Source organism: Scardinius erythrophthalmus (assembly GCF_964197995.2).
Source record: "Scardinius erythrophthalmus genome assembly, chromosome: 16".
In the NCBI taxonomy this organism is placed as follows: Eukaryota; Metazoa; Chordata; class Actinopteri; order Cypriniformes; family Leuciscidae; genus Scardinius; species Scardinius erythrophthalmus.
Window position 1 is genome coordinate 11,470,898 of NC_138236.1, and position 143,207 is coordinate 11,614,104.

Below are 143,207 nucleotides of genomic sequence, written 5' to 3' on the forward strand. Positions count from 1 at the left end.
TATTAACACGTTCTAGTCTCTTCTACAGGGTACAAACCGTGTCAGTCCACACTGGTCTTGTGTCAGCACTGATGGAAGAAATCTGAGAGCGTGGCACAATTTTAAGGTTTTTATCATTGTGTAATTGGAGTCATCAGGTTAGAGTGATGATGGGACAGATCAAACTAATACACATTAGTCATTAATTTGTTTTAATTTTTTTTTTTTTTGATAGAAATATGAGTGCAAGTTTAGATTCTGAGTGTTAGATACATTTCTCACCAGTCTGTGCTAGACACCATATGTTTTTGAAATCAAGGTTTGTGAAAGTTCACAGCTCATTGCTGAAATTCGGCATGTCGTGTAAGACTGCAATGTGTGCCAAGACAAGCAAAACACAATTTTTGGTTCACCTGGAAATATACTGGTACCAACAAACCTTCATCAAACAGGTCTGTATCATTGCATATAATTGCTAATACTGTATTTTTCTTTTCTTTATTTAATAACCAAACCCAATAAGCAAATAAACAAACATCCTTCACATAAATGCTTGGTATTGAGGCTGGGGAATTTTTTTTTTTTTTGGATACTTGTCATAGCTTTCAAAACAACATTAAATTATTAAAAGTTCTGGTCAAAGTGTGGATGGTTTTAAAACATGTCTGACATGGAATTATTTAAACCCAAATGTTGTGCTATTTAAAAACAGGCAAGCTGCGACAGTGTCCAGGACTTTTCTATGTTTTTGTTGTTTCTGCGGAAAGTCTGGAACTGTTCCATCTGCGTATCTCGAAACTCAAAGCAGAACGTGTATTTAAAAATGTTGGTTACTCCATGTATCTGGGTGTAGTTCATATTTGAAGTACATCTCTCCATTTGCTTGTTCAGCTCTGTTTGAATACCTGTAACTGCAGCACAGCATCTTTATATTGGAGTCTTGAGAGAAACCAAACCAAATATTTGGACCACTGTTTGCTTTACCTTGCCTTACCTGATTGGAAGCTTCACCTGTTTGTTCTATGAGAGAGATTGACTGCCAAGCGGCCTGTATTTCAACACTGCTTGTCCAGAAACTGGACTATGAATCTACTAGACAGTTGACATTCTTCAACCATTAACAGTATTTCCTGTCATTTAAGTGCATGTCAGCTTTACTTTCCAAAGCCCTTTGTGTGCAAATACTGAAGCGAACAGGAATGATTGCGCGTTAGCAAGTCAAGGTGAGAAGGGAGTGGATATCCGCCCGAAGCAGAGTAGTCAACTGTTTCAGATGCCAGAAACAAAATGGTCAAATTCTCAGGAAGTTAAAAGACATGTTCACATTGTTAGTAGGGCAACAGTTTGAAAAAAGTTTTCCAAAGACAATGACATCAAAAAGCCACAGACATTACAGCTGGAAATGTAATGTAATGTCCTGAAACCCAAAAAGAAAAAGCCAGAATTTGACAAGTATCTTACAGCAGTCTTTGGAATTTTACAAAACAAGAATTTTTACTGCTTTCAGTTAACATCACAGGACAGAAGCATTTGAAAAGAAAAATGGCTTTGTGTCAGCCAGCACCTTTTAACTGAGGCAAACAGCCTTGTTTTTTCAACCTAAACGAAGCAGAATAAAAGAGAGTGAGCTCTCCCTAGACAGACCTCTATCCCTGTATGTGTCTTAAGCCTCCAGTTGCAGCTCCCTGCCAAACATGCAGACCTAATTTAGACTCCTAATATAATGCAATGCGGCCCACTCATAAAAGAAGAGCCCTCGCAGAGACACACATAACAGGTGGGTCAGTTGGAGTTACTGATAAAGAGCAAAATTTGCGTCAAGAATAGACTATATGGGGGAGGGGGCTTTGCAAGTGGATTTTTGATGAATCAGTATCTAAGGGATTACAGGGGAAGCCTTGAGCTAAAACAGGGTCTGTGAATATTTGACCCCACTGACCAACAGTCATTAAGACTCAGTCTAGAGGGACGGCTGCAGTCAGATAAAATTCCTTCAGTAACATGATTGGATTTATGACACTTTAGAGTTGTAATTCATTGAAACAGGCAGCTGGTGAAACTGTTGCTGAAAACAAATACAAATCATGCATGGCAAACTATGCATAAATGAAGTGAATTTGCACGACAAATGGAGAAAAAAAAGTCAACAGTCAAATGGAAAAAGTAAACTGGAACAGTCTTGAAAGTTGTCAATTCTTTTTAGGTATTTAAGAGTTCACTGCCAAACTACGTTTAGATAATAATGCACATGTGTGCATTTTGCAAATATAGCATTTTGTACTGATGTTCTTTGTTTTCTCAAAAATTATGACTATCCTCTGCAAATAATCCAATAAAAACAGCTGATCCTGGTTAAAATCAGGTACTGCTGATTGACTGAAGATGTGGCGTATGACTTCAATTGACGTCTCCACGTTTGCTTTTTTCCTAAAATACCACATAAGGATGATCTGGCGCTTCCCACAATGAGCAGTACAAAATGACACAGCAAATACCTCAACGTTATCTGGGAAGAGCACCAGGAATCCACATTTATCTTGTGTTTGTGAAGCTGTTCACCACACTTACTCCACCATGCTTTTGTTATTCCTTTTGACGTAGAGAGTATTTGACTGATAAATGTGTGCCCACAGGCACAGTGTGTTGAAAAACATGGCCAAGCCAGCTGCCACCCTCTCTGAAGAGCGCTCCCAGAGCGAGATGGTGAGTGCTTTTTAGAGGAGACGGCAGCTGAGGCAGAAAACTGCCTCCAAATCCCCAGACGCAGGTTAATCCACCTGGCTGCCGATGTAGCCTACGGCCATAATGCACGCTGGGAGTTTGTGATCTGTTATTTCAATAAAGAAAGTTACAAGGAAGACCTCTCGAGCCACTGCAGTAAACAGGGCTCTTCACAAGTGAGGCAAAACAACTCGTTGAAAGCAAGCAGGCAAATTTCAGATCTTCACAAACGTCCTTCTCAACCCCAACCCCCTCAACACGAAGGGGTAAATTTAGCACCTGTGCTAATCTGTCCCTACCATATGCCATTTTCCTAGCACTGTCAGTCAATATTTTCAGCTTGTTAACAGTCTCGCTTACAGTTGAATTTCCAACATAGCAGTGATGATTCAAGAGGGTGATTGGTGCTGATTATGTTCACATGATTGGTCAATCGTGGCATTCTGCAGTCAAATAGTGTGTAATGGCCTATAAAATTACTTCCTTCACAGCTGTGCTATAGTTTCATGCATTGATTAATATTGTTTCTCACATAATCGCAAAATAAACCCCTTCAGGGTGATATAAGACTTATATTGGGTGACTCTGAGAAAGGTTTTAGTTTTGACTCAAAACATTTAAAGGGATAGTTCACTTTGAAATTCAGTTTTGGTATGTTTTAGCTTACCTCAAGGGCATCCAAGATGTAGGTGTCTTTTTTTCCGCAGTAGTTTCAATTTTTATATTTTTAGGTCAAACAGTTCTTGTCTGTCAGTCATATAATGCAGGTCTATGGTCACTGTCTCAAAGAGCATGCACAGAGTCCAAATTAAAACAATTCCCCATCGTCCAAATTAAACAATTCCCCATAGTAAGTACACATTGATGGCCTAAGACACGAAACGAGCGGTTTGTGTGAGAAAACGAACAGTATTTATATCGTTTTTAGCTCTTATACACAGCCACGTCCAAGTGATCTGAGGGCGCGCGCGCATCCTAGTGTATATATCTATGCACCAGTCTGCGCACACGTCACACACCAGGATGCGCGCGCGCCCTCAGATCACTTGGACGTGGCTGTGTATAAGAGGTAAAAATTATATAAATACTGTTCGTTTTCTCACACAAACCGCTCGTTTCGTGTCTTAGGCCATCAATGTGTACTTACGATGGGGAATTGTTTAATTTGGACAATGGGGAATTGTTTTAATTTGGACTCTGTGCATGCTCTTTGAGACAGTGACCATAGACCTGCATTATATGACTGACAGACAAGAACGGTTTGACCTAAAAATATCAAAATTGAAACTACTGCAGAAAAAAAGACACCTACATCTTGGATGCCCTTGAGGGAGCTAAAACATACCAAAATTGAATTTCAAAGTGAACTATCCCTTTAAGAAAGTTTGCATTACTGATGCAAATAAATGATTCTGCTATAAAAAGTAACTTTTTAACCTATAATTTTTAAAGATACATAATGTAACATGTTTGCTCAAAATTAACTTAATTTCAATAAGTCAGCACATCATCAATCCTTCTTCCAAAACGTGATTCACTGTGGTATTAAGTCTATTATAAGTGACCTGATGGGATGGCTTTCACTGGGAATTCGTACATACGTCACTCGCTTGTACATGTCTTCTCATATCTGTAAATAGGGAAAAGCTGCTCTGGGTACTTTGAAGCATATATGGTGTTGGAGTGGAATTGGTTAGCTGTCACAATGAGCAAGAAAGGTTGACATGGAGCACGCTAAGTCTCAGATCTCCGGAGAATCACCTGTTTTTTTAAAGAACAGAACAGAAGAGAGTCTGCTATCAAAAGGAGAACGTGACAGAGCTCGTAATAAAACGAGAATCAACATTGGCTTGGCTTTTCAGAGATGGCGTGAACTGAGAGATTTGAAATGTTGTAAAGGTGAGTAAGGTATTTTATTAAAAAGATAAATTGTCATATGTCTGTCTCTAACAGAGTTCATTGTAAAGCATTATCTATTGTGAAGGGTCATATTTATCCACAGTCACGCAGGGCCAAAGCACAACCAAAACAATGTTCTTCCACAAAATGCATGCAGTTTTGTTTTTTTACCACTAGAGGGCCAAAAGTTACATAGTGTACTTTTAACTATCAAATATATTATAGGTTTTTTTTTTTTTGCATTTAAAAACCCCACTGTTCCAAAGGTAATCTCCTTAGCCCATAACTTGATATCAGCAATCAAAGAATGCTATTTATATGTGTGTCATGAACTCTAGACCTTGGCTTCATAAATTCACTTTCAGTCCCTCTGCAGGGACCATTTACAGCTCATGTTACTGAGGGTGTTAAAGAGGGTGTCAAACCCTGCACTGCAAAGATTAGCTGTGACTCTTATAAACTCTGACGCTTAGAGTCTATTATAAAAACAATTCTGTACAAAACACAAACCACAGTATTATCAACCGTCAGATTTACAAAACAAGCCTTAAAACACTTGTCTTGACCCCACATATACCATACGATAGTTGGTTATATTTGTGGAGTATTTCATTTTTATTTGACAGTAAGACTCTCTTAAAAGCTCTCTTAAATGCTCATCAACCCAATGTTACTCAAAAGGTAAGGCCAGAAACATACTTAACGCAAATATGCAGACATTAGTGGTTGATCAATGCACTGACAGAGCATGTTTTAGGCTAAAGATGTTCTCGTGTGCGTGCCAGATTTAAATGGGTGGAGTGTCACCATGAAAGTTGTTGCCATAAAAGCATAGATTTGATGTGCTTTTCACAATCACTATCCTCTCATCACAGATGGGGGGAAAAATACAGGTTAGGAATGACATGAGGCTAGTAAATGATATGAGGCATCCCTTTAATATTGCTCCAACAAAGCAGTATGAGGGTATTTATTTATTTTAAATGATCTCTAATTAAAATGTATTTTTGACATGCAGAAACTTTACACAAAATGACAAAAAAGTATTGACATACTGACAAAAATGTAACATTGAGTTAAATTTGTCTATTACGTTTTTATTATAAAAGTGTAAATCATAATTCAACAAAAATAATGAACACTTATTTGATGCGTTGTTCAAAAAGTGGTACAAAGTAGAATAAAAAAAACTTAGAACTAATAACTTTAAAGGTTTAAAGGCATGTTTAAGAATGATGTGTTTAAAAAGTCTGAAATGAAACACATATCTTTTGTTTAGTGATCATTAACAAGATTCAGATGAAAATAACTGGATAATGTCCAAATGTCAAGCTCTCCCACCAGGTCACCCACCATTAATTAAATCAACAAATGCTTCAAACATTTAAACAACAACAACATCAAAAACAATAAGAGAGAGCAGATGCCCCGAACAACTGCTGGCAGATACAGAGCCGTAAAGGAGAGTCATGACATCAATTGGAATCACTATCCAATTCTTCTTTATGAGTAAGAGATCTTGAAGAGCTTATGTTCAGGAGAAGTTCAGGAGCAGGATGGAATGCAGTTTGCAACCCAACCACAATGACTCACTCATGATTGGTTCTCTAACCCAGCCTCCTGCTTTTGGTGCAAAAATACATCTGGAGCTGGAGAGATGGAGCAAATTGTGGGAACAACAGGAAAATAAAACAACAGTTCGGTTGTGTAGCACAACAATAATGCCTTTAAAAGGCCGGATGAGAGAAAGACGATTACTATGCAAAGAAATGAGGTTGTGGTTGGTGGCCATCATCACTTTTGGGTTGTGACACTGATGTCCATCTCTGAATTTCAGCTGATGCTTTAGACAACTGACATAGTTGTGGTGCAGCATGTGTAGGTTAAAGGAACAAGCTGTTCTTGACACTCGTCCGTTGGGATGGGGTTTCGGGGGAGGAACTGGGCCCAGTCTACTTCCTGTGTAGACAGACTCTGCTGTGATGGGCCTTTAGAGCCAGAGAGACCCAATGAGTCTGCCGCCATAAAGCAAGTCTGGAAACTGTGAACCAGCACTAAATTTGGCAAAGCCGAGATGGTTAGACTAAAAGCTCCAAGAAGGGGCAGAGGCATTCAATGCCTGCTGACACATGTGTGTCTTGTGTTTTCCAGCCATCTCTTAATAGTCAGTATTTGGGGCTGGGAAAGAGAGAGTTGTCTATATCCCAATCATGTCTTTGTTTAGAAATTCTAGAAAATTAAGCATTGACAGCTTAAGCAGAGTTTCTGTGAACTCATTTGCAGATGTTGAACCTTTTTACGATTGCTCATCACTTTTTAATGGAGATCAAGTGCAAGGTGTCTGACAATAAATAGAAGATATCTCCTATAAAGAATATCAATAGAATATATATATAATTATACATAGTTTAATACATTGGAGATATTGGAATGACTCCAATGACTGGATTGATATATAAATTGTGAGTCACTGCAATATGTGCAATGTATTACATAAGGAATAATTGATGACGGGCAATTAGTTTATTCAAAAATAATGAATTAATTCATTAATTTCTAATAGCTAACTCAACAGACCGGATTCAATTATTCTGCTTATGCTACGTTTATCACACCCAGTCAAGACATTGTTCAGATGTTGTATTTCAAGACATTCGTCAGGTTTTTGTCCTTAAAACACCCTTGTTAGGACTAATTTATTACGCATCTCATCCCACGCCTCCGTTGCTAATTCCAAAAGTCATTTTAGAGATAGTAAAGGAGGCTTGAGCCAGAGCCGTTCATAGCAGACTAATGCAGTTATTAGAGAGAGAGAGAGAGAGAGAGTGAGAGTGAGAGAGAGAGAGAGAGAGAGAGAGAGAGAGAGAGAGAGAGAGAGAGAGAGAGAGAGAGAGAGAGAGAGAGAGAGAGAGAGAGAGAGAGAGAGAGAGAGAGAGAGAGAGATTAAGCGTGTGTGAATTACCTGAGTCTGTGCATTTCTCAACAGTATTCGGCATCTCTAATAGCGAAACTGTAAGTTTATCTGCTTCGAGAACGTTGCCGTTATTACCTCGCTAGAGTGTCAAGTACCTTTTAAGTTTCTATTAAGTAACTATTTTACTGATAGAATCGTTAGAGAAGCGTTGACAACACGTTAATGTGCGTTAGAGTGGAAGAGAGAGAGTATATGCTTTCCGTACATAAAATGTAATTTTGTGGCAAAAAAATGGAAATCATTTTATCCTATTGTTTACTATATTTATTTGCTTGGTCAGTGTCATTGTGGGTTTTGGTTCTTTTGCTGTTTTAGTCTGTAAGAACCTTTGAAATGACTGAAATCATTTGGCAAAGTGATATGGAAATGTAATGCAGTCAAGACCTGCTTGGAACTACTTTAGCCGTGCGTTTCCCATAATTAATAATTATACACCTTAGAACGTCCGTCAACCAATCAGATTCAAGCATTTAACAGCCCCATAGTATAAAACATGTTAATAATGCAGAATGTCATAACATGCTCACATTACAAGCAAACTACAAGACTTCATACGTGCAAAACATTTCAAGTTATTACACACAAAATCCAGAGCACTCCTGTTCTTCAAGCAGTAGTGCTATGTAAAACAAAACTTTCATTTTCACTGCCCACTTGCAAATATAAACAACTGTACTTATCCAACATAAATACAACTGAAAACAACCACAGCGCTACTCCTGTTCAGCTAGACATTTCACACAGAATTTTGCAGAATTCAGAAAAACTTAGTGTTCAGAGTTGGCTGAAACACATAGAAGTTGTTATACCACTGTTTTGAACTCTGGACAAGTTCTCCATGTGGATGTAAACATTCAAAGGGTCACCTTTTCCAGTCAAATATTGATGTTTCTTGAACACATTTTAATTGGTAGGCTATACCATTGGGATAAGTAAACCCAGATGCTTAGCATTAAGTGGCTGCTCAACTCATCACAATGTCTCTCAGCCATAAAAAAACAATTAGAAGAAAGACAAGACGTGGTTCAAGGATATAGGCCTAAGTAATGATATAAAGCATAATTAATTATCATAAAATGATTACATAGCAGATTATTAATTAGCTTGTATTATTAATTATCTAGTCAGTAGTAATAATTAATAAGTGGGTACATTGTGTTTTGTTCAGCATACGCTAGAATAATCTTGTATTACTAACTTGCAAGCTACACTGCACAATTTGTGTGTCAACAGGCGAAGATACCTGTTTAAATTAATAACTTGGCCTCTAGAGAAACATATTCTCAGAATCTCATCAACTGTGACTTCACATGTGCACAATATTTGCTCTGAGGTTGTACAGCTGCTCTATGGACTGGGTTTGTGCTTGTTGTGTGACTGACTGCTTGGCGATATATTTAAAGTTCACACTCAATAATTGTTCAGGAATATATGAGCACATGCTGTGAAGCTGCAGACATATTATTTGGATTGCTGTGGTTTACAGCTGACATAAAATTAAAATTTGAATTTGGTAAAATAAGCTTCGGCTGAGAAGCACAAAGTCGAGTTTAGAACACTTCAATCCAGGGACACACAATATATTATGATATCTAACAGATTACTTGTCCCATCATCTGATGTTCACTTAAAGTTAAAGTTAAAATACTATTAATTTAATAATACTGTTAAATGTCATCTTTACCAAATCTCAAAATGAATACCCATTTTTCATACTGTACATTATAATGTTGTGACATACATTTTAATAATGAATTCATAATTTAATATATTCTAATTTATTTAGATAAAACAATAGAGAACTAATATTGGCTATTTATCAATTAGAAGCCATAACATGAAAATAATTTTTGGCTTATCGGTATCGGTTAGTATTATAATATCAGTATAATGTCACATGATGACTCAGTATTTTACCATACCATAAACATTACATTACCCTCTCTGTAATAGATATTAAGGTACAGTCAGCTGTTCACTATTGCAAAATTAATTGGGTGAACAAGAGGCGTCTTGTATCACAGTTTGCTGATCGCAATACAGATCAGCTGACTGAACAGTATTCCACTTAATTCAACTTACCAAAACAATCTAAACAAACAGACATAAAAAATTATTGATTTAAGATTGATTGAAATGAGAGAAATTAAACTAGTACACTGTAGGAGACTGGTTGCCAAAAACCACTGTAAATTATACAGTTTAAATTTCATTATACAAAATATTTTGCCCACAGAAAGTTACAACCGACCAATCAGTATCATGTATTGTAGAATAGCATATAATCATCTAAGATTGCAATCCACACATTCAGCTATCCACACATTGAAAACATAAAAAGACATTGAAATTTTGTTATCTTCAATTGTAATCTCATCCCAGATGTTCATTTATATACGGTATAGAATGTTTTCTAGATGTTAAAAAAGTATTAATTTAGGCATAGAACCTGTACTCATAGACAGTTCTGATAGGTTCGCGTTAACAGCTAAGGGTCGTGAATGATAGGCGCATTTGTTGTAATGCGTTACCATGTGCTTGCGTGAGCAACGCCATCTTGTGTGGTTCATGTTTTGTAATTTCAGTTTCAGTGTGAGACAGTAAAGAACCTTGATTCCAACACGCTCTTGAGTTAGTGTTATTCCTTGAGTGTGTTACACAGACTTTATGCAAGATAAGTATCGAGCCAATAAACCACATAGTAAGGGAAGCAGTAACTTGAATGAAGAGGTAAATCACACTTATAATAATCAGAATGATATGCTCATAAACTATGCTCACACTTAGATTAGGGTTAACACTCACTGGCACATCTTCAGACAGATCAGTTATGTAAGAGCAGAGATTAAACTACAAATTTTCTCCTTTCTCGCACACTCCCTCTGCTGTCACAGATAGCCAAAACCCAACTATGGAAACAAAGTCCAAGAAGCACATCTGGATTTTATTCCTGTTCACATTTGGTTACTTAACCAAAAATAATGGTTTTCCTCTCACTAGAACAGGCAAAAACTCGAAGACCTCATACGGTATTTATCAGATTATGTGCCATTATCGTCATGCTGCTGACAAAAGATAGATTACATTAATTAACACATCGTTTGGCTGTTATTCAGGCTATGTAGACTCCATCCTGCTATTAGGTTTACATTCAGTAAATACACTCTTACATAAAGCTGCTGTACAGTAGTTTCATTATGTTTTACCACTGACAAAGTGCTCTTAAAAGTGTGAAACTGGCTTATATTTTTCATCTGCTGCAAGAAGTTCAAATCGACCAGTCAAATGGCAGTTGGCTCAAAATATGTTTCTGGATATGACTGTTAGTATGCATTGTGATTGGTTACGAGTGACATAAAAGTATAGTGCCAGTTTCAATTACACCAGCAGTCCCATATACAGTGATGCAATTGGCAACAGCGAATATTAGGAAATATCAGAACGAATATCTGTTGCAACTGACTAATCAGAATCAAGTATTCCATATTGAGTGCCGCGCGATAATTCAGATTAATATTCATATTCATATTGATCGAGGGACATCCTAAAAAAACAAGTATACTTCAAGTTAATTTTATACTTAAGTAAAGTATACTTTATGTAGTAAGTATATTAATATCAATGTACTAGTAGTATACTTGTAATTGTACTATTTCAATACTACTTGGGACTAAACTGGCCCACTTTTTAGTGTATAAAGGTATACTTTTAAGTATACTGAATGCAACAGAAGCGAAGTTTAAGTAGGCCTACACACCTAGTTTATAACTACGTTTTTCATTTGTACTGCAACTATACTAAGTGAACTTATAAACTGAGTTTACTAGATAAATAGTACAATATAAGTAGCACATTTTTTATTTGATAAAAGTACACTTTGAAGTATGCTGCAGGGGTCTTGTGGAGACATTATTTAGAAGGAAAAATATTGATTAATACCTTGATTATAATTACTCATTACATACATATACATTGAAGCAGCAGTGGATTCCAATCCACCCCCTTCAAGAACAATGGGCTTTTATTTGTTATAAAAAATAAAACAAAAAATAGACAGGTCAGCTTGACAAGACTTGGTATTAGGACACAAGGAATGTTAGACAACGAACTGGCACAGGACTGCAAACACAAGAATAAATAGGGAGCAAACAAGGCAGGTAACTAGGGAGAGCAGGTGGGAGAACTGAACCAATATAACAAGAAGGGCCGGGTTAAACAATAGACATGTGAGCACATGACACAAAGGAATAGATATGACAAGCCATGTGCTCCCAACTAAACAAAATCAAGAGCTCGTGGCCAGCTAACAGTAGCCATGTGCTCAAACTAAACAAGACATGAACACGCAGCTAATGAAGAACACTCATTAGCTTTATATTAAAACACAATGAAACACCACACGCGGACAGAAGAGCATGCGGCCCAAGCAAACTCCAAACCACACGCTTACACAACAAGACAGAGCGCACAGAGAATGAGTGAATGCTCATCCCGTGCGCTCAGTATTTAACACAAACACAGAGCATTGTCAGTATCCCTACGCAGAACCGAAACCAAACTAGACCAAAGTGCTGGGATCCAAACACCACGCTTCGCACACAAAACAACTCACGTAGACAGAAGAGAATATGGCCCGAGCAAAATCTGAACCTCACACTCACAACAAGACAGAAGAAGTGTCAGATCTGTCACCAAACCAAGAATAAACAGACCGAAGTGACAGAACCCTGACAGTATAGGCCAAATATACTTAAGACTCAGGCTTAGAAGTGTAATTTTAAGTATATTTATCAAAAATAGACTGAAAGTTTAAGTTCTTATTTTTAGTTTAAAAGAAGTAAACTTTTTTTTTTTTGTAAAGGAAATCATAGGTCTTCTAAACTAGACCTAACCTTATGAGGCTCAAAGGCTGGTCTGGCAATATACAGGCACCTTTCTCCAATATGCATAGCCTAATACTGTTGTACTTTCTGGTACATTTTTTTTAGTCCTGGACCAAAAGCTAAAGTTTAAAGGCTAGAACCCAGCATTTTCCACACCGTTGCTTTTGGCTTCACCAGGCCAAATGTGCATGGAACAAGGTAGGATTCAGAGCACAAGGTGTTTCTTCAAATTTCCCATTCCTCAGGTTAAAAAAAAACATGGCATGGCTCTTTAATTTCCCTACAGCAACAACTGCAAGACAGAAAGGCTTCCCATAAATTATATTAGCTGAATCTCTATTATGAGTAAAAACATTTCAGCTAAAATTTAATTAAAGTGCCCCTATTATGGTTTTTCGAATATTCCCTTTCATGCAGTGTGTAATATAGCTGTTTGTGAATGTAAACGTTCTGCAAAGTTGTAAAGTGCACGATAAATAAAGTTGTCTCCCAAAAGAATCGACTCTGAAACGCCTTTACGAGTCGTTTTTCACTCGAATAGTACTGCTTTGCGGTTCTACGTCACTAGAAGATACATTTGCATAATGCCCGCATAATGCTATGTTGTACATTGTCCGCCCTCAACTTGACCAGCCCTCAAATGTAATTTTACTGAAGACTGCTTCTCAAATCTGAGAGTTCAATGCGGGACTCTTGAAATATGGGTCAGTATTTTATTTGGACCAACTTGCTCCTCAGAATCACAACCTGTAAGTATGAAGAATCATTGATGTATATTTTACCAGGTGTTCAAAATACACAGTTTTGTGTTTTATATTGTGTGAGTTTCCGGATAACCGGCTAAAAAACTTTAGCTAATTAAGCAGCTATGGGCCACTATTACCTAAAACTGTGTCTATTAATGCAGATTGTCTGTCGTTCTTACTACTTTGAGTAAATACAAAGGATGGAGCAAGATTTGTTTTACCAACGTTTATGTTACATCAGTCATTCATGTTAAAGGTGCTCTAACCGATGTTTGGTGACGTCACTTCTTGTTGACGTTCAAAGTATTTCCAAACAAAACTTTCCAAAAATTCTTTGTTATTTGTTCATTTGTCTCATAATAGAGACATCTGAACGTCGTCTCTTTGGTCGTGTGTCGGCCATATCAAAATTCTCAAGAATTTTAACATTTTAACGTTAGTCGTTGTTAGGACATCTCTCCTCTAGCTAACTTCCCACTTCATGCTTCTCTCTCCTCCACTCCCCACACCCCCCTTCATGTGCACGCCCCCCAACCCCCACCCCCAAATCATTCTTGTCGGTTATTGGCTGGAACACTGTTTGTTATGTTTCGTGGTCCAGGCTGGGCCAGTTTGTTTTTCTTGCCGTTTGTGGAGCCTGGGCTGTCTACAGAGACCGCTTTTTTTTTACAGTGTGTTCAGGGGACAGGCAGCTAGCGGATAGTGAGGAGATGTTTGCTGTATGTGACAAAAATGTTTTGGCTTAAAATACGCCTGACATCGCTTAGAGCACATATTTTTTTACCTTTGATGCATGTAAACCTGTTGTAGGAGACTCCAAAACAACATTAGGAAACTTTCAAATAGCATAATAGAATAAAACCTTTCCTGTTTGTTAAATATTTTGTTCATCGTTGCTCAAACACCAAAACTCAATGATCTCATTTTCTACCCTTTACAAATGGTGCCAGGACAAATTATTGGTTTGAATGGGTGCACTGTTCTGCTTTAGTCTCTTTTTCACCAGTATTTGCTCTTCTGGCTATTTGTTGCCTTCCAAAGTTAAACAAATGGAGTGCTACCATTCTGTCTCCAGCACATCTCGTCTTACATACACGTATCACAACAATTCACACTGGACAACCCCCTGCAATGACATGCACACGGCATACACAAACATGCAACATATTTGCCGGCTCTGATTTCAAATGCATTCACCTAATTTCCATTTTACTCTTGGCACCCGCTTATGGTAAGCGGAGAGAGGATGGTGGCTGTCCCAAAAATATAGAGCGCAAAGCTTCCAGCTTTCCAAAGCAGCTGGGCAGACAAGTGACACCATTGTCAAATCATAAGGCTCTTTCCCATAAAACATTGTTAAACCCTGTATGAAGGTTTGACACTGGGTTCGGTTAAAAGTAATTTCCCCATTGCGTATACATTACACCCATTTTCTCACTTTCCTTTCTTAATCCTAACCTTTGAATTGAGCAGCTTCATATGACAAGCATTCACATATTTTCTCAAAACATGATGTAAACTATAAATATCATTGTCTTCTGGTCAACTGCAAAAGAACCTACAAAGGAAGTATAAAGCAAAGAAAAATCCCCTCTTGGAAACATGGCATGGTTGCCAAAGTCACGTTGGATGAGAATCAATAAACCATATTACTTGCTCGTGAAAGGAACCTCATAGGCAGCAGAAAAGTCCCAACTGAACTCTCAGCTATAAATTATATTTGAAGCTGATCGTATCAATCATGCGCAGGCAATGCATACAATGGTTAGCCACAACCTTGCCTCGCATTCATGTGGATCTGGTGCGTCTATATATTTTAGATGGTTTGGTAGCAAATTTAGTTTTGTTCATGGATGTAGAGTCCCATGAACAAAAATTTGTGTAAATATTTGCAGCATTGACCCTCTGAAAGTGCTAAATATATTTACCAAGGATGCATTAAATTGTTATACATTTGTCTGAATCACAATCTTGTATTGCATTGATGTGGATCTGGTCTTTTGTTAGAATAATATATCCTATATTATCAATTTAATTAAAAAACATAAATATTTCATAGTGATTGCAAGGATTTGAACACTATTATATATTTATATGTTTCTCATAAAGGAGCCTGATATAAAGCTGTAATAATTTGAACTAATTCTAACATGAAGCCGCCATGAATACAGGCAACACAATGTTGGGAAGGGATATGAGAACCAAGGACACTGCAGATGTTAAGTAGATCCGGAATAGTTGGCATCTCAGTTATAAACGAAGGTTTCTCTCATCGTGCCGAAGGCTAATGCGGTTAGGTCATCATAGCAGTCCTTGAAAGAAATCTGACTCGTTGCAAAAGACCTTGTTGCCATGGTGGGTGTCCAGATGCGAGTTTATTTTAATAAGATGTGCCATGCCAGTGCAATGAGAAGGGAAGAACAGAAAAGTGCTCTGGGCTATGGAGAAGATAGAGATATAATATCCAGAAATATATAGACAAAGCCATCTGCTATTTCTCTATACCAAGCACACAATAATGTTGCAAAGTTCCTTTTTTTCTATTAGTTTGTTGTAAATAAAATGTCACCCTTTTCATCTTATAATGTTTAATAAAGTTAGACTTTTCTGGCAGATCAATATTTCCATGACAAAAGAGCTTACAATAAGCTTTCTGTTAATGCTGATCCAGATCCATCATGCCTACAGCTTTGACCACAATAAACGTCACTCTGTAAAACCTCTGAATTTTGATTGCTCTGAATGCTGATTTTCACTATATTTCAATTTAGCTATATAAATTATATATTATTATATAGGCCTAAATTAGCACTAATTCTAGTTTTTTAGTAGTTGTATGAATTGTAGGTTTATCTTTTCAAGTTTGATGCTGCCATGCCAACCTTGAGACTTCATGTGAGCTCATTCATTCTATAACCAAATCTCTGATTAAATGAATAAATCGTCAGTAAATATATAGTTTTATATTTAAAAAATACTTTGCCCCTTAAATAGCTTCAGTGTAGTGAGCTACATTTTGTTTAGTAAAGTTTCAAAGTATGGCTTCCCCAACACAAGCATATCATTTACTGCAATTTCTGTCAAATGGTAGACTATATAACATCTGAGTGGATGTACAGTATATGTGATAGATTATTCAACATTTGTACTAAAGGGGATCATTTAATTTTTTAAGCCATTATCACTCAAAAATTGAGAGCAGGTCAGAATGGAAAGTAAGGGAGTGTTTACATGAGTAGCCTACATCTTGGGGGAAACCATTTGATTGGACATATGGTTTTGTTCCTTTTTGTCATGCAAACTTCTTTCTAGTGTTTGCACTGGTGATAGCTTTCAGTGTCATAAGAAAGACTTAGGTTTATGAAGGTCAACAGAGACCTACAGTATATACAAGTATAGTACAGGTAAGTATATAGCGGACACAATGATGTGGCACTCATTTTATTCTGGATATATTAAGTTATTAAAAAATGTCAAATCTAATTAAAGATTAAAAGTTTAGTGCTGTAACAGTTTGGAGATTTTTTTATTTATTTTTATCACAGTTATAGGCTTACATTTTTGGAGAAAAAAAAAGAGTGTGGGGTAAAAAGTTTTTTTGGCATAATCATTTAATTATTTTTTAAATATTATTCAATCTTTTATTAAAATGCAAGGTTAGTTATGTTAAAAAAAATATATATATATGTATATATATATATATATATATATATACGTGTGTGTATGTGTGTGTGTGTGTGTGTGTGTGTGTGATATTTATGATCATAATACTGTATATGATTACATATATGCTTTACAAAATATCTGATTTTCAAAATATATTGTTTTAAAACATGATTTTGAATAATTTTTTAAAAATCAGGTGTGGGAAAGATTAGCAAAAATGAATCATAAATACATTTGTCACATTTCAAATAACTTGGCACTTACATTTAAAAACAAAAAATGTATTCACCCTTATATAAATGCTTCCAATAACAGAATCCTAGTGATATACCTATTGTCCAAAAATACACTAATGTTTGTTTAATATTGCTGTTTAATATAAATAGTAGGTTTGCACGGCACAATGAGAGACAGCTCTATTGTTAAGAAGAGACCGAGTGGTCATAGAATTGTTTGGTCTCAAATGAAGCTGATGGTGGGATTGATCTTCACTGAGTCATGAGTCAAAGCTCCTCCAGGCCAGCCAGCAACAACACTCCAGTGCCAATCAAGATGGTTTACAGCTGACCATGAATCTTTCTCTCGCCATAGCCTTTAATACACTTGAGGTGACGTGGCAAATGTTCTCAACTCAAGAAAATAAAATAAGTGACACAGCTGTTGTTCTCCTGCTGTGATAAAAAAGACTCTCTAGCCAGCTAGCAAAACTGGATCCTCTATCCTGATTGCTCCTTAATGCTACTTAACACTGAATCCAGAGTTGAAGACACTGATGTATTTGAGGTATGATGCATGTTCAAGACACGGATCCTTTGCATTCAAATCATTCAGGATGTGAGAGCGGGGAAAACACATGGTACAGTCCTACTGTTTCTACCTCGTAACTCTTTCTTACTTTGATTAATAAGTTATGAACAATCATTATATATATATGTACATATACATATATATATATATACATATACATATATATATATATACATATACATATACATATATACATATATATATATATATATATATATATATATATATATATATATATACATATATATATACACACACACCAAATCCAACCAAATCTCCCAAGGATCATGTGACACTGAAGATTGGAGTAATAGCTTCTAAAAAATTCAGCTGTACCATCACAGGAATAAATTACATTTTACAATATATTCAATTAAAATCCGTTCTTTTAAATTGTAATAATGTTTCACAGTATTTTTACTGTATTTTTGATCAAATATAGACTTGGTGAGGATAAGAGACTTCTTTCAAAAAACAGTTTCTCCACTTTCATGTCTGCTCTTTATTATACTCTTAGTAAAAAGGAAAAAGTCAATAAATAAAATGTGTGAGTCACACTGTATGTCTTTCACTCATGAAAAGGCTCAATGACTTATGAAAATAAGAATGTGGATTCCCAAAGGCAGAATAGATCTACTGTTGTTCCCAAGGGCAAGCCACATTGGTGTCGATCAAAGGCTCTTGATTACAAAGCCAACCAACGCCTGAATGTATGAAGAAAACAAAAGTACAGATTATCCAGCTGCTGCCCATTTACCTCCAGCTGCTCATTACCACAAATTTCGCCACCCCCAAGATTTTGACCTCCTACTATTGTGGTCCTTTCGCCAAACACCTCAAAGATCATATGAATTAGAGTGAGAACACCAGAAAGTCCAAAGTTGTAGTGAAAGACTCATCTCTCTGTAGAACTGCAAAACAGGCCTGTTTGGAAACTCCTCAGCACTCAAACGCCAAAAACAATTTCCAATGGGCTTATTTTGAGCACCAGTCATTGTGCTCCTTCGCGTCAATATGCCATTGTACGATAACAGCTGTGGGAAGGGGACATGTTGCCTGGGAGATAAGACAGCTGAGGGTGAGTGTGAGTGAGAGGAATAGGGCTGGGGACAGCAGTTTGTTTGAAGTCCTTTGATGGTGTAGAAACTCACAGTGTGGAACAGTGGATGTTCACTCACCACAGAGCTTGACCGCTCGATAACCCTTATACTTCATGAAAAGTGACAGTACATATGGCATGTTTGCCTTTCAGCAACATTATATTAGATGTTTAAGACTAGCTAGCAACTAATTTTCACAAAACGGCTACAAATACCAAATTCCAATGTTGGTTGTGTTTTCAGCGTCACTCTTTGTGTCAATCTGATTGATGTGGTGTGGATTTTTCAGTGAACCTTTATGCAGGTTACCCAGTGACTATCTTTATGAGTGAGTGATTTTGAATTATTCTCTCAAGAGATTCGTTCAAAAACAATGATTCACTCCTGAGCGCAACCAGTGAAGGTCAGTATGATTGAGTCATTGAATCATCCTTCATCCACTTCATTCTAAAACAATGATTCTTTCAGAAATGAAAAACCTGACTGAGTTCTTCCCAATTTGATGCCTTCCTTTCGGCCCTTCATTCACCTTATTTTGAAGGATGCATCAGGTGTATCCTTCCTATCCAATCACCCACAATCCTTTGCACACATTCCGATTCACAAAAGTTCTTATGTTAGTGGAAAAATGAAGCGGCACTGAGCACACATACTGTATTAGTGAGTGAGTGATTTGACTTAATCACTCAAGCGAATCATTCTAAAATTCAGAAACAAAACAACTGACTGACTGGATGCAGAAAAGCATGTTGCTCTTACAGTTTTTCCCCATTGACTTCCATATATGGAAGAAATATACTATAATATCAATGTGGCACATCAACTGTCTGGTTACCGACATTCTTCATTCAAAATATTTGTCTTTGTGTTCGAAGTAGAAAGAAACTCATACAGGTTTGGAACAACTTGAGGGTGAGTAATGATGACAGAATTTGAATTTTTGGGCGAACCCTTTAACTCTTAGCTATAGATGGACACATCTCAGCTAAACTTAATAAAGTTGGATGGATAACAAATAGCAAGTTAATGGCCTTCCTTAAAGATAACAAAAGAGAAAGCTTGACTAACCTGTTTAAAACAGCTTTCATCTGAGAAGTAAATCTCATGGGTTAGATTGACCTATCATCACTGGGTGTTAGCAGAGGAACTCCAGAATGGCCCTGAAGAGATAACAGGCTATAAATCAACATGTCAAAATCGTTATGATGCATTTATTCATCTCACACCCAAGCCATTCCAGCAGTGACATACAGTGCCTTACTAAGAACCTCTGTCTTCTCATTTCCATTGCATTTATGCCAGTTGTATCCTTCCACTGTTCCTCATCATTTGTGAATTAATTCATCACCTTGGCTTTGCCTTTATGCTATAATAACTCTCTAGCCACTGACATCGGCCTAAAAATAGACTTTTATTTTCCCCTGCAGGACAACACAAGCGGTTCCTGCAATTGGAGCAATCCCCACAGCAACAACACAATGTTGAAACAAACCCGCCATTTATGGGTCCATCTAAAGTTACAAGGAACGATGGGCTGGAAAATATAGCCAGTCCCATTCTTCACATTCTTCTTTGAAACGGAGGCAGCAAAGAAAAGTAAATGTTGGCAACCAGTCTGAATGTCTTCGGGTGAGAGAAATCTGATCGATGGGTCCATACATACATGTTGATTTGCTGCCCTCTGCTGTATATGAATATGGCGGATGTCTCATAATAAACAATACTAAACCAAAACCAAACTCCTACAAAGATCAGGGTTACACACTGTTTACTGAAGTCTGTTTCTCAGCTTACAAACACCCACCAAATGAGAGTAGAGTAACGAACAGGACTAAGAGTTTGACCTTACAAATCAAAAAGTGCCAACAAGAACCTTTGCTTCACAATGCAAAATCTTCGGTTAAGTGAGTTCTGAGAGCAAGCTTTAGGAAGAGGGAGAAAGAGAGAGACATGAATCGTGATGGTTTTAGATGTCATGCTATACAGATGGTAAGAGTGCCAAAGCATGTGCACAAAGGTCACAGGGATGTGATCTTGGCCCGGGGTCTGGAACAGGCATTTAACTCATTACTTGATGGCCTTCTGGAAAAGCATAAGTAGGGACAGCTGAGCCATCCTGGACCCGTTTAGATTTCCCAAAAGGATATGCATTACCTCTATAACACAGATCATCATCGAAATATCACCTAGATTTAAGCTGCAAATAAAGCAATCTAATGTAGTGGTCCAACAAAAAACTGTAAATATGATCACTTTAAAATTGCATCAGACATTAGGACTTGTTTTCAGAGAATATATTTTGAATTATTTTTAAGCATAAACATTTTTTTTCTTTGCAATAAGGAAAAATGCCAATGGCATATAAAAATACATTTAATTCAAGATCCAATTTTGAATAAAAAACGTACTATCGTACACAATAATAGATATTAATATAATTTGATCTCCTTTTAAGTAGGGATGCACCAATATGAACATTTTGGCCTATACCGATAACAAATAATCCTTTATATTTGAAAGCCGATAAATCTAAATCCAAATTTTTCTATAATTTTTGAGAGCCTGATTATAAACACAAAAATCTCACCATTAAAAGTCATGTCCCAAGCACAAAATTCTAAAGTTCTCATTATATATGACAGACTTGCACCGCACATGTTGTACTTAAATGCATTTTCTTTTCTTTTTTGAAGTGATTCCAATCATATTTCAAGCAATTCAAAAGTGCATCTGAAGTGTCTAAATAACCCATTATTTATCTGCTTTAATATACCAGCAAAAATTTCTTACTGTGCAGATAACGATAACATTAAAAATGAACATGGCCGATATGTTGTGCATCCATACTTTTAAGGATGTTAAGTAAAAGCTAAAATACTAATTATGAAAATATTTTTTGCAGCACAAATAAGAATAATTATGCTGAATGAAATTAAAGGGAAATTTTCACAACATAAATTCCCTCTTTGATAGAGTAAACCAAATGTTTATAGCACATAAATAAAGGCATCAATATTCTCTTTTTTTCAGGAAAAATGACTTCAGAACCATTCTGTATTAATATGCACACAGCTTCAGCTCCTCAAGAGTTGGCCATGATTGAAAACACTACAAAAAATGATTACGCCAAGAGTTTGCGCTCTCACGGTATAACAAAGTTCCAGAGTGGCTATAAATTGCCATCATTTGGAGTTAAACAGGACGCCTTTGGGTATCGGCGATCTGTTCTGGTTTATAAATAGGCATAAACTTGAGACCCAGGCATTTTATCAACAAGAAAACCAGGAATATTATGGTAAGACTCTAGTGACAACACAATTCTTTGCAGTCATCTTTAGAGTTGCAAACTTTGTCATTGCAGTTGCATGTGCATGCATGGTGAATGTTTTGGATATTACACATTTCTTATGTAAGTAGGTAACTCAGCAGTAAGCACTAATCTGGTGTAACTGGTATTAAAAATATTTTACTATAAGACAAAATTAAAACATCTCTAACATTAAAAACTCTGAAACAGTGGAGTTCAGGCATGGCAGTCCCTTTCATTCTGTTTATTCACAGATCTCTCCTCCCATGATCCAATTTACATTATTCACATACAATTGTACCCAGTAGTTACAATTCTTTTCAAGTTAAATAACTAAACATTAAAAAATAAAACACCCAAAACACTTCTGCGTTCAACCCATAACAGCATGAATAACGACAAGGATTAATTAATGTTTGTCACAACCTTTAAAAAAAAAAAACCTCTTTCTGTGGTGATCAGAAAGAATGGGTGAGGTCAATGTCTTGATGAATGGTGAACCTTGTGAATGTTAGCGTTTAGCTCAGCTTGATTGTTTTGTAGCTTCCTTGTAATTTCCATCATGAACCATAAGAGAGGCTCTGATAGTGGGGTTGCTCTGTACAGTCTAAACAGAAGACAGTTTTTTGGGTTTGGCACCGGTCTCTTTCATGCTGTGCTTCTTTCCACCGGTCCCTCAGGCAGACGGTGTTGAGGGACTTGCAGATTTAAGGCTTCATCCATCAGTTTATGCCCTCAGAGGACCTCTGGAGGACACAGGAAGATTATGGAGATTAGAAATGTAAGAGTTTAATGCATGACAAAATTAAATAAATAGCATTTAGGGCTTTTTAAATAGTAAAAATCTTAAAGATCATTTGAATTTGAACGAAATCATGATGAATCATTATGACCGCCGCTAGCGTAGCTAGCGAAAGCGGTCATATAGGGATTGTCAAAGGTTTTTTTTTTTTTTTTTTTCGTCACCTTACTGAATTTTTCGTCAACGATACCAGGGACACCGAAGCACCGGGGAACATGAAATTTGGTGGGCATGTAGCCCCACTAGACTTCTAAGGAAAAATTTCGTTTGGTCCCCGGGGGCCACTCCCCCCCCGCGCTGGGCCCCCCCAAACCCAAAAAAATGCAGTTTTTCCTAAATAACTACCTGAACCGTGGCACCGAGGATGAAGAAATTTTTATGGTATGTTGGTCTACTAGACTTTTACGGAAAAATTTCGTTTGGTCCCCGGGGGCCACTTCCCCCCCCGCGCTGGGGCCCCCGTAAATTTTTCGTCAACAATACCAGGGACACCAAAGCACCGGGGAACATGAAATTTGGTGGGCATGTAGCCCCACTAGACTTCTAAGGAAAAATTTCGTTTGGTCCCCGGGGACCACTCCCCCCCCGCGCTGGGCCCCCCCGAAACCCCAAAAAATGCAGTTTTTCCTAAATAACTACCTGAACCGTGGCACCGAGGATGAAGAAAATTTTATGGTATGTTGGTCTACTAGACCTTTACGGAAAAATTTCGTTTGGTCCCCGGGGGCCACTTCCCCCCCCGCGCTGGGGCCCCCGTAAATTTTTCGTCAACAATACCAGGGACACCGAAGCACCGGGGAACATGAAATTTGGTGGGCATGTAGCCCCACTAGACTTCTAAGGAAAAATTTCGTTTGGTCCCCGGGGGCCACTAAAATATACTACATCATATTTTGTACCGCGATGCGGTACATCTAGTTTAATTTGGTGTGAAATATTTTGAAGTTACAAAAGTTTGGGGTAAGATTTTTTTGTAAACGATTTAATTACTTTTATTCATCAAGCACTAAATTGCTCAAAAGTTACATTAAAGACATTTATAATGTAAAAAAAAAAAAATGCTGTTCTTTTGAACAAAAATATTAAGCAGCACAACCATTTTCAACATTGATAATAATAAGAAAAGATTCTTGAGCTCGATATTTCTTGGATCACGTGACACTGACGACTAGAGTAATGACTGCTGAAATTCAACTTCAACATTTTTTTATTTTTTATATTGTTTTTACTGTATTTTTCATCAAATAAAACTTAGTGAGCATTTAAAAAAACATTTAAAAATCAATTTTTCTTGATCATGAATGATTCTTCATGATCAATAATCGGAAACCCGTGCCCATCCCTACTTTTAGCTGGTACTTTTATGGTTTCATCATAGCTGGTCCAAGTTAGTTAAGATGATCAGTTAGACCAACGGTTCCCAACCTTTTTAAGGCACCTTAATCGACATTAATCCAAAGAATCAATGTTGTGGGTAAAAAAGACTGGACAAAATGCACATATTTTAATATTTTCAATCCAACATTTGATGGAAAACAAACACTTATTTAACCTAAGCGGAACAAACTAAGCAAAATCTAAATATTTTCGCCTACCGACTGGAACCTGCTCAAGAAATTACTGATTTAGACTACCAGCCAGTCAACTTGGTTTGCTGGTACTGGCCAGTTTTAACTGGATTAGCATATTTGAACCAACTTAGAATGGTACACCATGCTTTTCCCAGCAAAGTGCACAAAAAAACCCCACTGTATCTGTGTTGAGAACATTGACATATCTATCTGAGTAGTCACATGATACGTCAGTGATAATTCTATACTTAACGCTACAAGAGTAGCGCTCCAGATATGGCAATGCAAAGATCCCGGATAAAAGATCCTGGATTAAAAACGTTCATCTCAGTTTACGAGAGCTGGCATGGCATGAGGTGAACCCCCTTGTGTTTTCTTTGCAGATGATTTATGGCTGGAGAGCTGTCTGCAGGAGGACAGGTGGAGGTACGTGCTGAGGGGAGCGGGACCAAGTAATGCTGCCCAGGCTGAGGGAACAGGGGTTGAAGAGCTAAGCCAAGGGGTCCTGTTTCCAGTCTTGGGTGCCAGCAAGGCCGGATCAGGTCTTCCTGACACCATTTCAGGAATTCGGCTTTGTGCCAAGACCTACCAGGCTCTTCACCCCATTACCCCCGCCTGTCGCACCCGCAGGGCGATGTACGGCCACTATGACACCCCGCAACTGAGACAACATTAACCCTCCAGGCGCAAAAAAAAAAGCCAGAAAGACAAGGACAACGACTCTTCCCCGACAAAAGAAATGTGAATAATTTATATGATTTTATGATCATATAACTTGGAAGACTTGGAAAAAAACTTGGAAGAGCCAGGATATTTTTTAATATAACTTGAAAGAAGAACGTCATATACACCTAGGATGGCTTGAGGGTGAGTAAATCAAGGGCTAATTTTAATTTGAAAGTGAACTACTCCTTTAAGGCAGGACCGTGAAAAGGTAATAATGTTCAGATTTATTGTCGTTCTCACTGCTATCTGATGAGAGATTGACACTGAAACACAAGAGATTCTTTAGACGCTCACCTGCCACATGCTGAGGCTTAATGGGGGCTGTTTTCTTAAGGAATGATTCATCTCTCTCAAACGACATGATTGGCTCGTCGGCTCTTTCAGTCTCTGACTTCTCCCGTCCATTGTTGTGATTTGACAGCTGAAGGATCTCTTCGAAGTGAGACGCCTCCCCTTTTGCTGACAGGCCATTCTCGTGTTTGGTAGGCTGAATGCCGTTCACCACAAGAACGGACAGACTGCAATAGAAAACAGACGGCCAAGAGAAAAAAAGTCATTTCTGGGGAAATTGACAGAAAACAAAAATGGAAGTAGTCCTGAACACAGGACTTACCTTTCGTTCACACCATCTTGTTTCAATGCAGTGCTTGGCTGGTAGTCAGCAGCTGCTAGGAAAAAGACAGAATGTCATGCTAATAGTTTCTTAAAATGGCAATCTTGTTTGTTTTAGCGTTCCTTTGCCAAATCAATGTTCCATTCCCAGATGGTTGTACAACTGGCAGAATAAACATTTCAGCAGTTCATCTGGAATTGTTTCCTGATTCCCAGTGCTCATTGTGTTTACATCAGCTATTTGTTATATTTTAATACATAATAGGAGTTTGCTCTGAAAATGTGTGTTCTTTTGTAAATGCATTTACACTACCATTCAAATGTTTGGGGTCAGTAAGATTTCCTTTTTTAAAAGTGAATGCTTTCGTTCAGCAAGGATGCATTATACTGAACAAAAGTGACATTAAAGACATTAATCATGTTACAAAAACATTCTATTTCAAATAAATGCTGCTCTTCTGAACCTTTTTCCCATCAAAGAATCCTGGGAAAATGTATCCACAAAAATATTAACTGGTTTAAAAAATATCAGCATATTACAATGATTTCTGAAGGATCATGTGACACTAAAGACTGGAGATATGATATTAACTATATATTAAAACAGAAAACAGCTATTTTAAATTGCAGTAATATCACTGTTTTACTGTATTTTTGATCAAATAAATGCAGCCTTTGTGAGCAGGAGAGATTTCTTTCAAAAACATTAAGAAATCTCTTACAGACTCCAAACAATGAACAATACTGATGGTATTTCAAGGGGCTAATGGGAACAATCCTGGCTGCTGAATAAAAGTAGACTCGTTAAAGGCCTTCATCCAGTTATCTAATTAGAAAAACAGCTGCTAAGCATCTAGCACTATGTAAATGGAGTGTGATGATTTACCATGCTGCTATGCCCATTTTCATACTCCATTACAGAAAACAAAGGGAACAGCAACAGATCTTCGACAGTGACGCAAGTAACAAGCAGTAGTGTGCAGTGTTCTCCGATTGACTACATGGAGCAACAAATCCATCTCCCAGCCATCTCCCAGATTAATACAAGCTTAATCTTAAAGGAGTTTTGGAGGGGGTGGAGATGTGGGTACTTTTATTTACACAGTTCTTAAAGAAAAGTTGACTCAAAAAATGATAAAAAAATATGGTACATGTTCAATGACATTTAAGTGTTGTGCGAGTCTGACGTAACATGTTGCTGATTCAAACAGATCTACACAGAAGGTTCAAATAGAACTAAATGTGTACTGAATCCCATATCTAATTAAAAATGATTCAGTAGTGTAGTAAAGTAGTGATATGAATGTTATTTATACTAACATTCTTAAACAGTTTAATACCTTTATTCATGTCAGAATCTGAGTCTTTTCCATTGACTTGAGATGGAGATTTTGTGTCTTTCTGCATGAAAAGATAAAAAAAGAAAAAGGAAAGGAAACAATTAGATTCTGAGCTCTTGATCCGCAAGAGGAAATTGGAGCCGTGCTACTGCCACAGTAAGGCCGTTTTAAATGAGAATGGCGCCGTACCTTGTCTCCTGCATCTGTTTTGCGAGTTCTTTTCATAATCTCATCCAGACGCTAAAAACAATGCACAGAAGAGACAAAAGAAAACATGGAAAATGTTTCAAGAGTTTCACAAATCAAAATAAAACCTGGAAATAATTTGAGAAATTTGAAAAAATGTAAAACAAAGGAAACATGATGTAAAAAATTAAGAAGAAATATTTAAGATTCTGCGCTATTTCTAGGTTACTAATCAAATAAGCCAACACTGTGACATTGATCATGAAGCAAACAATGCTTTTTTATTTCATTCTCAAATCATACTGGAAAACATGATCATCAAGTTTCACAAAAAATGGAGGGGTTCATTTAAATAAAAAGGGAACCGTTTCATATTCATTTTTCAATTTAACTTTTCACTCATATGTTAAGTATAGAGGCTTGTTTCACTGAATAAAACACTAAATTAAAAATTAAAAAAAGGTAATTGCGACTTCTCATAATTTTATCTTATCTTTTTCCCATCGCAACTGTTTACATCTCGCAATTAAATTGTTCTCAGAATTGCGTGATATAAACTCGCAATTTTGTGTTATAAAGTTAGAATTTAGAGATATAAACATGCAATTCTGAGAAAAAAGTCCGAATTTTGAGATAAATCGTCAGAATTATCTTTTTATTTTTATTCTGTGGCGGAAACAAGCCTCCATAGTTTAGTTAAAAACATAAGTCGTGAAAAATTATGTATTACATAATAAAAATGCAAAACAAGCATTTTCACAAGTGGTCTCAGATTTATCTTATTATTTTATGTCATGTCATTTTAATTTACGACGATTCTTTATTATCTTTCCGTTCCTCTATTTATCAAAGTTTCAGAAGCATAAACTGCGTCTTGCAGCTTTAAAGGGATATTTCACCCAAAAATGAAAATTAGCCCATGATTTACTCACCCTGAAGCCATCCTAGGAGTATATGACATTCTTCTTTCAGACGAATACAATCGGAGTTATATTAAAAAAATGTCCTGGCTCTTCCAAGCTTTATCTGGCGGAAGCTAGTTATTTTAGATTATAAAGTTATAAATATGAATATTTTTCTTACAAAAACCCATGGCTGCTCTTCAGAAGGCCTTTATTAACCCCCTGGAGCCGTGTGGAGTATTTTTATAATGGATGGAAGCTTTTTTGGGCTTTAAATTTTCACCAGCCATTCACTCCCATTATATAGCTTGGATTAGCCAGGACATTTTTTAATATAACTCCGATTGTATTCGTCTGAAAGAAGAATGTCATATACACCTAGGATGGCTTGAGGGTGAGTAAATCATGGGGTAATTTTCATTTTTGGGTGAGCTATCCCTTTAAGCATACTAAAAGTCAGTGGTAGATGTTTAAGGCCAACGCTATGTTCTGAATTAAAAAAAACACTGCAGTGTGTGTCAAGCTCCACGGACACCGTGTCTTCCAAAAAACACACCAAGAGCTGAGGACAGTTGGGTCGGGGATCTGATACACGACCCTGCTAAAGTGACTTGTAGAGGTACAGCATAGTGTCCTGCTGGGGTAATACCACTTGAACAGGGTGGCCATCCTCCGTTACACAAGCATTCACAGAAAGGGATCAGGGGGTGAATGTCAAGGTGTTATATGATTTATGGCACGTGCATTAATCTTGAGAGCTTGCTTTTTACCTTGATAAGTTATTTTATTTCGCTCTACTACCAAATTCTGTGCCTGAAAGCTATACATGTTTGATTAGTTAGGAGAGGAAATGAAAGGATTTCACTAGACTTCAACTAAAGTTTGCGTAGACACAGGTATGCATACAAACAGGTTTTAAAGAAGCAGGATGATTTCAAAGTGACCTTTTGAAGAAAAATGTAAATGCGAGTTGGAAACCCTTCTTACCTTCTTTCTCTCCAGCCTCTCCTGCTCTTCCTTCTGGAAGTGTTTCTCTCTCTCCAGCCGCTGTTTCTCGGCCTCCTCTCGGGCCTTTGCTTCAGCCTCCTCTTTCTACAGACACAATCAAACGATCAGATTGACACTCAACATCCAGGGCAATAAAAATAACAGCTTCCTCTGCAGTCATTCATTCATCTGAAGCTGATGGGCATTCAGTTCCAGTGACAGGACAGATCACATCCCGTGTACAAAATATAATACCAACACTTTTGAATTTTATCCAATGAATTTCCATGATTTTTCAAATGATTTTTTTTTTCCAAAAATGATTTTATTAAATAGCAAATTCTAGCATGAAACAGTAACTAAGTATAACTAGAAAAATCTTATGATCACCACAGAAATTTCCTTTTTTTTAGGATGTCTTTTCCAGCATTGGATTCACAATTTTAAAATTCCCTTATATGTCTATGTATTCCATGACTGTGGAAACCCTGACACCTACTTAATATCTACTTAAATACAACCAGGTGGTGGTAAAACCTCAAAAATGCTACTGCGCCAATTAGCACTCTTAATATACATCCATTCACAGAAGAGGAAAGAACGGATTTGTAAGAACTTAACTTACTTGGCTAAAATTTGACTCATTATACCTCTTCAATTGCTTTAAAATTTAAGATAGAATTGCATGCTTGTATTTTACAGCATTAAACAGAAAATTTACTGAATTGCGTTTGCATGCCTCTGTTAAAAATTAAGGAAGTAGAAAGCAGACAAAAAATTGGGAATTTGGAAAGAAGACCTATGGACCAGGGTTGTTATTGTTAACTAAAACAAACTATTAAAAATAAATGTTGGGAATCTAAATAAAGCTGCAATAAAATATAAATATTACAAGAAAGAGTAGTAAAATTACTAATAAAAATGAATGCTATATAGAAATAATACATAAAAACCTAATAAAAATTACAAAAACACGTAACAAAATTACTAAAACTTAAATTGAGAAAAATGAAAATATAAAAATAAAAAGCAACTTCCAAATATTAATAGATAATACACTAGCAAGTAATACTAAAATTACACTATTCAGGACACAACCGATGCCAGATTTGAACCCATGTGTCCAGTAGGCTCAACATATCTGGAGTGTGTGCGGTTACTTCCAGGCCACGGCTCTGGCACAACTGAGCAATTCCTGAAAATTCAGTGCTGGAAAGTCTATAAATGTACAGTCAGTACCTGCATTTATACAGTGAAGTGTGTCACTAAGGATTCTGAGAAATGAAGTTGCATTTCTGACCTGTTTCTGAAGCCGTTCGTTCTCTTCTTGTTCGATTTTGGCCCTTTCCTGCGCCTCCTTCTCGTCCTGCAGGCGCTGGGCCTCCTCTCTTAACCTCTCCTGCTCCGCCATGAGGCGCGCCTCCTCCTCCCTGCGCCTGCTCTCCTCTGCCTCCTGTGCTAACCTCTCCTCGCGCTGAAGCCTGTGTGAAAGAAGACAGTCACTCATTGTACACAGTATACACATAAGATTTAAAAAAAAAAACTCCTCCGGATAGGTACCATTAACCACTGAAGTTTTTGAATTATTAAAGAAAAAAAGGACGTGTGAATGCAAGTGGACTTCGGTGTCTCTTGCAAAATTGAAATTTGCTGCGGCTGGTAACATAACATAATACTTTAAATTGCAGACATGGTCATGCATTATAAAGTGACAAATGCAAAGTGGACGGAAAGTGAATCTTTTTAGTGGTGACCAAAATATCTGCACCCATAGTTACCAGCGGCACTGGAGCATAAACAGTGTGGAACTCTCATTACTTTGTTGCCAAAGTCCCTTTTGGCTCATAAATGTGTTAAACTCATAAACTGTCACAGAGAACTCCAGACGTCAACAGCTCCACACCGCCAAGGCTATTCCTGGAGCTCACACCGCACACGGCCTGGTGGAGCACGACATGTTTAAAAGCATACCAAAAACGTGTGTTAGCGGAGGTGGAGTTTGGCTTTGATGGCAGGGATACAAAGGGTGAAAAGTTTAACAAGTTGAAATTGAATAGATAATATTAAATGTAATTGAATTAAATAGTTATTCTGCCTCTTTATTAGAAAGATACAGTGGAGAATGACAGACAGTTATTGGTGAGACAAAGGTGGAATGGAATCAGCTCATGTTGCAAGCTGGACTCAAACCTGACTCAAACATGTGCGCTAACTGCTGCATTACAGAGTTTGCTTTGAGGAACAGACAGTCCATTTAAATTTTGTGTAAAAATGAGGATGTCAGAACGGATGTGGAGTGGCGACTTAAAAAGGCCAGTTGAAGTGTCAAAGAAAAGTCTAAGTTACTTGTGATCTACTATATAAGTACATGTAGTAACATGTAACTACGTCACCTTAAAATAAAGTGTTTTAAATTTTTTTGTTTAAATTTCACATGTCCTCGTAATCTTTATTGAAAATAACTTCCCCTCCCTCTTACAATGACATCTCTCGTCTTATGATGTGTTTTTCGGTGCAAGGGCGAGACAACCTGTCATTCACATGAAATCACAGCAATAGCAAACCACAATTATCCAATCAATTCCTGATGGACAAAATAAAGTCCCATCCTACATTGTTTCTTGTTCAAGAAGCCGTTTCACTTGGATATAATAGGGAAGAAAAGACTATCGCAACTTCTGTTTCATGCCGAATTAACGAAAAATAAATAACAGTAAAATAGGTAACCTCTCTCTCTCAAGCTGTTCTCTCCGTTCTTGCTCTTCCTTCTCTCTCTGTTCACGGGCCTGTCGTCTTTTCTCAGCCAGGATGCGGGTGGCTTCCTCTGGGTTGTTGGTGCCAGCCATGGGCTTGCCTGGAGAGGGAGCTGGAGAAGCCACCTGTGGGAGGGCGGGGACAACAGGGGACTCCTCGGGGACAGAGGGTGCGGAAACCGACATGACTGGTGAACTTTCAACAGGGGACGTGTCCGGAACTGATGACACGAAAATGGAGGGGACGGGAGACGAGGCTAGAGAAAACACAGAGAAACGGAGCGGGGGGAAAATGAGGACTGGAGGGAGGACAAAAAGCTTAAAATGACAGAAACTTTGGGATATATATTGTGTGTTTTTGGACAAAATATGTATAACTCCTTTCAATAAAGAAAAGCCTATATGGCAACACTAATCATCACCACACTCACTCTTTGGTTCTTCAGGCGTAGCGGGCCTGTGGGTCTCTCGAACCCTCTCTATGGCGACAGGCGAGGCGGTGCGGGTCTCCACGCGGACAGGGGTCCTGGCCCTCTTGGGTCGGGCTTTAGGAGTACTGGGGCTCGCTCGTGCTGATGGAGGTTTGGGAGATACTGCAGGACTGGGGGAGGACGCACGGCCTTTGGGCGTCACAGGAGACGCAGATCTTAGTTTGGACAATGGACTCGGACTGGAAACATGAAGAGAAACTTAATTTAATGGCTGAGCTGTTCATAGTAGGGGCAAGAACTACAAATGTTCATGGGATGGACATAAACTAGACCTAAAATACGGCCTGAATCTGATATTTCATAATGTCCTAGAAAAAGACAAAATAATGATTAAACCAATTCAGCAGATAAAAGTACCTTTAAAACTACAGCTAAACTACGTATCTATTTAGCGTACCATGAACCTAAACTAGGGCATCTGACTACAACCAGAAGGAGAAACATTTGGTCAGAGACAGCATTACATAACAAAGCATTGGTCTTACAGAATTAGATGACGCTCGAAGCAAAAAGGTCCATTAAAAAGCTTCTATTGTATTTTCCTCTTCCAGAATATAAGCATTTTAAACAGTTTACGTGTTTCAAAGAATGTTTACTCCGATGAGACTGAGAATTTAGGATTATTTATAATTAATGAGAATTTCCATTTTAATAAAAAAAAAAAAAAATCCATATTCACCTATAAGGCTAAAACTAATCCAATTTGATCGTTAAAATCTTACCTGGACTCTATTCTGGTTTTCATTGATGGCATGGACTGTCTCTTTTTCAGCACCTTCTCGTTGGTGATGGTACTCTTCTCCTTTTCATTTTCTCTCTCCTTGTCCTTCTTATCCTTCCTCATCTTTTGAGAAATAATGTAACAAAAAATAAACACAACCTCAAAGAGACTCAAAGCCAGGGGTCTTTGCTACCTCTAATTTACAATTTCTCACTACAATTTGTACTAATGACTGTGTATTACACATGAATGATATTTTACAGTAGAGTATATGCAGTTTCTGTAGTTTAAACATGAATTATTGTAATAATAGCCACTTGAATAACATTAATGATAACATTGGCATGTTTCATGATGAATGGTTATTAAGTCATATAGAAGGGGCTGTGGGGGTAACACAACTAAACAAGAAATTTCCACACCCTCTTTAAAGGCTAGGACATGTGGATTTGTGAACGTGTGGATGGAGTGATGCATGAATTTCTCACCTCCTCCTATATAAAAGCAAAATATGATATAACAGGGAGGGAGAGATAGAACATAAAGACGGAAAGAGTGAAAGGGAGCCTTAAATAACTCACAGGTGTGGAGTCTCGCCTGCGCTGGGCGATATTGGGCGTGCTGGTGGTGACCCTCCAGCGCTCAGAGCAGCGGTGATGTGGCCGATGTGAACACACTGTGAGAGGGCTGGCAGACGCGGAGCGTGGGCACAATGGAGACTCTGCATGAACAAAACACATTTCATTTTGCAACATATAGAGCAGAAACTAAATGTCCTGTTGTCATTTCTAACCTGCACAGGCCCTAAAAACGGAAGAATACAGCAAATTAGACTTTCCAAAAATGTTAAACTTTTTCCTAAGCTACTTTATCTGATGCTAAACACCGAGATAAAAGGTCCTATGATGGTATTCAGTCACTCACGGGCATCTGTGGTATTGTTCAGCACACTGGCAGCACTGCGACTGCGAGCCAGGAAAGAGAGAGTGGGCGTCATCAGCCTGTCCACAATGCTGCTCTCCAATGGACTCAGCTGCATGCTACGAGCTGCAAGAAAACAATAACCGTTAGTTTCCACATAATATGAGCAACAATCACTTACCTTCTCTCATTCTGAACTTCATTTGATTGTTGAAATTATGTTTGCTAGTATTCAAGGCTGAAAAGCAGACGCTATCTTTTACATAAATACAATTGTTGTAATATTTGTTTTTATAATGATAAAATCATGGCAATTACAAACAACTGTGTTTGTCTCCCTTGCTGTCAACATGGATAATGGAATTCACAACCCAACGAAAGTCCAAAAAATAACTTTTATGAGAATTAACAAGTTTGAAACACATTTTAAAAATAATTCTTCCAAAAATTCTGAATTCAACTGCCCTCATTTGGTCACCCTCGTGTTGCTCCAAATCTGAGACATATGGACTACATTTATGTTCCTTTTTCATCAATGTATCTAATTGTCTTCCACAGAAAAAAGAAAGTCATACAGGTTTGATACAAGTAAATAATGACAGAATTTTTGGGGGTGAACTATAAATACAAAAGGACTAACAACAGAATAAAAAAAAAAACAAATAAAAAAAACAACGAACAAAAAAAATAATGATAAATGTTACAATAAAAAAATAAAAATAAAAAAACACCTTCAAACTCAATTGCTAATTCTGAGAATTCACAATCTAAAGTTATGTGATCTTCAAGAAGAGATGAAAAAAGAAGAAGTGGGGAAAAAGGAAGAACCACAGGTAAATGCATGGTAAGATGTGAAAAGCAAGATCACAAGAAAAATGAGGGGGAGCATTTTAGAAAAAGAAAGAGAGACAGATAGCGAGTTATTGCCTATAGCTGAACATTCATCAGCACTCTGCAGTAATGTCTCTGCTCATGGAAAACTTCCTAGATTCGATTAGCTGTCTGAGCACTGAGCATGACGTATACTTTCTGCTCTACTCTATCTATTGTTGTAGGGAGCACTCAAAAATAGAGTGTGCCCTACTTACAACTCAGTACACCCAATAAAAGAAGCACCACAATCAACTAGCATAACTTCACCTCAATTCACTTGTTCAATTGTGGAACATACATCCATCAACACATTTCTCATTTTAAATATGGTAGCAGATTAAGTGTTAAAGATTAAGTGAAAAAGTGTTTGAACACTTATAATGTATGCATATCAACAAAACATCAAATCAAGTGACATTTATTTAAACGAAATATGGCACAAGCACACTTTAAACATTGCACAAAAAGATGTTTTTAAATGATAAAACAGTAACACATTACAATAAGCTTCAATTCATTAACATAGTTAATGCATTAGGTAACATGAACGAATAATGACATTTTTTTACATTTTCATTAAAAATCAAATTGTATTTATTAATATCCTTGAAACAGCTAGTAATTAAATTTTAATTAAATATTAAATTAAATCTAGATTAACAAATGGATGTAAAAAATTAGTTCATGATACTGCTTTAACGAACATTAATGAATTGAACCATATATGGTGTCATCGATAAAACAATACATATATTGTTCAAATAGATAAGTATTTGGACACTTTGTTGGCTTAGAAAAAAGTTTGTTCTGAGAAAAGCTCTAGCATCATTTGTTCGATTTTTCATTTTCTAATAAACATTTTAAGAGTGGCCAAAGTGTCCATATACTTTCTGGGGCCACTGTATTATCATGCATCATATGCAGATGAAGGTATGGAAAAGTATGCAAGAATTCTTGAGTACACTTCTGAAGACTGTTACATCAAGAACAAAGAATAAGGAAAAGAAAAAGCCACCACCAAAAATAAACAAACAAAAAAAGAGCACCACTGAGGATGGTCGACGACGGTGAAAGACGAAGATTTCAAAATTCATATTTGAACACATTAAATGAAGACACTGACGAGCAGGCGGATTGAAAGGAGGGAGTGATTGAGTGATCACGGTGGACGAGCAGGTGATTGGTCTCAAGGGAGAAATCAAAGGTGGGGGGATCAAATGGAAACTCATAAATATGCGAAGGGAGGGGCCTGTGAAGACGAGGGGGAGGGGCTAGATCTGGAGGCGTGTCCTTACTTCTGCTAGGGGACTTCCAAAGAGTGGCAGAGGATTTGGAGAGCCTCTTGTTTATGACTGAGTCCACATGTTTAGGCAGGTTGACCGCTGATATTGAACATCTGCCTGCAAAATTCACAGAACACCGAATATATACACAATGCTGAGGGGACCAAGACGACACGAAAGGTGGCAGTGAAATAATTAAATGTGAATCCCTCAAACAGACAAAACAGGCACTGATATTAAGGACAAGTAAATATATACTGGTCAAAATATATCTTAAAGCTATTGTTTGAACAGCCAAAGATGTTTTTTTTTGCCCTGGATAACCAGGATAATTTTTGCTGTGTCTGAATATTAACTCAACTGCTATTTTTATGAGTTGTGCTGCTCAAAGTTCATTATTATGGAGTCTACAGGCTTTGTAATGGGGTCACTGCCTCCACTTCTCCTCTTGAGACACCATCAGGGAATACAATGACTGTGCACAACTTTTGGGAGAGGAAAAACTAAATTAAGTCGGTTAGAAAATAAGATCCTTGGAGAAACAGCATTAGTTAGCCTATAAATTGAGGTCTTGTGTCCTGGGGGAGGTGGTACAAAGCTGAGCTGAAGTTCATTACCATATTTCCCAGCATTCTCAGCAAGTCATTCTCACCTCCTGTTATATACAGACCCATCAAATACACAAAGGCAAGTAACTGAAGATGTTTTTCTTCACCTTTTGAGTTTTTGTACATTTTCAGCCAGATAAAAGACCATTTTTGGTTTCCGGCCAAACGGAAAAACAGGCATAAATTCTGTTGCTTTAAAATTTGATAACAGCAACATTGAAATGGAGAAAATGCAGCATTCATGTAAAATTATTAAAATGTATAATGTTACAAAAGATTTCCATTTCAACTTTCTATTCATCAAAGATTCATGTCACTAATTCCACAAAAAATAATTATTAAGCATCACAACCAATTTCAACATCGGTGATAACAATAAAAAAAAGTTTCTTGAGCATGGAATCAGCATAGTCAAATGATTTTTGAAGGATCATTTGACACTGAAGACTGAAGAGTAATGCCTGCTGATAATTCAGCTTTGCCATCACATTGTTTTAAATTGTAATATTATTTCACAATATTACTGAACGGTAGTGTGTGTGTGTGTGTGTGTGTGTGTGTGTGTGTGTGTGTGTGTGTGTGTGTGTGTGTGTGTGTGTGTGTGTGTGTGTGTGTGTATATATATATATATATATATATATATCATCCCTTATCAGTGACTATATATATATATATATATAGTCACTGATAAGGGATGATATATTGATAGTTACAAGATTGTGATGAATATAGTTGGAACGTTCACCCTCAGTGTGTGTAGAATCTTGAGAAGCGCGAAGCTCACCGAAACTTAAGCTATGGAAATATACTGTGTTAAAAATTGAAAAGCGTTTGCAGATCTAAGTCAGTATTTGCAGTCAGTGTTTCCAAGTAGCACATAAAATCCCCAGATGATCCCCAGAAGTGAAGTGATTGTTATCGCATTAGGAAAGAGTGTTTAATTAGGCTTAAGCAGAAGGTTGTGAGGCTCTTTTACGCTTCACATAAGAAACCATCTCACATGTAAAAAATCAAAGAAGCTAGAGAAACCGCTACTTTTCCTTTAGAAATGGAAAATATACATTTGTGGGAATTCTTAAGCATTTAATGATGACAAAGAGAGAGATAGAACAATATTAGAAGCATCAGTCTCAGTAAAATCTGCATGTTTTCCTATATCACATCTAAGTCAGATGTGTTTATGTATGTGCCGTTTGTGTAACTCACTCTGGCTTTGGCTGGAGTTGCCGCTCAAGCCTCCGGCCCAGGACCATCTCTGCTGCCGAATCTCTGCCCATGTCTTCTTACCAGACCTCTGAATGGCAGCCTCATACCGCTCCTGAAAAAAAAACCAAATCAATTCCAATATATCACTTTAAAGGGTAACAGAAGTGCAGCAAACACTTTATATTGTACATTTATATAATGGGCACTGGGAGGAACAAGCTCTGTATTGATATTTCAAATTTGAAATCTTAAGAGCCCTGGTACAATGTCCTCCACTTTCACTAATAAATAACTCATCTAGCATTACCCCAAGAAAACAATGCCTGCCGAGTTGGCAGAAACCTCACAAACTCTCTGAGTGTGTACAATTAGAGGATGTAACAGATTGTGTTATGTGGGTTTGCACTGACCACCACTGCTCTCTCACCTTGTTCTTCTCAAGTTTCTGTCTCTGTCTCTCCTCCAGCTCTGAGCGGCGTCTCTCTGCCTTCAGCCGCTGCTCTTCCAGCTTCCTCCTCCGCTCCTCCAGCTGCTGTTCCCGCACCTTCCGTGCCCGGTCCTCCTTCTCCAGCCACTGAGACTTTTTAGCAGCTACATGAGAGAGAGGAAGAGCCTGTGAGCTACCAAAACCAGGCCAGCATCTTGACCTTCATTCACCTCTTCCTCCAAGAACAGGATTCAAACACCCATCATTCACAAATTTGAACAGATCCCAATGCATGTTCATTTATTAGACATTTGATCAAATGTGAAGTATTTGGCTATCAAAAAGAGTGCATAACTCTTAGGTCTATTTTACCATATTAAATTCCACTGATTGTCTGAGTTTGGAATGACAGAAGTGAGAAAAATGAAAGAATCTTTATTTTTGGGTGAACTATCCTTTTAATATCATTCAAAAGTTTGGGGTCGGTAAGATTTTTGTAATGTTTTTGAAAAAATAGACTCTTATGCTCAGCAAGGTTGCATTTATTTGATCAAATACAGTAAAAGCAGATACAATTTAAAACAACTGCTATCCATTTTAACAATTTTAAAAATGTGTTTAATTCCTGTGATGGCAAAGCTGAATTTTCAGCAGCCATAATTCAGTGTCACATGATCCTTCAGAAATCATTCTAATATGCTGATTTGGTGCTTAAGAAACATTTCATTATCAATGTTGAAAACAGTTGTGCTGCTTAATATTTTTGAGGAAACTGTGATACAGTTTTTATTTTCAGGATTTTTTTGTAACTGTCTTTACTGTCACTTTTGATCAATTTAATGTATCCTTGCTTACTATTAATTAACTATTAATTTCTTAAAATAATTGTAGTGTATTCTTTAATTGGTAGTGTATTTAAATATCTTACAACTTATATTTTGTGAAACGATTCCCACTGATCACGTCCCACATGATGTTTACAACATCAATTTTAACTAGTAAATCATTACAATAAACACCTTTATAACCTCTTTTTACGCACAAGTAGAAAAAAAAAATTCATAGAAAGATTTTATTTAATATCCAAGCCATGCAATTGCTTTTATAGAGACAAATCAAAATCTGCAGGTTTGGTGTCTTAAGGAAATAAAGTCAAAATATCCTATTGGGATTTGAATTAAAGAGGGTGGTTTGTGGCTTTAAAACTTTTAATATTCATGAAATGCAACATCTTGTTCTTATGGTTATGGTGTTTTGACTTGTGACACTTCAAATGACAATGACGTCACTTCAAACAAACATGAGTGATGATGACAGGGTCATTAATATGTTACAAGCTCCACTCTTCGCCTTCATTATGTAAAGACATGAGAAATGCTAGCAAAATCAAATTGTCTATTAACTGTCAGGTAAACTGTCAAATCAGAGTAAATACTAACAGCTCAAGGCTTTTAGACTAATGCTGATAAAATAATTTACAGAATGGGGAATATCTACTTGTCAGTGCAAAGAAAAAAGCGTGAACGCAAGGCTTGACATGAAAAGACTCTCCGCTGAGAGCCTTCATCTCTACTGAGGCTGGAGGTTTTGAGCCTTTTTCTCTGAGCTCCACAGTTATAAAATAGTGATGGCCTGAGGGCGCCAGGTTGACACTCTTCATCAAACTTTCATAATCCTGCTGACAGATAGATGAGGTGGAAGACGACCCACAGTCTGAGAGAACACAGACACTATGTCCAACAATGAACATTTGACTCACTCAATGCAGCCCACACAAATATTACACACTAATGTGAAAATCCATGCTGATAGCAGAAGAGATGGATTGATGAGTTCGATTGACTACAGCCTGAGAAGTTAGGTTTAAATGACACGCATCGCACTCGTGTGGCTGGAATGTTGCAGGACGTGTGTTTACCATGATTACATTCACATCGATCATGATTTATTCACATTTCAGTCACAGTAGATGTGAAAACAGCAGCAGATGTTATTTCTGGGTCTGAATGGATCCTGCAGTTTGTAATTATGCGAAACTTGTAAAACATGTTATGAAAACAAGATTCCAGAAAAACATATAAACTGAGAGGTGAGGTTTAGCGGTCAAAAAGCTCAAATTTGGTGCACCATTGAACTATAACTGACCCCAGTGCTAAACAACAAGAATGCTGTCTACATTAACTAAAATAGGGTCAGCTTATTTTCATACGTAAACAATAAAATGACCATATATGTCTTGAAAGATGCACTGAAAAATTGTGTCATGTTTATTTAGCATACATGTAAAGGATATGAACCCAAAATAAGCAAAAGATTCATGCATTTGAGTTTTGAGATAACCTAAAAATCGAAGTGTTGATTAGTTCATCATCACATTTCTTTTCCTTTTACTAATATACAGACAAGCCTCGTCACGTTCATCATTGTATGAAATTCACATTTGGTCAATTGTAAAAGCAAAGTGTTAGGGTAAAATCAGGAGGATAGCTGACCCTGCTGGAAAAAAACAAAATGTATACTCCGATGCTCCAAACTAAACATATAATGAAGCCACTGTGTAGTCCAATTCGAACCACCTAATGACCATCAATTTCCAGTCTTGACCATATATGTAGAAAGAGGTACTTAGAAGCTGGTTTAAGCATCATTTTCCAGCAGGGGAGTGTAACAAACCTAGCCTGGCAGCTTTCACTCAGGTTTAAGACACCCGACAAACTGTCACTAATTATGATTATGAGTGAGAGGCGACGGAAATGAAAAGCAGCTCTACAAGAGAAGAAGTAACTGAAAGAGAAAGGGATGAAGACCCAAGAGCGCATCAGTCACCAACACCACCAGAGACGGGGGAGTGGCTTACCTTGAGTCTGGCTATGCTGTTCTGGGGAGGGAAAGTGAAAAAGAAGACAAAAACGTTCTGTCAATCATGCAAAGCAGAGCAGCACAGCAATCTCAGCAGCCATGACAAGCACAGTGATATGACGGACGAACAAAACAGAGCATGTGAGATATTTATAGTTCTCTGAAGAGGAGAAACTCTCACAGTGCTGGTTTAGTAAACACACAGAAGCAGCAACACATTTAGAAGTTATTATTATCAGTCATAATTGCTAAAACTAGGAAAAAGGTTTATAATGATACTATATAGGAGCCTAGAAAATACTAAAGTCAGAAGAACTTGGTATAAGTAACCAAGCCAGAGGTGATTTAAAGTGTTCCTGGCATGTGTTTGAGTAAGTATGTAAATATAAGTAATTTTACATTTAAATTAGCCATTACATATGTTGTTATATACACAAACATACTGTATATATAAAACATATATAAATGAATTTTAAATTAAATTAGCGATTACATATTTAGTTATATATCTATATCTATATAATAAAAATAATAAATTAATATGAATTTCTATTAAGAAAAAAATCAAAACAAAGGCATATAGAATGGAAAACAAGAAAAAATGTGGGGGAAAATATAAATATGCAAAAATATAAAATGCATGCACATGCTTGTTAGTCTCAAAAGCATGTGACATGTCAAATGTCAGTGACAAATGTCAAATCTATAACTAATTAAAATCTATAAAAGTCATAGAACCTCTGCTAACATGTATTTCTTTACAGTCATCATTTGCTGTTGCACAAGCCTCAGGAGTTTGACCCATGAATGATATGAAGTGTTTTTTGTGTGAACACATCTAGACCCCAGACAGCAGGGGGTGCTGTCTCACTGTCTGCCTTGTGTTATCTTACCGAGATATTTGGCCCTCTCCTCCCTCCTCTCCTTCGCCTGTTTCAATCTCTCATCCAACTTCATTCCATCTGAGAAAAGAGGCAGAATCAAATGTTTAGTTTTCGTGAAATGTTCTGAAATTGCCACATTGTTGCTTGAAAAAAAATCTGAGGTTGTCATTCTACCCACTAAAGCTCTCCTGGACAGAGATAGAGAGAGACAGAGACAGTCAGACAGCAGGGTGCCGTGAATGAGAGAGGTTATTGTGTGGTGGAGGCCGTGTTCACATCTGCGGCGCTATAAAGCACTGGAAGCTGGCAGACACAGAGACTGGCAGCATTCACACGCTCCGGCTGAGGACTCGCAGTACAGATACAATCAACCCAACGCCACAAATTAACATTCATCTGAAGGGAAACTTTACCTGGGCTAAAAAGACACCATGCCATGCCATGATACATACATACATACATATATATATATATATATATATATATATATATATATATATATATATATATATATATATATATATATATATATATATATATATATATATATATATATATATATATATATATATATATATATATATATATATATATATATATATATATATATATATATATATATATATATACACATACACATATATATATATATATATATATACATATACATATATATACATATATATACATATATATACATATATATATATATGTATATATATATATATATATATATATATATATATATATATATACATATATATATATATATATATATATATATATATATATATATATATATATATATATATATATTAGGGTGCATCAAAAAACACAATTCTTGAATTTTGATATGGCTGGGTGCTAAAAATGTTCCAATATATGTAGAAACAACACATGCAAAATATTTTTCCAGTACATGATGATTTAGGGGTGCCACCGCACATCTGGTTTTGTTGGATAAAGTGCTTAACAGTGCTCAATGGTCACAATGGAGATCTGAGGTAAACAATACTACAGCTCAAGAAAACTGAGATTATCTTTCTGTTTGAGGTGATCTTTCTGTGTTGGGTATGTATTATTACATAATTACTATCATATCTGTAATTTTGTCTTTGTATACTTATTATTCATAAGTCATTTAAGTCATATTTATAGGTATTTGGTGCTCATTACATCTAGCTAACGTTAGCTAGCAACAGTTTGCTAACCACAGTTAGCTATCTATGTTAGCTAAGCTATTAAGCTTAACATCAACAGTATTCTAGAGTGGACAATGTCATATTCAGAGTATACAGTGGGGAGAACAAGTATTTGTTACACTGGTGATTTTGCAGGTTTTCCCACTTACAAAGCATGTAGAGGTCTGTAATTTTTATCATAGGTACACTTCAACTGTGAGAGACGGAATCTAAAACAAAAATTCAGAACCTGTATAAAAGACACCCATCCGCACACTCAATCAAACAGACTCCAACCTCTCCACAATGGCCAAGACCAGAGAGCTGTGTAAGGACATCAGGGATAAAATTGTAGACCTGCACAAGGCTGGGATGCTAGGCTGGGCGCAATTATTAGAAAATGGAATAAGTTCTAGGTGACGGTCAATCTCCCTCGGTCTGGGGCACCATGCAAGATCTCACCCCGTGGGGCATCAATGATCATGAGGAAGGTGAGGGATCAGCCCAGAACTACACGGCAGGACCTGGTCAATGACCTGAAGAGAGCTGGGACCACAGTCTCAAAGAAAACCATTAGTAACACACTACGCCGTCATGGATTAAAATCCTGCAGCGCACACAAGGTCCCCCTGCTCAAGCCAGCGCATGTCCAGGCCCATCTGAAGTTTGCCAATGACCATCTGGATGATCCAGAGGAGGAATGGGAGAAGGTCATGTGGTCTGATGAGACAGAAATAGAGCTTTTTGGTCTAAACTCCACTCGCCGTGTTTGGAGGAAGAAGAAGGATGAGTACAACCCCAAGAAAACCATCCCAGCCGTGAAGCATGGAGGTGGAAACATCATTCTTTGGGGATGCTTTTCTGCAAAGGGGACAGGACAACTGCACCGTATTGAGGGGAGGATGGATGGGGCCATGTATCGCAAGATCTTGACCAACTACCTCCTTCCCTCAGTAAGAGCATTGAAGATGGGCCGAAACACACAGCCAGGGCAACTAAGGAGTGGCTCCGTAGGAAGCATCTCAAGGTCCTGGAGTGGCCTAGCCAGTCTCCAGACCTGAACCCAATACAAAATGTTTGGAGGGAGCTGAAAGTCTGTATTTCCCAGCGACAGCCCCGAAACCTGCAGGATCTGGAGAAGGTCTTTATGGAGGAGTGGGACAAAATTCCTGCAGTGTGTGCAAACCTGGTCAAGAACTACAGGAAACGTATGATCTCTGTAATTGCAAACAAAGGTTTCTGTACCAAAGTTCTGCTTTTCTGATGTATCAAATACTTATGTCATGCAATAAAATGCAAATTAATTACTTAAAAATCATACAATGTGATTTTCAGGATTTCTGTTTTAGATTCCGTCACTCACAGTTGAAGAGTACCTATGATAAAAAATTACAGACTTCTACATGCTTTGTAAGTGGGAAAACCTGATAAATCTGAAGTGTATCAAATACTTGTTCTCCCCACTGTAGATGTCTCATGTGTATTGAGAGTAGCATTGTAATTGTTACAGTAAATTAACAGGGTAAGGCCACGTGAACATGTCCCATTGACCTATAGGACAAATGAATGGAGAATCTTGAAAGTTGAATTCTGAGAAATGCCCAAGTTGCCCAAAGGGTTCAAACAAACAACTTTTACTTTGATAACCCTATAGAACATGTTACTGTATAAAAGTTCACTGTACTCAACATTTCCAGGTCAACCTTTTGGCAATTAGACTAAAAATTGCACATTTTTGAAATTTCGCCAAAGTTCATGTGTTAGGTGGCACCCCTAAATCTCAATGGAATTCCTCAAAACTTTGCAAAAGTCATTTTTATGTTAATTGGAACAAAATGCAATGCCAGCCAAATTGATATTTTTAAATTAAAATTTCCCATTCAAATTTGATGCACCCTAATATATATATATATATATATATATATATATATATATATATATATATATATATATATATATATATATATATATATATATACACACAGTGTATATATATACTATTTAAAGACAAACTTTTATGTTAGAATTGATTAAATTGCAATTAACCGATTTGACAGCACCTGCTTCATAGATTTTTGTCTACACGTTCTGATCCCTGTGCACCTGATTTATTATGCACATTAAGACTTTAGACTACTACACAGTCACAGTTTCCTATTGTTACGCCTTCCACAGGACCTGTAGTGTAGAACAAAGCAAAGAAAACAGCTTTGTTCCAATTACACATTCAAACTAGTTCACTCAGAGTTCATCATTCATCAGCAGTCCAATATAAAACCTCAGAACTGACCCCATGTAATCTTTGTTTTGGCGTCTTATGACCCACAAAGTCTAGTAAAACTTTTATCTGATGAACCAAAAACTCATTAATAATAATCATAAGACACCAGCAGTGTTTCTCTTCATGACTTGTGCTCCACTTTGAGTATTTATTTATAGAGCACGGGAAGCTGATGCGCAGAGTCTTGTGGGCCCTTATGAGCAGCCCATGTTCCCATTGATGAGTCACCGGGCAGAGACAGAAAAAGCAGAAGACTGACCCAGAAAGGGACTCCAGAGGGTCTGAGGCAGCGGAGTGGTGCATAATCACTGACCGTACCATCTCCTAAAGCGCTAAAAAAACACAATCTGGATGAAACAAAATGATTTTACCATGGCTGGAAAGCTGTATTGACCAATTGACCAATTCAAGACCCTTACTATCCATTTTAAATGGCATAAAATCTATATCAAAATCAAAGTACAAACAGCAATTACAAAGGCTTTTCATTCTCTCAAAAAAAAAAACGCTGAACACGACAACATTCTCTCTGCTCCCTTCGAACGGTGGTGAAGTCTAATGGTAATGGATCCTGGCACTAACAGCATCATACCCTACAGTAAGAAATAGATATGGATATAAATATGCAAACAATGAAAGGCCAGCAGCGCTCATTACAAGTGGCTCTTAAGTATAATTAATTATTTGGCCTAGTTAATATATTACTTGTTCCAGAGCAAATCGATTTGGCTAAGGGCAAAGTTAAGTTTCATAACTTTATATTTTTATTTAAATGAAATCCTGTACTACAACTAGTGATGCTTTTGTACTTTTGAATGTACTATTTGCTTATGTTTATTTCCTATTGTCCAAACTTCTTATTCTTTTATAATGGTTAATATAGTTTATTTAAATATTATTTTTCAATAAATCATATTTTATATAAATAACATGCTGTATTTGGTATTGAGAAAGAGTCTGTTAGAGATTGTGATTTCGACTTCAGTGTTTTTTGATTATTGATTGATTATTGCACCATTAGATGGCAGCAAAGACAGTCTTTACGAGTGAGTAGCAAAGACTTTTATATTGAAAGGGACTGAAACAAGGTTGTAAACAAGGACGTTGTTTTAACTCGAAACAACACATTATAAGACACAACTTACAAATGCATTGACTAGCGCTGTCATGGGAAATCCCCTTAACTGTTAAAAGGACAAAGATATCTCTTTCCTCAGTGGACATTCAAACTGATTTTTTAATTATGAGATTCACCTAAAGAATATCAGCTAGATGCAGGTAACGCACTCACTTAGTCAATCTCTCTCTCATAATACTCTACATAATACAATAAGTTCCAGAGCAACCATTGCCTACGGCCGAATCACAGCCGTGCTGATATAGAGCGATATCACACGGCAACAGTACTAGTGTGATTTTGCTCATATAAAATTGTAAAGTAAAATGAAAGTATGGTAACTTTTTTTTTTTTTTAAACAAGCCTGAGAAAAATTACTTACTAATTGTCGATTCATCACCTTAATGACAAAGGTGCAGTTCTAATTTACTAGGGGTGTGTAAGCCTTCAAAACTATAAATCTAATAGTAATTATAAATGGGAGGGTGCAAAGCATAATAATTCCTATGGTACTTGTAAATTATGTGTTATTTTTTGAATGCTGTCAGTACCAGCTATACTTTACAATCTTCCCCAAACTTTTACTGTTAATTTTAGTTGCATTTTCCAGACAAACAGAATAAAGGTGAACTGCAAATGGCTAGGTGAGAAAAAAAAAAAGATATATGACTCAGCATAGAGCATTCAGTATGAGTCAATGTCTGATCTTCAGCTCTTCCCTCCCTTCAGGTCTCTTTATGTTCTTTCACATAACAGTGAGGCAGCAGCAGCCCAGGATCAATATATCTCCATATTCTGTTGAACAAAGTGTTCGGTTTTACAAGAAGTTCAGCTCGACCGCTGCTTGACAGCAGTAATATATTTTATGATGGGATAAGCTGAACTGTGCACAACTAGTGGTATGAAGAAGTCTAATAACATAAAACCGTCTGAGGCGAAATGATGACAAAACTTGACTTGTCAAGAAATTATCAGTCAATTAAAGGTAAAAATCTGAGTTAAAATGAAAAGCTAAACACTATTAATGACAAATTAAGTAAACAAACAATAAATTCAACTGGTATTTTCCTTTTAATACTGTATTTTAATGCATTTATATTACTATGAATTTAATTTAATTTAATATAAATGTATTAAAGTTTATAGAAAAATACATAAAACAATAATAAATAAATAAATCAATAATAAATAAATAAAACAATAAATGTAATTTAAATTGTTTTAATATATATATATATATATATATATATATATATATATATATATATATATATATATATATATATATATATATATATATATATATATATATATATATATATATATATATTAAACAATTGCATGGTTAATGTCAACTCACCACACATGTTTTCCTCCCAAACATTTCCAGTTGAATGACTTAAAAATGCTGTTCAAATCAGTATAAGGAACCATATAAAAAATATTATTTTGTGAATCGAACAACAAGTGCAAAATTACAATTGCATTTACAGTATCAAATACAGTAAGAATATCAAACACAGCTGAACCAGCTTTTCCCACATAATTACCCACCAATCACTACAACCACATCCTCAGTTATATAAAGAGGCAACAATGAAGTAGGCAAAGAAAAGCTGCTTACTTTCTCAAACCCAAACAACTCTCCCATTAACATGTGTCTACATGTTCTTGTACAAGTAAAGTCATTATACTATGAACGTGACTGAACCAAGGAGGAGGGTTAAATCCCTCCAGTTGGCACAGCTCTGTGAAATGTGATGCCCAGTCAGGTTTCATTGCTTCACCTCAGCTGATGGACCACAGGCGATTAGGAACTGCCTGTCGCCAGCCTCCACAAATCAGTATTAGCATCAACATTTACCTCACTAAACGGATCTGATTCTACATTAATGTGATAAGTCTGGGAGCACTTACAGAGGCCTGACTATGGAAATTCTTTGTTGGACATTAAACAAATGCCTCTGTAAGCTTTCAAGACTTTGGACAAAGGAAAACCCTCAATGACTGGCTCCTTTCTCAAGAGATTTCCTGAATGCTTCTCATGGAAGGGAAATTGTTTTGAATTGTGTTAAGCGAATATAAAGTACTTAAAAGGTTTATTACCGAATAAGATTCAAAATTATTCTTTATTCGCCAAGTGTGTACGCAAACAGAAGGAATAAAGCTCATTCTGATTCTGAATCTAATCAATGTTATGTTGGATGTTAAATGGATATACCAGATTATGGAGGTCAAACAAGTCAACAAGTTTTGTGTTAGAACACCTTAAGCACCTCAAGATGGTATCAACCCAACCCGGTTTGACCAAAATGGCTGATCTGGGCACTATTAGCTGGTAGTGCAGCTGATCAACCTTATAAATCAACTAAAGACCTGCTTCAACCAACTAGAAACCATGTAAACCCAATGACTTGGCACTAATAATGCTTCTACTTACATTCTGATCTTTTGGGGTAAAAAGGTAATAAAGAGGACTGTATATAATGAAAAGTATAAAAACCAAATATTGAACTTGTCTTAAGATAAATGGCAGATAGTCTTCAGGATACCCACCTTTCCTGGGTTGAGGGCTACAACTTGACCTCGGAGTAGGTGTCGACTTAGGCGACTTTGGAATGACGTCTGGTCGTGTCGGGGTAACTGACTTCCTTGCGGTGTCCATCTTTGTAGGCCTACTGGCTTCAAGGCCTGTTTCTGTTTTTGAAGGGGTGTTGGCTTCCTCGGAGCTGGGATCACTGGGATTGGCCTCGGGAACAGCTGGGGAATCTGAGACAGAAGACAAAAAGAGTGAGAAACTTCAAACGAGAGATGAGGACCAGTTGAACTTCATTCCAAAACAACAGCAAACACTCAAGTGTATTTGTCTACTTGATGTGTGATTACACAGAAGAGTCATTCAAAGTTACATTCTGTAGAGATTAAATTCAGATCGATTTGTTTGATTTGCACACAATCCATAAAAGAATATTTCAAAGACTAAATGAGTAAGAGTCACATCCAGACGGCTCGATATGAACCTTAACTGCACTCCAGTGAATTGATTATTGGTAGTTTGAAGGATTGTACTGTCTCTTCCCTCAAGAACATCAATTTAGTGAATAGGGCAAACACAATCTCTATTACTGATGATCAGCATCTTCAAGACGCTCAAGGCTAAACCATATGAAATATTTCCTGCAAATGGAAAACATTCCAACAACTGCCAAATCATGGATACTAGATGACCATCCAAAATGCTGGGAAAATACTCTCTTCAATCTGAGAGTTTCATTAACATTCCCTGCAGTTAATGTCAGTGTATGTATACATGTATATATCAGATTCTAGGTTATTTTATTTCTAATGGTGGTTAATTTATGAAGTTTCTTCTGCAGAATCTTAACATAGAATTTGGCAATGAGCTGCCTTAAACCGCAATAGATCATAACTTCCTAAATCAAAATTCAATTGAAGCGAATTGTAAGGAGCTAAAGATTCCAACCGCTATTGATAAGCTTGTTGCTTAGGCTACCTGGCTACTTGAACAGTCTAAAAGTCTAAATTGAACATTTTCGTCCAAGAAAACGAGCAAGAAAGAAAGTGCTGGGCTTCTGAGGCCTTAAACCCATGATGTCATGTCGAGACAGTAAACACAAAGGGATGAGGTTCAACAGATCACATGTTTTTCACTGATAAGAGTGTGACCTGGGTTAGAGTCCAATGTGAAGTTGGCCAACATTAAAGACTGTAAAGCATCTATGTATAAACACACACGCACGTTAGTGTGAGGTTGGGCAATATATCAATATATCTGCTTTTCACCAAAAAAAGCAAAATTAGGAATGAATTTTTAATAGTTCATTAATAATTTTGGTTATGCATATAACATAGCAAATAGGTGTACTGACGAAACATGCAACCTATCAGATTGTACTACCAACAATATATCTGATTGTTTTAAGGGTAGGTTTAGGGTAGGGGTAAAAAAAAAAAAGAAAAGAAAAAGCCTCAAACCACGCGAATATGATGCTGGTAGCACAATCTAAAAGGGAGCATTTTATGCGATCAATTTGTGCTACCTATCTGTTTTAATGGGAGAACCTCAGCGGGTAGCGCAAATCGTCAGAACACCGGTCAAAATTTGGAAACATTACTATTTTTAATATTTTAAAATACCATTTTAATAGTAAAAACTATTTTAAAAGACTCTTATGCTTGTCAAGCCTGCATTTATTTGATAAAAAAAATACAGAATAAAACAGTAATATTGTGAATTATTATTACAATTTAAAATAATGGTTAATATACTTTAATATATTTTAAAATATCCTGTCCCTCGCATTTTAAATAAATGCTGTTCTTTTTTAAAACTTTTTATTCATCAAAGAATCCTGAAAAAAGTATCACAGGTTATAAAAAAAAAATACTAAGCAGCGTTCTGTTTCCAACATTGATAATAAATCAGCATATTAAATTGATTTCTGAAGGATCATGTGACACTGGAGACTGGAGTAATGATGCTGAAAATTCAGCTTCAATCACAGGAATACATTATATTTTAAAGTATATTCAAATAGAAACCCACTATTTTAAATTGTAATAATATTTCACAATATTACTGTTTTTTTCTGATTTATTTTTATTTTTTTTATAAATGCAACATAAGAGACTTCTTTCAAAAACATAAAAAATAGTAAATGTTTCCAAACTTTTGATTGTTATTGTTAAATACTGTTGTTTATTACCAAAACATTAATATTTTCTTCACATTTTTATAAAAAATTTCTTACATCATAAATGAAGAAAATCCCATATAAACTTTAAGGATGTAAACAAAACAAAATCAATCAAAGCTCAGAATCAATTTACTGAAACCGTTTAATTCGTTTACCACCTCTAACTTTATTTTTCTATGAAGATTTTAATCAGAGACATTGTTTAAACAATTGGGTTTTTTAGTACCTCATTAGAGGGTCACCTAATGTCTATGTTGTGTAAAATTACATTGCCAGCAAAACAGATACAACACAAATATATTATGGATATTCAACAATCATCTAGCCCTATACTACATTCTAAAAATCAGCTTGGTCGAGCAAATATGAAAACATCCTGCTTTTACTCAGAGGGACGCCTGTGTTGTCTCTATTCTCTATTCAGCTGCCGTGAGGCGGAAGAGTTATTCTAGCAACAACAAAAAACACACATCAGTGGTGGCCTGTTTTATTCCTGGGAGATTGAACGGTATGGCAATGAATGAACGGGGGTTTGAGAGTTTTACAGGGACTAATATTTGGAGATTTGAGCAGGCAACTTCAGCTAAAGTTCTTCTTTACCCTCAGGTGTGCATGAGCCGAGATATGACTCTTTTTGATCCACCCTTGCATCCCTTTTCCTCTTGCCACTGGCACTGCACGCTGTGTCCATGGACAAACTGAGCAAACGCTGCCATGCACTGCATTATTCATGTTGAGCTAAAAATACCATTACCACCAGACATGAAATGATAAAAAAAGACATTAGACACAAGAAAAGATCTGGGTCGTTGCATGCATAAAAGGTTGAGATTTAAACTAGGAGTCGGAGAGTAGCTGTACTTTGTCATGAAATCATCCCAGCAGGTTAAATCTAAATCTGTAATGTGGCTGCTGATTTCTGTTGCATTATGCATTTGCTTGGTACTCATTATCATGTCTGGAAAAATAGACTGACACTATAGAAATGCACCATGCTGTCAATCAAACAAGCAACTGACACATAGAAAGGAAGATTTCTCAAACAGTAAATTACTCCAAATTTAATGACTCCAATTTCTATATAGCAATGCTTAATGGTTAAAGTTAATACTGTCGGACAAAAGTGTGGACTGAGGGACTGATTTGGAGGGGCCAAAAGGGGACACATCTTGTGCCAGAATTTTACTATCGGTGCATCCCTGGTTATAGTATCATAGTCATAAAAAAACTACAGGCAAACATATTCTTAAGACAACATCTGCCATTTTTCAACAGCTTAACTGACATGAAAATGCTTAAACCAAAAAAAGTGCATAAAAACAAATATCAATGAATGAGCTAAATCTTTTAAATAAAAAAAAAAGCTATGAATGAGCTATCCTATTTCTAAAGGATGAGGACTATAAAACAGTATAAAATGGTGTTTATCTGTAACTGAACGAATGAAAAATAAATACATTTTCTTCAAGCATAGGCTATCTGTTGCTCTTTTTCAAGGACAATGTGTCATTACGTTCCCCTAAAACCACAGAAAACATGTTACATGAAGAGAGCAGATCAGTCTCGCCAAAAGTGTGCATTGATCCTGAAGGGAAGAGAGCTTGAGCAATGCTCTTTTTCAAATATGGAAATGAGACAAACAGGGAGCCGGAAGTGGAAGCAAGCAGCGGCCGTTGAATCAAAGATCGGAAGAGGTGAGTGGGGGGTTGGGGGGAGAACAGAAGAACCGAGAGGCCGACTGAGAATGGATCTGCATCTCATTTGAGGCCTAATGAATTACCTCATCCTCAACCCCCCGGCCCCTCGCCCCTCACCCCGGATGGATGATGTAAGCAGGCAGGGCGCCTCTTCTGGGGGGAGTGTGAGGGAAAGGAGCAGACTCACTGGAAGCCCAGAGTAAACACCAGCTGCTGGGACAGAGCCAAAGAGAGAGAGAAAGACTATGATCTGTAATGGTGCTCCAAAGTTCTGACTGTCTGGAGTTGTTAAAATGTGATGCGTCAAAATAAATGTATTAAGCATCTCAGACTCAAGCTTGAGGACCCAGAGCACCGCACAAGTGAACGACCGGCTCACTGCACGCCTGACGAATGCACTTAGGATTCGAATGGCTCACATCGGAGCTCAAACTAGTGTGATTGAGTGTCTTGAGAGAGGAAAGGACAGATATGGGTGAGCTACAGCAGTAGCTCAGGATTGCATTATGTTTTTCAGCTTCATGCATATGTTATGTTAAAGGGAAATAACATACACTTTACTTAAGAAAAATACAATATTACATATTTTTTTAATTGCACACACACTATACTGTAAGTGGATGTAATAAACAACAATTATTTGAAAAGTAGCCCATTTCTCATCTTATTTGATTATAGATTTCTTATAAAAGTGGAATATGATGGGATGTAAACCAAAAAAAGATTTAAAAGAGACGACAAATGTTCATAAAATGAAAGAATCTGCCGTCAGTGAAAAACTGACGTAACATTTGAGTAAAAAACAAAACGCTTAATTCTATATTAATGCAACAAGTTGCAACGTTGTTCGGCAAGACGGCAACAATAAAAAATGTATCTCTGTTGTACGATGGCAATGATGTCACATTAAAAACCACATTCATTGCTAAATACCAGTATCCCTCTACAAAACCACAGACAGTGAGGTAAGATGGCAGCATGTGGTTTGAACTCAGCAGGCGTTCTCTTGGGTCTGTACCCAGAATGCCCCAGCATGTTTTGGTCTAAAGGACGATTCTCAGATGAAGTGACAAGGACATACAGTATGTGGCAGGCCACAGCTGAATGCAATGATGGATGCCATGCCATTCATAACTTCCTGCTCTGTCAGCATGAAAGCAGTCGTGATTAGTGACCTGTGCAGTGTGTTAATATGCAAAACTGAATAAATTGTAAAATGTAATTTATTGTAATTATTTTATTGAGCTCTGGCATGAGAACCAGCATGGTTTTGATGGAAAAACATCTATTAAAAACCTTCAACCGGTTAATTTTAAACCAGCGAAGTCCTAAACATCAATTCAAAACAGTCTGGAGATTCTGCTAAATTCAGTGTTTGGGTTTCCAACTCCACCCAACAATCTGACAGCCATTCCTGCAGCAGAAGCCTATTATGGGAATTGGGAACCAATCTCGTCCTCAGCCCTAAAGCACTTTCATGTACTGTGAACTCGCTCACACTAAAGCAAGAGGAAACCAGAGCCAAGAACAAGATCTGCAAACTGAGAGCTAAACTATCACATGGGAAAATAAAAACACAAGGCTTTATATAAACATTTCAAATTTCATTAAATCAATGTTCAACCTCAACATGGAGACTATTTTGGTTTGGCCAGACAAAATGGTCAGTCATATGATTTGAATCAATTGCTAATTTTCTAAACTGTTAGCATCTGTAGGCTATAGCTAATAAAAGTAGTGCATAGGCTGCTGGTTTGGCGGTAAAAGCAAAATAAAACAACTATCAAATATCAAACTGAGGTCTAGTCAAGGTCATACTACAAGCTCCATCAGTGGCTTCGAATAATTCCAACACATTGAAATTTGAGGGTGAATGCTTTTTTCTATAGATCTGAATCACATCAACTTTAAAACATATTGACGTTGTTGCATTGTGCTTCATCAAGTTTTTTTCAAACTTCAAAGTGATCATGTCCTGATCTATTTTCTTTCACTAATGTTCGGGAGGCACAATATATTAGTAACGTTAATAGTGTTGCCACAATACTTCCATAACTTGAAAATGATTGATATTCAATACCACGGGGAAAACTGCCATATATACATACCACCATACAGATAATTTGTTATCTCATAATGTTTTGATAATTTGGGTAATTTTGTTTTAATAGCTTACACACAGCACCGGGAGGCTTTATTTGAATCACTGAACTACATAAAAAAAAAAAAAGACAAGTAGCCTAAAGAGTCAGTAATAAAAAAACAACAAAATTAATACAAAAAATTGTTTTGCATTTGACCATTAAAGGTGGTATCAGTGATTTCAGGCCCAAAAATATTTTTATCACATTCATCTAATCTTTCCTAACGATCCGCTAGCTGCCCGCCCCATAAGCATGCCGTCAAAAAAACGCGTCTCTGTAGGCAGCCTAGGCTCTGAGATCTGCACACAAAAACAAATGGTTTAGCCAAACAGTCAAAACCAAAACAAATAGTGTTCCAACCAATCACCGACGCGAAGTCAGAGCTGAAGAAAAAGCTGGCTCAAAACCTCACAACACCCTCCTGTGAGGTTTTGAGCCAGCTTTTTCTTCAGCTCTGACTTCGCGTGCAGCCGTGCACGAGCACAAAACCTCACAACACCCTCCCCCTGTCAGTGATTGGTTGGAACACTATTTGTTTTGGTTTTGAGTGTTTGGCTAAACCATTTGTTTTTGTGTGCAGATCTCAGAGCCTAGGCTGCCTACAGAGACGTGTTTTTTTGACGGCATGCTTATGGGGCGGGCAGCTAGCGGATCGTTAGGAAAGATTAGATGAATGTGATAAAAATATTTTTGGGCCTGAAATCACTGATACCACCTTTAAGAGCGTGAGAGGAGGCGGGTGTGTGTCAATTCGGCACTGGAGAGAAGAAAGCAAGAATGCGCAAATGGAATTGGTGTATTGATACTGCAGAAAAGGAGTATTGGAACCGTTTCAGATATTTCAGTATCGATACAATACTGAAAAATCTATATTTTTGACAACACTAACCGGTAACACATCGGTTATTTGTTACATATTAATATATTAATATATTGCTGTTGGTCAATTGATCTCTGCCGATTCTGGATATTCTCATTTCCCCATGCTGCCGTCTAACGGTTTTTAAAGTTAAAGTCTTTAAAAATGCTACTAATTTAATAACGATGTTAAATGTATTATTTTAGTAAAGTTCAAAATCTATTTTTCATACTGAGCATTATAATGTTGTGATGCATAAATTCACTTATAGCATTTAAAATGATTGGTTTTATTTTATGGCAATTAGGATAAAATAGTAAAAAAAAAAAAAAAAAAAAAAAAAAAAAAAAACCTTTACTATTGGCCATAACATGAAAATTATTATCGGCATATCAGTTATGAGCATCTGATTCACTAAAGAAATGACAATAGAAAACCTGCATGTGAGAAAACAAAACAAGAAACAAAATTGAAACTCAGACCACTGGCATTTAGTTGCGTCAGACCGACATTACAGCACAGATCAGCTGACTGTCACTGCATTCCGACTTCTCTCTGATATGATCTTCCCACCTCCAGAAGAAACAGACTGTAAATCCAGCCTTTTACAACATACAGCAGGGTACAGCTGTTTTCCCAGTTGTTCAGCTGTTAAAATTAGGACACATCAAGAAGTCAAAACGTTAAATCCCCACACAGGGAATGTAAAACGAGCAAAAGAGTGACGGACAGGAAAGTCTCTGACGGCATTCCAAGGCTTCCTGTCTTTTGACCTTTACACCACCTATGAGATATGACAACGTGGCTGTAAAGATTCCAAATGAAAATAAAACCCAGCATCTATTTATAAATGCATGTTATTGTGAACAATTCTTCAAAATGAAACGCAAAAGAAAGAAATTCATAAAGGTTTGGAACAACTTGAGTGTGAGTAAATGATGAGAAAATTTTGATGACAACATTTTTGGGTGAACTATCCCTTTAAATAAAATAATCAATCTTCCAGTGAAAACGACTTCTCTCTGGTGATGTTTGCTGGACTTCTCCAATCATTTAGTCTGCAAATAAAACCCTGCCCCTTTTTTACAATAAACTGCAGCACATATTCAGATCTGCCTCCATCCAATAAACAAACGATATCAGAACCAAGTTCTCGCTTTACTATTTTTTCTTCTTCAGTAATCTTTTTCACTTAGATGCATGTCATAATTCAGAAGAAAATATCTGTCGCTACCTCCTTTTCATTGCAACTTTAAAAGATAACGGCTCTGTTTCAAAATCTAACAAGCAGACTACCTAGAAAACATTTTAAGGTTTACACGTATGAAATGCTTAGCAACATGTTAACATCAAACCAGGAAGATACGGCATAAGAGATTTCAGTCTTTCCCCAAGTAGATAGGATCTATACTTGTACGCCTATTACCCACATAAGGTCCCTAGCTACCAAAATGGCCGCAGAGTGAACTAACGTGTCTTAAACTTCGGTCAAAATCTATCACAATCAATTGAGGGTCAGGTTTCCAGTGCACTTTGCTAATGTATGCCGCAGAGAGTTGCTGCCTGTGTGTGAAGGGCATTTCAAATCAGTCACTTATGAGGGTCCATTTTAGATAGGATGCTGTCTTAGAATGTGGATACCTATGTATGCAACAGAAAGCAAAACGGCTCACTAATCTAATGTTTTGGTTGATGATGTAACTAATATGCTCACGTTTATAACCAAAACATTTATAACTTTTCAGGGACTTATAAACCGTGAAGACTTTAAAGACCAAACACGTCTCCAAACACGGCTACTTGGGCGGAGTCATTAGCGCAGCACACGAGACGCCCTGTTGATGGTTCCGTAAACAAAGTAGCCACTCCGCCCAAGTAGCCACTCCGCCCAAGTAGCTGTGCTCCTACGCCTAGTGAGAATATAGTTCCCAGTATTTATACGATTAAAAATGGTCTCTGTCTCATATAGCCTTGTTATTTGTACACGCTGTGACTATACAGATCACAACATGTAAATAGGAAAATGTTTGCATTATTTTGTCACTTATTGGGAATAGTATGCTACCTTATCCATTTACATCCAGTCTTTGTGCTAAGCTAGGCTAGCGGTGGGTGCGTCAAATAACACTTACAGAACGCACAGAAATGAAAAAGGTATGTATGGACTTATCTAACTCTGGGGGATACTGTGAATAAGCTAAAGTCCCAAAAAGTCGGAGTGTTCCTTTAAAAGGGGTTTCGGGCACTTTTCAGGCAGTCAGGCTTGGAGGCCAGCGAAAACCAGCAACATGTACGACCAGCAAACCCCATAGTTTAAGATAGCTTTTTTCAGCAGGGACAGATTATGAATTTTAGATCACAGTAATTTCTTACAATTCTAGAGTGGTTCCCAGTTTATCACATTCTCCATTTTCCAAAATTCCTTGCATAATTTTTTTTCCCACCTTAAAGCCACTCTGCAATTTCAGCAATGTTAGCCTTTTTGACAAGTGGTCCCTCCCGTAACTGGCTGAGAGCCGCCTCCAAGTTTTCTGATTGGATAATACAAGTGCCACAGAAACCAATTTGATTTCACAAGACCCCCATTTCAGTGTATTCAGTTAGAAAGTAATGACTTTTTATATGTGGTCTTCCAAATAAAGCGGTTTAAAATGATCAACCATTTTAAAAAATACATCACAGCATTTACTGCAAGAGATGATGATTATGGCAGTGCATTTGATGAAGGTGTCCTCTGTCATATTCTGGTGCAGATGGATGCCTTTATCCAATCAGATTGGGAAAGGGGAAGATGGAAAGGCTCTGTCCCACAAGCGCTTCATGAGGACTGTGATTTACACCATCTGGGTGCTACACGGGAAAGGAGACCTGACGTGATTCCATCTGTATGCAGGCATGAGCTCTGGAATCTTGTCACACCGTTCCCTCCTCGTCCGCTCACACTTCCCTCGTTTCTCTCTCCTCAGTTGAACAGAAGACACACATTCAGTGAGGAATGTTTAGCATTCCTAGCACTCAGCGGCCACACCAGAAAACACAGCGCCTGCTGTAAATGACAAATATGAATGCTGTCTCCATACTGAGGTAGCTCGATGTTTGTCCCTATTACAACTAAATCACATGTCTGCAGTCTTAAAGGATTAGTTCACCCAAAATTACGAAAATTCTGCCATCAAATTCTCACCCTCATGTCGTTCCAAACCAGTTCATCTTCGAAACACAAATGAAAATCTTTTTGATGAAATCGGAGAGCTTTCTGTCCTTCCATAGACAGCCTACGCAATTGCAACTTTGAGAGTTCAAAAAGTTCATGAAGTGGTTTAGTCCAAATTTTCTGAAGACATTCGATCGCTTTTTATGATGAACAGATTTAATTTAGGCTTTTACTCACATATAAGCATTGATCAGCAAACATAAGCAGAAGCTCAACCAAACCTGAATGAGCTCTTCCAGAAGCTCAAACGTGCTGCGTAACCAATGAGGATCGTTCTCGTGTGTTAAACAGCTGCCAGTGTTTTTGTCATAAATTTCACGGAAATGTTTTACAGTGTTGGCAATACTTTTGTGATGGAAATCATATGAGGTAGGAGGAAAAACAATACTTCAGTGCTTTTGTGAGAAAACGCAAAGTTTCTAGTGAACATTTCCGAGAGAGCACAAAAAGTGTGCAAGTCCATGCAAAGTTTTCAGGGGATCGCAATAGCTTTGCAAGAGAACAAAACATTTTGTGAGCCGATGCAAAGTTGCTAGGCAGAACAAAAACTTTTCTCGCAAAAGTATTACGTTCCGCCTAATGGTGCAAACTCTTGTATGCACTGTGGGAAGCAAAACGGATGAATACATTCAAGCCCCTTTCACACAGAGATTCCGAAAAATACACGGATAGTGTGTCCCAGGATCGTTTGAATTTGGTTCATTCACGCTACCAGTGATTTTCCGAAACTGTGAGTGCGTTCACACACATCCCGTAATGATCCCGTAAAGACACGTGACGTCAGGATGTGATAACTCCTGTCAGATGTCAGTTCTGCTGATAACTCCTCTTCGTCAGTTCAACACGAAGACGAGTCCATACTCCCCAGTAGCACCACTGGGTTTGCCGAGTGGCTCGTTCCCCATATGCTGTATATGTTGTAGTCGAAAGGCCAGTGCGATGGCATGTGCGTCATCACACACCCCTTACGGCATTGGTCCTGGCTTTTGTTCACACAGGGCGCGTTCCGGGACTGATCCCGGCAATGTTACTGGGTCCCCATCCCGACATCGATCCCCGCATCAATTCCAGGACGTGTTTGCGTTCACACAGAAGGCACTCTAGCAATTTTACGGCAATTTCACAGGATCAACACGCTGTGTGAGAGGGCCTTATGTAAACTTATTTGACATGCAATATTTTTGAGGTTGTGCAAATTGGATTATCAAGAGTCAAGCCTTCCTATTATGAATACAAAGAAAAATAGAAAGAAAAACAATAGGACCAATATTAACCAGTAACAGAATCTGGAGGCTTTCAAAATCCCTTTCCTTTACACTTCCTTGCCATTTTCTAGGTCTGACAACATTCAAATCTTAAGAGACGCTTAATTACGCCCGAGACACACTTTCTAGGTCAGATTTGATGCAGTGGAGAACCAAAACTAATCCTCAGGCTAAATGTGCTTCATTTATCACTGGTGCATAACTGCATATGTGCATGAGTGTCAGTATTAAAGTTGGTGGTCAGAATAAATTGGATCATTTGATTGTTACATGCCAATTAAACATTTCCCCAGTAAGCTGTCGGCACTCATTTAATGACATCCAAGGTCAAAAATGTCCCACTCTTCTAATAAAGGAACAAAATAATGTGCCAGTTACTGCCAAATGGAACAGCATTTTATCTTAATTGCACAATAAATTTTGCAAAGTCATAGCATAGTTTCTTCCTTCTGTTACTGTCATTAATGGTGTCATTCTAAAAAAGGGGTAATTTTCTGCTCATTACATAATAGCCACTTGGTTCAAGGTTGTGAAACTGAATATTGTTTCTCGGGCGTGACAGAGAGGGGTGTGTGTATACAAATGTGTTTTGGGGGTTGTTACATGTTACACAACAGAAACTGGCCCCTGTCAGTCTGACAATCTCTTTAGCCTCCCTCCACAGAACTGACAATTGATTAAAACAGTTTTGTTGTGACACCAAATATCGAACTCCAAATAATAGGCCTACTCATTAAGCAAAAAACATATCATGGATCGTGCCCCCAAAGGGAACCTTTTTTGAGAAAAAAAAAAACAGCCTGATCAAACTGGGGTGGAGGAATAACTTATAATATCATATAGCCTCACAGCAAAAGAGTTCTAGATTATTAACATAAGACTTGTCTAATACAGAACGCTAAAGGACTTGTTTTGACAAATATACTATTTCAAATGGATATCCACTTACTAACAGCAGCCATCATTTATTGACCACAATAAACTGCAAATAAATTTGCAGTCAGTAAATGATTAGCCTAGATTTCAGTCAATCACTACTCTCAATTGTCATTAGTTTGCTATTAGATTTCACTGAACCTGCAGAAAACAAACTAACGTATTTTGGGATATTACATTTAAAAAACGCTGGATGGAAATGCCAAGATGGGCATAAATTCTAAAAATGTGCATTAAAAAACTCTCAAATAAGAGTTTATGTATATATATAAACTTACATATGCTCTCAAATAAGCCAGATACATTTTTTATCAGATAAGTAGACTTGCATGAACTATGATAGAAACACATTTACCGAATAAATGCCTCGATGCGCAACAAAAAACTCACGTGACTTTGCCACAACAGTGGATATGATTGGATAACTGGCAGAACAGATGGGATGAAAACGGGGCTTTATTCATAAACATTTTATCTGATATTCCACTTTTGCTCATAAGTTAAATTCACAGCTTTGGATGGAAACATTGCAATCTATGAATCTTAATGTTTCAAGCATTGTATTGATGCAATGTAATCTGCCTGAATGTGTGCTAATGTGTTTCTTGCTTGATACTGTATATTGTCTGTTCTTTTGTGTTGCATTATTTTTTATGTTGTTGTCTTCCTGCCTCGTGACTACAGGTGAAAATTAGCATTTATGCTATAACCTGGCTCATTTACAGTCTGTACAGAAATGTTAGATTGTTCATTAATGTGCACTGTCCCGAATAAATAAATAAATAAATAAAATAAAAAAGCACATAAAAGACAGATTCTCAGGTTAGCAAAGGGAGACTATAAAGAAAGAGGACCAAACAGTGCAGACAGTTGGGGATGTAAAACGGAAGGCCGGGGGAACTGAGCGACACTCATGCCTGAATGCAGACCTAAAGAAAAGAGAGATTAGAAGATGCTCTTCAAAAGTCCTGACAGGGCAAAACTCAACAGAGCAGACCTCGTCAGACTGAGAACGCCTCAGCTCCCATTCAGGCCATGCCTTTAACATTGACAACTTAAATTTACTTTGTATTTTCTCTCAAACAATAGAATAATGGGATCCTAAGTGTGCACTTGCATGCAATGTGTCTTCGGTATAAAATGAAAGGACAACGAAAGGTGATTAATCAGTCTAAAGACACAAACAGAGCTCTCTTATAAAGGATAAAATAGAAAGTTAATGAGTAACAGTCAACAGTGAATGAAGTCCTATAAATGCAAAGGACTTAAACACAAAAGACCCTTTTTGTTCAGGTTCTAAAGAGAAAGAAATTCAAGCTCACTTTATGACAAAATGTTCTGTTCAAAATGTACATTCTTACAAGTGACTATCAGGTCATTGAGTGTTTTAACCTAGTCTCAAGAGTAATGACTCATCTGCAATAAAAGGATGACCAAGTCCAATTAGTTCTGCATGATATTCATCACTAATCATAAAACTGCAGAGGATCACCAGTGCAAAACAGGCAAAAAGATGGATTAAAATCCAGTATACCTGCAAGGAGTTACATACTAACTGAATATTCAGCAAAGACAGAAAAGAGAAACAGATCTGAGGTAGCCATAGTTTTACCCAAACCAATGCTCAATTATAAGCCCAAAGCCAGAAAAAAGCAATGTTGCTGCAAAAAGGTCTTCATGTTACACAAACTATCCTAATTAAAAGCAGCAGCCAAACCCCAAAACCTAAAGATGTCCATCTTCTCGGGAGCTCCATTAAATGACTGTAATTTGAATTGAGAAATAGATTAACTGCCATGTTACAGTATATTCATGCTTATCCAGACATGCATAATTGCAGGGTGTATCTTAATGGCTGATCTCTCTAGCTGTTGCCATGGAAAGTAGGCTATCATCCAAATCATGAAGATCATATGGTTCTAACTTCTATTTATCTGGTAACTATGGCGTCATTGCCAAGATGACTTAGTCAACAGATTCAGAAATCACTTGCACATGATCTGCAGCTTAAGTGTTTGATGACGAATCAATCATTGTGATCAACTGGAAATTCGTCTTTAATCATTTTATATTCATAGTTAAAGACATCATGAGTGACGTCACAGAAAGAAGCCGGTGCAATAATCAATCGTCACAATAATCCATGACACCCGCAGATGATGACAGCAAAACACCATGCTAGTTCGAAGACCATTGCAACATAAACTTCTAACTAATAACTAGTATTGTGTGAAATACTTTGTCTCGAACTTTGAATTTCCTTCGTGAATATCTCATGATTGAGCTTGAATCACTGGAACACGTCACATACCACCATAAACACGTCATGCATTAGATAAAAAAGATGCTATAGTAACTTGTATAGTATGACAGACAAAAAAATGTAATAAAAATACATGTTTATCTGTCTATTCTTAATTAAGCACGTTACGTTATAAGTAAATGCAAAATAAATTTAAAAAAATAGGCTATACCACTAGCTATTAGAACAACTCTGCAATACGTCTCTAAGACATTTCCTGTCCGGTGTTAAACATTTAGAAAACGTTTTTAAGATGTTTATGATTTAGAATGTATGTAAAACTGATTTTTTTTAAAAGATGTCTGTACACAGCAGATGCTTTCCAGATGAACCGCTATTAAAAGACATATTGGAGACGTACGTGTGCTATCTGGGGGAAGTCCTAGCATTATTTAGTGTTATTATTATTTCATTTGAATAAACTTACTTTGGAATGTGTAATTGCATCTGAGGTCAACGCATACCTAGCAGTTTTCGTATTGTTCCGCTACTAATATATATTTTGAACGGATATTGTCGGTGGAAGGTAAAAGCAAGGCTGCATTCGCATGATCACGAGGAGAAATACAGATTTAACATAAACACCGACTTACGTGTTCCTGATGGTGTCAACTGATTTATCCCCGGTTGTGTGTCAAGATGGTTGAATTCCATGTTTTTCGATAAAGATAAAGATTTTTCTAAAATGTATTCATTCCTTCCGTGAGACAGGGAGAAACTTTCTTCAATCGCCGGATTTCCACAGGCACACGAAACCGATCCCTGTTTCTGCTCAGCGCACAAAAAAATCCGCAAAACAATAAACTGAAGTGTCTTGGTAAAATATTATGGATACGATGGACGCATGTAGAGCCTGTGATTAAAGTCCAGTCATAAAACCGTAGATTTGTCACGGCCTCATGAAGCGGTGAGATTCTATAAACTTTCTGACACACAGCAGACGCCTGTGTGCTCCCTCTGCCGCTCTGAAGGTGATGGCATGCGGCTCATTGTGAGCTGAAGACCGTCCCAACTCGGCCTCCAGTGTGGAATGTACCACATTATACGTAGGGGTGGATGTAGAATTAAAGTAATCCCTAATTACCCGCGATGGTTTGTTAATACGGTTTGGAAATTTCACATCTAATCAGAAGAAGTAGGATATAAATGATTTGGGTTTTTTTTACGTTTACAAGCTCACACCTTTTAAATGTTGTTACCTATGTTACCTGTCCAACCTGTTTTACAGCAGAAGGTTTCGTCTGCCTGCGTCTCCAAAATGTTCTAACCAGTCTATGGTTCAAACTGCCTAGTGTGACTCAGTGGACTGAACCAATAATTTCATCATAGAAGAATGATGGTGTAATGACTATTTAGATAGGTGTTTTCTCTCTATGAGCCCACATCACATGTTGTACAGTGTCTGAGACTTGTAGAAATTTCATGTCACACTTTTGCCATAAACACCCATGAAATCAAAACTGGAAAAACGCAAAAAAAAATATTGATGACTCATACTGCACTCACTTATTTTATCCAATCAAATGCTCTCTAGGAGAACATCACTCCACCACCTACTGTACGTTGGCCTACAATGGTGCTTATGCCCAAATAAGACTCAAATCAGATGATAAAATGACCCACAGGTCATGCTTGTTGGCTTGCTTGATGGTGTTTGTTAAAAGTTATTATTATTGGTGCTTAAAGCGAAATAACATAACTTCAATATAATTGTTTTAATGAAAGATCAAAGTATGTCACAGTTATATTGAATCAGAAGAAATAAGTTTCTCTTTTCCATCATTGTGTCTTCTTTTCAGTTCAACATAATCTAATATATTCTGAGGGACAAAACAATGATAACAGGGGGAAAAGATGTTTTACTGAATCCATATGAATTTCGAAGCTGCTCGCCACCTGTAGAGCCCAGCTGGCATCTGCTCAAGAGAGGATAAGGAGTGGACGCTATTGAGGGGAGAGGGGGTTGGTGTTGGAGGGAGATTGGGGGGTGCAAATGGCACGCTTGAGAGGGGACATCCCGTCCCCTGAAAAGACCAGTGGGACTCCTTTGTGCAGCTGTTGGCCTCTGTTAACACAAACCCCCCAAGAGCCACCTGTCACTGCAACTGGAAAGAGTGATCTGGGGGGGGGGGGGGGTAGAAACTTGGGGCAGGGGCTGAGGAGCCCCAATAAACACTATCCATCCGTCCGTCTGTCTATCTGTAAGGGCCCTACAGTCAAGGCAAGGGTTTGGCAAGGCAACTTTGACGAACTTTGCTTAAAGTTAGTCTTACATTCTTTTAATCTCAGTTCATTTTAAATACTTCCTTACATTCTAATTTTAAATTCAAATCACCTTCGGGAATTGAATTGGAATTTAAACAGCATTCACAATTCATTGTTAAATACCGAACAACCATGTTCTAGTTATATGGAAACCATATATAATAATTTCTAGATCATAAGTGATACTAATAATTACAGCATGAACAGACCTCATTCTGAACTAAACTCTTCCTGCAAAGCTTTATGTAAATATTAAAATGAGCTCAAATGAAAAGATACTAAAATTAGCTGCAAATCTGCTACAAATCCCTCTATTCAATAACCTCATGTTCTTCACTTGCACTGTTCAAGCATGGCGCTAATGGAAAGACTCACTCAGAAACTGATTTGAGAATAAATGAGGTTTGACAAGTGCAGATTTGTTTAATTGAGGACAATTTTGTGATTATACTGATAATGTAATTGTAAACAGCATTTCACTATAGAAAAAAAAACCCCAATGCCATTCACAAAAAAGGCATTGTGAACTAAAGATGTGAACACACACAATATTTATGTCTCTGTGGGCGTACACAAACTTAAACACATTCTAGGCAATATTCTCTGATGGCTTTGTTGAATTTGATAGCTGAATAGAGGCTGGACCGTGAGGGATATCCAACCATCACTTTCTTCTCTGGATATGGATATCCCTCACGGTCCAGCCTCTATTCAGCTATCAAATTCAACAAAGCCATCAGAAAATATTGCCTAGAATATATATATATATATATATATATATATATATATATATATATATATACATATATATATATATATACATATATATATATATATATATATATATATACATATATATATATATATATATATATATATATATATATATATATATATATATATATATATATATATATATATATATATATATATATATATAAAAACAAGAGAAATTTGGAAACGAGAAATTTCTCAAGAGAAAATCCAAATGTCTACAATGCAAATTTGTCTTCATGCCTTCTAAGGACTTTTAGATTACTATCAAATATCTAAACATGTTTTATTTGCAAAACAATTCAGTTCGATTGCTATTTGACAGCAGTTTGATCCATTGCTACCATTCTTAACACTGGGCTTAAAACAGTTTTATATTCTCGGTGAGGCTCAGGTTCAACAGTGTCAGTCTCAAGAAGCTTGTCTATTGTCCTATAGAACCCAAGGGTCAGCATCTCTGCATGGTGCAGGGTCATTAGCGGCCCCTTAATAAAATCACAATAACAGGAATGCCCAGAATGCACCCAGATAGACCTTCAGTCTTCCTAGTCTTGTTTTTATGTGAGGAACGTGGTATCAGCCAACTTTAGAACAATGTTAGAGAGAGAATGACGTATTGAGAAGATGTCTGGGCAGTCTCATCTGTTCATTGTTTGAAACATTTCTGCCAAACTGTCCTGCCTTCTAGAGTTCAGATGGGAAGCAAGAGGATGGGGTTTACACATCATAAATAAAACAATGTGGTATCAAATAAATCAGGCTACTTTTTTTTATTATTATTAGAGATCATAATGCGTACCATAATGAGAACTCAGTCAGTCAGCATACAATGTCATTTGTCTGAAATAATTTTCTCAAGTCAACTACAGTTCTGGTTTAATGTTGCATGACATAATATATTGTAAGTGAGGCAATGTAAACCAATATTAAACAACACACAATGTGATTGTGTTTTGACAAAATAAATAAGGTTTGTGAATTGTTTTTATTTATTTATTTTGTAAAATGTGGGCAAAGACAACCACAAGTTGTTCATATTAATCTTATTTAAACGTAACAGTTCTTTTTTTTTTATAACTACTGATAATTAGGTACATTTTCATAAACGTGCCTCACAAAATGTCTATTTAACCTGTTGGGTGAAATACTATGGTGAGCCAACATAAATATAATTTTGCATGGTGAAACATACTGCTATATTTGCTTTTAGCCAAAATCACATTTAGAAATTCAAGTCAACCAAAAAAATCTAAACCAATTCTATTTGAATATAACAAAGGCACATTTTTTAAGGCCAAGATGAACTGCACTACAAAAGCTTCTGTCATTCATCTGAATGTTGTACTGTATATAGTATAATTAATGTTTCTTTGAGTGACAATTTACACGCTTTTTTTATGATTGGGGCAACATATCAGATTATAGTTTATTAGTCATTATGGTTAAAGCAGATTTGGTCTTAATTGTTGGAGTGAGATTGGAAACAAAAATTCATTGTGATTCTCATCTTTCTGAGATTTCTTATTTAGGTTGCATTGACAAACTGTCCAATCAGGCTACTTAATTTACTAGAATTAGTAGAATGGGGCAGAAGGTTCCAAGAAGCATGTTGTTGCTGATTTTTTTTCTTTCTTTTATTGAATAATTATTGTTTTTCATGGAATTATTGTTCAATAATTCCATGAATTGTACATACGTTTCAAACATCTTATTACTCATAACATATAAAGCAGCTGAATACAATTATTCAATCCAAAATAATAGATTATTGCTATTATGACATCCCTTCAATGATTCATTGAATTCTATAATGTAATTCAGACATTCTGTTATTTGATTTGTCTGTCATATTACTAATTAAATTATCAAAACACAATTTTCTGTTTGATTTAGTATTTTACATGCATTACACCCTCAGATCTTTAGCAAATGTTTAAATTGATTGGATATATTTTCATCCTGTACATTCTAAACTGTCCATATTTTACAATTTAGCAGTAAATGCACACTGTACTTAAGTGGGGCTTCTTCCCTCATCTTCCCCTATAGGTAAAAGAGCCATGCACACACAAACATGAACACGCAAAAGATGTTCATCCCCCACACCGCACCTCCAGACCCCTTTCCAAAGCCTTGCACTGCAGAAACCACCACAGCCCCCTTTTTTGCTCTTCTGCACCTTCATGTAGCCCCCACCCCGTTCTCCACCATCCAAAGATCCGCCCTTAGACCCTTTCATTACCATGACAAACATTGTACTTACCAGGAAGAAAAAGAGAGAATGAAAAAGGGACAGTGTGGGTGAATGACCCACTGTGACCCTATTGGGTCGGTTTAAAAGCTTAAATTACTCTTTAAAATGTCCTTCGCTGTTGAAATATAGCCTATTGGTACATTTAGAATGAAAACGTTTATAAAAAAGTATTTAGTTGTAGCCACCTAAAGTGGAGCTTTTATGCACTGCATGCAATAAATACAGCTGTGGATCCAAGCTAACCTGTTCCATACTTATATACTTACTGGGTTGCAAGCATATTCAAAACTTCCTGGATCTGATGATGGATGTGCACTCTTGAAAATAAATGTTCCAAAAAAAGTTTTTTTGCAGTGATGTCAGAGAGGAACTGTTTTGGGTTCCCTAAACCTTTCAGTGAACAGTTCTTAAAATATTTTATTAATTTTTTTTATGAAAGAACATAATAATCTAAAGAACTTTTTGTGGAATGGAAAGTTTCCATGGAACCATAGATGCCAATAAAGAAACTTTATTCTAAAGAGTGTGGCCTAGCGGCTAGTCTACATTCTCTGACAGCTGCCCATTATTAAAGGGGTTAATACAATGGGGAAATACTATTATATATAAATAATAACAAAAATGTTGCGATTATAATTAATTTATCTTTGGTTAGTACAAGCTGTGGGTGGATTTCCAAAAAGGAGCAGGAGCATCTGTAACCTTAACAATTGTTTAGTGTTTTAAGAACAATAGTCTTTATGATTATTATACTCAAAGCATGGCGAGACTTCATCAGTGAAGAAGAACAGTGGGCGAAAACCCAAAAGTGAACGATAGGGATCATCGGTTGTGTCCAAACAACACAGAACTACTGCAGCAAAAGTGGCAGAAAACATTAAATTCCACCTTGAAGACTTTGTTTCCACAAAAGCTGTTCACATTATTTTGTCCAACCCATGTAACTCCATCCCCCAACAATGTCCTTTTTTTTCTTTTCAGAATTCATCCCGTAATTCCATGTCATTAGAGTGTCTAACAGTGGCTCAAGGATTTTTTTATGGGTTCTATAAGGGTGTGAAGATTTTTTTTTAAGTGCATTATTAACTATTCTGCATGTATTGCATTTTATTTCATTTTCAATTTTACCTAAAGCATAAAGGTCCCATAGAAATATAATCATATATTTATTATGCATATACAGTCCCACCTACTGGCCGGAGCAGATAATGAGCTAGGATCATCACCAGGCTAAAGGATGAACAATGAGCAAGAATTAATATTAAAATCTATATTATTTGACGTTTAACGATCAGTCACCAAAGGAGCCACTCGCAAATTGCAGATTACAAGAGGACAATACGCCTTTTGTAATCTTCTGATGTGCCTGAAGTCCACGGTCTTTTGCTTCTTATTGACCCTTTTCACATTTCCGGGTTTCTCAGAAGCGGAAGTCATCATAGTAGGGTAAACTTCTATAGCGGTATTGCAGGATTTATGATGCTGGTGACCGGTCATCACAGTCTTTGAAATGGGTGCATAGCACTACATTTTGATGGCTGTTGATGAAGAGCTTAATTAATGAAAGTGACCGAGAATAAAAAAACTGAATAATCATTAGGAAATCCTTGGGGGGCTGTGACGGTGCTATGCAAATTTCTGCCCTGGCCTACACCACCACTGACCACAGGACAGTGTTAGAAAACTTGAGGCTGTAGAGAATTAATAAGACAGCTTTGAGATAATCTCATTGACAAAAAGGAACATCCTCCAGCAGACGATGAACAGAATGAAGTTTGTCCAAAAGCTCAATCCCTGAACGGAGTTCCCTGTTATTTCATATTTAATGGATTGCATGCACCAAGCCTTCACAAGGAGAGCGAATAATCAGGTCTGGACAGTAAAAGGAATGAGCTTAATAACATACATAAAAAAAAAATAAGGCAGGAAGGACGAGGAAATATATGGTCAGGAAGATCAAAACATATTTAGTTGGCCAAAACGTATCACAACCTGGCCAAAGCACTGTGACATCTGCTCCACCTGCTGCAAAGCTCCACTAGAGTCCTGAACTACAACCAGATTTCAAGGGCAAGCTATGCACTGCTAGCCATTACTCTTGCCAAGTCGTTAGAAAGCAGTTGACATCTACTCAATAAAAAACGACTAGCAAAACTGGACTAGCGTTGTTTACTGCAATGGGATTTAAATAAAATAGATAACAGTCTAATAACAAAAAAAAGGGTTAATATGGGTTCAAAATCATTTCAAAATATGGACTTCTTTCTGGCATACATATGCCAACAACTTCCCAATTTGTCATGCCCTGAACACATACAACATTTGTAGTTTTTTCCCCCTGATTTGCATTCTGGATGTCATGCTGCACTGTGTAGTGTGTAATCCACAAAAGATAAATGGGATACAAGAAACTTAATGAACATTGAGAAATTAAACTACTACACATTAAATATAACGATAACTCAGACAATGGCAAACGAAAAACTGAGAGATACTGAGGACTTATATACACAGTGAAGAAACTAAACAAGGAACAGGTGTGAAACTCAATGAGAAACCATAGCAACAAACAATGGACAGGGAACACAGGATAGCTAAATAGAACAGAACATGACCGTGACACTCGACGAGTCAATTGCTAGTTGCTGAAAGTCAGAGCCAGACTGCAGATTTTGGGCAGACGAAATTGACAGATTCCACAGAAAATCGGGTAGTGCATGATGGACACAGATTTGTTTAGCTTCAGAATATTGGGCCTTTTACGCGACAGTTTTCAACTAAAAACGGATGCGTTTTGGCCGTTCATTTACACAACGTTTTGACGGCCTGAAAACGTAAGCTTTTGAAATCTGGGTTTCAAAGTGCACGTTCTTGAAATCGATACCTCTATCGTCCCCATGCAAACAACAAAAACACGAATTTGTGCTGTCACACACATGCGTATTACGTGTTCAGTCTATAGGTACGCAGTGTTTCTTTACAAAGTGACATCTGCAACTACATGCCTGGCATGAATAAGTGTTTTTAGTCATTTTCGCAGATCCTTGTGAATGGGGATTGTTTTGACAACGTTGTCGTCTTTACGCGAAAAAAGCAAAGGAAAAACTTTTCCGTTTTTAGATCACATATTGTTTTAATTTTTCTTGCATCTGCTAGCAATGTTTCTGCATGAGTTTATTATGTTCGGAACGAAGTTCTGGCAGTGTGTGATCCTCAGTCATTTAGTGCCCAGTTTTAATCTGGAAGAAAAGACAAAAAGTGCACACATCCAGCAGGAAAAAAGCTCCATAAATAGACATTTTATTTATTGCATATTTTGGTGAGAACATTGTTCCTTTGTGATCAGTTTTAATCTAAAACCTTTTACAAAGTCGACAAGCATATGATGCCTAGAGTTTTAAAATCTGTTCAGACTTAAAAGTTGTCTAGTTATTCCAGCCTTTGCTGGAATAAAAAAAATGCAAGGTATGGCTCATTAAAGCTACAAGCTGCTGAATGACTACTGAAGCTGAGCCCACTGATTAGCTCATATCCTTTATTATGAACTGGGTGTTTAGGCACTTCTTGTTCTAGCTTGATCACAGCAAAAAAGTGGATCACAGACACATAAGAGTCAGGGAAAAAGAGAAATCTTCCCTGTGGTAAACAATGTGATCTTCAACCTGGAAGCAAGGGTCAGAGGATGATGTAATTGCTGTTACCAAGGCAACATCAACAGAAACACAAGGAAGCACAGCTGGAATTGTTAGATCAGCTTCAGTGCATGGCATCACTTCTTCCAAACAGGGCTGAGAACCACCCACCTTCCTAACACACATAGGCTAGACACTCACACTTTGTATTGCCAGGAAGGGTTGAGCCACATATCTGAGGAATGTGAATAATGACAGTGAAATTTCTCACTGGAAAATGATGTTACTGTTGCTTGTGTACAAGGTTGTTTAGGTCTGTACGCTCATAAAATTACATATTTAGATGTTCAAAAAGTATTAAAATACTCAACCTCTGCAGCAGCCTCTAAAGTATTTAAAATGTTACATGTACAATTAATACAACATATTTTGAGAAATGAAACTGACTGTCCAGATGCATTATGTGGATGCAAGCAAAACTGTAGTGTTTTGAAAGAAGCTAGATTGTCTATAAAAAAAAAAAAAACTGGCTTCATTAAAAATGCACCAAGAACAAAGTGAATTGCTAATGTGCTGACTCAGACGTTTAGCAAGTGTCAGTCATTCACTGTGTGCTTAGGTTTGCAACAACAACTGACTAATACATTTGGAAATCAAATGTATTGCGATGGGACATGCTACAATTCGTATAAAACTATTCATAGTTTTGTATTCATATTTATTCACTGTAACATTCACTAATTTTTTCCATGTAGCTTTTATTATCTCGTATGAATTGAAGGATTATTTGGAATACTTGTACTTTTAAAAATGTTTTTGTTGAACAAGAAAGAAATTTGGATCAGTTAGTTTCCTTTCACTTGTGCATCATAAAATAAAAGAAAGTACAAATAAAAAAAAAAACTTTACTTCTAAGATAAATGACAAAATTGTAGTTTTAGTTTTAATTGTAGTTAAAAAAACTACCTAACTAAAAAAAAAATCTAGTTTTACTGTCAGTATCGATTTCTTTTGTAAGTGTAGTTGTTAACATAGTATTTAGTATAAGAACACACAATTCATAAATACAAATACATATAATTTTTAGATTTATAAGATATTATATTTTAAGATTTTTTAGCACATATTAAATTGATGAAAATGCTGCTCTTTTGAAGTTTCTTTTCATCAAAAAATCCTGGAAAAAAAAATATATAATCACAATTTCCACAAAAATAAGCAGCACAACTGTTTCTTGAGCACCAAATCAGCATATTAGAGTGGTTTCTGAGGATCATGTGACAATGAAGACTTTAAATTGTAATAATATTTCACAATATTTCTGTTTTGCCTGTATTTTGTCATAAAAATGCAGCCTGGATGAGCACAGGGGCCTTCTTTTGAAGCATTAAAAGATCTCACGACACCAAACTCTTGAACAGTAGTGTATAATTTCTTTAAAACTATTTTCTTTCCTCTTGGTGTCAGGCACAGACAAAGTAATAGTGCACAAAAGGCACAGAGTCTATACACCGCAAACTCACTGAGCTCATAGTATCTAAAAGCTGGACAAGAGAGAGTCACTCATGTGTGTCAGAGAATGGTATCTTCACTGTCCTCTTTGACTGGACTGAGATGAGACTTCCTCTGCTTGGAGATGGCAGCCCACAAGCGACACAGCATCCCACCTCTGAGAAACAAATGCACAAAAACAGATTTACTTCAACACTGTTCAAAAGTTTGGATCAGTAATCTTTTTGAAAGAAATTAATACTTTTATTCAGCAGGGATGCATTAAATTGATCAAAAGTGACAATCAAGACATTTGTTATTACAAAATATTTCTATTTCAAATAAACGTTGTTCTTTTGAACTTTCAATTCATCAAAGAATTTAGAAAAAAGTGCCTCACTGCTTTCACAAAAATATTAAGCAGCACAACTGTTTTCAACAATGATAATAATAATAAGAAGAAATTGATATTGACATTGATAATAATTAGAATGATTTCCGAAGGATCATGTGACACTGAAGATTGCAGTAATGATGCTGAAGATTCAGCTTTGCCCATTTTAAAATAGAAAACAGTTATTATAAAATGTACTAATATTTCACAATATTACGATTTTTTTGTATTTTTGATTATATAAACGCAGCCTTGGTGAGCATAAAAGACTTCTTTAAACTAATTTTTTTTTAAATGTTTTTTTTAGAGTAAAATTGTACTCCTTTACAACATAAGACTTTTTTCATTAAATATAACATTTTAACTATATGTCTCTCCAACACCTTGCCACATTTTTCCTGTTTGCTATTGATGTCTAATGGACTTACTTGATGCCACAGTACTGCAGATCATCTCTGCAGGCGAGGTAGAGGAGACTGTCCAATGTAAACTCATGAAAAACAAGCTTAAAGAAAACAAACAACAAGCGATCACTATCAACTTCATATTTAAGCTAAATTTCACAATTAAAATCTATAAATATGAATAAGCAATCAAAGCTTGTGTTTCCACTCACTATTTCTATGGTTTTCTCATCCACTGGAACACCTCTTAACCAGCGCACCATAGCAGAATTGTGAGAATTATGGGATGAAGGTTTATTATCTGTTGGAAAGAATAAACAACACACATTGGCTGTATAAACTGATACTTATATGCATTCATTTGCACTTTTGTACAGTGATGTTACAGTCCTATACTATTACTGCAAAACTGGTCATTACAAAAAAGTCACTGTTTCGAAAACTCTTTTCTATTTCTATGTTTTCTATAGAAGTACATGTACCCCGAGGTTAAGCCATAAACTTGGGTTGGTTGAAATTGGGTAACAGTTGTAAGTGATTACAGGGCGTGTTCTTTATGAGTATCAAGAACTCCTCCTAAAACTAAAGACAAGTAGTGGCTTGTTGAGTAGATGTGAATACATGTGACATTGCTCCATGGCCACACCTTTTGACTGCCTCAGGCGACAACTTTGGAAGAACTCTCATTTGGAAGAAGCAGTTCACAAACAATTGTTCAGTGGTAAATACTGTGTTCAACTTCAGAATTAATAAGAGGAAAAACGTGAGCAACCTGTAGCCGCAGGCGCAGCTCTGACCTCCAGGGCGTTGATGTGCCTTTGTTTGGTATGAATGGAGTTCTTCAGAAGTTCCTGGAATTCTTTCTCCTTTTCATTCAGCTGAATCAGCAACCTGGAACATAGTGTGAACAATTCCCATCAGCAACAAATGAGTGTGGTTCAGTCATTGCGTAACTGTTCTCATTCACTGCCCTCTTGTGGCTAATTTGAAAAATAAATAAATCAATAAATGAATCAATAAATCACCACCATGACAGCTCTGATAATTGCTATAAATATATATATATATATAATATGCTGATTTGGTGCTCAAGAAACATTTCTTATTATCAATGTTGAAAATTGTCTGCTTAATACTTTTGTGGAAACCGTGATGCAATTTTTTTTTCAAGATTCTTTGCTAAATAAAATGGTTAAAAGAATGGCATTTATTTGAAATAGAAATCTAATATTTGGAATAACTTTTTTTATTAATTTTAGTTAACTATAATAACCCTGGTACATGTACATCATTTTATCCATTAAACACATTTTAAAAGTTTGAAGGGCAACAGAGAGAGATAAAGTTTTGGATACCTCATAGACTCAAAGCGAAGTTCTGATAGCTCCTTTGCGAGTGAAGAGTGACTGGAGATGATGTCACTGTGGAGATTGTTGCATTTTGTATGACGCTCTTCAGAATTCTGAGTGATGATATGCGATTCCTCTTTGTCCTTTGCGAGGGGAGTGTCAATTGGTTTAGAATCAGCCTCTGTGGGTTGCTCGGTTTCTTGAGAACTCTCCTCATTTTCAAACGATGACTGTAGCTGAAGCTTGAGCTCTAGAAAAGGGATTTTGATGGATTGCAATGAAGGTATGCCCATAACAGAAGATTTAGAGATGCAATAGAAGCACGTGGGGCCACTGTTGCATTTGAAATGGTGTCCTTTACATACCTGGTAGCATAACCGTGATAGTATCTTGTACAGCCTGCCTCAACAAGTTGTCCAAAGCAAACATCCAATGAGGTTTTATCTGCTGTTTCTTCAGAACCTTCTTGACCTACAAACATAAGAGTCACATCTGATGAAGAATAAGATCTTTTCTATACATGTTTTTCCATATATATATATATATATATATATATATATATATAGTTTAATTGAGATTAAAACAATTTGAAAGCAAAGAACATACTGCATCCTGGAAGCTAAAGAGCGCCGCCTGCAGGCTGCTGAGAGGCACAGAGGAGTTCAGCAGACTGGAGCGCAAAGTCAGGAGGCTGTTACTCAGGTGCCTTTTGTCTGGAGAGCGTATGTTTTCTCGGAGGCAGCAAATCAGTTCGCTGATGTGATCTGAGGTAATGCACGGCTGCTCCGTCTGCGAGATGGGAAAAAAACAGCAAGTGTCAGAATCATTCAGGCATTCAAGAAAGGGCATTTGAGAAAGGGAGCTGGTAGTGAGACAGAATTCCACATCAAGCATCTCAGGTGACACAGTAGTGTGGGAATGTACCTGCGGCAGTGTCTCCTGAATGTTTTGAACTACAAGGCTGATGTACTCAGTAAGGATCCTATGTAGCGTGTCCCTCCGTTCGCTGTCTTTTCTCAGCATGAACAAACCTAGATTCTCTCCAGAACAAGCTGGACTTGTGGTCATGTCTCCTTGAGGCTCATCTGGCACTCTACCGACAGCAAATGCATGCAAAATAAAGGCATTTTATTGAGTAATTTCAGAAGCTGGAAGTATGTTTCATATGATTTCAACATATAATTCCCAGAATCTGGGATCTGATGCATTGACTCACGTCAAAAAGCCACTGGAGCTGGGAGGACTTTCAGCCATGTCATTTCCTTTGAAGGCAGGAGTGGTCCTTCTCAGATCAAAAGAGCAGGACAATTCATTGTGTTCAGCATCTGTGTTCTCCACACGCAATGCAATGGGTACAGACATGCTCCTGTGAAAGTCTCCTACAATATAATGTCAAAATAAACTCATATCCAATTATTAACTTGCTATCAAATTACTTTGAAGTACAAGTCACTATTCATAAATGGGTGTTTCTGCAACTTTGGGCACTTTTATGTCCCAGGGGTTAATTTAGATTAAAAATTAAATATTTCAACCTTTATCTTTTTATTATATAAAATATCTTAATTCAACTGTCTTGGAAACTTTTATCATGCCTCCATTTTTCTAATGTTTTTCATAATAGTGGTCAATAGTGTAAATGACACTTTAGTAGAAAAAGAAAAAAAAGCTAAAAAAATAAATAAAAATAATTTAATTATAAAATAAATGAATAAATATGTAAATAAAGTATACACGCATATATATATATATATATGTATATATATATATATATAATATATAGTATAAATATATAAAATAAATCGATATTAATGGTAAAATAAATAACAATAAACAAGCAAACAAACAAACAATAAATACAAATTTCTCGTGTGATGCCTGTATAAAACATTAGTGGACAAATAAAAAAAGAGTGAGTCTGTTTATTTTCTAAAAGTGCACACACACAAAAGTGCCCAAATTTGAAGAAACACCCATTTAAAGCTGTTGGTTTTAAAGTGTTAACGATCACAAGAATTTATAAAAGTAATTCTACATGCTCACCGGCAGGTTCTTTCAGAGAGTTGTCGGACTGAGGCTTTGTCCTCTTCCTGGGATTGCCCTTCAGAAAGCTGTTCTTCAGGAGCTCTGAAGCTGTGGCTCTCTTGTCTGGGTTGGGTTCAAAGCAGCACACGATGAAGCCTTTAGCTTGCTCTGACATGCACTCTGGCACTGTGGGGTGAATCTTAAACATGCCCACCTGCAGGAGGACAATTACTCAGTAAACTGTTTTGAAGGAGAAATTCACATTTAGGCCCGAAACACACTCTTTACACCATCATAACACCGCCAGTCTTACATCATCAGTCTTTGCCACAAGGGGCGCTATACAAGAAATTAGAATAAACCATCTTCTGTTCTTCATGCATATGCACATGCATAGAGGCTTTTTTTCTGGCCTTACAGTGAATCTAATAAATATGCAATGAGGCATGAAGTCAATTGGGAATGTGAGAATGGAATGTAAATACACTTCACAGTTGATTTAACATGGTTATATAACATTAGTTTAAAATAACACTTGGATTCCTGCTTCAAAAACCTGTAGCACCTTAAACATGGCCGCTTGAGGACTTCCCAGCTCATAAAAAGGTGGTTTCCCAGTGGCCATTTCTATGATGGTGCAACCCAGAGACCAGATATCAGCCGGTTTGCCGTACCCACGAGGACCTTGGTCGATGATCTCTGGAGCCATGTACTGCAGAGTGCCTGTGGCCAAATAAATCAGGAGGAGTTTGAAAAGCAAACACACAAGAGTACATAATGTAACCTGAGAAGCATGCAAGTATGCACTAGGAGACTCACCTGTGAACGTCTCTGTACATGGGTTGATTCCTGCTAGTCTCTTAGAGGTGCCAAAATCTGATATCTTTAGCACACCGCTGTACGTATTTATCAAAACATTATCACCCTGGTGAGACAAAAAGTATGTAATGTAAAGTATGACAGGTGATGAAAAAAATGCAGCCGAAATGTTCATGTTGATGAACAGATAGCTTTAAAGCAATGGCAGCACTGAGATGTATTCATACCTTAATGTCTCTATGGACAATCTGATTATCATGGAGGTATTTCAGCCCTTCCAGAATCTGCTTGGTGTAGAAAACAACAGTCGCCTCATTATCTTTAAGAGGCCCCCACTTTGATCTTAAGAGAGAAGACAAACTTCCTGTAATGGAAGAAAAAACAAGTCAATACATGATGGTTAGTATTCAGGAACTGTGTAATCATACATTTTAAGATAACAGTCTGTATATCAATATGCACATATGAAAAGTCGATAAAATAGACCACAAAATGAAAAGAATCTTTTGAAAAAACATTGTAATCTTTGCATTTTATATTGATTTCATTCAATGCTCTTTTCACAACCATTTTAGCTTTTTAGTGGCTTAACATACACTACTGTTAAGCAAGTGTTTTACTTTGAAAGAAAGTAATACTTTTATTCAGCACAGATGCATTAAATTGATCAAAAGGGGCCAGTAAATACATACATTATTAAATGCTGTTCTATTGAACTTTCAATCCATTAAAAAATAATTCAAAAGATTAAGCAGCCCAACCGTTTTCAACACTGCCAATAATAGGAAAGGTTTCCTGAGCAGTATATTAGAATGTTTCCTAAAAGTAAGCATATTAGAATGATTTCTAAAGGATCAAATTCAGCTTTGTTATCACAGACTAACTGAACAGTTAAAAGTTTATACTGTATATATGCAGCCCCCCAAAAAAGTTGAATTATATAAGTTAATTATAAATATATTTTATATATTTATTCAAAATGCTCATCATAAAGGAAATGTAAGACCACACATATTAATAGACATGTTACGTCACTATGCCATAAATAACTCTTGAGATGAATTCTCTAAACTGGTCTGTGTTGTTTAGAAAAGCACATTACCATTACACTCCCAGCTTTAGATCTTGCCACATCACACACACAGCACACCCATTGTAAGAACCAAGGGTTTCTCAACAGACTTCACAAAAATCAACATTCCTCCATGTCATCAAAGAGGAAATCTTAATCAGAGAACAATGAGCAAAGTACGCCACACCTCCCGGAACCTCCTCCATGAAGATCTTGATGAAGCCATCCTCACTGACTGATCCCAAATACTGAACAATATTCCTGTGCTTCAGCCTCTTGTGTAGGGCAATCTCCTCGTGGAGCGGCTGAGAATAGCTAAGAGCCAGAACGAGAAAGACAAGAAAGACCAAGATGGAAGAGAAAAAGTAAATATTATTATGATGATGTAAGCTATACAGTTCTGACCACAAACAAAGGGTTTTAAAGGCATATTTGGTAAAACAGCTAAACACAAATCTTGGATCACGTGGAAAGGTCGACATCTGCAAACAGTCCATGTAAGGACAGTTTAAACAAGCATTAGTCCTGAGGACAAACATCACTGGGCCGTGGGGACCTCTGAACATGGTCAGAGATCAACAAGCAAGTGCTGGATTTTTGCAGAAGCAGATCAACAATGTACCATATATATGTATATGTATGTATGCATGTGTATATATATATTATATATATACGTGTGTGTGTGTGTGTGTGTGTGTGTGTGTGTGTGTGTGTGTGTGTGTGTGTGTGTGTGTGTGTGTGTATATACACACACAGACACACACACATACATATACACATATACACACATACATACATATACACATATACATACATACATGAAGAGTTCAGATGCAAAAGCCTCTAAATGCCATCTGAAATTTTCTTCTAGAATGATCATTTTTATACAGCTTGTTTATTTAAGTTCAGTAATTTCACTTAAATGGCAATTAATAGGTAATTTTCATTGCCATTTAAGTGAAATTACTGAACTTAAATATACGAGCTTCATAAAAATGATCATTCTAGAAGAAAATTTCAGATGGCACTGGCTTGAACTCTTCATATATATATATATATATATATATATATATATATATATATATATATATATATATATATATATATATATATATATATATATATATATATATATATATATATATATATATATATATATATATATGCCAAAAGTGGGCAGGTTTTAGGTGTTATGAAAGTATGTTTTACTATGTTGTTGGCATTTAACCAAAAAATATCAACGCAATTGAAAAATATGTTCATACGTGCTGTCTTTCTCTGGGATCTCTTTGATTGCGATGCGCACATGATTGCTGAGGTCCCGTCCAGCGTACACCACTCCATAGGTTCCTTTCCCCAGCACCACCTTGTCTTTATTCTCATTTATCTCATAAATGTACTGAAAGAGAAATAGTACCATAATGGAGTCATGTGGACCAACTTCACCCAATGGGTGAAGACCAGTGATGCATATATACATATATCCCAAAATATATATAGATTTATCACTAATATGGATTTCTCGTTAAAAGTTACTCCAATTATTTTTTTAAGGAAATTAATACTTTTATGTGGCACGGATGCATTAAAATGATCAAAAGTGATAAAGACATTTATAATGTTAAAAAAAATTTATATTTTTTAAAAATGCTGTTCTTTTGAAGTTTATATTCATCAAAGGAGCCATAGAAATGTATCACTTTCCACAAAAATATTAAATAGCATTAAATAACTGTTTTCAACATTGATAATAATAAGAAATGTTTATTGAGCACCAAATCAGCATATTAGAATGATTTCTGAATGATCATGTGACACTGAAGACTGACGTAATAGGTGCTGAAAATATATAATAATATTATAATATATAATTATAATAATATTTCACAATATTACTGTTTTACTGTCATTTTGATCAAACAAAAGCAGCCTTGTTGAGCACAAGAGACTTCTTTCAAAAAATGTTTTTTTTTTTTAATTCAAACCTACCTCAAGCTTTTGAACAGTGATGGCAAAATTGAGCTTTTGAAGCATTATGAGATGAGCTGTTCTGTGAAGTATTTGACATTTAAAAGAACACTGTATTCCCAATGCTTTTTTTTTTTAAACGCAAAACTGAGTTTGGTAAGAAGCAGCATTACATTTCACATCTAACTGCTAAATTCAACAAGCACTAAACTGGCAGTAAAGACACATGACAGCAGAAAGTACGTTTAAATGTGCAGCAAAGATAGTTAAAGAGGAAGTCAACAGGCTGACAACACAATTGCATTATGGTACTGGTAATAGTGGTACCATATTCCCAGTATGCAACGGGAAACTGCATTTGGAATGATACACAATGAAGAGAACTATTTGGCCATAAATGTCAACTTAACTCTTTCATGATGATTAACTTTTCATAAAAAAAACATAAAACCATTACAGCCAAGTCAAGACATCTGTTCAAGGCAGTAACACTACATATCCTGACAGGCAGAGTCCAAGCCAAAAGAAATGTATAACCTTAATGGTTCATCAAAACTAAACCAACCTGAAAAACATCTCAGGTTATTCTACACAAAAAATATAAACCTATTCTACCTGAAAACATTAGTCTGCATCAACAAAAGTCATTTTTATGGCTTGTGTATCAAGAATAAGGTAGAAATAGCTGCTTAATGAACCAAGTGCACATTTTCATTCATGCTGAACATGATTACTGGGCCTGAACAAACAATGAGAGGTTATATGCAATTCATTGTGATTTCTCTCACCTCTAGAACTCCTTCTCCTCCCCTGATTGAACTGGAATCTTCCACGGGACTTTCTGTTTGATGCAATAGAGAGTTCACCAAATCACAGAACCTGAAAAACAACACACAGGTTATAGGGTTTGAGAATATGTTCAATGGAAAAAATCTTTAATTGTGACACATTTCTTCATGATGTTCAAACATGCACATACACTTGATCATTTAGCCATTACGTAATGTTTTCATTGGAAGAATGAGAATAACTTAAGATAAGGTCAAATGTGACTTCCTGAACATGATACAACAGAAGGGTAAGTAAATATGGCATGCATTTCAAAGGCTCAGTGAATAGTGCCTGGAGCAAGTATGAATTTAACAGTAAATAGCAAATTATTCTTAAAACTAATTTACATAACCTATTCTTTTAGGAGCTCATTCTCTGCCAAAAACACTCATGACATTGGAGCTCTTCCCTCATGATGTCCTTGGCAACATGTTTGAGAGATGCGTCAGCAAGCAGATCTCACCCTTTACAATGAAGATCACTGGGAAAGTACAACTGGAAGTCATCTGAATTGTACAGGACATACAGGAAGCAGCTCCGTTCGTCGAACTTGGAGATGCTGCACGAGTGGAATAACAAGAGATTTTCAATACAAATGAACATGAGCATTCTCAATCCAATCCAACATGCCAGAAAAATAAAACATCAAAGAAAATGGGACAAGCTCTTTTACACTGGTTTGTATTCCTAAAACTCCACGCGCTCCCTTGGGAATTTAAAAGAGAACTCTGGTCAATTTTAACATTGAGCTCATTTTTTTGTAAATTTGGAGTGCTGTCAATACAGAGAACAATGACAAAAATCGGTGTTGCCTACACCATGTTATCCTCTTTTTAAAATTTGCACCCTGTTGACTTCAATGGGGCAAGTACTAAACCTGCTTTTAGCCTCTTAACATCCTTGATGTGTCATTACAAGTGCACAGCTAATGTGAGTGATTCCTTCAGAGAGAACACGGTGAATCTGACTGCAGTAGATGTGAAAGATATGAATAAAAATGATGTTATTTCAGCCAGCGCACATACCTGTATTTTCTTCCTGTTTTCGGTTGAAGTCCATAGTAATCGATTGTCAAGTTCACACGCGTGATCATAGGTAACTAAACCTATGCGGATGAACTCGACAATCGATTACTATGGACTTCGACCGAAAACAGGATGTAAATACAGGTATGTGCGCTGGCTGAAATAACATCATTTTTATTCATATCTTTCACATCTACTGCAGTCAGATTCACCGTGTTCACTCTGAAGGAATCACTCACATGACCTGTGCACTTGTAATGACACATCAAGGATGTTAAGAGGCTAAAAGCAGGTTTAAAACTTGCCCCATTGAAGTCAACAGGGTGCAAATTTTAAAAAGAGGATAACACGATGTGGGCAACAGCGATTTTTGTCGATGTTCTCTGTATTGACAGCACTCCAAATTTACAAAAAAATGAGCTTAATGTTAAAATTGACCGGAGTTCTCCTTTAAAGCCTAATACTTAGAATGTTTTTAGAATGGCTGATTTTAAAATTAAAGTAAAATATAGTGTTTTTGTGGTGCACAGTTATTTTGTTCTATTACATGAATGAGACACATTTAATGCTTAAAATGTTAATATTACAACAACGTGAATCTGACAACTACTGTAGTCTTGTAGCACACAACAGCTTCAAAATTAAAAGTATTAGGTTAAAGTGTGTAATTTGTGTTATAAAATGAAACGTTAAAAATTCTCTTCAAATAATGTCAACCACTTATTTTACTGAATACTTTTTTAGTACATATTTTAGACGAATAAAAATCCACAGGAAAATTCCACAGGCAGTAAAACAGCTCTTTGCAACTCATAAACAATTTAATGACAAATATAACACATTCCTGTTAGAATCTGTTTGGAAATACTAATTCTAACAGGAATAGAGATCCCACTAAGAGACTATGTATCCATAACTAAAATTATTTTTTTAGCGCAATTTTCCACCGGACAAATTGCGATTGTTAACTCATGATTTCTGTTCTGTGTGCACCAATCTTGCACTTCTATCTACTCCTCAACGAGACCACCTAGAGACTTCGGGTTTTCGGCATTATGTTAAAGAGCAACTTGCAGGTAAAAAAAAAATCTAAATGAATATATAACCGTGTATGAAAATACCATATGAAAAGATAATGCAGGATTTAAAATGTTTTAAAACGACATAATGACACCAATTTAGTAGATAAAGTGAGCGTTTCTTTGACTGCTCGTACAAGCCGCTTTTTTTTCAACATCGCGTCATTTTACGTCACACGAGGGAGACGTGTGCTGTGCTCTGCCGCAGCTCAGTGCAGAGTAGGTTGGTATTCAGTAAGGCCGGTGACACACTGGATGCGTGGCGTGAGCGTGGCGTTTCTGTTGCGTGTCAGCTGCGTGGCGGCTGCATCGCGTTTTCCATGTCTTTGCACACCAGAAGCGTGTCTGACGCGGCGCTGCTGCTGCTAGGTGACATATTGGTGACATGGGGAGAGAGTTGTGGAAGGCCTATACTTCATGTTAAACATAAATATATAGCAGCTAAGACAACGTCGGCAGTGTTGACGGCAATATAGACTATAGATTATTTCGTTCTGTATTGACAGGTGCAGTATTTGAAAATCGATAATATTTTTTTAAATTGCATTTATATTTGCATTTATGTCAAACCCTAGACACTTTCAAACATCAAAATGACATTTATTAATATGTATTCGTGTCAAAATGTCATATAAACATCTTTTCCTATTCAATTTTGCCTGGAAACGCTTCCAAGACGCTTGCGTGTCGCGTGAAAAATAGGCGTCGGTTCTATTTCTAGTAGGCACGCGTTTTCCGCGCGGCTCGAGCCGCGCCTGAGACGCGCGTGTCACGCACGCAGTGTGCAAGCTCTAACCTGTTAACATGGGAGCCGAAATAAAAACGGACACGCCACGCAGCTGAGACGCTCACGCCACGCATCCAGTGTGTCACCGGCCTAAGAGCGGTCGTGAGACAGTGTGTTTTCAGTAGTTTTTGTATTTCAATTTATCATCGTCATGGTAAATGTATGTGTTTGTGGAGCTTGCAAAAACTCCAGCCTGTCAGGACATCGAGTCCACCGGTTTCCTAACAGGAAAAAGGACGGTGCTATCTTTTGTGCCTGGGTGCGGGTTGTGCAGGTGAAGAGACGGGATTTCTCTTCCGCGTCGGCTTCGGAAAACGCGGTCGTGTGTAGCGTTCACTTCAGATCGGATGATTATCGTCCCGGCGATATGAAGGAGTTCAACATGGGATACCGAAGTAAGAACCGGGTGAGACTCAGAGCTAGTGCGGTTCCTTCAGTGTACGCATCTTCGGGTTCTCCCGCTGGATGTAGGCGCGAGCACAACATCAACTGGCAAACGCAATGTAAGCGGAACGAAACTGAGCTAACAGTTACTCGTTATTGTGTTTGTGTGGACCGTTTATCAGTTTGGACCAGTGCAGCGCGAGCCTGATCAAGCAACACTAGCCTAACTGCGAGGTAAATAAAGAGTTCGCCACTGAAGTAATAACATCGCTGCGAGATCTAGTGAGAAATATTCACATTTCTCCGTTATTAACGAATCAAACAGCGCTGACGTGAAAACCAGGAATAAACATTGTGCAATGAATGAACGAACTATCCAGTGTCCACAGATCAGCAACATTCACCATGGCTTTACTGTAGTAACACTAACTGCAACCATGGAAGTTTGGCATTTTCCACTAAGGCCCAGTATGCATCCACCTCCCTGCAACACTGACTTTCCTCAGCTGTAAACATTGCCTCGCATTTCCCACACAAGCACCTATGGAACAAAAAATGTATCATGAATAAATATCTCTCTGTCTCTCCATGAGAAACTGCTAAGTTATATCACGTAACGTTAGTCTGGGCGGATATTAATGAGCATGACAAACGCCTGATCAAAGCTTAGTTTCTGTTATTGTAAGTTCCAATATGTTCTGTCTAACATTAATCCTGGCCTGTCCCTGCTCTCTTGGCAGCCTAGCAGGCTCATAATTGTATGGCTGTGGTCCGTAAACAATTTCCTCAGCGTCCGAAATGTCATTGCAATCCATATTTCCCTGTTGTGTGAATCGACCGCTCTCCCTCGTGCTACGTCACGACTCTCGCCCGTCACGCCCATTTTCAGATGCGGAAGTAAAATTTTCTCACAAAAACGACTCCAGAAGCCACTGTAGCATATTTATAATTTTTTTTTAAAGAAAATCTAGTTCCTACATTATTTTTCTATTCATTGACTTGTTGGGTATTCTAACCTGCAAGTTGCTCTTTAAAGGAAGGTCTAATCTCGGGAACGCACAAAAAAAATCCAGGAAAAGATTTACTATCTCTTAGTGTTGTGATCCCATGACGTGAGAAAATTGCGCTAAAACACTCACCGAGTTTTTATTACTTGTTTAAATATGGGTCGATCTGACCTTAATTATCAATAATATCCATTTTCATCTGTTTTACAACCTGAGCTCAAAACAAGATGTCCGCTGCCCTAAGGGCTGGAAATAGGAACAAAACGAGTAAGAAAAAGAACTGAAAGAGACATTGACATGTAGCTTAAAAAGCTGGAAAGAGGATAACAGGCATCAACTAGGCCATGCAACAAGGAAGTTTTAAAAAAAAGACCTATTCAGAGAAAAATCGCTGGGCTGTGGCCAAAACAGAGCAGCCCTAGTGGGACCATAAACTGCTGCAAGCTTGGAAATGGAAAACAGAAAAAAAAGTGGAAATTGCAGTATTCTCATAAGCGCACAGTACCTTACTCCACGAATAGCAGATGCTGGGAAAGTCCACTCATGAAGACCTTTCTGGGAAAGCCAAATAAAGCACATTACACTCCCGCAGACATGTAGAAAAGGTTGAATTTTACTGCATAAAGCAGCTCAAGTTCACACCATCTTCTGTCATGTTAAATGATGCCTATCTTTCACGTAAATTATTTAATAAGATTGAAACTCAACTATGTGACAACACAATGCAATGTAACTGCACCCTGCACAATTAGGCTACTCCTAAATGCCATGAAAAGCGCCAAGAGTCAAGGGTGTTTACCTCGAGTGGAGTGACGTGTCTCAGCTGCACCGTACGGCTGTCATCTTCCTCACTTATGCTTATTATACTAGGTTGAAACACTTTAGTGGGCTCCAGAATCAGAACCTAAAAAAGATAAGATATTTTGGGTCTGCTTATATGCTCCACCTTTTTGGCTTTCCTTTAAGTAAAGCAGGCTGATTTGGTAAAGGTCCCAATACACTTCAAGCGAAATCGAAGAACGAACTGGTGTGACATCATTTCGAACAAAATCAGGCCAAAACGAAGCTTGTTTGCACAGCACATATTTACACATTCATCCAACTGCTGCTCTCTGCAGCGTGGGCAGCGTTGGGATGCTTGCTAACAGTATACCACTGGTCACGTATTTCAAACTTCTTTTTATTTCGAACTACATCGCTGTGAGTATATTGGAGCCTTAAGGTTGTCCTGTCCTACTGTTGAGGAGAAAAGAAGTGGTCTTACCGGGCAGCGTGCTGTGGAAACTGTAGGCTTGCACGCCTGCACCATCAACTCCATCCAAAAGTCCACAGCTTCCTGTTTAGGATGATTCGCTTCTTTGGGTTTGGCAAATTGCTTGTATAGTATATACGTCTCCATAATGGATGCAACATACCTGATTTGAAGGAGAAATCACCTTGCAGTAAATAATACATGTCTTATTCAGGGTTGTAAATGTTAATTTAGTGTGATTACTTCAACACGATAATGGAATTATTCATGACCCTGTCCAATTCAAACTTGAAGTACTTTAATTTTTAAAAACTGACAGGCCTAAATTTATTTTAATGAGGGTCACTACAGTTCTGAAAATAAAACTTAGTTTTTTAAAAAAAAACATAGATAATTAATCATTTCCTTGGCTCACCACATTGGCGCTTTGATCCTGTAGAGTTTCTCAGAAGCTTCTATGACTTTCTTGTGCTCGTTGGCCAAGATTCCAGCCCCCAGATAAAAACCAACATCCCAGTAGTCCTGCATCTTCTCAAGAGAGCCCTTCCTGCCCAGCAGGCTACTGAGTGTGACACCTGCACAACAGGCACAAAGAACACCACAAACCAAAACTCAATAAATACCTTATAATAAATAAAAACTCTGGGCTATAGCATGATCAATCTCAACTTCAGTGTATGTATGAAAAGCATGAGACAGGGCAGCATGTCAAAAGTGTGAAAATAAGGCAACACCTGTTTAACAACTCAAACTGTTATTTTCTCACATTCTATATACTCATACTTTGTGTTCATGCATTCATGTTCAAAGCCTGAAGCATTTAGATCATAAAAGTAGGCCACTGAGTATCAGTTTCTATACAGTTTCTATAGTTTCTACCCTGCTAAAGAGAAAATACCATGCAATAGCCAACAAAGCACTACATGATATGTAGACCGAACCATGACCCATCTCACTGTTTAAAGTGCACACAACCAGAGCAGTGAAGCTAAATAAAGGACACATAAACACACCGATTTTCCGCAGTTCAATAGAGGTGTCGAATTCATGCCCAGCAGCCATCAGGAGCACAACATTATTGATTCCAGAGTGCAAAGAGGGTTCAGTCTCAAAGGCCTTGCCGTACCTGCAGGACAAACATAGAGGTAGAAACACAAGACACCATTACTGTAAAATGAATATTAGAGAAATTAGCATTAAAACAAATACCTGAACATAGCTGATTGGATCACTGGTTAATGATTAATGATTGGATCACTGTTTGAGCCACATAAATAAATAAAAATATTAATTAGTATTTTATCCCATTTTTAGTAAATAAATAAATAAATAAATAAAACATTATTTAATCCAGACAAATTTACCTGAGAAGCAAAATTGAATTAGATATATTTTTTTCCCCAGGGAATATATCTTGAATTAATTAATTTTTCATACCCCATTGCAATTTTTTTCTAGTCTGAAGCATAAATCTACAAACATTTATGTTATGCTTAAAACAAGATTTTTTTTTTAATTAAATTCATTTGCCAATGGATAGGAAAATAATTAATTATTTGAAAACAGGACATATATATACATATATATGTATATTCTCAGATATTCTCAATAAATGCATCTTTTCTTGTTTTAAAGTTGTTTACGGTACATATTTTTTATGTAAAGCAGGACAAAATTACTGAACAATACAATGGAAGGATGTGCAGACCACTGGACTTATATTAACTTATATTTGTATTATTTAAGATCAGATGTTCTCTTACCACAGCACATTATAGATATAAATGTGTGAAATAGATTTAGCGGTCAACAGCCTTGTGATGCTCTGTCGATCGAGAAGATAAAGGCCGGGACTCACCAGTAACATGCTCGATCTCTGCTGTATGTGTCTTTGAAGCCTGAACTCAGGAACATGTCCTTGTAGACGCGCCCGCACAGGCAGTACACGTCTGAGGCCACGGTGTTCCCTGACTCCACAATGGGCAAAATCAGCTTTAAAGCCTTGTCACGATCACCAGGGTGATTCCTCCTTTAAACACATTTCAAAATGTTTTGTAGGGAATAAAATGAATGTTTACTCCAATAAATTGATGTTTTTGTGTAATGTATTATTAAAAACAAAAACAAAGCTCACCTGTTCAATGCAAAAATATACTGAAACTTAATGTTCTGATGTGATATCACCATGCACATGGGCAAATTATTCAAGGTCTCCAACAGATTTATGATGGAGTCGTAGTCCTTGAATCACATGGAGAAAGAGGAGTTCAGTTTCAATAAATTATTCACATGGCACTTCTTATATTTCACAACCATTGTCAAATATTATTGCTTGTTCCTCTGGGTAGAAAAAAAATATATTTTTTTTCGTACAATAAAATAAAAAAAAACGCATGTAGCATGAAAATCTTAAAGAACAGGAAGCAATAATTTACTACATGATTTATTACATCAAAGCCGGTGAGATCTCTTTTCTATGTCTCATTAATAATTAAAAAGATTCAGGTGAGTATCACAGCAACAATCAAAACATTCACACAAAAAATTGCTGATAGAATCATGCATTCAACTGCAAATATTGAAGAAATACACATTATAGGGAAAAAGTATGATACAAGTACTTATTTGTTGAAAACCCATTTCTATGCATGAGTATCATTCATATTCGTGTTTGTAACTGAAAGCTTGGCGTTGTACACATGTAACTCACCGGGATGTCTCTGTAAGACAGCAGGAGGCTCATAACAACATCTGGACTCAGAAGCTCCACCGAGTCCAGACGCTTCTGGATCCGGCCCAGCTCCTGACTCAGCGCCGCTCCGGAGAAGTGCTCTCGAGCCAAACGGATCTCCCTGCGGATTGCCTCGTGGAGGTATTCGCTACAAGGCGAGAATGTATTAAGATTTTATTCAGACAATATAAAAATAACTTTTAGCAATTGACATCCAGGGAAAAGAAAATGCACAAAATTACTTTCCTACCTTGAATGAATGTGAACACCTTCCAGCAACTTGACCAGTCGATCCACCAAAGGGGTCAGCAGGGATTCAAATTTAAAGCTGGAATGAAGGAAATCTTTGATCCCTCTCATCAGTGTGGCATCACAGGCAAATACTTTACCCTGCGGTGACACCATGTAGGGGATAAAAGTATAGCTCCCACATTGTTCCTAGAATGAAGAATAAGGAAGACCAAACAAATGCATCATTAAATAGGACCGGGACTAGTTGTCAAAAGGACGGTCAGTGAGTTTCTATAAGGTTCAGAGAAAAAGTCAAATTATACAAATGCTTGTTTTAGATAGGTTTTTGGGAAATAAAAAACTTAAATTACATTAATTTTAGTGAATTCTACAATCCTCATATAGTATCTAGAATATCAATATCATCATATTTTGGAATATCTGTTGGTAAACAAGTGCGCACAATACATTCAGTCAACTATTTAATGAAGATTTAGCCTAACTAAAAGGTCGAACTGTATTTTCAGAGAAACTGACTTTCAAAAATACAGAAATATTCAATGGAATAAAAAATATTCATGCTGACTTTCGAAAACAACCTTGCACTTTGCAAATCTGAAGGACATGTTATTGTGGGTCTCACCTTAACAACTTGAAGATTCTCCTCTTGTTTGTTACAGTACAGGATGACATTATTGGTCATACTGAAACTCTCTCTGACACCCAGGTGATAAAACAGAGACGGCTGGCAGATAGAGTTATTCATCTCCACCACGACAACATCTAAAACACAGAGTTAAAAACAACCGCTTACACGTGCACTTTGGAAATATTCCTTAAAATCCCAGTTATGTACGTGCCACAACTTGCCTGCGTTGTAAAAAGTGTCCAGGATTTCAGTCGTTCCCAACGCAATGCGCTCAAAAGAAACGCTCTTCAGCACAGCGTGCGCTTCCTCGCAGGCTTCTGTTAGACATGTATGTGAAAGATTCTCCTCAGTTTGAGGCAAAGAGCCGTCCCCAACGGCGATATACACCACGTTTAAAGCCCTGGTTCGACTCCGCGGGGATATTATGCCTTTACACCCGCCGCCTACTTCGAGAGCCAAAGTATCCTGCCATAAACTTCCAGCTGAAACTCGCACGGGATCCTTTCTCTTGGTCTCGCGCAGGCTCATGCGTCTGCGTTCAGTCGTATACATGGTGTATCTCGAAAGCAGTGCCTAGCTAATAATGAAAACCATCCTGTGTTCGCGTCCTCGACATGCCTTCACTATGGCGTACAAGTATTCCTGTAGTTTTTCAGGTAAGACTCTGAGGAGGATCTTTTAGACGCGCCCTCCTTCTGCGCCACGCCCTCCTCGTGTCACGCTCAGTCCACAGCTGTGCGACCTCGCCTACAAGTACAACCGCTGCTTGCTCAATAACGATTTGCCTGTCTTTGTTTTATGCAAAATTGTTCTATTACAAAAACATTTTCAACTAATAGAATACATATATTATTTATATTGATTACATATAAAAAAAATATAATGTATATAAATAATTAATTGAGTATATGTTCAATCAATGTTTAATATATTACATTATTTATTAATATATTTTATTATTAATATCATATAGTAATTTTATATGCCAAAAGTAGGCATGTTTTAAGTGATGTTTACAGTGTTTTACTACATTGTTAAGTAACATACACCAAATTCAAACTTACACATATTTTTCACAAGTGTCTACTATATATAACATTGTTAAGACACATACTTAAAATAGGTACAGCTTAAATGTAAATGGCTCACAATTAAATTATTTTGATTAATCTGTTTCTTCACATGTCTCATAGTAAACATCACATCTCCTTGGTATCTAAATAACCTTTGAAAAAACTCTGGTATAGAGGCATAAATGTTGTAAATGACTCAACAACTGTAAGGCAGTCATCATTTTTGAAACATGGATATATATTATTTTTTACACAATATCATGTAAATGGTTGTTTATTACACTCTTTAGTTAGATCATCATAGTTTAAATAATTTTCAGTTTAAAATTAAACACCTAGGTCTGGAAACCATTACCATTAAAATGAACCATAAAATAAAATGTGACTTCCGAGACAAACGAAAATGTTCACAATCCTGCATTCTTCTTACATAAACCAAAAAAAGTGATACAAATAAAAAAATCTGTTGTCTTCATCTCATAACAGTGAAAGTGACGTGATGTGAAGGCCAAGAAGGCCTTCAGGAAGAATTTTTTTTTTTTTTTTTTTTTTTTTTACAAGCACTCTGTTGCACACATATTGTGGAGGGACTTAATATTTAATTAAATACATAATTGATCTTTTTCACAGACTGTGACGTTTTAATGGTCATCAGCATCACAAATCCTGTAAAGTTTTTTACAATGTTTTTATGTATGTACATTTACACTATATATATATATATATATATATATATATATATATATATATATATATGAAGAGTTCAGATGCAAAAGCCTCTATCTGAAATTTTCTTCTAGAATGATCAATTTTATCAAGCTTGTATATTTAAATTCAGTAATTTCACTTAAATGGCAATGAAAATGACCTATTTTCATTGTCATTTAAGTGAAATTACTGAACTTAAATATATGAGCTTGATAAAAATGATCATTCTAGAAGAAAATTTCAGATGGCACTTAGAGGCTTTTGCTGAACTCTTCATATATATATATGTATATACTACATATATATATATCATATATATATATATATATATATATATATATATATATATATATATATATATATATATATATATATATATATATATACTACATATAACACTATACTTAGTAGTATATTACCTTTCCATCAAATTACAAAAAATAGTTAACGCTCCTGTGAGGATGTTTCTTATACAGCGGCTGTGGGAGTGACAATAAAATTAACATCTTTCTCTCTTCTGACTGCCATTATCAATATCTCTTTTTTTCTTTTTTGAAAGTTGTGACACTGTCAGTGGAGCTTTTCTTTTGCTATTTGAGCAAATGGGAACACAAAATTATATTTAATTTCTCAATAACCGCTATAGAAGTTTACCCAACTATGACGAAATCCGCTTCTGAGATAAATAAATAAATAGGCTAAATGTGAAATGAAAAATGTGAAATAAATAAAGAGTAAGGGGTTTTTTTATGTAAAATGATAAGTGACCTGTTCAGACGGACACAAGAAACGAGTTTTTATTCCAAATATTTTGGTGAACAAACATACACATTATAGATAACTAGCATTGCCTTATTGACCCACTTTGATAGGAGTCTAATCGTCCCGTACAGTCGCGTGCAGTGCAGCCCCTCCCCTCTCCACGCGCTGCTACTGACACACACAAGACTACACGCGCACTAAAAACATGGCGGATAAACACTAACCCTCACACTTGAGAAATCACACAAAAACCTTTCTGCGCAAGGTAAACAGTCCCCTTCCTACCGTCCGTAATAATTGCGTAGCAGTTATTACATCACTTTGTAACTTTAGTTTCGGAAAATGTAAAGGGAAAACACAAAAAGTGACTCAAGAGAGTTGCTTGAGGTTAGCATTTAGCTAATGCTTGTTGTATATGCATTGGAGGTGTTGCCTTACAAAAACAAAGACACAAATAAGTATATTTTATTGTTCGTTTCCTAGGATCGAGGTCAGAATAGCGTAAAGAAATATGCAATTGAGAAATGCGATACGAAACATGGCATGATGCTACGCTAGCATATTTGTTGAGTGTGGTGTTTTGTATGCTGTGTTCTTAAAAGTCTATTGTTTTATCGCGTTAAATGCACATAAATCATCTCTAGAGAGTTTGGCATGATTTTAAATGTACACAAAAAATACAGAATAAGCTTTTGTTCGAGTTGTCGAGCTGGAGGAGTGTAGCGTCCCAGTGAAATGAGGCTGTAGTGATGCTTGGTTCGTGAACGAATCTTTTAAGTGAACGATTCATCATCCATTTGCATGGATCGACTCATATTTTTCTCCTCTCATGCCTTTCGTAGCACAAATGAATCTTTTTTTAATGAACTGATTCAAAAGACTCGACTCACTGGGATGAATCAAATCCCTGCCCCTGCGCGCTGTCATTTATGGAGAGGGAGGGACTGTGTGTTTGGCGCTCAAAGGCGCTCTGCATTTGAACAGAGAACTGGAAAACTGGGAGACAAGGAGCCATCTTTTGAGGTATCTGTACGCATACAGTTAGTTTTTATTGATTCAATCTGCATTTAGACATGAAGGAGCGGTGTACGAACACAGAAATTATCAGATGCGCGCGAGCAGAATAACCAGTATTGACTGAAATTTTTTTGACTGCTAAAAAAAAAAGATGGTTTAACGGGATCTTATCGTTTATAGTATTATTATCTTGTTGTTATTATCTTATTATTCACTTGAATATGAAGGGTTCTGTATCTCTTAACAGCACTTCCCAAACATGTCGCTTGTTGTTTACTACTTCACATTGACCTTTTAGGTCATTGCTGTTTGTTAAGCGTCTGACTCAACGACCCTTTGTGCCAGTCCAGAAAGAAAAATGTTAAAGGGGTCAATCTGTGTGAGAAAAATTTCCTTTTAGCTAGTTGTCTTATCCATGTCCATGTTATTGTCCTTTTGGGAATATAGCTGGTTGGCAGTGTTCAGCATTTTGAGAAAGAGGGAGCAGTGACAGCTGACCAGGACAACAATTCACTGCCTGAGAGACAGACAGAAATGCCACATCGAAGCACACACAACAGACATTAATGTAAGAAAACAGGTTTAAAATCTCAGTTTTGTGTTTATGTTTCGCAGAGAGGTTGGGAAAAGCTGGATCATGAAGAAACCGGTACCACAGAAAGGTGAGACTCATATTTGTTCAGTACGTTGATATTTTTGTTGATTAATAAATTAATATTTTGCAGCATTATTTTTGAATAGAAAATATTGGCATTTTAATTAAATGTTACGTTTTTTTTTAAACAAATGTAAATAAATGCATACATGTTTAATAAATGTATAAACAAATAAATATTTGTTTATAAATAAATGTATAATATCACATTATACTTTGTCAGATTGTCACTGACACATTAATATAAACTCAATATAAATTATACTTCACAAAACCTTATTATGTCAGCCAGTTTGAAACATACAACAATGTTTAGTTTGCAAGACATATAAACACATGATTAATGTAAGATGTGGGGCACATAAGATGCAGGATTTTTTATATTATTTATAAAACCATCATTTGTATAATTTATCTAAATAAAAAATGTTGTTTTCGTTGTTCTTGACCCATGTAAACTTATATACAGTCGGTGATCAAATAACAACAAATTACAAGCAGGATTACAAATAAATACAATATAATAAAATAATATATACAATATATAAATATAAGATACAAATGAAATAAACAGTGCTTCTTCAGTGTTTTTTCAAGTAGGTAAGAAATACTGCAGAAATTAAAGTAATCAAATGTAAAATAACACTGCAAAGTCTTCACTGTGTAAATTAAATATAGATTCATCCCTATTTAAGTAATAACATTTGCTCAGTCAAGAGCAGTGAAAATGTACTCGTTCAAGTTTTTTTCCTTTTTTCCCCCTTTTCCTTTCCTTTTGACCTAATCCGCTGATCCAATGTATTGACACGTATGATTTTCAATCAGTTATTTACGTTCATTTAAGACATAACAGACTGCTTATGAAGATAGTAAGATACTCGCCAAGATTTGCATTTTGTCATAATTAAGTTATAACTGTTATCGGGGAGATATTCTGACTTATCAGGCTAAATAAAAAATGTGGTGATTTCTGATTTTGAAGTGTTTTCCTCTCCCAGTAGCTATTGAGTGGAAAGATGGCAGACGGATCAAGCATGCTCGCAGTGGCCGTCCCTCTCGTGTTCCATCACAGTACCAAGGTAGCAAACTCACTACACTTAAATACCTGCTTTGAGTCAGATATCTAAATTGGGACACATTCAGCATTATAGTGATTCACATCTGAAAGTAGTCTGGGAAGACTTTACAATCCTCTACGGACGCACTGAAACTCGATTCGCCATTGGCTAGTAAATTTTTTTATTTACTCACCAGACTTTTTACATGGAATGCAAGAACAATGCAAATTACAACAAATTTACATAAATATAGTATAAATATCAAACAAAAACATAAATCAAACATAACATAAACATATCAAACATAAATATAAAAAAAAGTTATTTAGTCAAGAGCATTGAGTGATTCTTTTTTGTTTTGGTTATTCAGTCAAGAGCATTGAGTGAATTGTTTTTCTTTTCTTTTTTTTAAAACATTAACATTAAAATGAACATTAAAAATACAGACATCAGCAGGAATATTAGGCTGCTGTCACTTTAAGACATAATGCACGGGTTAGGGATGTGACGGTGAGGATATTTTCCCACCGGTTAATCGACGTAGGACAACACCGGTAATACCGGTATCATTGACGGGGGCTTTTAAATCGCTAATTTAAAGGCGAAAGTAAAATGTGCGCGTCCGCACTGTCGTTTCAAAGAATAGTACAACGGCGAGCGCGTCGAGTATAAATGCCTCATCTGTTTGGGGAGATGCGTGCTCAGGCAGCAGATGCTCGCGCTGCGGAGCCAGGTGAAAGTATAAACAAGGCTTAATGGTGCGGAGCAGAGCGAGCGTTTTCAGTTTATTCCAATGGAGCTCTGTTCTGCTGGCTTCGCCCCTGTGCGCATTTTAGTTTCGCTTTTCAAACTAGCGCCAATTCAGGGGCGGATTGCTTGAATGGTGAGTTCATTAGCCTATTATTCTTAATGAAAAATGCTGTAATTATATCGCAATCATTAATCATTCAGGTTTAGATTATATCTCACTGTGAACCATTATGTTGTTAGTCATGGAATGGAATGGTAGACACTAAAGACAAAAGCCTATAAGAGCTGTTTGATGCTGACATGTTTACCACTATTTTTAAGGGCATTTCAGTTGGGAGAAGTACCTGAAAGAGACAGGAGCAGTCGCTGCTCCTCCTCACTGCTTCAGACAAGTGAGTGTTTTCATGCACACATACAACTGTGGAACACTTCATTATTTTGGACCTATTTTAAATGTCATACTACCACATTAAGATAAAAATATGACCCTTATTCTCAGAGCACTACCCCTCCAGTGAATGAGTTTAAGGCTGGCATGAAGCTGGAAGCTCAGGATCCTAGAAACACTACATCGACCTGCATTGCTACAGTGGTGGGCCTGACGGGTTCTCGCCTCCGCTTGCGACTGGACGGTAGCGACAACAAGAACGATTTCTGGCGCTTGGTGGACTCTGCGGAAATCCAGCCCATTGGCAACTGCGAGAAAAACGGAGGCATGCTGCAGCCGCCACTAGGTCTCTAGAATCTCACAAATTTAAAACCTTGATTCTATTCACAGTGAAATCTGCTTGTTAAGACTACGTCATTAAGACGTAACAAATACTGTGTCCGGGTCCAAACCTCCACTCCATCTCAAGTGAGAATACTATCCCAACGGCCATTTATGAGCAATATTTATGTATAGCTCTTTAAAACTCACAATGCACACTACAGTCTCTGGACAATATTTTAACAATTCTGAAAAGATGCATCACTGTACATGCATCACAAGATGCAATGGAGATTTTGGTATGGAGAAAAAGGTTAGGATCATGACGTTTCTGTAGTATTACAGCACACCGTTTACTTTTGGTTTCTGATAGAGCGCTTGGACCCGGAAACGGTGACGTGTGACGTCAGAAGTAACAAGCGGATAGATTTTTTTTAAAAATCATTCAAGTGAAGATAAGTAATTTTACCCCATTAGCACCATCTTTTGAGTTTAGCTAAAGCACAATACTTTACATGATTTTAATAATGCCAAAGAGAAAATTAAACAGAGCACAATAAGATTGTCAAAGTGCTGTCTCGTCTTGCAACACAAGTAATCAGCAACTTCCTTGCCTTCATAAAAATGTGTTTTTATCAGTTTGGAGTGATATTTGACTCTAAATATTCTGTGTTCTCTAGGGTTTCGTCTGAACGCATCATCATGGCCCATGTTCTTATTAAAAACACTCAATGGAGCAGAAATGGCCCCAGCCCGAATCTTTCACAAGGTATCTGTTGCAAACATACAAACACATACAATTGGTTCAAAGTCAAGTTTATTGTTTTTGTTCAGATATTATTTTAAAATGTTCTGGTTATTTGATGCTAAACGAATACGTTTGCCTTTCATATTTTTTGTCTGAAATGTTTCTCTTTCACTCATATTTCCCTGCATCTCTTTGGCCCTCCAGCAAGAGCCACCTGCCCCAGAGCAGAACTGTTTTGAGGTGGGGATGAAGCTGGAGGCGGTGGACAGGAAGAATCCTCACTTCATCTGTCCTGCCACAGTGGGCGCGCTGCGGGGTGTGGAGGTGCTGGTCACCTTTGACGGCTGGCGGGGCGCTTTTGATTACTACTGCCGCTACGATTCCAGAGACATCTTCCCCGTCAACTGGTGCACGCTCACTGGAGACAACCTGCAGCCGCCAGGCACTAAAGGTATGGATCACTTAGTATGAATTCAGACTCTAGTATTCTGACAAGTGTTTGCATTCGCATTCATGCACAGAGAAGGATGGAATTAAGATGTTGAGGAACAAAAGACCTAACTTAAAGAGGCCAGTGCTAAATACACTCTCACATTTGTGAGAGTATTACCTATGGTTTTAGAGGGTTTTTAGAGATTGAATTAGTGATGTAATGGAAAAGCACATTTATGCAATTTACACTTCCATTCTAAACTTTTTGGGGTCAGTTTTTTTATAAAAAAAAATATATATACTTTTATTCAGCAAGGATGCATTAAAATGATCAAAAGTCACTGTAAAACTTTTTACATTGTGCATATTCTATTTCAAACAAATTATTATTATTATTTTTTTGTTAATCAAAGAATACTGAAATAAAATGTATCACAAAAGTTTCCCAAAAAACATTAAGCAGCACAACTGTTTCAACATTGATAATAAAAAGAAATCTTTCTTGAGCACTAATCGGCATATTAGCATGATTTCTGGAGGATCATGTGACACTGAAGAGTGGAGTAATTGTATTTCTGCCATCACAGAAATAAATTATATTTTAATATATATTAAAATATTAATTGTACAAATATTTCACAGTATTATGGTTTAGACTTCTTTTACAATGTTAAAAAAAAAATGTTTTTACAAAAGTTGAAAAAACTTTTACAGTCTTACCTATGAGTTTGGGACTCCTACCTATTGTTGTCTTGTAAATGAGAGTGGTTTTAGTGAGTTGAATCAGTGGCATATTGGAAAAGAACTTTATGCAATTTACATTATGTACATTTATGTTTGTAGCAAAGGTGGTAACCGGCAAACGTTCAACTTAAAACTTCAATCTTTTGTCACATTTGGGTGACGTGTTCCTTTAAGTAATAAAGGCATTTGATAGAGAGAAAATCAGAGAGAATTTGAGAGTTTTGGTTTACAAGGGGTTGGCATCCACCCAGCTGGAACGGCTGCAAACCCTGTGCCCAATAGCTGGCCTCGCATTGAAGAGCTGGTGTGACTGTTTGGGTGGGATGAACGAAGAGGGTTAAAGAGACAACGCAAGGCCAGTGAGTTTAGCAGTGGAGGAAAAACCTTGTCAGGCCTCTAAATCCAAATTAAACTTCACAGCTATTCGTGGTAAGCAAGTTGTTATGGTTTTTCATTTGTGAATGTCTTTATGCTTGAAGGAAACTTGGAAACTTATCAGCCTGGGATAGAGCCAAAACAAACTCCACCGTTTTTGTGTATAAATGACTTTCAGGGTTAACAGTACTAGAAAGATGGTCGTCTTGTCACTATGAGCAGACTTTAAAGCTTTAGAGTGAAGATCGAAACTAAGGGGCAGGAAGGAAGTGAATTGACTGAGAGAACGTGATGCCACAAATTGACACACACTGCAAGATCAAGAGCAGACCCTAGTCCTGTGAGGTCGTGTAGTCTTCATTTCCCTGAGTTGGATGAGTGCAAACTGCAATCATGGCCTCAGTAACAGGTCTGTAAAGCTCTGAAGTGTTTGTGTGTGTGTTTGCTCTCTTTTAGTTGAATTTGATCATTTCATTCTTGTGGTGTTTTTTTGTTTGTTTTTTCCCCTCAGTTTAAGTCTGATAAATCTTTAATGCGGGTAGTTTATAGACTTTTCAATCTGTTTTGCTTTTGTTGTTAAGAATCTTAATTCAGATGTTTGAATCTTTCTCTCATCATGTTTCTTAAAATCTCTCTCCCTTCCTCTTTTCATGTTGTGCACTCTCTATTGCATCGCTTTTTTTTTTTTTCATCTATGTAGCACTTCAGAGGCCACCAGCACCAAAAATGTGTAACACAACTCATTTCTTTGTTAAAATGTCTCAAAGAAAAATGGGTCAGCTCTGCACACAAAGCCGGTCTCTCTTCATCTTCTGCCTCTGTTTGTTGCTGCATGATGTGTTGGATTGTCCAGTATGATCAGTATTTTCTTTTTCTCTTTTCTTTTCTTTTATTTTCTCTATTTTTTATTTTTTATTTTTTATTTTTTGCAGTTGGGTTACCGAAGACGCTAGGTGCACTTGGTGCCCTACCAGATAGTGGCATAGAGGGGACAGGCATGCCTCCTACGCCAGGCCGACCCCCACCCCAGAAGAAACGTAAGCCTGGCCGCAAGAAAACCAAACTATCCGGGCCCTGGGGTCAGAAAGGAACACTTGGTTCCCAGACAAGTCAGCCTGGAAAGGAACTGGAATCTATTAAAATCCCCAAAAAACGAGGCCCCAAACCAGGAAGCAAGGTATAAAAGTATTTAGAGTCATCATTATATGAAAAGTAGTCTGTGGTAAAGAGGTCTGTGGTATTGACAAAAATGCTGAATGTGTTATTGTTCTAGTTCCTTGGCAGGTTTAGGACTGCCATGAACAGCTGAAAAGCTTTTGATATTCTCTCATATTCTGTCCAGTGGACAGTTCGCAGCAGTGACAGAAATTAAATTTTCCAATATCTTGTTTGCACATGACGGCGCAAAATGTAGATGGAGGGCAGGAAGCAAAAGTCTACATGGGAAGCACTATCACAAACTCAAAATGCCTATGTTTTGCGTCATTTATGGTTGCTCAAATCGATCAAACCAGGAAACAACAAGGAGCTTTTACCGTTTACCAAAAAGTTGTCGCCTTTAGTGGCGTTTTGTGTCTGCTTATACTGAAATTAATATGGATTACCTTTTTTGTTTTTGACTTGAAGTTAAATATTCACATTTTTCATGGTATCGTTTGCAGGGAAGAGAAGCTATTTTATCGCATTGCATGATCATTTGATGTTTTCACTGAAGTTTTGAAGAATTCCTTTCACAATGTTGATCTGGTTACCGTGAATACAGTGTCACGCCCTGGGCACTCGCTTCTGCTTCAGCCATCATTCGGTAGAAATGTCCAAATAAAAATGTGTTCAACAAGCTGACAGAAGTCTATCCATTTCTTTGTTGGGAAGGTGTAATGTAACTTAAGTTTTATTGTTGTCATAGTAAACATTCACTTTCCCATATGGCCACGGAGGAGAATCAGAGATGGTCACATTCAGCGAGTGAGAGTCATACTCACAAATGTAATGTTACAAAATACAAAACTTTCAAAAACACTCAGCACTGTGATTATTTTATTGAGTTATAGGCAGGAGGATTAACCAGTGACATTATTACTAGATTTGCTATCCGCCGTCTTCCCGTCACCTCCTTAACCTGCTTCTCTTAGTGTTTTTACACATAGAAAAGGCGAAAAAGCATATTACATTGTCCAGTTTTCTCCCTGAACAATGATGTGAGTTCCTATGGCAATTCTCGACACAGCATGAATGACCTACAATGGTGACATTTTTCACAATCACAATAGAAAATCAAAATACTGCCCTAAACTCACTAGCAGAAAGGCAGCGCGATATAATATACATATATATACATTTCTCCTGTAATAGTGACTAAACCAGCACAGTATGGAATCTCCTCCATCTCGTCCATTCAGCTTTTCACTTCCTGCTCTCCATCTGAATTTTGCACATCATCAAAATCACGTGACTGCAAAAAAGCTATAAGTTTAAATAGATGTTTACCTTTGATAGGCAGTTTTACCTTTATAAGGGCTTTTCTAACCTAATTAAATGTCATCTTTTATGTCAATTTCTTACATTTAATCATAAATTTAGTTAGAATAATAAGACACTATAGAGTTAGCAATCAAATCAAATCAGTATCAACAAAATCTGCCTTTGCAATGCAGAAGTGTCATAGAAGTGGCATTTAGATGTATTTACACTGTTTAATGCATTAAAGTGCTATTAAACCATTCAAGCGTGATGGCACAATGTCTGTGAATCTCCTGTCTGTGACAGACACACATGACTCATGCGCACAGAAAGCCACTTCAGACAGCGTGCTGGCCACACTTTTTTAATGGACAAAAACACACAAAATTATGCCAAAATGCCCACTTTGTCGAGTATCCTCATTTTCACCAGTAACAGCATGGGGGGGTAAACACAATGTTTACTGTAAGTTTAAAAGGCCAATGATTGCTAAATATGCTTTATGCGAATGAGATGCAATTCCACTAATGTGTTGACAGTAAACTATCCATTTAGTTTCCATCTGTTTTGCTGGGACAGTGATAAAGTGAAATGTATCTTGTTTAGATTAAAGGATTGAGTTGGTATTATTACAGTTTTCAATGTATGGAATTGCTACCAAAATATTTTAAATGAAAGTTTGAATGTGTTGTATTTTTACGTTGTCTTCTAGCTAAGCTGGGCCAAAAGGACAGCGTGGCTTGAAGGAGCAATTGGAGGTCCTGGTAGACCTATCAGCAAACCCAGAGGCAAACTGCCAGCCAGCTGGGCCCAAAAAGTGCAGCAGAACCCAACAGAACCCATCAAGATTCCAAAAAAGAGAGGCCCCAAACCTGGCAGCAAGGTGCGACTTAGTCTGCTGAATAATCGAAAACTAAGGCAGTGTTATTCATGCAAATTTATCCTGACTGTGCTTATTTCTTTGTATACAGAGAAAGCCCCGATTGGTACCCAATCTTATGCCCACCTCCCCAAGCAGTAGCACTCCAGAGCCAGACACCAGCTCAGTTCCACTGGACAACGCCACCATTCCCAGCGCCGCCCTACAGGCCCCTACAGGTACCGCAAGTGTCTCAAATATTTTAAAGTTTACCATGGTAAAGAAATTTTCGGTCCTTGTAGCATGCTGTCTTTCCTAACAACTTCCTTGTGTCTCAGTATGTGTGTACTTGAATAAGTATGGAAAAGTAGGTCCCCATCTGGATGCACGGCGTATGCAGTCCCTGCCAGATCACTTTGGGCCTGGCCGAGCTTCCTCTGTGCTGCAGCAGTGTGTTCAGGCCTGTGTTGACTGTGCACATAACCAGAGCATAGTCTTCTCCTGCCTCAAACCAGGTCATGGAGGAGAGCTCATATCAGGTAAGCACACACCCACAAACCTAATAGAAATGAACTAAAAGCTAAACTAAAAGTCCTATTTTGACTTCTTGTTAGGGCGGAATGTTTTGGGGACAATTTCTAATTGTGAATTTTCTGATAAAAATTGTGATTGCAATTTAAAATGCAATAAAATAAAGCTCCTGGTTTGCTGCACAATTTGTGATTGTGAATATTTTATTATTTATATTGTTACTAAATAATGTTTTATTTTACAGTACTGAAATTTTTGGGTTCCTTATTTCTTCATTTTCAAATGTTAAATCATCAAGCATTATGTGCTTTCCGAAAAGCACATAAACAACCCAAAATCAGAGCACATGCAGAGATTTCTGAGGAACAGCATTTACTGTGAACCGAGCCGCACTGAAAAAAACCCACAGTGCTGCACTTAACTCTGAAACATGCCGTACATATTTATCTAATAAAATCGCAGCATTTGCATTCGATAAGCACACTAAGCCATATTGCGATTTCAGTTATATTTAAATCCATCTTGCAGCCTTACTTCTTGTTTTTAGTTTAGAGATCATAGACTAATAATAACCACAGAATTTTGCCCATTTGACTTTTACAGCCTACTTTGAACAGCAGCACCACACTCTAACACTGCCGGCAGTGAACAGTGTGACGTATCTGCTGCGTTTCCTGGAGAAACTCTGTCACAACCTGCACTGCGACCCATTGTTCGGCAATCAGCCCGTCCCTCTGGGAGGAGTTCACTATGACAGCCGGACATACACAGGTCAGCGCTCATTCGTGCAAGCATTTCTCTCTTTTGTGCCTTTTTGATCTTACAGTTGTGTAGACATAAAAAGAGGGCCTTGTATATGTTGTAGAGAGGAGAAACTTTGCTGAAAGTCTGAGTTCTGGACCTGCTCGAGGCACTAAGAGATTCCTTCAGCATGACGCCTACCATAGCAATCCTGTACCGCACAAAATAGTTAAAACCCACCGTATCTCCTCAGAAGGTATTTCACACTGTTCCACTGCTAAAACAGCGTTTGCAGTTTTTCTCCATCGCTTTTTGAACATTTTCCAAAACGGTCTTAACATTCTCTAAAGTGCAATTGTCACACAGGTGTTTAGTTTTTCATCATGACACTGACTGCTTTCTATATTCTACACAAGAATGTCTGTTTTGTCTAGCTCTTGTGTGTCACACTGAGCTTTTTAGATACAGATTCAAAAGTCAATACTGTAGTTAATTTTGTTACGTATTTATACAGTGCATTTATTTTTGTTAAAATGTGTTAAATGTAAACATGTAACAGGGTTTCCGCGGGGTCTTAAAAAGTCTTAAAAAGTCTAAAATTCTGAACTTTAAATTTAACCCTTTAAGGTACGCACCATGAAAAAAGCAAAGGAAAATTTATTTCTTTGCATTTTTTATTCAATTATGATAACAATAACAACAATCAATATTTTTTTTTAAATTAGACTCTACAGTATTTTAGATACAGTGCTCTACCAAACGGTTGAGATGTCTGTTCATAGTAAAAGAACAACATTCAGAACAAGTCAATGTTGTGCAGTTTCTTGACCAATAAAAAATCTGATGGCTGCTATTGATGGCTCCAAACACATCAAGTGTGTGTGTGTGTGTGTGTGTGTGTGTGTGTGTGTGTCTCTGTGTCTCTGTGTGTGTGTGTGTGTGTGTGTGTGTGTGTGTGTGTGTGTGTGTGTGTGTGTGTGTGTGTGTTGGTGCAAAACTTCACCCAAGATTTGATTAGTACGGGGCCCCCCAAGTCCCACTTTGTCAAAAAAAAAAATTATAACTATCTCGTGGCCTCAAGATAGCAACTCATGATAGTATCTTGAGGCCACGAGTTACTATCTTGAGGCCACGAGTTACTATCTTGAGGCCACGCCCACGAGATACTATCTTGAGGCCACGAGTTACTATCTTGAGGCCACGAGTTACTATCTTGAGGCCACGAGATAGTATCTTGAGGCCACAGGTTACTATCTTGAGGCCACGAGATAGTATCTTGAGGCCACGAGTTACTATCTTGAGGCCACGAGTTACTATCTTGAGGCCACGAGTTACTATCTTGAGGCCACGAGTTACTATCTTGAGGCCACGAGTTACTATCTTGAGACCACGGGTTACTATCTTGAGGCCACGGGTTACTATCCTGAGGCCACGGGTTACTATCCTGAGGCCACATGTTACTATCTTGAGGCCACGAGTTACTATCTTGAGGCCACGAGTTACTATCTTGAGGCCACGAGTTACTATCTTGAGGCCACGGGTTACTATCTTGAGGCCACGGGTTACTATCTTGAGGCCACGGGTTACTATCTTGAGACCACGGGTTACTATCTTGAGGCCACGGGTTACTATCCTGAGGCCACGGGTTACTATCCTGAGGCCACGGGTTACTATCTTGAGGCCACGAGTTACTATCCTGAGGCCACGAGTTACTATCTTGAGGCCACGGGTTACTATCTTGAGGCCACGAGTTACTATCTTGAGGCCACGAGTTACTATCTTGAGGCCACGAGTTACTATCTTGAGGCCACGAGTTACTATCTTGAGGCCACGAGTTACTATCTTGAGGCCACGAGATACTATCTTGAGGCCACGAGTTACTATCTTGAGGCCACGAGTTACTATCTTGAGGCCACGAGTTACTATCTTGAGGCCACGAGATACTATCTTGAGGCCACGAGTTACTATCTTGAGGCCACGAGTTACTATCTTGAGGACACGGGTTACTATCTTGAGGCCACGGGATACTATCTTGAGGCCACGGGTTACTATCTTGAGACCACGGGTTACTATCTTGAGACCACGGGTTACTATCTTGAGGCCACGGGTTACTATCTTGAGACCACGGGTTACTATCTTGAGACCACGGGTTACTATCTTGAGGCCACGGGTTACTATCCTGAGGCCACGGGTTACTATCTTGAGGCCACGGGTTACTATCTTGAGGCCACGGGTTACTATCTTGAGGCCACGAGTTACTATCTTGAGGCCACGAGTTACTATCTTGAGGCCACGAGTTACTATCTTGAGGCCACGCCCACGAGATACTATCTTGAGGCCACGCCCACGAGATACTATCTTGAGGCCACGAGTTACTATCTTGAGGCCACGAGTTACTATCTTGAGGCCACGAGTTACTATCTTGAGGCCACGAGTTACTATCTTGAGGCCACGAGTTACTATCTTGAGGCCACGAGTTACTATCTTGAGCCCACGAGTTACTATCTTGAGGCCACGAGTTACTATCTTGAGGCCACGAGTTACTATCTTGAGACCACGGGTTACTATCCTGAGGCCACGGGTTACTATCCTGAGGCCACGGGTTACTATCTTGAGGCCACATGTTACTATCTTGAGGCCACGAGTTACTATCTTGAGCCCACGAGTTACTATCTTGAGCCCACGAGATACTATCTTGAGGCCACGAGATACTATCTTGAGGCCACGAGATACTATCTTGAGGCCACGAGATACAATCTTGAGGCCACGAGTTACTATCTTGAGGTCACGAGTTACAATCTTGAGGCCACGAGTTACTATCTTGAGGTCACGAGTTACTATCTTGAGGCCACGAGATACTATCTTGAGGCCACGAGTTACTATCTTGAGGCCACGAGTTACTATCTTGAGGCCACGAGTTACTATCTTGAGGCCACGAGTTACTATCTTGAGGCCACAAGATAGTATCTTGAGCATGTTTTGAAAAAATTATTTGACCCTTATAAGACTTATTTTTGTTTAATTAAGTTACATAATTCTGTTTAACAAGTCCTCTGAAACGATAATATGTCAACGAAATAGTTTTACCTTTAAAAGTCCCGCCTATATGCGTCATCAAAGGATGAGTAAATTTTCGCTGTGTCACGTGCTGTTTGAAGGAACAATGAAAAGGCATGCTGCTCACAGACACAGCGCCATCTAGTGGATTTTTTTTTGCATTGCACAACTACACCAAACAATAGAGATGGCTCATTCAGGTTGAGTTAAGCTTGATGCATTTTTTAATTAAATATAGTGACTTAAAGTGTGGTCTACCAAACGGTTGAGTAGTACCTTAAAAAGTCTTAAAAACGGACAGATTTTCATCCTAGGTCTTAAATTTCATTTAGTTAGGTCTTAAAAAGTGTTTACCCTCGTTCATTTCCACAAACGCTGGCCGCAGAAATTAGAAATTATAAAGTAGCAAAAAAGTTTCGAGTTACAAAGCGGAGCTCTAGCAGGGGTCTCCAACATGTCGCTCGCGTGCTACCAGTCGCTCGTGGCTTCATATGAGCTAGCTCGCCAGAGGCCGTTCACATATCGCGTCTTTTGCGCGCTCAAGTTTGTTCAAATGTAGGCGGGCGGCAAGCGCGCTCATAATTGAAGTGACGCGCTAATTTTTTTACCAGGCGCAACGAGATGAAAAAAAAAATCTAAACTTTTCAGAATGCCACAAACGCACCACAGGTCATGTGACAGGAACCAACCAATCACCCCTTTCCATAACAACATTAAAAGCTCAGTCAACATGAAGGATGGGGGTGCACCCAAACACTACTAATAAATATAAGCTAATGTATAAATGTCAGTAATTTATCTTTTTTGACTCATTCTTTTTATATAAAAAAGATTTAAAGGCTGAAATATGAGGTTTATCTTTGTATAAAACCTTTTTTGTCAAAACTTTATTTGAACTTATTTGAACTTGTACTTGTACATGTTAGTAGATAATGTAGATAATGGTATTTTAATGTTTACGTAAACAAAAAGTGCATATTGATGCTAATCAATTTGTTATTTACTGTTTTTCGACATAAAACTTGTTGAATTGACTTCATTCTGTAGTATTAGTACTTTTTGAACAGGATTCTGTGATAACCATGATAATTTTGGTCATTTTAATCATCTCGTCATTTCCTCTCTAGTTATGATCAACTATGATCAACTAAAATCAACAATAATTGTGTTTTTACAGTATAATATGCAAAAGTACAATTTTCTATTAAAAAAAATCTACCTCTCCCTCTCTCTCACACACACATCAGATAATCCTAGATAGATAGAAAGATAGATAGATAGATAGATAGATAGATAGATACTCTAATGATCCCGAGGTAACTATCTATCTAACTTGGATAATGCGTCGTGTAGGTCTTAAATTTCAATCTTTATGTCTTAAAAAGGTCTTAAATTTGACTTATTGAAACCTGCAGAAACCCTGTGTAAACTTACAGTTGCTTGTTCATTTTTACACACTTTTATGTCTTGTCCTAACACCACCACCACCATACATTCTTACATATCTTCCTATTGCTCCTCCACAACAAGCAACTGTGAATTTTTCAGTTTACATGTAACACATTTCTACAAAAAATAAATGCACTGTATACAGTACTGCTGTAGCTGCTGCTGTTTAGGGTTGTGACATTCCTCCCATGTTCAAAAATGGTAGTGATTGTGCTGGGCAAACTCCATATATATATATATATATATATATATATGATTCCAAACTTGATTGCGTGATTGGTAAGTTTGTGATTCCTGTTTCATTAAAATGGCTGGCCATTTGCCAATTTAACAGATATGACAAACATTCCATGTCAGATTTTGATAATTGAATTTATAATTTTGCATGTGATGTCTCATATGATGAAAGAATGTTTAGAAGTTGAAGAGTTTGACAGTTTTACTGAGAATCAACTTGCAAATAGTAGACAATCATACTTACTCTTTTGCGAACACATGCCAAAACATGCCCCGAAGTTCAAATCTGATGTGAACAAGAAACCTTATTGTTCAGAGATTTGAAATTATTTTATCAGAGAAAAAATTCTGATTTGAGAATTGATCCAAAGTGATCAAGAAAAACTGTATCAGTAAACTCTATATGTGTTATGGCCTTTTCTAAGTGTTAAATGGTGTGTGTTTGTGCATTTTTGCGCTTGATCAGAACCCTTCCTGATAGAGAATGGGGTTGGTGGCTCGGAGGTCTTGGAGAAAACACATTTGTCTCCCGGACATGGCTTGTCAGTGCGTCCCCTCTCTCAGAATAGCAGCTCACCGGGGAAACTACATCGTCTGGGCTCAACAGGTACACAAACTAGCCCACCGTTGAAGATCATGTGCATGGACTTAAATCTAATTTAAACATGGAAAGTTTTATTTCTGCACTATTTCTAGGTTACTAATCAAATGTAAGCAGATCTGAGACACTGACTCCTCTGTACAAAAAGTCTGACTTTCTGGATGGTTTAGGTAGTTCATACAGCTTGAGTGCTGCTGTTAGCAAAAGTAGGACAAGTATTAATATTTCAATCCAGTCGTGGTTTCAGACTTTTGGACCCCACTGTAAACCTTATTCGGGAATGCAATTATGTGAACAAATTATGGACTTCAAAATCTCAGAAGATCTTGATTTTTCACTGATTTGTCTTCTGACTGCTGCCCAGGTTCCGAACGCTTTCTGAGCTCGAGAGAAAGCCCGCGACCCAGTGGACAGGACCCCAACCTGTGGACGGTGGAGGACGTCATGCAGTTCATCAGAGACATCGACCCTCAGCTCGGACCACACGCAGACCTCTTTCGCAAACATGTAAGTGAAGCAAGTCTTGAATTCAGTTTGATCAAATTCAGTGGTATATCACATCTTTATCATTTTAAGAGGTTTTACATTTTTGGACAGAAAAACAAGAATCACTGTACAGCCTAATGAAATTTGGCCAATATATAAAAGCCGATAAATAATGTATTATTTCCTTCAGCTGAGACACTTCAGATGACTGTTCACCATGATGGTTTTGAATAGCTTGAAATATGATTGGAGTCACTTTGAAAAGGAAAATACAGTTAAGTGACACATGTGCAGCACAAGTCTGTTATATAGGTTACATAAAATTATAATGAGAACATTAGTGTAAAAGAAGGTTTTGAATTCTTTGCGTGTCCGTGTTTTGCGCGTTGTTAAGGGCACAGTTTATTGGCACATTGACATTTATAACTATGATTGGGACTTATTACATAACATTATAAAGAGAACGGTATTGTACAAAACATTGTGAATTCTTTGGGTTTAGTTGCCGTGTTTCAGCGCGTTGTGATAGGAAGAGTGCATCCACAACAGGAGTTGCACATTCTGACTAGCACGTAACTTAGCTTAAGTTAACTTGTGCTTTTGTGTCGTTTTGTGCAGATTTAAGTTGTGATATTATGTTTATGTTGTATAAATATGATTATTCTCATATATGATGCGTTTCGTTGAGTTAATTAACCCTCTAACAAAGCGCTTCAGTTTACCGTTCTTCAGCTTCAGCGCACAGCTCAAACAGCAGTGATTTTATTTGAAAAAGTAATATTAATTTTAGATGTTTCTTTTTCAAAAACATGAATGCATTATTAATAATAATAACTAGCACTTTTATTTTTCTCGTATTATTTTCATAAACAATATGGTTTAATTCAAATAATTTCATTATTGTCCGTGCAGAGGCTATTCCATTTTATTTAACCATAGCATTCTTTATATGCAAGAAATGTTTGTCCAGTGACTTATTTGCATTATTTAGGCATTGTATTATTTATTTGTAAGGCAATAGATTATTATTTTTTTGATAAAGAAAGTTGGCCATTATAGGAGTGTAAAATTAATTTTAAAACTGGTTCAAACAAGGCTACTGTACTGTATATGTTTGATTTATGTAGAAGTGCTTGGCTTGTAAGTCATGGCTTTTAATGGTGAGACTTTTTTTATAAACAGGCTCTCAAAGATTATATAAAAATTTGGATTTAGATTGAATAAAACATGCCTTAAGTATTTTAAACTTGTTTTACTGGTAAGCAGTATTAAGTCCTCATTAAATGTGTGCCCCAGCCTTTTTAATTAAGTAAAATAATTTAATATAAATTATTTATTTTTACATTTTATAGGTTTGTAATTTATTATTATTTTTTGTTCAGTTCTCAAAAAAGGTCTTAAAATATCTAAGTATGATTTTAAAAACTCTGCAGAAACCTTGGAATAAAGAGATAACATGAAGTGCTGTCTCTTTTCTTTAGTTTTAGTTTTTACCTCCTATGATGCCATTTTTAGACAGTTGAAGACTCGCAGTCTCAAGCTTGAGTCTTAAAATCTGCGCACACTGACATTTTTTCCAGTTTCAGTCATTTCACCATCCAAAACACATTTCAGGGATCGTAAAAGATTTAAACCGTTGAAGGGATGCCGTCTTGTGTTGGTTTGATGTAGCATGCTGATCGATTTGATCATTTTACGATGAATCTTAGCCTCTGACAAAGTTCTGACAGTGTCACAATAAAACATTTTGACAATACGTAACATTTTTATTGTAGATAGAAGTCACCTTTATTTATATAGCGCTTTTTACAATACAGATTGTATCAAAGCAGCTTCACAGTGAAAACATGAAAATAATACAACAAAGTTTGTTTCTAGAAGAAAATTGCGTCATCCTCCACCTTAAGTAAGGCAAATCAATAATACTGTTGAATATTAAATGTCCCCAACTAAGCAAGCCAAAAGCCAAGGCAACAGTGGACTTTGTGTCCGATATCCTTTACACATGAACGATATTCTTAATGTTTGTGCAATAAAATGCTAAACATCGTCTTGTCTGGGTGATACTCTTCTGTTACAGGAAATTGATGGCAAAGCTCTCCTCCTCCTCCGCAGTGACGTCATGATGAAATACATGGGGCTGAAGTTGGGTCCCGCTCTTAAACTCACCTTCCACATTGACAGACTGAAACAGGGTCGTTGACCTTAATGGCACTTGAACGGTTTTCTTTCTGATCCTCAACCCTTTACCCCTTCCAAGCACATTTCAAGATGCACTGCATGCTGGGATCCTTGCGTCCCCCAGTATTGTTGCAGGTGTCGGCAAGCTTTCGAGCTCCGCCCATCTCTTTTCCATCCCCTTTGTTCGATACTCCCTTTCTCCTGGTTTAAATGCATTCTGTTATGAATTATAGCACTGTCATGACGTTTTTTTGACGGATATCCTCACGGTTGTTCTCACGTTACATTCACGGTTGTTTTTGTACCGTTCCAGAACATTTCACATGTTTAGACTTGACTGAAGCAGTGAAGTGGACAGTATACAGGCCATTTTTAGGCCTTGATTTTTATGAAATACGTTTAATTGTATATTGTTTCACCCTACATCAAATAGGGTGTTTTGTATGGCTTTTTTTATACAAGACTGATATCTTCAACTAACTCCAGATAAACACTAGATCCCCAATCATGCCAGGGATCCGTCCGGACTGACACCTCAGAACCCATTACTGAACCTCCATACTTTATACACAGCACATTTAGGAATTAAGATGCGGTCACACTAGACTTTTGAGCATGTCAAATTACTTCAGAACAAATATGGGCAACATTAAATGATGTCACTCTCTCTATGTCATCTGTTTGAATCAATTGTAAATGACAGATAACAAAACATTAATTTTGTCACTCTCTCTATGTCATCTGTTTGAATCAATTGTAAATGACAGATAACAAAACATTAAATTTGTTATATTATCTAGTCCACTTTGCGGGAACCCTGCAAGCTGTACAGCTTTGAAGTCTCTATTCTTTCCGTTGCATTGAGCCAAAAGGTCAATCTGTGACATTTAGATACGTTAGTTAAATGTGTTTTTGCTATACCAATTGTCGGTTAAAAACAAAGCGCAAGAGTTCTTAGCATGTCCTTGCATTCATGCGTTCAGATGCGTATGAAAGGAAGTCTAGTGTGACTGCACCTTTACTGCTATTATACACTCTGCTTGTATTTTATATTGTGTGGATGTTTACATTGTCTTTCTTGTACTTTTTATACAATATGGTAGAGTGCATATGTTGACAGCGTTATTCTCCGTAAGTTGAAATAAAAATACGGAGCTTTTCCTCAGTTTCTTTTGTCTTTTTTGCCTCGGATCTCAGAGTAATGATGTGTGGTTAGTTTCTATGGAGTGCATACTATGTTTATATTATATTTTGTGGGACACTGTACAAATTAATTCTGTGACACGTATACATAACCTAAAAGGAACTTTGCATGAAAAGTTGCTAGTTCACACATTGCATATCTTAACCCAAAAGAAAAGTGGCTTTATTAGAACCTTACACTTTTCTGTTTGTTTGCTCAAAAAGAACAAAAACTTAATTGTTTAAGAGTTTGTTGAAAGTGCTGTGTACTGTATATGTGGAAAGTGTCATGTATGATGCTGGTTCAACACCTTTATCAACCACAGGGGGGCAGAACAGCTCTTTTCTGTTTCTTTTGTTCTATTTTTAAGCATTCTGGCTGAAGAGCATATAGACCTGAGTCTCCAATTGGAACAATTTTAGAAAGATACTATTTCTGTTCTTAAACAGTCTTAAAGAGATTTAATATAAAATATACAATGTTTTGTTTCAACCATGTGAACGTCATGTTTAGTCAGTAAAGTCCTAATATAGCAAACCAAAATTAAAGCAATAGTTGTCAAGAATTACTCCATTTCTTAGTACCACAGCACATACTGAAAGTGCTTGTGGCGGTTTTCACTGACAGACATGGGTGCACTATACGTGCCGAGTGGAGGGGATGTCACATACTGTAAATCTTACCACAATATCAAAAAAACAGGAAGGCGCCTTTCAGGGTGCAATACGTTGACCAAATCCCTCAGTCAAAATCGGCATGTGTGCACAGTACAATACGCGAATAACAGAGTCGTGACTTACAAATCCCTCTGTAGTTTGTAGTGTGGAAACCCCCTCTCTATCATACTGGCTGTACCAACATGCTTAGAAACATTTTTGAGTTTCAGTGTGCTGTCTGCGTGATTACAACCGGTCCAGATTTTAGTCATACCTTATGTGTTTGCATCATATCTTCAAAACTATGTGTACTTTGATTAAATGTGCTGGAGTGTTCTGTGCCCTCAAAAAAAAAAAACACACACAAAAAAACAGTTTTTTCTCAGGCTGTGCTATCTAGATGTCATTAAGGTCTTATTTCAATGAATATATTATGGAGAAATGGAGTTTAACTGTAAGCAAACACCCACCTTGTCATTAATCATTAAGTGTTTTACATGGTCTACTTTCAAAACTGATTTCATATATCATCAATATCTTAAAAAAAGAATATTCCATGTTCATGACTCTCTGATACTAGCATGTTGCTAGCTGCGCCATTCTATTAAGCAATACAAAATTTACTGAAATATTAATTTAAATTTAATTTGTTATCAGTACTAAATTAATTGTAATCTACATTTCTCTCACCTCATCCACCATTTCACTGCATTCTGGGATTGCTTTCTTTGTGAAGGATCCATGTGAGATATCTGGAAAGCAGCACAATTAGCCTTTGCGTCTAAGATGCTTTAAAATCCACCTTACTAGGTTTTTGAACAGATCAATGTTTAAATGTGGAAAGGGTGTGATTTCTATGCCATTCACGCCCTGTACTTTTTCCAAACAGGTTTCCTGAACACTCCCCATTCTTCATTGGTCGGACAAAACAGGTAGCCCTGACCCAAACTCACACCATTGGTTGAGCCACTGTTGCTATGTTGGGCTGGTCAGAGAATTTCCATTTGATTTCAACTTCCATAACCAAAAAATTGCACTTTATGCAATACATTCTTGTAGCTATACTTTGGAAATGGTATGAATTGTAATGTTTATCTCATAGACTTTCATTGAAAGTGCTTGACTGCAAATATGTTTGTTTTTTAATCAAGCCTACGGACAAGTTGAAATTCTTTTCTGTGGTATCTTAATTTGTATTGAATCCAATACATTCCATGAACATCTCATATCAACTCCACGAAGGATCGCCAAGATGTGTCAAGAAACATGCAATTCAAACTGATTTTCAGTGTTTGCGGTCACAGCAAGTATATTTAGAATTCAAGAGCATCCAGCAAACTCACTGGTATTCAATCGGAAGAGCAGACAGGTGCTCTCTCAGCCAGACATGCAACAAATATAAAAATGTGTCTGTCAGACTCCTAGAATATTCTGAATGCTTAGAGCGCCGACACACTGTTGTGTGCCAGAGGGTGCTGGGTTAGTTTCTACCATCTGTGATATGGGTTTTGACCACTTCCAGCCCCCTCTCTGTTTTTACAGCTTTATAGCTTGCCTAGTGCTGTTCCGCATCTTAGAGACCATGTTGCTCACTGATGTTTCGGAAATGTTGTTTGATCGTACGTCATTTGTCAGCATGATAGTAATCTCTAGCGGGCAATATCAAAACCCACATGGCCTTCTCAGTCTGCTCCTTCTCGACCTGCCAAAACAGTGTGCTTGTGATTCTGCCACAGTGCTCTGGAAACATTCGGAGCACACACTTTGATGACCTCACCTGGATAGCTCGTGTTCAGTGGTGTCCATCTGCCCATTGGTCGTTTATGTTAAAGCCTGATGGTCTCAGAGCTGGGGGATATCGGTAGAACTCGCCGATAAGATTAACACACAAGAGCTTAAAGCCACACCTACATACACACACATGCATGCACAACACTGAACAAACAACAAACAGTGCCACTCCTACATCAGCTTGTTGAAGCTGGCCTGGCTGAGAGGTACGCTTCACACAGGAAAATGAATAATTTACACAGTGCCCTTAACTTCAAAAGCCCAAGGCAATAAACAGTGGAAGGGGAGGGGAACGATGGGTGCAAAGAGGAGAGAAATCTCCAGCGATTTTAGCTGTCAAACACTCTCGGTGCCACGGCCTGCCTAAACATGTGTGGCATCATCATTTGCACATGTATAATTAAGATATTAATATGTGTAAAGACCTGTGATGGATCAGATCATAAAGGTGGTTATGGTAGCTCTCTACGTAACTAGGTCTAGCTGAGGCTTATCCAGCTTCATCAAATGAGGACTGCTAGATGGCAGTCAGGCGAAACAAGAGCAGGAAGTGTGGTCCATCACAATCAATTTCTTGCATACGTTCACACATGAATGGCACGTGTGTGTGTGTGGGGGGGGGGGGGGGTAAAACCAATTGAACTACGAAAAACATGTTATTATTTGAAAGACAGTCAGTTGACAGAAGAGAAAACATGTTGATGCGTGTCCCACCCATCTCTCTTTTCCTGTATTTCTCTTTGTGATATGGTGATCTGAAGCTAATAGGCTCATTAGATCACATGCATATAAATAATCTGAAAGGTTTTTGCAGCCTGGTGCTATAAAATAGTCTTTTAAAGTTCTGTGGTTCTTTAGAAAGCCTGTTTCAGATAACACGAGGCCTTCACTTTTCTCTTCTGTGGGACACAAAAGAAGATATTTTGATAATTAAAAACCAAATCTGTTTACATTCTTCATATCTTCTGGAAGGAAGAATAGGCCTTCAGTTGTACAGGAGGGTGAGTACCAAATGATGACAGAATTTTGGGTGAACTATATTTACATTTAATCATTTAGCAGCCGCTTTTATCTAACGCAACTTGAACTATCCATTTAAGGTCCTATATAGCACTTTCAAAGCATGGTTCTTTATGGAACCTTATAAAAAGGGTTCTATTTAGCACCAAAAGGCTTCTGCTATTGTTACAAGCAGAAGAACCCCATTTGATACTGTTTAGAACCATTTTTCTTAAGAGTGTAACTTTTAGTATGAATATGTTGGCCTTAAAGTTGTGAATAAGCTGGTGTGTTCCAAAACAATGACAAAATTCACATTTAGGAGATATAAGCATTTAAAACGTACAGATTCTCACTTCCGCTAAAATGGATCACATATTTTTATGACATCACCGCGGACTTCAGCTTCTTATCACATCTTCTGTCCAATCAAATGCTCTCTAGAATCTAAAGCGTCCCGCTCCCTATGCTATAAATACCACCTGGTCAAAGCAAGCGTTGACATGTCACGGAGCAATATGGGTTGGAGATGTGTGTTTGGTTGCTCAAACGCTTGAGTTTTATTCAATTTTCCAACTGTATGTTGGTTAAGAATGAAATGGCTACAATTTATTCACACCTCTTCTATTACTGAATCCAACGTATCATCAGCATTCAGATTCGCTTCCATGGTGCTGTCAAGTTCGACTTGCAGTCTGTGAGGTAAACTAAGGCCGTGTGTCCACCAAAGCATTTTTTCACGCGGCTGGCTTATTTTGCCAATTGTTTTCAATAGGAGCGCCGCGTTTTTTAAACGCCATGAGCGTAACGAGGCACTGAGCCTTTTTTTCACGCTGAAGCGCTGAGTGCTCAGTGTTTTTTACCAGTCACCGAGAGTTGAAGAATGTTCAACTTTGGGTAAAACGCAGCGCTCATCATTGTAACTTTTTATCCAACCATCCAATCACAGTGGAGGAGAGGCGGGACTAATACCACACCAACCAACCGCCACATACAATGTCAACAGATGACAACAACAAAATAACTGAAAACAAGAGCCAGAGAAAATACGTTACATTGTATCGACATTTTAATTTAGAATCAACACAGAAACAAAATATGTGTGAAATAAGATACTAGTAACACTTTCGCGGATATTCCGTATTATAACAAGCAAAGCGTCTCAACTGAAAAAAATGCTGTGCTGCCAAAACGCTCTCAAGCGCCCTAGCTAAGTGTTTTCAGCAGAGCGCCTGTCATTTTCAGCTGGCTAAAACACACGGCCTAAATGCTATTGGCTATTTGAAAAGGGGGTGGAGCCATTCAATATGTCCCGCCTTAGCTTCCCGTTTCAGAGGAAATTACGTCAACGCATCATACAAAGCTGTGCGTACCAAGGCACTTCAGTGGGCCTTTAAGGAAGTGTGTTATAAGCGATAACGGCAAGTGGAACCGCAAAGGATAAATTTGTGCATATGAATCCCATGCCACGTCAAAGAAGATATTCAAAATAAAAGTTCTAAACTTCAACTAACTAGTTCGTTGGTGGGCATAACTTGTATTTAGATGTCTTCCAAGGCTTTACACGCAAATACGAACACAAACACAATTACCGTAATTAACTACTCATTAACTGACCTGCAATGCGTTGTATAGCGTAATTTCTTCAATTACTGTTTAATGTAACCATTAGGCTGCTCTTGCTGTGCTGTCAGATGTTTTTTGGAGATATTTTAATAAAATGTCTCACTATATTTTTTCTTGGAACAACATATCATAGAAAAATAATTGAATTAGTAAACACCTTAGCCACAGACTGTTGTCAGGAAAGCCCTGTGTAAGAAAGAGAGATTGCTGACTCTGTGACATGCTGTAAGAGGGGGTGGTCTTCAGGATCCCTCATGGCTACTGGGTAAAACCCTAAAGAATTTCCCACACTACCAATCTCAATTTCAGTAAGTGTTTTTTATTTCATTTTAAACAAGACATTTCTTGTTTTACGACCTTGTCATTTGCTTATTCTAGTGAATCTGAGGTTGTTCAGAGAGCTCACTCAGAAAGAACAGTAGGTGTGTGTTCATGTGTGTGTTTAGAGATTATTGTGGGTGGCCTCAGAGAGAGAGAGAGAGAGAGAGAGAGAGAGAGAGAGAGAGAGAGAGAGAGAGAGAGAGAGAGAGAGAGAGAGAGAGAGAGAGACAGCAAAAAACAGTCAACAGTAAATGTCTCCTGTCACACCCTGCTTAGCGTATGTCTAGTCTGGTTTCTCAGAGGTGGATTTACACCAAGTGTTTGACAAAATATGATGGCGTAATACTAAAAGGCTTTAGCATTCCAAATATTCTTCAAAAAATTATAAGTTAATTATGATAAATTGCTGTTCTGTCGCGTTTTTCTCTGTGCAAAATAATCCGCTAAGAACTGAAAGTAATAATCGGTCACACCCAGTTCCTAACAGACGGATCAGTGGTGCCATCTTGGGCCTGGCCGAGGAGGACGCCCAGAGATTTTGCTATACGGTTCTCTTTCACACAATAGTTGCATGTTCCATTCCCTAAAAAAGTAGCCACGCACACCTTCCCTCTCCCTCTTGTGCTCATACACCTATATTTATCTTTTTAAATGGTAAAGTTCATGAAGACAGCTGAATTCCCCAGAGAAGAGGTGAGATTACAGAAACATCTTTGAACTGAAAACCCCCACCGTTCAAAAGCATGCAGTGGAGTTTCTTTTGAACTGTATCTGTCTATAAATTTTGGATTAAATGTCACTTGGCACATGTCACCCTTACAACTTGTTTACATTGTACTCATGTACAGTACAAGCATCAAAACAGGCCAGTCTACGAAACAGGTGCCCGTTTTAAGTGTTTCAAAAAGGCCTTAAACATTCCGACATTTAAGTCTTAAATAAAATAAAAGAGAAACAATAAATATTAAAATATGTGCAGTACCATTCAAACGTTTAGGGTCAGCTTTCTTTGTCTTTGAAAGAAGTCTGTTATGCAGATCTAAAGGCTCAATCAGTGATGACATCCTGAATGAGAATCTGTACTTTTTCAGTCTGAACACACTATGGTTAATCCACAAGCACAACATTAGGCATCTAATTTTGCTGCTTACTGGTCCAGGACTATAAGCACAATGGATTCACATCAAGATCATCTAAAGGAAAGACCATCTAAGGAAAAGGGCAACTCAAGAACAAGCCAGAGACTAAAAAACTGTGTAGTTTTTGAAAATAAACAGGGTGGAGCCAACACTGAAGCACTCCAATGGTGTCTGTTAGTTCATTCTTTGCCCAATACAAGTGCTACTACCAAATAACCTCAATTGACTTTCTTCGAGCCCTTCCTCCGCCGAGGAGGAACAGGAAGTGACAGTGGAGCGTTAACGGCTTGTCACTGCAATCTTCACCCTTCCCCCCCACCCGAACCCCCTCACCACAGCATGTCCGTAAATGGACAACATTTTGCCCTCCGTTCCCAGGACAAAATGCACAGACCCAGGGTTCACACAAAGCCTTGTAATGTCAAGGTAAGCACAGATTAACCTGGACAGTTTCCACTACCTCCCCCATACACACCTTTACATCTGAAAGTAGGTAAAAAGTTCTTGCTTTAAAAGCAGACCGATAAAAGACCTAATAAAGCATACACACAAATGGACATAGTAGCTATTCGAGTGCAGTTCAACCACTTGAAGCATGAAACTAGTGTTGTTTTAAACCAAAAAAGGTTGGTAAGTGGAACCTGTGGTGCACCAACGATTCTTAGAACTATCGCCAACCTAGACAAACAGCTCACAGAGTCATAGTCACGGTTTCTCTCACTTTTGCACATTTCAGTTTTAACAGTTAAAGGGATAGTTAACTCACCTTCAGTCGTTTACAAACCTTAATAACTTTCAGAATCACAAGACAGTTTGAAGGATGTTTTTGTCCTTACAATGAAATTCAATGGGGTCCAAAACAACATTGGACCCTATTGACTTGAGATGGAAAAACCCCCTATCAGACATTCTCAAAATATCTTTTCTTCCACTAAAGAAATGCATAAAGTTTTAGAACAATGAACCCTTTAATGATATCAGTACATAACTAGCAGAGGAACTGCTTTAAAATTAGAAAAGATCTTAGATTAAACAATAAAAATGTAACATGTTAAACCAGATGAAGCTAATCCAAGTTCTATATTCTGTAACTTTTCCCATTTCCTTAGAATCCTTCACTCGCCCCTTTTCAATTTCCACAAATAAGATAAGAGATTGATGAAAAATTAGGCCAGAGTTAAAACATGGCCATCTTTATTACAAGTCACACATAGGTTTGAGCCCTCATGGACTGTTAGGGGTGGGGTGGGAGACAAATAAATAAAAGCAACTTGATTTAAGGCAATTCTAAAGCTTAGACAGACCATTGTATCAAGACAGGCATTAACCACTATTGTAAACAAGCTGTGGTTTGGGTTTACTGAAACTTTACCGTCCAACAAAACATTAGTCTTACAGTTTGAGTCAGATTGACAAAGTTCTGGGTCTAAATTATCATAAACAATTCAGCAATCCCATTCTGGAAGTTTCCATAAACCACAGGCTCTTAATGTCATGGCTGTTCTTTTGTTCTATGTTAATACATCTGATAAGCAATAAATAAATACATTTTTAAATGTAAAACTGCATTGAAGACAAATAAGGTTTGAGTGTCTTTACATTGCACCAAGTTCACAGTTCTGAAGCGTTGTTACATTCATCCACGGAACGCTGCCCAGCATTCCAGCCAGAAACAGAACTGTAGTCCTGAAAGGAGCTTTACCACCCGTTTCTGTGGACAAAGCGCCATCTGATCACCTCTTGTCTTGGGGATGGCAGTCACACAAAAAAAAAAACAAAAAAAAAAAATCATCAAAAGAGCAACTTTCTCTCGCCTCCAAGCGTCCATACGGTCCGGTCTCAGCAGCTAACAGTGCTTGGCTGTTGTTTGCTCACAAAGTCTGAGATAAAGTCAAACTCGTTCTGTCCCAGGAAGAGTTCGGGGAGTTCCTGCACCCTGTCCAATCCTAGCTCCATAACCAGCGATGTCAAAACCTCTTCATCGATCAAATCTGCGTCCATGCCGTTGAGACTGAGAGCCGGGCCAGCCACATGCTGCATGTTGCTCAGCTGGGCCTGACCCATGCGGAACTGTGCCACACTCCCCATGTGGTTGCCGTTCATGTGTCCCAGTGGGTGTCCATGATACTGCGTGTTGAGTTTCTGAAGGTGCATGCTGGCCATGAGCTGTTGGGAAGTGAGACCCCCGGTCATGTACTGTTGTTGTTGTTGCTGCTGCTGCTGCTGTGGTGGAGGCTGTTGCTGCTGCGCCTGGTGCATGTGGTGGTGCTGTGGTTGATGCTGCTGATGCTGCTGTTGTTGATGCTGCTGCTGAACATGATGCTGCTGCTGCCCCTGGTTGTTGTACATCATGTTCGACTGCATTTGGTGGTGACCCATCTGTCCATTCATAGGCCCCACCATGTTGGCCCTCTGGCGCATGGCGGCCTCCATGTTTCCCTGAGGCCCCGCTCCATAGTGCATCATCTGTCCGTTGGGCATGGCTCTCAAGCCGGGCTGGGGTGCGTGCTGCTGAGGGCCTGCCTGCAGGCCTCCATTCATGCCCATCCGGTAGCCATGCAGACCCCCATTTCCCTGGCCGTGGTTCATGGGCATCATCATGTGCTCTGCCATAGAGTTTCCTTTTATTAAAACAGATGAGATTAGACTTAGAATTGAACTGGTGACAACAGAAAGAAGTAATTTTACGCTCAGCCAAATCATTACAAATTAATATATGTATGCAGTTTAATTAGCCACATAATTGTTAACATTCAGCCTCTTATTGGACAGGTAGGAGAGGTGTTTGACTTTTTTTAACCCTCCAGCCCACCTGACTACCCACTCAACACACTACAACCTCTTAAGATCCAATGGTGCACGTCCAAACAACACTTTTGAAATTGACTGGGGTATTATTCTCCGTTCTAAACCGTCCACACACATAGCCTTATCTATTGCCATCTAAATGAATGCTAAGTATTTTTTAAACACTGGATCTAAACAATGAGGATAACGGAAAATGCATTTCAATAAAACCATTAGTTTTGTTTGAAGAAGAAAAAAATAAACGCCCCATTCTATATTACAACCCTGTACTTTACACAAAGAAAAATCAAATAAAGCAAAGCATAAATCCAAAGAAAGTCACCGTGCAGTCAAGCAAACAATGGATCTGCCACCCTGAGCTCTAAAGCATTGGCGGCGTCTCAAAATCTAGCGAGCTGCCTACCTAGATAGCATTTTGGGCACCACGGTCGCGTGCAAACGCTGCACGCGCTTTTGACGACTAAAATGCTTTCTAGATAGGCAGCATGTGTTTTGAGACACAGTCCGTGAGTTTCTCAAGCGTTTTGAATCTCTTACCCCGTGTTCTATGATCAGTGACTCCGCCGCGACAGGACAATTGAGCTTTATCTGTTAAAAAGCCTCTGAAGATTTATACTTTATATTCCACAAGGTGAAGCTTCATACTCCAACGGACCTACATACAAAAGAACGCTGCTCACTATCTTCAAACGAGTGTGTGTTTTCTGGGTCAACTCCACGGGCTTATATACATGAGAAAAGCGAAGAGGTGGAGCTATCGTTCACTCTCTATCCTTTGTTGCCATTGGCCCTGCTGCTTAATATCAGTGTGCAAAGAAACCCCTAGCGGTTTCTGTCAAACACTGGCCAATTTCTGTCCACAGATTTGGGTTGTTTTTCTGTTTCTGATTTAAAGTGAAGAGGAAATCCCTTCAGAAGAAGTTGATCTGTGTGATGTTAAGTAAAGCTAGAGAGAGGGGACTTGAGGTAGATAGATAGATAAATAGATAGATAGATAGATAGATAGATAGATAGATAGATAGATAGATAGATAGATAGATAGATAGATAGATAGATAGATAGATAGATAGATAGATAGATAGATAGATAGATAGATAGATAGATAGATAGATAGATAGATAGATAGATAGATAGATAGAATCTTGAAGCTGAATATATACACACTCACATATATGAGTGTGTGTGTGTGTGTGTGTGTGTGTATGTATTTTATGTATATTATGTACATAATGTTGCAATGCAATTAAAGCCTCTTGCATCTGAATCTAGATAAACATATCTGGCATGCAAACATGAGTTTTGGACTAATAATCTTATTGTTTATCTGTAAAAGTCCTTACATGTTGTTCTCCAGATCTGTTTTTGTTATGGTCGGTGTGAGTGCTTATACATTAGCGTGAGTGTGTGTGATCTGGCGGCTCTGTGGCAGTCCATGTGACCCAGCGCTCTGCTGTGCCGTGTGCTGGGTGAGAGAGAGGGGAGGGGAAAGGAATGCTGGTGCTATTCTGGGCCACCGGCTGAAGTGGTGGTGGTGGTGAGCATGCAGGCCTGGGCTGCATGTGTAATTTATTGGAAGTTGCAGATCACAAGGTTAATGGTGGGATCGCTTCCTACCTGTTCGGTTCTGAGGATCTTAATGAAGACACTGTAATGTAGCAAGACCCAAACTAGGCCCTGGTCACTTGCTCCAAACACAACAACACTGGGCTTGTCTGTTTGGGAGAACAGGGAATCAACATCCTCTGTTTGGTCACAATAGCTCTCTGTTTACCCAGAGGTCAACACTGGTCAGAGCAGAACCTCACACCTCTAAAGAGCATTATCTCTTGACAAATTAACATCTCAATTCCAGTGTCTTTGTTTCGTGTTATTGCCAAGATCATGGGTGTAATTTGTATGATAATCTGTTAGCACCTTCAACAGCTTGCTGCACTTCTAAAGTGTTAAAGACACATTTTGTGGTGTTAGGAGGTATGTGACAGAAGTCACATCAGTTTTACATCATAGCTCAAGACAAGTAATCTTGATAAGAATAATATATATTTTTTTTAACCTAGCCCAACTAAAATATTCAGTTTGTACAGAACTGAGCAAGATTATCTATAGCTAGACCAGCTAGTTCTTCATTGTTCATTCCATGTTTATCTGGAAATGAAAGGTCATCTTGAAGCAGAGCTGAAAACTGTGTTTATAGTATATTGGGCTTGCTCATGATTATAATACTAGTCATGTGATTATGGATCATCTGACATCACCATATCCAAACTCCTTGAAGAATACTGCTTTGTATCGAGCTTCTGCAACCTGAAGCATAAAGTACATAGCCTACCTTTTCAAACAGTTACTAAATAGAAATACTCAATTATTTGCTCTATATATTATTTATTTCATTTTTTTCTTGTAGTTTTATATTGATTGTTTTGGTCCTTGGTATTTTAATCATTCATTTTTAGCTGACATGTCCATGAGCTTTAAAAAAAAAAAGTTAAAATAGGTATTTCAAGTTTCCCACCATGCTTTTCCTTCACTCATTTTATATGGTCCTGTATTGCGACAAATGCAGTGCTGGGGGAAACATGTTACAAGTAATGTGAGTTACGTAATCAGATTACTTTTTCCAGTTAACTAATAAAATAACACATTACTTTTAAATTGATTACAAAATATCTGAGTTACTTTTTGAAATAAGTAACGCAAGTTACTTAGTTTTCCCATTTATTGTCTGCCAGCTCTCCTGTCCCCATATTGAGAGAAAGTTCAGACGTTGTGTACGCTGTGTGAACATGATGGTTTATAGACTAAATGTGAGCATGCATTTACTCATCTCATTTCCACAAAACCAGATTCAGTGTTCCTCAAAATGAATAAAAACAATGAAACGCAATCCTGCAATAATTAAAATGTTAATACATAATTTATGTATTTAATCTCACTTTATTAATGTCTGTGCTGTTGACCTGAAGTAAGAGTCTTCTGCCGAGTCATTTCAGTTTTGATGTGAAAGGGCCTTTACATTTGCAAAAATAGAACTTTTGTTATTTTGTTATTAAAAACAGCGCAAAAAAAGTAGCGCAAAAAATAAAATAACGTAGTGCATTGCTTTCCATAATAAGTAACTAAGTAATGTAATTAGTTACTTTTTTTAGGGAGGAACGAATTACTTTCCTCAAAACTGGACAAATGAATTTTAAAAGACAATATATTATAAATATTTAATTAATTGATACAAGCCTTTAAGTCGTTAATCGACACCGTTTTCAACTAAAAACGGGAAACGTGTTTTGGGGGCCTGAAAATGCGAACTTTTGAAAACGATACTGTTATCTTCTCTGTGTAAACTATAAAACCAAGATTTGTGAAAAAGTGACATCATGCACATGCATATTACGTGTTCAGTCTATAGGCATGTAGTGTTTCTTCACAAAGTGACATCACCAACTACTTGTCTGGCAGCATAACACAGCATTTTAGTTGTTTTTGCAGATCTGTGGGAACGGGGATCATTTTGACAATGTTTGTCATCTATACACGAAAAACACAAAGGAAAAACTTTTCCATTTCTAATACATCATTGTTGGGCAAACGTACCCCTCAAGTAATAAAAATCACGAAAACAGCATGTCACACCACATGGCATGTTATCTTCTCTGAACTTTTTAATGTTAATTACTCCTTTTTGAAATTTTCATTGTGTCTTTTTTTTTGTATTTGGAGTTGCACCTCAGTCAAATTAGCGACAACTTTGCTAATGGGATCCAAATAAAGAATACACAAAGACTTTCACCAAGCTTGTTTGTTTGTACAGTGTAAGATCTGTTTTTAATAATCATTTATCTGGAGTCAGGTGTTCTGATTCTGCAACGGAATAAAGCAGCTGTGGTTAGAATCAATATTAGTGAGAATAATCACACCACATATTCACAATTACCTGTGCATTAGACATCATCCGCTCCTCGGGGCAGACGCACAGTCCATTGAGAACTCAGCTGTGGCGGCGTATTTACCTACAATGCCACAGCTCTGCAAGGGTGTAGATGTAGACATGGAAGATTAATGTCTATTGACACACAAACAATTCAAAACATATGATTAAGCTTAGACATGCCCGTGGATATCAGCAGCACCACAGACCTAAAGACTTGCCCTACAGTTAGTGGTTTATCGCCCAGCTTATACACCTAGTTTGCTGGCTTGTTCGTACAGTGTGTGTGTGTGTGTGTGTGTGTGTGTGTCTGGCCAGCCAGCCGCGGGCTCGTCCTCCCCCACACCTGATTAGCAAAGGCAAGAAGCTGGAGGAGGGGCCAGCCAACTGCCACCAAAAGCCGCTGCTAGAGGACTCAAGAGAGGCTAAATACAGTTGATCATGAGACTGTAGATTGTATATGTAAAATTGACAGCTTTATCAGACTAGTTTCACTCCCATTTACATGTTCACCAAATAATTATTGGTTGTTGTGGAGATGCTAAGCTGTAGGCTTATTACATACTTTTTTAAATTCACATTCTTGTGCTTATTCAGAATGACTCGTCAGTCCACATTATTCCTAATAAATAAAGTTTGGCATCATAATTTTTAATCTATATATAATAAGTTGATTCTCTTCGTCTGAAATGATTTTGCCTTATGCTGATGTCACTTTAGGCCTTTTGGCCCATTGGATAACCAATATTGCTAACCAATAGACAAATATCTGTTGTAGCTCACTCTTCTATTCTGATATGCACCACAACTTTTCACGGTAATTCCTGAAATCCTGTCCTACAGGATTAAATTGCTTGTTTAATTTGGAAATACACACCCATCCAAAAGTTTGGAGTCAGTAAGATTTTTTTTTTTTTTTTTAATGAATGAATGAATGAATGAAAATGTTCAGCACAGACAAAGAATCCTGAAAAAAATGTTTCACGTTTTCCATAAAAATATATTAAGCAGTTTTTCAACATTTATAATAATAAGAATGTTTCTTGAGTCCCAAATCAGGATATAAGAATGATTTCTAATGATTCATGTGTACATTCATGTCCATCGCAGTAATAAATAAAATTTTAAAACATAATAAAATGGAAAACAGTTTTAAATTGTAATAATATTTCACAGTATTACTGTTTTTATTATATTTTTGTCAAATAAATGCAGGCTTGGTGAGCATAATACATTTTTTTTGTCTTCCCAAAACATCAAATGTTTGAACGGTATAGTGTGCATCACATTGTGGAAGTAAACAGAATAAATCGTAGATGTTACAGCATGCTACAGCATATGGAAGAGTTTTTTGTTTGTCACTCAGACACTTTGCCCCGCTTTGCTATGAGAAGATCAGACTCTGTTACAGCCACCCCAACCCCCTCCAACCCAGTTACAGAAACACTTCACTATCTACCTTGTTTATTTAGCTCCAAAATGACCCCTTGCTCTCTCTCTCACAAGAGTTGAGCAGCTGGATATTGGTGCAAAGCTGTTGTTTTCAACCTTGTTTTCAATAGGTTTCTTAGTAAGGTTTGGGAACTCATTTTCATCAGTATCCCGGCATAAAGTTTTTACAAATTGTATGAAATATGTGTCAACAAGGTCACATCAGGTCAGGGTTTGGGTGCTGGCTGCCTTACAAGTGCACTCCCAGTAAATACATGACGCAATTATGAGTTGCAACAGTTAGAATATAATTTAGCTGTACGATTTGTTGTTGACTTCCATGGAATGTTTGGTAATGTCTTTAAAAACAGCTAAATCAGTCAGAGTATTAAATACGCAATGGCATGTTTTTTTTCCTTTTTTTTTTTTTACATGGGTCTTACTCAAGACTCATCATATGGCTGTAATCTAACAAAACCTTTATCTTGTGATTGTGACTTGTCCCCATAACTTGCAACGCCACAATTATAGGGCATAGTTCAGATTTTCCCAAGACTGTACTGTATGACAGCAGGAGCAGGACCTTCTACTGTTTCACCAAAACAGAAACACACCTGCTGGGCTTCAGAGAATCTTCTCCCCACCCCCACTCATCCAACCCTTCCCCCAAGACTCTGCATATCCATAATGCTTTGTCTAATTCTACAGATCAACTTCTCCTGAAGCACCAAGACTTAACACACACACACACACACACACACACACACACACACTTAACAAAATAAAGAGTGTTACCACCCACTCCAGACACGGGCCATTGAAGGAGTTCATCTCAGTGCTCTAGAACCATCAAAGGCGTTACCTTCTAAAGCTTAGTGGTTGGCCCATAATCACCAAGCTGCCTGTTGGAGCATTTACAGATAATTAAAGAAAAGATGTTCTATTTAGTTGACTGCTTCATCAGTGAAGTTGTAGCCTACTTGACATTTTGCTACATGCAGACATCAGTGCATTCGTGAACCACACAGTTCTGGTGGTTTCAGCACCTGCAGACCCAGTTTTGTTCACGCAAAACAATCTTCAAAGTTTCAGTTGTGATGTGTGCACCATTTTTGCATGATCTTACCCTCTTAACTGCACAGCTGACTGGAGCAGCTGTTAAACCTGTGTAAATACACGTCCCATTTTGTTGTTGTTCTAAAGGTGTGTGACTCAGTGTTTATGACTCTCACTGTATACAGTGGAGCGGGATTAGACAGAAGGCATTGTGGGTGCCCACGGCCTTGAATGTACAACAACCAGATGGTCCTTGAAACTATTAAACAACATGTTTTTTTTTGTTGCCTAATCTTGTGTTTGCCTAATGTTGTTTGTATATATATATATATATATATATATATATATATAAAACAAAGCCAGAGACAACAAATTTCAATAGTAAATAATGAATAAATAAAGAGCATGTAAGGAATGTTATTTTTGTGGGAAAAATAAGTTCCTCTAATATGTATATATTTATTGTGTGTGAGTGAGACAGATCAATATATTTTGGTTAAGTAAATAAAAATTGAGATGTGACAGGACAAAATGAGGAAGGATACAGCTATTTAATGTTTAAAAATAGCTTTTTTCATACTAGGTTAATTTTATGTTAATAATCTAACAGTTCTCAAAAAATAAAAATAAAATAAAATTTGTGTCTATGAATGCTTTAAAAAGTCACGAGGCAGCTGAGTGCACCACTTTCACGGAAAGGGTTTGAACGACTGTTAATTATTAATGTTCTTCAGAGACATATAAACAGTTGTTGATATATGTAACTGAGTTTTATTATATTTTTTTAATCTATTAATTGAGCTGAGAACGCAGGCACCATTGCATTGTAACCCAGTTTTTTCCCTGATTACTGTCACACTGAAATCTCCCAATTCTGAGTTAGATGTCAAAACCACCTTGTAAACTAGAGTGCAGTGCTCTCAGTTTTATTTTCCTGTCATCATCGAACAGCGAAACTAAACTTTGATTCTATCTCACTTGCGAGCCTTATTTTGTGTTGAGGTGGTGAAGTGGCTGTGGGGGTGGGGGTTTGTTATTGTTCAGACTTCTCATACGAGAAATGTCTATAAATACATGCAGTGCTTCCTCTTGGTGAACAAAACGCCCCATCACTGGGAAGTGGAGGCTGCTGGACATGGTGAGTCAGGGCCATGGGAGAGGACAGTGGGTGGATACGCAGCCTCGGAGGAAGAGTCTTTCTCTTTTGCACGGGAGGGTCTTGTTTCAGGGAGCAAGAGCAGCTTTTGACTTCTCTAAACCCCTTTTAGAGAGTGCCACATCCTGTTGAAAGAAGCCCTGAAAATGAAACTAGAATGATCATCACAAACTAGTTCAGGATAAAAACACAAATGAATAAAATATTGTTAATTATCTAGAATGGTGGTCTATACTGTACCTGTTCAGAAATACAGTGAACTGTTAAATGGTGTTGAGATTCCCTTTCCACGGTTAGTAAATCACTGTTTACTAGGCACTGACAGTCTTGATTATTTATGGGTTATGGAGACAGGGCTATCCATCAGTTCTCATTCTGTGGATACAGGGCAAAAGCCAGTACGGGAGATCAATGACATGCCATTGTGCTGTCATATAGGTTTCTTTTTATTCCAAAATATTCAAAAGCTCAGCAGCAAGCCATAAACACTCTCCAAACATTAAAGTAACTGCATATTAAACATCCTTTATTAGTATAATACAAATTATTTATGCAAAGGCAAACTGTTTTTTTTTTTTTTTCTTGGCACAGGGTACACAAATACTGACTTGGTATAAAATCAAATAAACTTTCAGAAACCATTGGAGCTTGAGAATGGGCCTTATTACTTTGATTTATTCATCAGCAAACCCCTTTAATAGACTTTACAAATAACACTTGTTTCATAAACAATATTGTTAGGGAATGGGTTTGTGTCATACTAAAAATTGCTAAATAAAATACAATTTTTGGAACAGATTTAAAGTGTCATATGAATTACAAATTGAAACTAGGCTCAATGTGTCATAAAAGAGAACCACGATTACAAGAAATAGAAAGTATGCAAGCGACTTTAGATGGTGCATTATGAGGAACAAGGCAGTGATTCCTTGCCTTGGAAACTCCAATTCGCATTCAGTAATGCCACGATCTAGTAAGTGTCATGTTTTTTCCCCCAAAATGACAAGAAATGGTCGTATCTGCAGGAGCTGGATGTGATCTTTAAATGTTTGATGATATCCAATTTTTTGTGTCATTCAGGGATTATTAAACTGTGGGTATTTTTCACAGGAATTTCATTACTGGAGTTTTGAGCTGTAAAGGAGGGTATTTGCATATGAGATGTAATGGAGTACAATGGTGACATTTTACTTTAGCCATTGTTTGTTGACATTTGAAAACGGCCATATCTACCCATTGTGTAATCGCATTGAAAACCACCACACGACTGGGAAACCCTTATAATAGTTATTTTGACACTAGTTAGTAACGATTAAATAGTTGCTATTATGAATTAACTTCAACTGAATTGAAAATGAATGAATTGACTGCACGTTTAAGATATTTTTATGCCATTTTGACTTTCGCTTTCACAACAGTTAATCATTTTATTTCTCAACCGTTCCTCCAATCTCTGATCTGAAGGCATTTGGCATAAAGCCACGGTTAAAGATGGTTGGCAGCCTGAATAAACTGAGAGAGTGAGAGGAACCTGTATGGATAACAGATAAGTATCTTGCGTGAGAATCCACTGGAGACGAGAGGAGGTGGGAGAGAGAGAGAGAGAGAGAGAGAGAGAGAGAGAGAGAGAGAGAGGGAGATGAGTTGAGCGTGCAGCGACGTTAAGAATGCTGCATGAATCTTTTATTATCCCCTAGCCCAGTTAATGAGGTGGTGCTTCTTTAATAATTAGCGGGGAGACTGAGGCGTATTTCCATAGCAGAGCCTAAGGATGCAGAGGGCATCAGGGACGCTGCGAAGAATGTGGGACGCATCAGAGACTAGCTGGAAACCACACACAGAGTTGCGAGAGAAAGATACATGTGTTTTCAGATGTATGTGTGCAGAAGGTTGTATGTGTGCTTGAGCAATGATCACTTCACTTAGGGAGTATTTACACTCGGTCAGGATAAGGCCCATCCTAGATGCCTCAGGAGGTAGTTTGAGACAAAACCAGATGCATTTTCAATTGCGTCTCGGTTCAGGCCACATATGTAAACTTTACTCCCCCCAAATGGAAATATGTCATTCGGAAGTTTAGGAGCCACACAATCCAAATGTGGATGAGACACATGGGTGGAGAAACCACAAAACTAAAACACTAATTGAAGCCAAGAGAGTGATCAACAGAAAATGTAATATCCGGCAGCATCATCACGGAAGTGAGTGCAGTTATACATATAGCATTGGAAAAGTAGAACGAATTTATATCCAATCACATTTATGTAAGTATATGGAATATGCATAGCTAGACATCGATCTGATCAATCAAGACACACAAAGTAATCAAATAGGTCCTATGAAGTTGCATTAATGCACTTTTCAAGGCTGAAACTAATGTACATATTTAGGATTTGTGGAAAAATAAAAAATGCATTTAAAATATAGGCTCAAATGGCACCTGCCACCTTATTACTTGTACTTATTCATGCACAAGTTGTAAGAATGTAAGATCTCTGTACTGTTTCACTAAAACACACAAAAACACACAACATACAAAAGAACAAGCCAAGAGCCACATTCTTGACACCCAACCCCATTACCCTCCCCCACCAATATACACCCCTCCCCCACGAGAGCACACCGGCCTTAGTTCACACACACAGACTCTCAGGGGCGGGCTTCACAGCGATGCTTGCCCTCAATGTGTGTGTGTGTGTGTGTGTGTAAGGTGGAGAGGGGGGATGTTTTCTCTTTAGACAGCTAATTGACTCACAGATGTCAGGATGAGCCGACAGAGGGGTGCCAGTGCAACCAGGGGCCTCAATTGCACATGGCAGGGTATCGCGCCTGCCATACCTTGGTTGCCCGGTAAATACTAAAGAATTACAAAATGACATCAAGATACAATTAAATTAGCAACAAAAAGAAAAGAACAGTTAAGTATATATAGGCCAACATTATTTGGCCTAACTCGTTCAAACAAAAACTGTCATTCTGACTGTCTGACAACCGGAGAAGAACAGAGATATTCACCAGAGAGAAGAAAGTACACGAACAGTCTTTTGAGGTTTATATTGTAGGCCGCATGTTTCGTCGCATGCTTTATTAGCAGTGATTATAATTGATATTTCAAAATGAGTTTTGAAGAGCTTGTGTGCTTTTCCTGGTTGCGCTGCACACTCGCATGGATTTCTGATTAATACATAAAATAAAGGGCCTATAGAATAAAAATTACATTTTCTGTTTGTTTCTCGCCAAACCCTACCATTTGCCTTCACAACAATATACAGCACGAGCTGCATGGGATTATTTTATGACACATTTGCATCCCCTTTTAAAGAAAGTCATCATTCTTTACCATTAAATGACAAGTGTGAGCAGGGCTTTTTTTGTGTGTGTGTTTTACAAAAGGTCAATTTGGGTGAGTACATAATTACGGAATTTTCAGTTTTATGTGAACTGTCCCAGATTGTTTTGATTTTTAAGCCATTCAAATTCACTGTGAATTTTACAGATTTTTAAATAATTATTTTGTGTAACATGGACTTCACTTGACCAGTTTATGAGATCTTCATTTCACTTAATTTGAGTCATTTGTTTCTTTTATGTAGAATCATCATCTAAGATCTGACTTGGATGCTAATAAGCGTCACCTGTGCGGCACAGCGGCCTCGAGTCTCATGGAGGAGCTCCGGGAGGATAAAGGTGAGGTGACGAGAGAGGACGCAACATGATCTCACGACCAATTTGTACGAATTCGTACGAGTGATAAAAAGGTGGCTAATTCGTATGAATTCGTACGACCTTACTCGTACCAATTTGTAAGATTTGTCTAAACCCACGTGATGGGTAGGTTTAGGGGTGGGGTCAGGGGTAGGTCATTCGTATGAATTCATACGAATTGGTCAATTCGTAAAATATGTACGATTTAGCAAAAATCGTACTAATTTGTACGAGTGAGGTCATATGAATTCGTACGAATTAGCCACCTCGTAGAATTCGTACGAATTGCCGTGAGATCAGGCTGGAGGACCAGACCTGGACTATTTATGTTGTGTTTTGTTATGTTCATATGTGGCAGTCGCCTGTGATGGGCTGCTGCTTTACTTTCGTTTTGTTGTTTGTTTATTTTATGATTAAAATTTCTTGAATGTTCACCGATTCCCGCCTCCTCCTTCCCTGACCCTTAACTTTGTTACAATGTGATGTATTTGTCTTTCTCTCTTGTAATTCTCCACTTAAGATACGGCAATATTGTTAGATTGGGTGACGTCAACTGCCATACATTAACTTTTAGTGAACTGATGCCATACATACATACATGTACAGTCAAAATGGTCTGCAAACAAATTTGTTATGGCCATGTCAAGGGCACAGTTCTTCTGCTATAAATAAATCCAACGCACAAACAGAGTTTGCGGAGCATGAGCACATGACCGCGAGCCAATCAGTCCTCGTACATGCACATGCATGCAGACCAAAACACACCCAAACAGACACACCAAACAACCAGACCAATAAACAACCTGAGATGGCATTTTTTTAAATGGAAAAAAATACTTCTGGATCCAAGGCCACTGAAAATGTGAGCACCCATTGTTGTTTTATTGAGTAAAGAAACCTTGCTACGTCTATTTTAAAGGGATTTTTTTGTGCCTGACATAAGATTATATTATTATAACCATAAAAGTATAAAAAACATAGTTTCTTGATAAATATCTGTCATATAACGTGATATGACGTCATAGTGGCCAGTTCTATCTGCTCCGATGATGTCACAGCAGTTGTTATCAGAAAATTAAAAAATAATCAAAGATCTTGAGCCTCATGAAAAACAAGCACACTCCTACACACTCTCATACACGTACTAAGAAATCCCTGTCTTGTTTTGCAATGCCACACATAGCAAATCCCCTAACCAGACAAAATATCACACACACAAAAGCAAAACACTCAAACCTTCCACCATTACTCAGTGTGACTGTATGTGTGATTGCAAAAACATGCAAGTGTTTGTGCCACAAGTTACCCAAATCTTAGCTGAATGCGAGCCAAAGCTCACGTTGAATGACGAGTCAACCCTGTCCGCTGCCCACAAGTGCAAAGTTTGTATCCTGTTATTCTACTCGCCCACACCACTGTTGTCATCCTTTGCTAGGAAACTATGGGGGAGATGGCCGGTGCCACCAGCAGGGTTTCACTTCCAGTACTGTGGAGTGACAGGAGGCTGGAGAATCTAACAGCACTGAAGGGCATACTGCAGTAATTTTAGTCTTGTTGTGTATGAATTTCATTAAATAACAATATATCAAACCAAGTATGTCTATGACATGCTTACTTTCTTTGCAAGAATAGGTTTCAAAATAAATAAAAGAAATTGTTCAAAATTAAGACTAAGGGCATTTGGACAACTTCTAGATGTCAAACATTGTGGTCACAACTAACCTGTGGTTTCTCTGCTAGGACATCTCTGTGGGGAACTTGATGGGAAAATGACTTCATATATCCACTAAGCATGACCTTGGGACCAGGCGGTTAACTGAAACAACTGGTTTAATGGAAAAAAGCTCAATTTTGTTTTGAGAAATGATTTTGTTCTCCAGGTGCAAATTGGTTTGATATTTTGAACCTAGAGCAACGACATGCAGACAGTTTTAAAGGCATACATGTTTGAATACTTTTTGGAGCAGCTATTCTCTTAAAACAAGTGTTAAATTCAGTTCAGTTTTGTTTAAGAATTTTGTCAACATATCAGGTGGATTTATCTCACTGAGCTCATAATTGTTACTTTACTTCACGATGAAACGGAAGTAGCGACAGATCTGTAACAGCTTATTGAAAAAGGTAAAAAATGTAGGGCAGATTCTTCCATCCATCAGTTGTTAATTGCATTTTGAGAAGTGGGAGTTGCACTCAACAATGAAGGCGGGTCTGAACGCAGGGTTGTAGTCGATTGTGGTTGGGCTTCAAGCAGACTAAAAAATTGGAGAAGTCTACTGTCGTTTCACCAGAGGATCAAGTTATGACATTTTGATTAAGAATTACAAGGTCAAAAAAAAGAAAGAAAAAGGAAACACATCAAGGGATGATTCGTTCATTATAAGATCAATAAGATGCATTTAGAAAATAGAATTTTCATTTCATGCCAACTTTAAAAATGTGTTTTCATTCAGGCAGATTACTATAAACATGTTGACAGTTTAACTAACCTGCGCAGCGCACTCTTACGTTACATTATGAATAGCCGCCGACACATTTTGGAATACAACAACGTACAAAATGAACCTTAAATATATTTATATTTCGCTAGAAATGTTTGACTTCACATTTACGACAGGTCTTAATGCATGTTTACACCAACAACAATAAAAGTAAAGATAACTATAATGGCAATACTGTACAACAAAAGTGCATCGATACACCAACAGACAATAATGTTCTCGGAATGAGAATGATTATTAAAAGTTTGGAGTTTGAGTTATAATTTTAGCTATCGTCCATGGTGTGACTGGCTCTTTAGTCATTAATGTAAATGCCCACACTATGTTCTCACATGCTTCGTCATTGGAGTTTGTGCTCTTGCATCACAGGAAGTGAATACGAACACTGTGACCAACTGCAAAGCATGATTATCATCATGCGTTTCTTGTACATCTTGTTAAGTACATTCAACAGAAACTGTTTGCCTAACTTGACCGGTTCTTGATTCAAAGAAAGGAAATTTGTCTAGCAATTAAGTTAAAAGAAAAACACCTCTTTAATTGCACTTTTAATTAGTCACCTTTAATGGTTTTTACATGTTAGACATTGTCTTTATGTTCATGAGCCTAAAGTAAAAGACAAAGACAGCATGGACAGTGGAATATGACAATAGAAACCGATAAAGACATCTACCTCAGCACTATCAAAGTGGATAATGCTTCATTAGCATTCAGCCCCATGTGCACAATGATGACATTATCATCAAAATGAGCTGCAGCTTTGTTGACATGCTGGTACTGCTGGGCTTTCCTGGAGCTTTTGGGAACAGGATGTAGCTGGTAGCTCACTTAACCTCTGGTCTGGCCATAAAAATTGACACAGCTACATGACAAAGCCATCGGTTTGTTTTTTGGTATTGTTATTGCGTGTGTAGGGCCTACATTGTCCTGATGGTTATTATTTCCTGTGATATTGCACAATTACTCATTCTAGCACAGCACAGGGAAGAAACGCAGAATGTTTAAATTCTGACATTGAGTCAAAAGGGGTGGGCTGAAACATCAAGGTTTCAATTTTCATAAACACACACACACACACACACACACACAACAGGATTTGGAAACAAACAGGAGGCGGTTACTTCCTCTCGCTGAACAAGACAAGACGTAAGAGAGAGAGAGACTTCCTTAAAGGGTTGTTCATCTCTGATTCAAAATGATGAATTTTGAACTAATCTGACACTACATTCCACACATGTTTGTTACGCAAGCGATACCATGGCCAATAATTCAGGCGAGAAAATCAATTAGGGAAGCATGCAAAAATATTTGCTAAAATTGATTGCAAGGCATCGCCAAAAGTTAGACCACAGAGGTTTATGGCGTCAATGATCTTAAGCCGTACATTGTTAGAGTGCTCAAGCCAGTCTCCTTCTGAAGAATACTGGATGGTGAAATCAATATATTGAGTGTCACATGATTTCCTCAGTTGACCTTCACACAGTTTGGATGAATGGTGTGGAGAATCAGTAATGCATAGGCCGTGGCCCATGTGATACCTCCCGATTGCAGCACAAACACATGTTTGTCAATCCTCACAAACACTCCACTATTTGTTTGTCTGCGTCTCTCTGCTGTAAAGGTCTCCCTCAATCAATATGTGCATGTCTTTGAATACTCAATAAACTACACTACACATTACCACAGTCAACTTTTCATCCTAAACTACAGTAAACAACACGTCGCTCTACCAAAGTCAACCTACTTATCAATTTTAGCTTATTGAAAGAGTAATGATTCACTGACATGATGGGCTCTGTCCCAAATGGCACACTTTTTATGCACTTTCGGGCTTGTGGACTTACAATGGCTGCCGCGTGCCTGTGTCCATTAAGTCCATGAGGCTGTAGGGTGTCCCATTTGTCATAGGTTTCAGAAGGGTGCTTGTGAGCACCCCCTCTGGGGTCGATATGCACCCTCGATGCACCCTTTTTCACTGAAGCGAGCTCCGCAGCAAACTTCTTCCCAACAGTCAAAGTGGCGTAACATCACGAAAGTCATGCTGGGGTGAGTTTCGCAAAGCCAAATATGGTTCTGTCATTACCCACACAATTCAACGGACCTTGCGGCCATAGTTGGCCAACGATGCTTTTGGGAACCGTACCCCGGGGGTGTGTTCCACTTCGCTTTTAGACATACACTCGCAAACTTCCCTAAACACTTCCCCATGGTGGAATCCCTGCCACCATTTTGAAATGAGTTTACTTTGTTAAGTGGGCAAGGGAAATGTATGTGGATAGGCCATTTAATCCTCGATTTTGACAGAGGGAGCGAGTCTACTCTGATGTACACTTCAAGCAGCTCTATATTCCACAATGTGATGTCACAGCAGATCACACTTAACTGTAGGCTAGTGTATGATATATCAATTATTTTGAGGATTAATAGCATAACATTGCATAATATATTAATTATGTTGAAATTAAATCGCATAATACTTGTAGCTATGTTCAAAGTGAAAGTTTATACTGCTGATATTTTTTTCCGTTTGTGTCATTTTATTTTTCTCCAACAGCTCATAAACCTATAGGACTTTATATATTTTCTCCAACAACTTATACTGGTAAATAAAAAAAATTCATATGTAAAAACGAGTTAAAATAAATCAGTTCACACAGCGAATTCCAAGTGATCAAGGGCTTAGTGCTTTCCACTTAAACCTTATGCACGAGTGGGCACTTGTGCAACGTAAGCAATGACGCACATATGAGTCCACGAGACGTAGGGAAGTTCAATCACTGAAGGATTCGTCGGACTGGTTCGTCGTGAATCATTTTGAATAGTCCAATACAAGAACCAATCAGTCATAAGATTAATTTGTTTGTGAAACGGTACACCACACAAGTTGTGCTGTGTGTTTTTATTATTTTGATTTATTTATTTTTTTTTCGTGCAGAGCGTGAGGAGTGGTAAAAGCAACGGTAGGCTACTGTAATCTGTGATACACTTGTGCAAAATCACCATAATTTATGTATATTTTTTCATTTGTTTTGACGTGGTATGAATGCACCACCATTTTCACACTTTCACCAATCTGTGACTATTTCCATTCACAGTTTTGCGGTGTTCCCATTCACATCGTCTGTCGAAGTTCACTTCACCAAATGTGACTGGACTACAAAACCAGTCACATGGGTACATTTTTTGAAATTGAGATGTATACATCATCTGAAAACTGAACAAATAAGCTTTCCATTGACGTATGGTTTGTTAGGATAGGACGATATTTGGCCGAGATACAACTATTTGAAAATCTGGAATCTGAGGGTGCAAAAAAATCTAAACGTTGAGAAAATCCCCTTTAAAGTTCTACATTTATGTTCGCGATTGTGCTGCATTCACTCACAAAAATAAATGTTTTATATATTTACGATAGGAAATTTATAAAATATCTCCATGGGACATGACATTTACTTAGGCTAATAATATCCTAATGATTTTCGGCATACATTTTTTTTTGATAATTTTGACCCATACAATGTTGTAGGCTATTGCCACAAATATACCTGTGTGACTTATGACTGGTTTTGTGATCCAGGGTCACAAATGCGTTCATCCTGAACAACCTGCAACGTCATCAAACATGGACGCAAAGCGAGTTGCGCGAGTTTCAGGTATGGTGACAGTAAATAAATATAATATTAAGTTTAATTTGTCATACTCAAAACTCCTGAATTGTGTGGTAAATGTTTGTTATTATTAATATGAATAAGTTGTTATTGTTTTTATTAATATGAATATGAAGACCATGTTATAGTGAACAGCATGTGAAGTAGGCTACATATGACCTATACTTGCAGCGAAATTCTGAAGTTTACATCAAATGGACACTTTACTATCCCATGAGGCCACGGGAGAGGGTGAATAGCAGTGACAACATGATGAATGTAGTACATCCAAATTACATTCATACTGCACATTCATACGATGGCCCTGTCCCAAATGGCACACTTCGTGCACACTTGCGTTCTTGCAGACTAACAATGGCCGCCGTCTACGCGTGTCCGTTAATTTCACAAGACCGTAGGGTGTCCCATTTGTCATTTTAGGTTTCAGAAGGGTGTCCTATTTGCGGCCGATACGTGCCTTTGATGCACACTTTAGCCAAGCTCGTAGCTCCATAGCAGAAAATGTGGACTCAGAAGAAGATCACACTTTTTAATGGTCACAAAGTAAGTAGCCTAATTATTATTATTTTTTGCCTACTCGGATAGTATGTGATTAATGGTTAAACATTTACTGTTGGATTTTAGTACTACACTTCACTTAGTTCTGGGGGGGGGGGGGATGGTTACAATGACTGATGGGTACATATTCCTTTCCACTTCCTATGAAATTAAGTATTGATGTACCCTTGTTCCATTTGAAATCTGGAATCGGTCGTGTCACTACACAGTACAGTAAATCACACTGTACCTTATGACAATGAACTACACAACAGAAAACTGTTGTACGAACACATTTTCTCCTCAGTTTGTAGCTGCATTGCTGTGTTAAACTAACATTATGATCTGTTTTAATAAAATCGGTGGAGAAAATTGAGGCGGATGTGTTCTGAAGTGCTTTTCAGGTGTACTGAAAATAGATTGAAAAAGATTAATGTTATAATTTTAGTGATTGTGTAATTCTCTTTGACTGTAAAGCTGAGCATAAACGTGTTAAATGGACAGCATTTGAGCTGCATGAATAAATCGAGAGGTAGCGATGCCAGATGAGAGAGAGACAGTGAATGGGAGCACGCTCTGTCTATATGTGGGCCGTCACTTGTGTGGATGGTGATTTCCATATCAATATTTGAGAGCTGGTGAATAATTTATGGACTCACTGATACAATGAATGCTGAGCTGAAAGATACTTGCCCCCCAAACCCTCA

General features: G+C 37.5%; 4 protein-coding genes across 13 annotated transcripts; 1 reads left to right on the top strand and 3 right to left on the bottom strand.

The window, feature by feature from the left end:
- Positions 1 to 22,299: 22,299 nt before the first annotated feature.
- Positions 22,300 to 64,963, bottom strand: map7d1a (MAP7 domain containing 1a). Of its 5 annotated transcripts, XM_081389304.1 has the most exons (19): positions 64,542 to 64,963; positions 49,370 to 49,582; positions 42,244 to 42,312; positions 41,349 to 41,369; positions 38,492 to 38,655; positions 38,065 to 38,176; positions 36,263 to 36,367; positions 34,098 to 34,220; positions 33,755 to 33,894; positions 33,175 to 33,296; positions 32,393 to 32,631; positions 31,936 to 32,218; positions 30,509 to 30,689; positions 29,209 to 29,313; positions 27,323 to 27,373; positions 27,134 to 27,194; positions 25,795 to 25,849; positions 25,476 to 25,699; positions 22,300 to 22,828 (listed from the first exon to the last, which is right to left on the bottom strand). In XM_081389304.1, the coding sequence occupies exons 1-19, from the start codon at positions 64,600 to 64,602 to the stop codon at positions 22,818 to 22,820; spliced, it is 2,340 nt and encodes a 779-aa protein (XP_081245430.1). In that variant the 5' UTR covers positions 64,603 to 64,963; the 3' UTR covers positions 22,300 to 22,817. The 5 variants fall into 5 exon arrangements, with proteins under 5 accessions (XP_081245430.1, XP_081245431.1, XP_081245432.1 ...); XM_081389305.1 differs by lacking the exon at positions 41,349 to 41,369; XM_081389306.1 differs by lacking the exon at positions 36,263 to 36,367.
- Positions 64,964 to 72,512: 7,549 nt separating this feature from the next.
- On the bottom strand, positions 72,513 to 93,095 carry LOC308704637 (mitogen-activated protein kinase kinase kinase 5). Its single transcript, XM_081389081.1, has 28 exons — positions 92,593 to 93,095; positions 92,366 to 92,505; positions 91,742 to 91,929; positions 91,471 to 91,639; positions 90,895 to 91,001; positions 90,619 to 90,789; positions 89,774 to 89,886; positions 89,176 to 89,335; positions 88,773 to 88,923; positions 88,308 to 88,412; positions 88,014 to 88,063; positions 83,690 to 83,785; positions 83,184 to 83,274; positions 81,693 to 81,826; positions 80,615 to 80,742; positions 79,583 to 79,719; positions 79,356 to 79,461; positions 79,102 to 79,259; positions 78,555 to 78,750; positions 77,728 to 77,890; positions 77,436 to 77,604; positions 77,118 to 77,300; positions 76,877 to 76,982; positions 76,518 to 76,761; positions 75,935 to 76,053; positions 75,375 to 75,463; positions 75,187 to 75,263; positions 72,513 to 74,542 (listed from the first exon to the last, which is right to left on the bottom strand). Exons 1-28 carry the CDS (start codon positions 92,921 to 92,923, stop codon positions 74,446 to 74,448), a joined length of 3,978 nt encoding a protein of 1,325 aa, XP_081245207.1. The 5' UTR covers positions 92,924 to 93,095; the 3' UTR covers positions 72,513 to 74,445.
- Positions 93,096 to 95,087: 1,992 nt separating this feature from the next.
- On the top strand, positions 95,088 to 115,170 carry LOC308704570 (polycomb protein SCMH1). 6 transcript variants are annotated; one of them, XM_081388982.1, is made up of 16 exons: positions 95,088 to 95,937; positions 96,547 to 96,593; positions 97,585 to 97,665; positions 98,716 to 98,786; positions 98,894 to 99,128; positions 99,784 to 99,872; positions 100,056 to 100,302; positions 102,335 to 102,579; positions 104,575 to 104,745; positions 104,834 to 104,960; positions 105,060 to 105,260; positions 105,856 to 106,023; positions 106,118 to 106,249; positions 111,203 to 111,343; positions 111,702 to 111,844; positions 113,904 to 115,168. In XM_081388982.1, exons 2-16 carry the CDS (start codon positions 96,569 to 96,571, stop codon positions 114,024 to 114,026), a joined length of 2,199 nt encoding a protein of 732 aa, XP_081245108.1. In that variant the 5' UTR covers positions 95,088 to 95,937; positions 96,547 to 96,568; the 3' UTR covers positions 114,027 to 115,168. The 6 variants fall into 6 exon arrangements, with proteins under 6 accessions (XP_081245108.1, XP_081245111.1, XP_081245107.1 ...); XM_081388981.1 differs by having other exon boundaries at positions 95,091 to 95,179; XM_081388983.1 differs by having other exon boundaries at positions 95,091 to 95,179; positions 97,588 to 97,665.
- Positions 115,171 to 122,874: 7,704 nt separating this feature from the next.
- Positions 122,875 to 125,301, bottom strand: cited4b (Cbp/p300-interacting transactivator, with Glu/Asp-rich carboxy-terminal domain, 4b). The gene is made up of 2 exons (XM_081389427.1): positions 125,065 to 125,301; positions 122,875 to 124,340 (listed from the first exon to the last, which is right to left on the bottom strand). Exon 2 carries the CDS (start codon positions 124,330 to 124,332, stop codon positions 123,559 to 123,561), a length of 774 nt encoding a protein of 257 aa, XP_081245553.1. The 5' UTR covers positions 124,333 to 124,340; positions 125,065 to 125,301; the 3' UTR covers positions 122,875 to 123,558.
- Between the last annotated feature and the right edge of the window lie 17,906 nt (positions 125,302 to 143,207).

Coding starts and splice junctions, on each gene's coding strand:
- LOC308704637 (XM_081389081.1), bottom strand. CDS start 92,923: ATGTATACGACTGAACGCAGACGCATGAGCCTGCGCGAGACCAAGAGA. Junction 91,640..91,741: donor GGTGTTCACATTCATTCAAG/GTAGGAAAGTAA, acceptor CTCGCCTTGTAG/CGAATACCTCCACGAGGCAA. Junction 74,543..75,186: donor CTGCAGTACTGTGGCATCAA/GTAAGTCCATTA, acceptor TTTGTTTCTCAG/AGGTGGGATGCTGTGTCGCT.
- cited4b (XM_081389427.1), bottom strand. CDS start 124,332: ATGGCAGAGCACATGATGATGCCCATGAACCACGGCCAGGGAAATGGG.
- LOC308704570 (XM_081388982.1), top strand. CDS start 96,569: ATGAAGAAACCGGTACCACAGAAAG. Junction 104,746..104,833: donor GCCCCAAACCTGGCAGCAAG/GTGCGACTTAGT, acceptor CTTTGTATACAG/AGAAAGCCCCGATTGGTACC. Junction 104,961..105,059: donor CGCCCTACAGGCCCCTACAG/GTACCGCAAGTG, acceptor CTTGTGTCTCAG/TATGTGTGTACTTGAATAAG.
- map7d1a (XM_081389304.1), bottom strand. CDS start 64,602: ATGGAATTCAACCATCTTGACACACAACCGGGGATAAATCAGTTGACA. Junction 30,690..31,935: donor GAACAGCTTGAGAGAGAGAG/GTTACCTATTTT, acceptor TCTTTCACACAG/GCTTCAGCGCGAGGAGAGGT. Junction 25,700..25,794: donor CAAGATGGTGTGAACGAAAG/GTAAGTCCTGTG, acceptor TTTCTATTGCAG/TCTGTCCGTTCTTGTGGTGA.